The sequence below is a fragment of the Ranitomeya variabilis genome, chromosome 2 (genome assembly GCF_051348905.1).
Source record: "Ranitomeya variabilis isolate aRanVar5 chromosome 2, aRanVar5.hap1, whole genome shotgun sequence".
NCBI lineage: Eukaryota > Metazoa > Chordata > Amphibia > Anura > Dendrobatidae > Ranitomeya > Ranitomeya variabilis.
The window spans coordinates 291,440,175-291,584,353 of record NC_135233.1 but is presented as its reverse complement, the minus strand read 5'-3'; the positions used below and the strand labels follow the sequence as shown (position 1 = coordinate 291,584,353).

Sequence of the window (144,179 nt, the reverse complement as noted above, 5' to 3'; positions counted from 1 at the left end):
AAAAATGCTTAAAAAATGATAGCTAAGTAAAGTACACATGTTGCAGGCATTAGTTATTAACTATTTTGTGGGTTATACGGTAACTCTCTGGTTTAAGAGCATAAAAATTAAAAGTTTGAAAGTTGCAAAATTTTCATCAAATCCATAAATTACAAGGCATCTCAGAAGCACTGGGATACGTTAATGTTCCAGTGTTATTACCTCGTAGAGTGACACTGGTGGGAATTTGGAAATTGGCCTGGCCAGGAAGGTGAAAACAGGCTGTGGGGCGAAGTGCTTAAAAGGAACTGTCAGCAGGTTTTAGTTATGTAATCGGAGAGCAGCATGATGTAGCAGCTGAGACGCTATTCCAGCAACGTGTCACTTACCACTCTGTTTGTCGCTTCAATACAATTAGTGTTTTATCGGCAGATTATCACTATTTAGTCCTGCTGCTCTGTATAATGTCACCCCCACCACCACCACCGATATACAGTGTACACAGAAAGTTGCCAATCAGTGGTGTGGACGGGGTTATGCAGAGCTCAGCATTCATAGCTCAGCTAGATCTGCAGGAAAGAAAACCAATTTTATCACAACTGCTGCATCCAGTAAGGGATACATCACTTAAATCAGGGCCCCTGCCCCAATAGCATGCTGCTCTCAGATGGGGTAGCAAAACCCTGGTGAGTCTTGACATAATCCCTTTATTTTCTATTTAGGTTGTAACTATGCTTCCTTAAGTCAAGGTTACGTATGCAATGTGGGCTGAATATTATTGTCCAAATAATTTCTTCTAAGTTAACACTACTGAGGTGACGGCCATAGCATGATCTGATTTCATTTCACTTATCAGTTGTTCCTTTGGGAGCTGTATTTCATAACTCATTTGTGCTTACATTTTAGGCTCACAACCGAAACTTATTATCCATTGATTTTGATCACATCACCAGAACAGGAAAAATTTACGACGATCATCGAAAATTCACACTTCGAATTCTTTATGATAAAACTGGACATCCCATCTTGTGGTCACCAAGCAGCAAGTATCAAGAAGTTAACATCACATACTCGCCAAATGGACTGGTTACCTCCATTCAAAGGGGAACATGGACTGAGAAAATAGAGTATGATCAAAACGGAAAGATGGTTTCACGAATTTGGGCCAATGGTAAAATATGGAGTTACACTTATGAGGAAAAGGTATGTAAATGCTTAAATCCTTGCAAGTTTTTTTTTTTCTACATAAGCTCGTTAACAGCAAGAAGGAACAGGAGATTCAGGGCCCTAACAATGAACTGAGCGAAGGCTTATTTATTCTTTTACTAAAGAAGAATAATCGTTAAACCAAGTAGCACAATAGGAAACAAAGAGAAATGAAAGGATATCACCACAATGCCTTCCAGCTGTCTTTTATGACTGAATAATGGTTCATTCCCGTTTACATATAAGTCTCTTAAATAGTCAATTGATCACAGTACTTTCATAAGATGTAAAAGGAAGCAGATGTCATTAGTTTTATAAAAGTCTTGCTGTTAAAATATCTCCTAAATGGCAATCTATTAAAGAAAGAATAGAAAATGTGCCTTAATTCAGATATGTTCTATAGTAATAAAATAGTGATTTAGTAATATATATAAGCCATATCTACATAATCATTTCATTTCTTTAAAGTGGAAGTTCACTTTTAGACAAGTTAGAGCCAACAGCTATGAAATGTGAAAATATATAACTTTTTTCAATCACTTAACTATTTTGTCTCCTTAGGGTACATTTACATTCAACCCATTTGTAGCAGAAATTTCTGCGACAGGAAAATCATTTTCATATATCTGAATGGAGTAGTTTCCATTGCTTCTGCAATCCCTATTCAGATGAATGCAACAATTGCAGATTTAAAAAAAAAAAAGCTTTCGTGCGTGACCCCAAGTATATTCCACATTTGGATGTATAGTATTTGTTACTGTTTTACAAATAAAAATGATTCAGCTAGTCAATCCTGACTACAAACCGGCTCCTCTGTAGTCAGGCTCCGTAGAAACTTTCCAACACATAAACTGTTCCCTCTATGTCATTTAGCTCCATGATGGCACACAGCTGGCTACAATGACTTATAATAACCATCTCATCAAGCAGGGGAAATAAAAAAAATGAGGAGCAATTGGAACCTAGATTGGTAAAGAGGGTTGGAAGAAGAGTGTTGCCTTGATGTGGGAAAAGAAAACTCTTAACACTTTGGGATGAAAATATGCAGTATATACCACAATGGTATACAATCTGCTGTTGTTATGCATTGATCATACAGTATGGAGGGAAGAAAGTGTAATTGGCATGTATCACGTATGGAAATGCCTATCTGGCTTTCATCCAGGATTTTATGAGTCGCTAACCTTAACGAGTAGAAGTCTGAGGGGCATGAAAAGAAACTAGGTTACTAATAGGAAATAATACATTTGGATTCTGGTTCACATGTTCAGTGTTTGGTCAGTATTTTACATCAGTATCTGAGAACCAAAACCAGGAGAGGAACAATCAGAGGAAAAGTATAATAGAAACACGTCACCACTTCTGTATTTTTAACCCACTCCTGGTTTTTGCCTACAAATACTGAGGTAACAAAAACCTCACCAAATAATACACAAGTCAGCATGTCCTAAAGGCATGTTCATGTTTTTGCTGTTCATTTTTTTCACCAAGAACCAGTGTGTTGGCAGGAAAAGGCTGCATAAAAGATATGCACTTTATGGTGTTTTTACTTGCATTTTTTTGCATTCATTTGAATGAGTGAAAAACGCTGCAAAAGCACTGAAAGAAATGACATGCTGATGAGTTAAAAAAAACACACAGCAGCTCAAAAAGTACAAGGAAAAAATGCAGCATGCGAATGAGAATTTAGAAATCTTTGCTTTGCTGGTACTGTGAAACACAGCATTTTTTCTACACAAAAGACAGGGCAAAAACACCAAAAAAAAAAACCACTTACCCCCAAAAAAGGATATGTGATTACAATAATGGACCATTAGTTTAAAGCACCACTCCAGCATTGTTGTTTTTTTAATTATTATTTTACAGCTGGAGTGGTGCTTCTAATCTAAGGTCTCTGACCCTAGTTTTATTCTTACCCGCCACCATCTTCACCTTTTATCACCGCCGCTCATGTCTGTATCCAGCAGTTTGTGTGACCTGTCGGATCACACCAATGTTTATCCAGCTCTCATAGACTTGCACTGAGAGCTTGTGACTGTTACTTTTCACTTTCATCCAGTTAGAAGATGCGGTCACAAGATGGTGGCGCGGGACCAGAGTGGAGCTGATAAAAGACTACATTCAGGGACCTTAGATTAGAAGCACCACTCCAGCACAAAAAAAAATAACAAAACACAGGAGTGGTGCTTTAATGACCTTGTTTTAATGCCTCGCTGACTCTCAAAATACAATACTGTAATGTTAAAAACACAAAAATTGAGCTTGATTTAAGTTGGTATACATGCAGCACATAAACGCATGCTCACTTTGGCCATAAAGCATAAAGAACCTAAAAAAGGAGGAAAATAAACATAAACTCTAATGCAACTAAATAAGTAAAAAGCAAAAATGCATTTAAATAACACAGGGTTCTTAGTAATACTGTTTTTGATCAAAAATAGCATAAAAGCCATCCCACGGTCGACAAGGTGACCCTGTTTGGGGCGATCCTACGCTGTCTAACATTAAAAAACTTACCATGTGTCAGAGTTGACCTCAATGTGTGACTAAAGGCCGACAAAAGGACCGGGTCCCGACCTGTGGATACCAGTCTAGGGAAGCTTTTAAATGTTATTTCCAGCTCAGGAGAGGGAGGCCACACTCCAGCTTGCACAGAATGCAAAAATACAAAGGAAAAAACACAAAAATTGAGCTTGTTTTAAGTTAGCACATACTGTATATGCATGTTCACATTGGCCATAAAGCATATAAAACCTACAAGAAGCAAAATAAACATAAATTACTGTAATGTTACTAGTGAGTGATGCATGTAATAACTCGAGTTCATTTATTCTTTTGTTTCAGTCGATAAGCCTCTTTTTGCATAGTCAGAGACGTTATATATTTGAATATGATCATTCGGATTACCTTGCTTCGATAACTATGCCTAACATGGTCCGCCATAGTCTCCAGACCATGCTCTCCGTTGGTTATTACCGCAATACATACAACCCACCAGACAACGTTGGCTCTTTTATTCAAGATTACAGTGGAGATGGACGTCTGCTGCAGACATTACACCTTGGGACAGGACGTAGAGTCTTTTATAAATATACAAAGCAAACAAGGCTGTCTGAAATTCTGTATGACACTACCCAGGTTACATTCACCTATGAAGAGTCTTCAGGAGTCATTAAAACAATTCATCTTATGCATGAGGGATTCGTTTGTACTATCAGATATAGACAGACGGGTATGTAATGTTGTAATTACTTATCAAATAAGTCATGTTTATAGCAGTAACTGATGTATTTTATTGGCCTGCTAATGTTCTATATGGTTATATAATGAAACTTATATATCCATATTCTATGGAGTAATGTATCCCATTATAAGTACATTGCTTTGAAGAAGCCCTCTTTAGATCAGAATGCTTATTTGATTGGTCAATCGATCATTTTTGAGGGCATAAAGATCATTGATATCTGCAGCACAACAGTCGTTGTAAGCAGGGGATGTGCTGCAGATATCTTAATGGTGTATGGGGACATAATTGTTTTATTAATGTTTGCTTATCATATTATTGATCAAACTATTCAAACAGATCAGTAAATGATCATCTACTTGTACATAGTGAACTAGAGATGTGTGGATCTTTGGATCTTTTGAAATTTGAATTTGCTCAGTTTGCCAAATGTCCCCCATAGGTTTGATTTGTGTAAAATAGATTTGCTGCTAATCACAATATGAGAAAGGGAGAGATCATCAAATTATCACTGATAGGTATTATATTGCCCTCATTATTTGCACTGTGTGAAGATTTAACAAATGAAGTTATTAAACTACTGTTACTGCAGTATATCTCAGCCACAGAACGTCCCTACGTATCATTTGAATCTTTAGATTTGTATTCACAGACTGAGAATACCACTCCCATTTTCATTGTGCTTAATCACTGAAAGTAGTACACTACGAGGTACAATCAGTAAGGCCTTTTAATATCCTTATGTTCACTCTGACTTTCTATCCCTTGTCACTTGGACAAGCATAAAATGGCGATACTTGGCCAGTCCTCATGTTTTATTTTGGCTAACTCAAATCTGATCCTGTGTTTGTCTCTGCTATTAACAAATATATTAGTTTGATCCTAAACACATCATAACACTTTAATAAAGTGCATGAAGAGCTATATAGCTCACTAGATGAAGGAAATCGATTACTAGGTGTATATAGCTTAATTATTGTTATACGTATCCAAAACAGGGAGTCTCTTTATTAAAATATTAAAATCTTCCCAACAGGGCCGCTTATTGGGCGACAGATCTTCAGATTCAGTGAAGAAGGTCTTGTTAATGCAAGATTTGACTACAGCTATAACAACTTCCGAGTAACGAGCATGCAAGCAATGATAAATGAGATTCCTTTGCCTATAGACTTATACCGATACGTTGATGTGTCAGGGAGAACGGAACAGTTTGGAAAATTTAGTGTCATCAATTATGATCTAAATCAGGTCATTACCACATCAATGATGAAGCATACTAAAATATTTAGCTCAAGCGGACAAGTTATTGAGGTGCAATATGAGATTCTAAAGGCCATCTCTTATTGGATGACAATTCAGTATGATAATATGGGTCGAATGATAATGTGTGGAATACGAGTGGGAGTAGATGCGAATTTAACAAGATATTCATATGAATATGATCCTGATGGACAACTTCAGGCTGTGTACGTTAATGACAAACTTCAGTGGCGGTATAGCTACGATCTAAATGGAAACATAAACCTGCTTAGCCATGGGAATAGTGTCCGCTTAATTCCCCTGAGATATGACATTGGAGATCGCATTACCCGGCTTGGAGAAATCCAGTATAGAATGGATGAAGATGGTTTCCTCAGACAAAGAGGCAATGATATATTTGAGTACAATTCTAATGGCCTTTTAAGTAAGGCTTATAACAAGGTTGCCGGCTGGAATGTCCATTATCGATATGATGGACTTGGAAGGCGCGTGGCAAGCAAAACAAGCACTGGTTCTCATTTGCAGTTCTTCTATGCAGATCTAGCTAATCCAATCAGAGTTACTCATTTATACAATCACAGCAGTTCAGAAATAACATCACTGTATTATGATCTTCAAGGACACCTAATAGCCATGGAATTAAGCAGTGGAGAGGAGTATTATGTCGCCTGCGACAATACCGGCACACCTCTAGCTGTATTCAGCAGTCGAGGCCAAGTTATAAAGGAAATTCTCTACACACCATATGGTGACATCTATGAAGATACCAATCCAGACTTTGAAATTCTGACTGGATTTTATGGAGGACTTTATGATTCTCTTACTAAACTTGTACACCTTGGACAAAGAGATTATGATGTTGTGGCTGGACGATGGGCTACACCCAACCATCACATTTGGAATAGAATAAGTACTGATCCAAAGCCATTTAACCTGTACTCATTTGAAAAAAATTACCCTGTGGGCAAAACCCAGGATGTGGGGCAGTACACAACAGGTACAATAATGTTTTTTCATTTGGTATCCTAAAGATTGAGAGTTTGTTAAAGAGGAAATATGTTCAAAAACTCTCTCTCACTCAGATGTGTATATATAGAGAAAGAGAGAGACAATGTAAAAATATAATTTTTGAGTCAGTTGATGAAATTAGAAATGCATAGCAATCAGTTAATAGACCTGAAGAAGTTGTCAAGGCCTTCGGTATTGATATGCTATCCTTAGGATAGGTCATCATCTTAAATGCATAAAATTGCAAAGTGCTTCTAACAGTAAACTTTGCAATTTATTTCTTATTAAAAATCCTCTCTGGTCTTAAGAAAGGAGAGATTTTTTATTGTATTATTTACTGTGTGTTGCCTAGGTTACAGATATCCTAAGCAATGACGGCAGTGCCTGCAAACTGTTTGCTATGAAGTATGTTTGTGCCTCTCTGAAGCTGGTCGGATTGCTGAATCCAGCCAGCTTCAGTGTCCATTTGCTCCTCTGATCCTGCAAAAGCAAAACGGCCTCTACTTGCAGCATCGAAGAGTGCACAGTTCAGACCAGTGGCGAAACCATGTTGTTCCTCTGAACTGTCAATCAATCATGAACACATCTCTAACCTAGCAAGCGGGAAGCTGGGAGGTAGGGCGTGAGTGCTCCTGTTAAACAAGTTCATATAAACCAATTTAATATCAGATCAGTGGGGGTCTGACACCCAATACCCCAAAATATCAACTGTTTCCAGCTCCCTTGGTGGCTTGAAATAAATAGCTGGGAGTCCATAGCTCCACATGCTATCTTGGGTACTGCAGCTCTGTATTTTCAACCTAAGACACCCAAGGTCTCATTTTTCTGGCTATGCATTGTGAAATCTAATAATTATAGGCAGCACTGTTCATGTAACTAGGATACGAGGTGATAGATGCAATAATGGACCATGAGGATCTTAACTGAGTAAATAGCAGTGGATCTTTATCAACCAGATACTAGTAATAGTACTGGGTTACAAGAGATTAGAGATAGTGTACAGGGAGTTTGGATGACTAGCATAATGTTATGGGAGTCTTGGATTATTATATAGATGGGATCTCTATCTGGGAGGTCTGTATACAGGGAAATTCTAGCAAGAAGTCAGTATACAGGAATGGGGTCTATGTTAAGAGCCTTTAGTATGGGGTCTGTTTATTTTCTACTTATGCCATTGGTTGGGTCATGTTCTAAATAAGTAAGGCAGTAGACAAAAATTTTGCACAGAAGGCTACATATGCCACTTTCTGTTATGTAAGACAATAGGCAAAAAAATTGCCAGTTCTGTGATCCTTATTTGCCTCCAGTAGCCATGTCAGAGTACTGGATCCAGACATGGGATAAAAGATTGGCTTGATAAGGTTGAGAAACACTGTTTTGATCGTGGGATTTTGTTTGTTGTCTTTTTAGACATTGGAAGTTGGCTGGAGCTGTTTGGTTTCCAATTACACAATGTCCTTCCTGGGTTTCCCAAACCAGAGGCAAAAGGATTTGAGTCGACTTATGAACTACTACAACTCCAAACTAAAACCCAGGAGTGGGATCCAGGGAAGGTCGGTATATTTCTTTTACTTCTTTTAGCACCAGAAAGCCCTTTGTTAGGCAATCTGCCATATAAGTAATTCATGTGGAATGAATTGAGTCACCCTTCCTTCAAATGTATATATAGAAAATAACCATTATTTTTAGTTTTAGCCTTTGTTCAATAGCCCACAAATTAATAAAAAGTAAAGCAACATACAGTATAAGTTAAACCAAAAAGTTAAATATTTTTAGCTCTTTCTTGAAGTCTAGTTTCTGTGACCTATTTGCTGAAGCTGTTTACTTTTTAAAAAGTAAATATTCAATGACTATAAAAATATTCTATCTTAACTAATGCACATCATTTATAATCTTTTAGACAATTCTTGGGATACAATGCGAACTTCAGAAGCAGTTGAGAAATTTCATTTCTTTAGATCAGCTTCCAATGGCTCCAAAACACAAAGCTGAAAAATGTCACGAAAACATTAAATATCCCAGATTTGCAGCTGTGCCATCTTTATTCGGAAAAGGGATAAAGTTTGCCATCAAAGATGGAGTTGTAACAGCTGATGTCATTGGGGTGGCTAATGAAGACAGTCGCCGTATCGCTGCCATCTTAAACAACGCCCACTACTTGGACAATTTACATTTTACCATTGACGGTCGGGATACGCACTACTTCATTAAGTTGGGCTCCTTGGAAGAAGATCTTACTCTAATTGGAAACAGTGGCAGTGGTCGTATTCTGGAAAATGGAGTCAATGTCACTGTGTCGCAGATGACATCAATGGTCAGTGGGAGAACTAGACGGTTTGCTGACATACAGCTTCAACATGGCACCTTGTGCTTTAATGTTCGATATGGAACAACCATCGAAGAAGAGAAGGATCATGTTCTAGAGTTAGCGAGACAGAGAGCAGTGACCCAGGCTTGGACTAAGGAGCAGAAGAGACTTCAAGAAGGAGAGGAAGGCATCAGACTGTGGACAGAAGCCGAGAAACAACAACTATTGAGTACAGGGAAGGTCCAGGGCTATGATGGATATTTTGTTAATTCAGTGGATCAGTATCTAGAACTTTCTGATAGTGCCAACAATATTCACTTCATGAGACAGAGTGAAGTAGGCAGGAGGTAACAAACAAACAAAAGACACTCTTTGCCTTTGCGTCACCAAAGACTGCCTGTTTTTAAAACATAAAATGGTTTATTGTACCAATTTTCTAGATCAGATCTCTGTACATGTAAATATGAAGAAAACATATCCAACTGCCTTTAAATGTGACAAAAGATGGTATTTTAATATTGTTAGTTTTAACAGTGTCATCCGGACAGCACTGGTGAGGTCTTTAACCACAAGTTTTGCTCGGCAATGTATTTAAAGTGCACTAGCAAAGTTCAAGCAGAAAAAAAAGACACTAAAAAGAGGAGGTCCCCATAACCTACATTCTCACAACGTGTTCTGCCATCCACAAAATAGCTGCCTCTACTGTGTCAGTGACGGCTGCCCTTTAAGACCTCTCAAGTGCTGGTGGGATTTAAAAATTACAGTAAAGCTTCTTATATCTTGTGTGGCGGTATTCAGCATTTTGCATACATATTAATCATTGCAGAATTGCTACTCTTTTCTGGAGACTAGAGCTTATGTGATGATATAGCTTCTAGATAAAAAAACAAGATCTACCTAAAGAGTATTAGTAAGTATTTGATAAAATCAAAGTGTGTAATACTGGAAACCTGTCATTGTTTCTTTTTTTTCATAAATGAACAGTATTTCAAAATAAAAAAATAATAATAAATGTTGTGAGTCATGTATAATCATATGGGACTCTGAACATGAACTGCTTGCTCCAAGTTTTCATGTAGTACTCTTGAAGTATTAGATGTTAAGATATTAAGATAGGCTGAAAAGGTTTCTGATTTTCCAATTCAATATCAAAAGGATGTTAACGCAAGACTTTAGGAATCAATTTTTCCCATGGACCCAAAAAAGTAACAGTGCTGAAAAAGTTGCTTGTGTTTTCTGGCAATCGGCCTGGATTATAGAACACCTAACACATTTTTTACAGAATGTTTATTGCTGCTTATTGTAAAGTGCTGCTTCTCACCTTTCTTAAAAATAAACAAAACAACATGAAGTTTCAAGAGCATGTCCCACTAAAATAAAAAAAAAATGGAAATGTGAAGGTTACTATTGTCCTCTTGCTTAAATCTTAAAATATTGTATTCAACCATTTTCAGTTACATTGTAAATATCAGCGAATCAGCTGAAATTTTAATCTAGAAGATTCAAATTTAGCTGGGAAATTCAGATAAATCAATGTACCGTAAATTGAAAATGCCTCTGTTGCCACTGAAAGATGTGATTGTTTTCTCAAGTCTCTCTAAATGGAGTGCTGAAATGGAATAACAAATAATCAAGTATTCACTTTGCCCCTCCTGTGCCCTCCCATAGCGCCCACCCAGTCCTGAAAGTCACTCCATCTCACAACACATACTCCTAGGCCTCTGGCACTACCCACAGTGACTAGGCTACACACACACTGTTGACATCTAACGCCTACATTACACCCCACCCATGACTGGGGTGCAATGCACATCATAGAGGTCAATGACGTGTGTGTGGCCTATGAATGAATAATAATCCTGGGGGGTATACTGAGGTAGGGCGCACTGGGGAGGCGAGAGCCCCGCTGAAGAGAACTGGCGCTGATACGTCCAGGTCCAGGAAGCGCTGTGGAGCCGGTGTAGCGCCAGTTCTCTTCAGCGGGGCTCTCGCCTCCCCAGTGCACCCTACCTCAGTATACCCCCCCAGGATTTTCCAGGTCTACTCACCCGGTTACACTTGAGCGCAGGCCACTTGGGCCTATACATTGCGCTGCCCTGCTTCCAGTTTCATATGAGATGCTTCTGATGAAGGTCTTGTGACCGAAAACATTTAAATCATTAATCATTGAACTGGTTGCACTAATAAACGAAAGAGTTATTTTCATCTTGCAAAAAGAACTTCTGAGTGCCAAGTTATTATTCATTCATTGACGGGTTGGAAACCTTACTTGAGCACCACCCAGGAGCCTTGAGCGCCGTGTGCAACTTGTATTTGTGTGTGTGGCCTAGTTAACATGGTATGTTCCTGAGTAGGGTTGAGCGACTTTCATTTTTTTAAGATCGAGTAGGGTTTTGGGAAACCCGATTTTGTCCAGAGTCGAGTCGAGTGCAGTCGGCCGATTATCGCTAAAAGTCGGGGATCGACCGAAACACGAAACCCAATGCAAGTCAATGGGGAAGCATAGTCGGCAGTGAGTGGAGGCCAGGAAAACACCTACAGTGCCCATTTTAATGCCAAAAACATCCATTCTTGTTTCTGAAGCTTGCCAATCTTAATTAACTGTATAATAATAGTTGGGCATAGGGAATTGGGGGAAAGTTGTGGGGGGAGTAGGGCTGGCTCAAGTTTTTCGTGGGCCCAGGAAATGCGGACTACGTCACGGCGGTGTTGCAGGGAAAGGTAAGTATTTAAAAGTTGCAAGTGCTGTGATCCTGAGCAAGCAGGGGGGGCCCACTCGTTCGCATTGCCACTGGCACAGGGCCCCTCAAAGTACGGCGGTGTGTTTGCATGGCGGGGGCGCCTCCCACCAGCAGCGACACTTTTGCGTACTCTGAGGGGCCCTGTGCCAGTGACGTCGCCAACGAGTATGCCCCCCCACCTGATGAAGGAACCTGCACTTTCATCTGCACCTTCCTCTTTGTCCCTGTGTAAGGTGGTATAACATGCGGGAAGGGGAACCTTACTTTCAGCAGGGACAGATTCTGGCTGTGTAGAGTACAAGGGGAATGTAGTGGTCTAGGTCAATGTACCAGCAGACTCATTTAGCAGTGGCTGGGCAATGGGCAGGATGAGGAGGAAACAGATATAGGGCCAAAGAATAAAGTAGGCTACATGCAGTTCAAAATTGGTAACAGGACTAAACAGGCGGCATTGCTTTGTTCAGTGGAGTAGCAAACCCAAGAGCAGCAGACACTGTTTCAAGGGCCTAACCACACTAGTAGGCCAAATGCAGTTTAATATCTGATAGTATAGGGCGAAAGCCAGAATGTGGAAGCTCAGCTTTGTTCAGTTGAGGACAACACCAGGGAGGGGCAGACACCTTTAGTAGGCCGGAAAAGCCTATTGCATTTTTTAAAATGGTAATTTGGAGCAGAAGGTTGAAGCTCAGCTTTATTTAGTTGAGGGCAACACCAGGGAGGGGCAGAAGCCGTTAGTAGGCCCTAACCACCATTTTTTTTTTTTTTAAAACCACTTAATGAGAGCCGGAAGGTTGAAGCTCAGCTTTATTTAGTTGAGGACAACACCAGGGAGGGGCAGAAGCCGTTAGTAGGCCCTAACCACCATTTTTTTTTTTTAAACCACATAATGAGAGCCGGAAGGTTGAAGCTCAGCTTTATTTAGTTGAGGACAACACCAGGGAGGGGCAGAAGCCGTTAGTAGGCCCTAACCACCATTTTTTTTTTTTTTAAAACCACTTAATGAGAGCCGGAAGGTTGAAGCTCAGCTTTATTTAGTTGAGGACAACACCAGGGAGGGGCAGAAGCCGTTAGTAGGCCCTAACCACCATTTTTTTTTAAAAACCACTTAATGAGAGCCGGAAGGTTGAAGCTCAGCTTTATTTAGTTGAGGACAACACCAGGGAGGGGCAGAAGCCGTTAGTAGGCCCTAACCACCATTTTTTTTTTAAAACCACTTAATGAGAGCCGGAAGGTTGAAGCTCAGCTTTATTTAGTTGAGGACAACACCAGGGAGGGGCAGAAGCCGTTAGTAGGCCCTAACCACCATTTTTTTTTTTTTTAAAACCACTTAATGAGAGCCGGAAGGTTGAAGCTCAGCTTTATTTAGTTGAGGACAACACCAGGGAGGGGCAGAAGCCGTTAGTAGGCCCTAACCACCATTTTTTTTTTAAAACCACTTAATGAGAGCCGGAAGGTTGAAGCTCAGCTTTATTTAGTTGAGGACAACACCAGGGAGGGGCAGAAGCCGTTAGTAGGCCCTAACCACCATTTTTTTTTTTTAAACCACATAATGAGAGCCGGAAGGTTGAAGCTCAGCTTTATTTAGTTGAGGACAACACCAGGGAGGGGCAGAAGCCGTTAGTAGGCCCTAACCACCATTTTTTTTTTTTTTAAAACCACTTAATGAGAGCCGGAAGGTTGAAGCTCAGCTTTATTTAGTTGAGGACAACACCAGGGAGGGGCAGAAGCCGTTAGTAGGCCCTAACCACCATTTTTTTTTTTTTTAAAACCACTTAATGAGAGCCGGAAGGTTGAAGCTCAGCTTTATTTAGTTGAGGACAACACCAGGGAGGGGCAGAAGCCGTTAGTAGGCCCTAACCACCATTTTTTTTTTAAAACCACTTAATGAGAGCCGGAAGGTTGAAGCTCAGCTTTATTTAGTTGAGGACAACACCAGGGAGGGGCAGAAGCCGTTAGTAGGCCCTAACCACCATTTTTTTTTTTTAAACCACATAATGAGAGCCGGAAGGTTGAAGCTCAGCTTTATTTAGTTGAGGACAACACCAGGGAGGGGCAGAAGCCGTTAGTAGGCCCTAACCAAAGTTGAAGGCCAAATGCAGTTTAATTTCTGATACTATAGGCCGAAAGCCAGAAGGTGGAAGTTCCGATTTAGACAGTGGAGGACAATTTGAATTAGGGACTGCAGACAGACTTAGTAGGCTGTCCCCTGTGGACCATGCATCCACCACATTAACCCATTGCGCCGTAATGGACACGTAATCTTCCGTGGCCATGCCTACAGGTCCATGCGTCTGTTGTCAGGTGCACCTTTGTACTCACAGATTGCCAGAGTGCATGGACAATGCGGTCTTCTACATGCTGGTGGAGGGTTGGGATGGCTTTTCTCGCAAAAGAAGTGTCGACTGGTTAGCTTGTAGCGTGGTACAGCGTAGTCCATCATGGCCTTATTAATAGTAAATAAAATATATAACTAGGCTCTATGAACTTTTAAATAGGTTCCAGGGGTACACGGGCAGCATTGGTGTGGTCAGTGGAGGAGTATTGCAAGTAGGGGCTGCAGACAGGCTATCAAAGGCCTAAAATAACAAACAGTAGGCAGTCATGGCAGTTTTACATCGGTTACATGGATACACAGGCAGGCACTCCAGGCAGCATTGTGCTCAGTGGAGGAGTATTGCAAGTAGGGGCCGCAGACAGGCTATCAAAGGCCTAAAATAACAAACAGTAGGCAGTCATGGCAGTTTTACATCGGTTACATGGATACACAGGCAGGCACTCCAGGCAGCATTGTGGTCAGTGGAGGAGTATTGCAAGTAGGGGCCGCAGACAGGCTATCAAAGGCCTAAAATAACAAACAGTAGGCAGTCATGGCAGTTTTACATCGGTTACATGGATACACAGGCAGCTAGGTGGTGAGTGGAGGAGTATTTAAAGTAAGGACCGCAGACAGGCTATCAAAGGCCTAACATAACAAACAATAGGCTCATGGCAGTTTTACAGCGGTTACATGGATACACGGGCAGGCAGCTTGGTGGTGGTGAGTGGAGGAGTATTTAAAGTAGGGACCGCAGACAGGCTATCAAAGGCCTAACATAACAAACAATAGGCTCATGGCAGTTTTACAGCGGTTACATGGATACACGGGCAGGCAGCTTGGTGGTGAGTGGAGGAGTATTTAAAGTATGGACCGCAGACAGGCTTCGAAGGCCTAACACAATAAAATGGGCTGGCTGTAGGCACTTTAAAATTGGTTCCAGGGGTACACGGGCAGCAGTGGTCTGGTCAGTGGAGGCCTAGTGGAAGGAGGGACCGCAGACAGGCTTCGAAGGCCTAACACAATAAAATGGGCTGGCTGTAGGCACTTTAAAATTGGTTCCAGGGGTACACGGGCAGCAGTGGTCTGGTCAGTGGAGGCCTAGTGGAAGTATGGACCGCAGACAGGCTTCGAAGGCCTAACACAATAAAATGGGCTGGCTGTAGGCACTTTAAAATTGGTTCCAGGGGTACACGGGCAGCAGTGGTCTGGTCAGTGGAGGCCTAGTGGAAGTATGGACCGCAGACAGGCTTCGAAGGCCTAACACAATAAAATGGGCTGGCTGTAGGCACTTTAAAATTGGTTCCAGGGGTACACGGGCAGCAGTGGTCTGGTCAGTGGAGGACTAGTGGAAGGAGGGAGCGCAGAAAGGCTTCAAAGGCCTAAAATAACAAACAATAGGCTCATGGCAGTTTTACAGCGGTTACATGGATACACGGGCAGGCAGCTGGTGATGAGTGGAGGAGTATTTAAAGTAGGGACCGCAGACAGGCTATCAAAGGCCTAAAATAACAAACAATAGGCTCATGGCAGTTTTACAGCGGTTACATGGATACACAGGCAGCTTGGTGGTGAGTGGAGGAGTATTTAAAGTAGGGACCGCAGACAGGCTATCAAAGGCCTAAAATAACAAACAATAGGCTCATGGCAGTTTTACAGCGGTTACATGGATACACAGGCAGCTTGGTGGTGAGTGGAGGAGTATTTAAAGTAGGGACCGCAGACAGGCTATCAAAGGCCTAAAATAACAAACAATAGGCTCATGGCAGTTTTACAGCGGTTACATGGATACACAGGCAGCTTGGTGGTGAGTGGAGGAGTATTTAAAGTAGGGACCACAGACAGGCTATCAAAGGCCTAAAATAACAAACAATAGGCTCATGGCAGTTTTACAGCGGTTACATGGATACACGGGCAGGCAGCTGGTGATGAGTGGAGGAGTATTTAAAGTAGGGACCGCAGACAGGCTATCAAAGGCCTAAAATAACAAACAGTAGGCTCATGGCAGTTTTACAGCGGTTACATGGATACACAGGCAGCTTGGTGGTGAGTGGAGGAGTATTTAAAGTAGGGACCGCAGACAGGCTATCAAAGGCCTAAAATAACAAACAATAGGCTCATGGCAGTTTTACAGCGGTTACATGGATACACGGGCAGGCAGCTTGGTGGTGGTGAGTGGAGGAGTATTTAAAGTAGGGACCGCAGACAGGCTATCAAAGGCCTAACATAAAAAAACAATAGGCTCATGGCAGTTTCACAGCGGTTACATGGATACACGGGCAGGCAGCTTGGTGGTGGTGAGTGGAGGAGTATTTAAAGTAGGGACCGCAGACAGGCTATCAAAGGCCTAACATAACAAACAATAGGCTCATGGCAGTTTTACAGCGGTTACATGGATACACGGGCAGGCAGCTGGTGATGAGTGGAGGAGTATTTAAAGTAGGGACCGCAGACAGGCTATCAAAGGCCTAAAATAACAAACAATAGGCTCATGGCAGTTTTACAGCGGTTACATGGATACACAGGCAGCTTGGTGGTGAGTGGAGGAGTATTTAAAGTAGGGACCGCAGACAGGCTATCAAAGGCCTAAAATAACAAACAATAGGCTCATGGCAGTTTTACAGCGGTTACATGGATACACAGGCAGCTTGGTGGTGAGTGGAGGAGTATTTAAAGTAGGGACCGCAGACAGGCTATCAAAGGCCTAAAATAACAAACAATAGGCTCATGGCAGTTTTACAGCGGTTACATGGATACACAGGCAGCTTGGTGGTGAGTGGAGGAGTATTTAAAGTAGGGACCACAGACAGGCTATCAAAGGCCTAAAATAACAAACAATAGGCTCATGGCAGTTTTACAGCGGTTACATGGATACACGGGCAGGCAGCTGGTGATGAGTGGAGGAGTATTTAAAGTAGGGACCGCAGACAGGCTATCAAAGGCCTAAAATAACAAACAGTAGGCTCATGGCAGTTTTACAGCGGTTACATGGATACACAGGCAGCTTGGTGGTGAGTGGAGGAGTATTTAAAGTAGGGACCGCAGACAGGCTATCAAAGGCCTAAAATAACAAACAATAGGCTCATGGCAGTTTTACAGCGGTTACATGGATACACGGGCAGGCAGCTTGGTGGTGGTGAGTGGAGGAGTATTTAAAGTAGGGACCGCAGACAGGCTATCAAAGGCCTAACATAAAAAAACAATAGGCTCATGGCAGTTTCACAGCGGTTACATGGATACACGGGCAGGCAGCTTGGTGGTGGTGAGTGGAGGAGTATTTAAAGTAGGGACCGCAGACAGGCTATCAAAGGCCTAACATAACAAACAATAGGCTCATGGCAGTTTTACAGCGGTTACATGGATACACGGGCAGGCAGCTTGGTGGTGAGTGGAGGAGTATTTAAAGTATGGACCGCAGACAGGCTTCGAAGGCCTAACACAATAAAATGGGCTGGCTGTAGGCACTTTAAAATTGGTTCCAGGGGTACACGGGCAGCAGTGGTCTGGTCAGTGGAGGACTAGTGGAAGTATGGACCGCAGACAGGCTTCGAAGGCCTAACACAATAAAATGGGCTGGCTGTAGGCACTTTAAAATTGGTTCCAGGGGTACACGGGCAGCAGTGGTCTGGTCAGTGGAGGACTAGTGGAAGGAGGGAGCGCAGAAAGGCTTCAAAGGCCTAAAATAACAAACAATAGGCTCATGGCAGTTTTACAGCGGTTACATGGATACACGGGCAGGCAGCTTGGTGGTCAGTGGAGGAGTAGGGACCGCAGACAGGCTATCAAAGGCCTAAAATAACAAACAATAGGCTCATGGCAGTTTTACAGCGGTTACATGGATACACGGGCAGGCAGCTTGGTGCTGAGTGGAGGAGTAGTGCAAGGAGTGTCTGTCCCAGTACTCCCAAAATATAAATAGATGTTAATGTCTCGCAAAACAACCAAAACAAAAAAAAAGATGGCATACTTAGGTACAGGGGTGGGCTCATCTGCTGTGTTTCTGACATAGTAATTTGGCAGTAACTATTTAATGGTGCCAATATAGGACACAGACACAGACTACTTTAAGTTGCATCATAGATGTCTACAAATTTGTATTGTCAGTGCCAGACATTGAATGATGTCAGCGAATAGACTAAAGATTGGTGGAGCTGTGCGACATAATTTTGCACGTAGTAGAGCCCAGTTTGAGCTGGGGTAGGGGGGAACTCTCTTGAGGCCGGCGGGACCGCCCCAGGGCCACTCATGTTACAACGGTGTGTCTGACGTTGGGTGCGCACCACCACCGCCAGAGACACTACATTGTACTATGAGGGACCCAGTAGCAATGCCGTCAACCAAAAGCGAGCACACCCACCTCTTCAGACAAACAGCAGTCTCACGGGTGCTTGCGCCAAGTCGCGATACCACGGCCCCGTGTGGGGAGTTTGGCCATTTAGGGAGGTGTAAACATGTCGTATGCTGTACAATCTGCAGCAGCAAATTAGACATTAGAAAAGTAATTCACAGGCAAGAGCTTTTCATAGGAAAGCTAGGTGTCGGCCGGGCAAGGTGGGGCAAAAGATTTTGAAATCCAGTTGTGGTTCATTTTAATGAATGTTAGATCGTCAACATTTTGGGTAGCCAGACGAGTCCTTTTTTCGGTTAATATTGACCCTGCAGCACTGAATACTCTTTCTGATAGGACACTTGCTGCCGGGCAAGCAAGCTCCTGCAATGCATATTCTGCCAATTCTGGCCAGGTGTCTAATTTGGAGGCCCAGTAATCAAATGGGAATGACGGTTGAGGGAGAACATCGATAAGGGATGAAAAATAGTTAGTAACCATACTGGACAAATGTTGTCTCCTGTCACTTTCAATTGATGCAGCAGTACCTGTCCTGTCTGCGGTCATAGCAAAATCACTCCACAACCTGGTCAGAAAACCCCTCTGTCCAACGCCACTTCTGATGTGTGCACCCCTAACACTCCTAGTCTGCTGCCCCCTGGAGCTCGTGTGAGAACGATCACGTGCGCTGTGTGCTGGGAATGCCTGAAGCAAACGGTCAACAAGAGTTGATTGTTTGGTTGCTAATATTAGTTCCAAGTTCTCATGTGGCATAATATTTTGCAATTTGCCTTTATAGCGTGGATCAAGGAGGCAGGCCAACCAGTAATCGTCATCGTTCATCATTTTCGTAATGCGTGTGTCCCTTTTTAGGATACGTAAGGCATAATCCGCCATGTGGGCCAAAGTTCCAGTTGTCAAATCTCCGGTTGTGATTGGTTGAGGGGCAGTTGCAGGCAAATCTACGTCACTTGTGTCCCTCAAAAAACCAGAACCCGGCCGTGACACGCAACCAATTTCCTGTGCCCCCGTGAAAGTTTCCGCATTAAAAATATACTCATCCCCATCATCCTCCTCGTCCTCCACCTCCTCTTCGCCCGCTACCTCGTCCTGTACACTGCCCTGACCAGACAATGGCTGACTGTCATCAAGGCTTCCCTCTTCCTCTGGTGCAGACGCCTGCTCCTTTATGTGCGTCAAACTTTGCATCAGCAGACGCATTAGGGGGATGCTCATGCTTATTACGGCGTTGTCTGCACTAACCAGCCGTGTGCATTCCTCAAAACACTGAAGGACTTGACACATGTCTTGTATCTTCGACCACTGCACACCTGACAACTCCATGTCTGCCATCCTACTGCCTGCCCGTGTATCCTCCCACAAATAAATAACAGCACGCCTCTGTTCGCACAGTCTCTGAAGCATGTGCAGTGTTGAGTTCCACCTTGTTGCAACGTCTATGATTAGGCGATGCTGGGGAAGGTTCAAAGACCGCTGATAGGTTTGCATACGGCTGGCGTGTACAGGCGAACGTCGGATATGTGAGCAAAGTGCACGCACTTTGAGGAGCAGGTCGGAGAACCCAGGATAAGTTTTCAATAAGCACTGCACCACCAGGTTTAAGGTGTGAGCCAGGCAAGGAATGTGTTTCAGTTGGGAAAGGGAGATGGCAGCCATGAAATTCCTTCCGTTATCACTCACTACCTTGCCTGCCTCAAGATCTACTGTGCCCAGCCACGACTGCGTTTCTTGTTGCAAGAACTCGGACAGAACTTCCGCGGTGTGTCTGTTGTCGCCCAAACACTTCATAGCCAATACAGCCTGCTGACGCTTGGCAGTAGCTGGCCCATAATGGGACAACTGGTGTGCAACAGTGTCATCTGCCGATGGAGTGGTTGGCCGACTGCGTTCTGTGGAAGAGCTGTAGCTTCTGCAGGAGGACGAGGAGGAGGAGGAGGGGGTGCGAACGCCTACAGCCAACTGTTTCCTAGACCGTGGGCTAGGCACAACTGTCCCTAAATTGATGTCGCCTGTGGACCCTGCATCCACCACATTCACCCAGTGTGCCGTGATGGACACATAACGTCCCTGGCCATGCCTACTGGTCCATGCATCTGTAGTCAGGTGCACCTTTGTACTCACAGATTGCCTGAGTGCATGGACGATGCGCTGTTTAACATGCTGGTGCAGGGCTGGGATGGCTTTTCTGGAAAAAAAGTGTCGACTGGGTAGCTCGTATCGTGGTTCAGCGTACTCCATCAGGGCTTTGAAAGCTTCGCTTTCAACTAACCGGTAGGGCATCATCTCTAACGAGATTAGTCTAGCTATGTGGGCGTTAAAACCCTGTGTACGCGGATGCGAGGATAAGTACTTCCTTTTTCTAACCAGAGTCTCATGTAGGGTGAGCTGGACTGGAGAGCTGTAGATCGTGGAACTTTCGGGTGTGCCGGTGGACATGGCAGACTGAGAGACGGTTGGAGACGGTATTGTTTCCGCCGGTGCCCTACATGCAATATTTCCTCCTACAAAACTGGTGATTCCCTGACCCTGACTGCTTTTGGCTGGCAAAGAAACCTGCACAGATACTGCCGGTGGTGCGGAAAATGGTGGCCTTACAGTGACGGAAGGGATGTTGCGTTGCTGACTAGCTTCATTGGCCGAGGGTGCTACAACCTTGAGGGACGTTTGGTAGTTAGTCCAGGCTTGAGAATGCATGGTGGTTAAGTGTCTATGCATGCAACTAGTATTTAGACTTTTCAGATTCTGACCTCTGCTTAAGCTAGTTGAACATTTTTGACAGATGACTTTGCGCTGATCAGTTGGATGTTGTTTAAAAAAATGCCAGACTGCACTCTTCCTAGACTCTGATCCCTTTTCAGGGATTGCAGACTGAGCTTTAACCGGATGGCAACGCTGTGCTCCAACAGGTTTTGGCTTTGACACGCGTTTTGGTCCAGATACGGGCCCGGCAGATGGAACCTGTTGCGATGTTGATGCCTGCTGCGGCCCCTCCTCCACCTCCGCTTCTGAACTACTGCCGCCTGCACCCTGTTCCCCCAATGGCTGCCAATCGGGGTCAATAACTGGGTCATCTATTACCTCCTCTTCGAGCTCGTGTGCAACTTCGTCTGTGTCACTGTGTCGGTCGGTGGTATAGCGTTCGTGGCGGGGCAACATAGTCTCATCAGGGTCTGATTGTGGATCTGTACCCTGAGAGGGCAATGTGGTGGTCTGAGTCAAAGGAGCAGCATAGTACTCTGGCTGTGGCTGTGCATCAGTGCACTCCATGTCAGAATATACTTGTAATGGGCATGGCCTGTTAAATGTTTCACTTTCTAAGCCAGGGACGGTATGTGTAAAGAGCTCCATGGAGTGACCCGTTGTGTCGCCTGCTGCATCCTTCTCTCTTGTTGTAGTTTTTGCTGAGGAGGACAAGGAAGCGACTTGTCCCTGACCGTGAACATCCACAAGCGACGCGCTGCTTTTACATTTACCAGTTTCGGAAGAGGAGGCAAAAGAGCTAGAGGCTGAGTCTGCAATGTAAGCCAAAACTTGCTGTTGCTGCTCCGCCTTTAAAAGCGGTTTTCCTACTCCCAGAAAAGAGAGCGTTCGAGGCCTTGTGTAGCCTGACGACGAAACTGGCTCCACAGCTCCAGACTTAGGTGGAATATTTTTATCCCCACGACCACCTGATGCTCCACTACCACTACCATCATTACCAGCTGACAATGAACGCCCACGACGACCTCTTGCACCAGACTTCCTCATTGTTTTAAAATCTTAACCAAAGTAACTTTATTTGTTGCTATCAAACAACTTACACGGTGAGCTATAACTTCAGTATGATTTCAATATCCCTTAACAGGTTGGTGAGACCACAAGGAAAATCAGGCACAATGTTACACACTCTGTTTTCTGTGGCACAAAATCACAGAGATGACACACACGCAGGACTGTCACTCAAGCACTAATGTCAATATTAATCTCCCACCTAATTTATTTATTTTTTTTTCTCAGGGAGACTTTAGAAACCAAATAATATTAAAAAAAAAAAAAAAAAAGGCTTTCTATGGCCCACAATTAGAGAGAGAGAGGTGGCACAACCAGGAGTCAAGACTGGCGCACAAGCTGAAAGGGCAATATTACTCTCCCACTGTTTTTTATGTTTTTTTTGTTTTTTTCAGGGAGACTTTAGAAACCAAATAATATTAAAAAAACCAAAAAAAAAAAAGGCTTTCTATGGCCCACTGAATGAGAGGGAGAGAGGTGGCACACCCAGGAGTCAAGACTGGCACACAAGCTGAAAGGGCAATATTACTCTCCCACTGTTTTTTTATGTATTTTTTGTTTTTTCAGGGAGACTTTAGAAACCCAATAATATTTAAAAAAAAAAAAAGGCTTTCTATGGCCCACAATTAGAGAGAGAGAGGTGGCACAACCAGGAGTCAAGACTGGCGCACAAGCTGAAAGGGCAATATTACTCTCCCACTGTTTTTTATGTTTTTTTTGTTTTTTTCAGGGAGACTTTAGAAACCAAATAATATTAAAAAAACCAAAAAAAAAAAAGGCTTTCTATGGCCCACTGAATGAGAGGGAGAGAGGTGGCACACCCAGGAGTCAAGACTGGCACACAAGCTGAAAGGGCAATATTACTCTCCCACTGTTTTTTATGTATTTTTTGTTTTTTTCAGGGAGACTTTAGAAACCCAATAATATTTTAAAAAAAAAATAAATAGGCTTTCTATGGCCCACTGAATGAGAGGGAGAGAGGTGGCACACCCAGGAGTCAAGACTGGCACACAAGCTGAAAGGGCAATATTACTCTCCCACTGTTTTTTTAGGTTTTTTTTGTTTTTTCAGGGAGACTTTAGAAACCCAATAATATTTAAAAAAAAAAATAAATAGGCTTTCTATGGCCCACTGAATGAAAGGGAGAGAGGTGGCACACCCAGGAGTCAAGACTGGCACACAAGCTGAAAGGGCAATATTACTCTCCCACTGTTTTTTTATGTATTTTTTGTTTTTTTCAGGGAGACTTTAGAAACCCAATAATATTTTAAAAAAAAAATAAATAGGCTTTCTATGGCCCACTGAATGAGAGGGAGAGAGGTGGCACACCCAGGAGTCAAGACTGGCACACAAGCTGAAAGGGCAATATTACTCTCCCACTGTTTTTTTAGGTTTTTTTTTTTTTTTCAGGGAGACTTTAGAAACCCAATAATATTTTAAAAAAAAAATAAATAGGCTTTCTATGGCCCACTGAATGAGAGGGAGAGAGGTGGCACACCCAGGAGTCAAGACTGGCACACAAGCTGAAAGGGCAATATTACTCTCCCACTGTTTTTTTAGGTTTTTTTTTTTTTTTCAGGGAGAATTAGAAACCAAATAATATTAAAAAAAAAAAAAATAGGCTTTCTATGGCCCACTGAATGAAAGGGAGAGAGGTGGCACACCCAGGAGTCAAGACTGGCACACAAGCTGAAAGGGCAATATTACTCTCCCACTGTTTTTTTATGTATTTTTTGTTTTTTCAGGGAGACTTTAGAAACCCAATAATATTTAAAAAAAAAAATAAATAGGCTTTCTATGGCCCACTGAATGAGAGGGAGAGAGGTGGCACACCCAGGAGTCAAGACTGGCACACAAGCTGAAAGGGCAATATTACTCTCCCACTGTTTTTTTAGGTTTTTTTTGTTTTTTCAGGGAGACTTTAGAAACCCAATAATATTTAAAAAAAAAAATAAATAGGCTTTCTATGGCCCACTGAATGAAAGGGAGAGAGGTGGCACACCCAGGAGTCAAGACTGGCACACAAGCTGAAAGGGCAATATTACTCTCCCACTGTTTTTTTATGTATTTTTTGTTTTTTTCAGGGAGACTTTAGAAACCCAATAATATTTTAAAAAAAAAATAAATAGGCTTTCTATGGCCCACTGAATGAGAGGGAGAGAGGTGGCACACCCAGGAGTCAAGACTGGCACACAAGCTGAAAGGGCAATATTACTCTCCCACTGTTTTTTTAGGTTTTTTTTTTTTTTTCAGGGAGAATTAGAAACCAAATAATATTAAAAAAAAAAAAAATAGGCTTTCTATGGCCCACTGAATGAAAGGGAGAGAGGTGGCACACCCAGGAGTCAAGACTGGCACACAAGCTGAAAGGGCAATATTACTCTCCCACTGTTTTTTTATGTATTTTTTGTTTTTTCAGGGAGACTTTAGAAACCCAATAATATTTAAAAAAAAAAATAAATAGGCTTTCTATGGCCCACTGAATGAGAGGGAGAGAGGTGGCACACCCAGGAGTCAAGACTGGCACACAAGCTGAAAGGGCAATATTACTCTCCCACTGTTTTTTTAGGTTTTTTTTTTTTTTCAGGGAGACTTTTGAAACCAAATAATATTAAAAAAAAAAAAAAAATATAGGCTTGCTATAGCCCACTGAATGAGAGATAGCGCACACACAGCAGTGGCACACAAGCCCTGACTGAGGCCAATATTTTTCTCCCACTGATTGATGTAGTGTTTCTGTGTTGAGGTAGATTTTAGAACACAAATCACGGAAAAAATAAATAGGCTTTCTATGGCCCACTCAGTGAGAGATGGCACACACAGGGATGGCACTGTAGCAGAAATGCCAATCTTAATCTCCCACAAAAAAAAAACAAAAAAAAAAAAAAAACTGTCCTACAATTACTATCTCCCTGCAGTAATGTAAGCCAGGTATGGCAGGCAGCAATAGGAGTGGACTGATGCACAAATTAAATAAAAAGTGTGGACAAACAAAAAAGATAGCTGTGCAGAAAGGAAGGAACAAGAGGATATGTGCTTTGAAAAAAGCAGTTGGTTTCCACAGTGGCGTACACACAGCAATACAGCTATCACGGAGCCTTCTAGGGCAGCCCAATGAGCTACAGCGCTGAGGGGAAAAAAAAAAAAAAATAGCTTCCACTGTTCCTGCACACCGAAGGTGGTGTTGGACAGTGGAAATCGCTGCAGCACAAGCGGTTTGGTGGTTAGTGGACCCTGCCTAACGCTCTCCCTGCTTCTGATGAAGCGGCAGCAACCTGTCCCTAAGCTCAGATCAGCAGCAGTAAGATGGCGGTCGGCGGGAACGCCCCTTTATAGCCCCTGTGACGCCGCAGACAGCAAGCCAATCACTGCAATGCCCTTCTCTAAGATGGTGGGGACCAGGATCTATGTCATCACGCTGCCCACACTCTGCGTTCACCTTCATTGGCTGAGAAATGGCGCTTTTCGCGTCATTGAAACGCGACTTTGGCGCGAAAGTCGCGTACCGCATGGCCGACAAGCACAGGGGTCGGATCGGGTTTCATGAGACGCCGACTTAGCCAAAAGTCGGCGACTTTTGAAAATGATCGACCCGTTTCGCTCAACCCTATTCCTGAGGCCTAGGAGTGGGCAACGAAAGACTGGAGTGAGAGCTTTGGTGGCAGGATATATCGGGGCGAGGTGACAATATTTTATTATATTTTAACATCTTCCTGGCTCTAAAAAGAGTCTAGCAAAATGGAGATTTGAGCAAATCAATTTAAAAAAAATTTGAGTTTGGTGAATGAAATTTTTTGTCACATTCAAAGTGAATTTGATTTGTCTCCATTTGATTCTCTCATGAATTATCAAAGAAAAAACTGATATAACAAATCATGAAGGTAATTATTTTCCATAGACCTGTGTTACGTACTCTTACAAACTCTTGGTGGCGCTATAAAGTTCAAGTACTCTTGCTCTCTGAAGAGGCAATTTGCATATTAAACTCTTGTAAAAACAGCCAGAACCAGAGACACCTCAGGCCCTAGCTATTTAACCTGTAAATCACTACAATCTATGATTGGTGTGATAAGAAAAGGAAAGGAACTTTCAAGGCATCCCAGTCACTAGGGATAAGCAAATTTTTTAGAGTGAAACTGAATTCTCTGCCATTTTGCTGAATTACAGAGGGCCAGGCAAACAAAAAAAAATGATAATACCTCAGAGCTCACCTATCCAGTGTCCTGAAAGCCTGACGACCGATCCTCTGCACCTTTTCTTTTCCACTTCCCACAACACGAGCGGCCACTTCAGCCTCTTCACTTCAGGCCATGAATCCAGCTGTAGTAGGCCTCAGAGGATAATGTATGCCGCAACATTGCAAGAAATGTCACCTGAGTGATGGCACAGTGTGCAGTGATGTCTGAGACCTAGTCAAGCTGGAAATCTCGTCCTGGGGTGTAGAGGTCCAAGTGGTTACACGTGACCAGAGAAGGAAGGAAAATGTGTGGAGGACCGGACAGTGGGCTGTGGGAATGGTGGAACAGGTGAGTGGTGAGGTGACTTTTATTTTTGGGGATTTGTTATTCATCAGTCGTTTATTATGCTCTGGGGACTGGAGAGTCCCTAGGATAAAAAGGAACATTCAATTATCAATAACTTCGATGCAAAAAATGCACATCATTTGGCAAATTTGTATCTTAGCAGATTCAATCATCTCTACCAGTTCCCTTTTATACAACCAGCCTGACTAAATTTTTAGACTTGTCTGGTGCCAAAGCAAATAATAGTTTGTGTTCGTAAAGCTTGTAATGGTATAAAATGAAAAGTAAAAAATGACAAGTATATAAAAAAGCTATAAAATAATTCAATAAATGTCACAGACCTGTACAAAACAAGTTCAGGTATGATCCACCTTAATACACACAATAAAAATAACATATTCCTTAAAGTATTCAGTGAAAATTAAAGCTGTGTAAATAAAAATGACAAAATTATAACTGATACGAATGACGGCCAGATAAAAAAAATTATAACCTAACAATAAAATTTTTACTGCTGTTAGAGTGCTAAAGGGAAAATAAGAAAATTATTCTAGCCCTACAAAACCCATAAAAAAAAAAAAAAAAATTAGTGGCTGACAGTGGTGGCTGAATCTAATATTAAGAAACCTTACACAACAGGACAACCAAACAGTGACTTTGATCTCCAGGTAACTACAACATATTAAGGGAAGGATATTAGTAAGAATTTCTCTATCCTTATTTTATTTTTACAAGTGTAACCATAGATGTTACATCTGCTGATATACAGCATTAGCAAGCATACAAAATAATATTATAAAGGTACTATACTAGAGATAAAGGATATAGAAAACTAATACTAATCTAATTGTAAAACTGTTATTTTTGTGTGCAACATGTAATAACTGTATTTTTTAATGACAGATCTCCTATAAGGAGTATGGTTCCCCTTGGCACCTACCATTAAAGATTGTACAGTTGTTTCGGTGGTGAGTTTCTATTGAGGGCAAATCTTCATAGAAACCATGTGCAATGTTTTAGGTTTTTAAATCCAGGACGGTGCCCATTTCTAGAAATTTAGATTTTATTTTTGTTAGCACTGAAAATATCTCATCTGTATATTTATAATGTGTAATTGTCATGCTAGGAAATATATGTAGAAGTGAAATCTGAATGTATACATTACAAGCCACTTGTCAGTAGGTGTCTTATGTCAGTTGTTACAGATCGAATTGGGAATATGTACTTTTATATGAAATATGAATGATGCTGTATGTGTTTTGCGATACGCTGCTATTACATTGTATATTTGAGAAATGACAAAATAGTAAGGTAATTTATATTCTACCTCTATATGGATATTCTATTAAAGCTATTACAATCATGAAGAAAGTGTACAAGTAAAGAAACTTCCCATTGAGGGGTAACTAATGAAGAACTGGCCACATCATAGCCACCATATCCTGCACAACTGCTGAACAGAGGACCTGTCACTTGCTCTAAAAATTGTGTTAATTACCTTGTAAAAATCCTCGAGTTCCCCTGATTCTGCCACATTTTTCCATTTTGGACTGTTCTGCTCCTTGGCAGAGATATTCAAATTTGTTGTTTTGGGGCGCAGTCTGTGAAATTTATGCTTGCAGATCAACTGAGCGTTTCTTCAGAGTCTTCTCTCGGGGCGTGTGCTTTTAACACTCCCTCCCAGAGGTTGTCAATCACAGGTGCTAGCAATCCCTGATGCCGCCAAGCTGTAATTAGCAGAGTCTGGGAGGGGTAAAAACTCATGTGCCCAGAAAAGACTCTAAAGAAACGCCCAGTTGGTCTGAAAAACAGAGATTTCACAGACTGAGCTCCAAGAGCAACAAATGTGAATATTTCTGGGGTGAAAAAAAGCAGAAAGTAGTGGCGGAAGCAGGGGCACGGCACTCAGAGAATTTTGCAAAGTAAAAGGTCCTCTCTACATTGTAAATGTCATGTCATTTAGATTTTTTTTTACATCAATATTACATGTGAAAATTAGTAACTTTGTCATTTATGTTAGATAAATCTGCTTCTTTCTCCTCATGGAGTATTTGGTCAGTATTTTACCTCAGTATTTTTAAGCCAAAATCAGGAGAGAAACAATCAGAGGAAAAGTATAAGGCTATGTGCACGTGTTCAGGATTTTTTGTGTTTTTTTCACGTTTTTTCGCTATAAAACGCTATAAAAACACAAAAAAAAACGCTTACATTAAGCATCCTATTTATTAGAATGCAATCCGCAATTTTTGAGCACATGCTGCATTTTTTTCCACGGCGGAATCGCATTCCGGAAAAAAAGCGCAGCATGTTCATTCTTTGTGCGAAATCGCGGGGATTCTGCACACATAGGAATGCATTGATCCGCATTACTTTCCACATGGTTTACTATGTTCTTCTGTCATTTTTCCCGAATATTTCTGACTAAATTGACAAGTCCCTGCACAATCTGATGCTGGAAGCACTAATCGGCCATTGTGAAACTGTGCAGGTACGCACCTCACACTCAGAACACCCAATAGACACTTTGGGCCTCATTTATCAATACTGTCCAAAAGAAAAACGCTCTTTGTTACCCATAGCCGGCTATCCCGGAACAACTTAAGTTTTTTAAACGGCTCTAGAAAAATAAAAGTTGCTCTGTAGTTGATTGTTTTGGGCAAATTTTTCTTTAAGACAGTTTGATAAATCCTATCCTATATTGTCTGCATATTTTTAGGAGGTTTAACAGAGGAACAGCACATTGTATAGTTGTAAGGAAAGAGGCTTTACAATTATTAGTCCAGGAAGACTACAAGTAGCTAGCTACCCCTACATATGCGTCAGGAGTCAGCAGCTCCCTTGCTCTATGCATACATTTTGGCTACAATATTGCAAATATGAGTAAAGATATTTCCTGCAATATCGAAGATTTTTAACGCCCCCCAAAAATTCTCATGTCGTGAGTAATGCTACATCTAGTTTTTTTTTTCTCTTTTTTTTTGCAATGATAGAACTGTGCTATATACCATATATACTGGAGTATAAGCCGAGATTTTCAGCCCATTTTTTTAGGCTGAAAGTGCCCCTCTCGGCTTATACTCGAGTCATTGTCCCAGGGGGTCGGCGGAGGAGGGGGAGCAGTGGCTGTGACATACTCACCTGCTCCTGGCGAGGTCCCTGCATCTCCGGGCGCTGACAGATTCTTCCAGCGTTGAGCGGTCACATGGTACTGCTCATTACAGTAATGAATATGGACCAGATTCCACTCCCATAGGGGTGGAGCCGCATATTCATTACTGTAATGAGCGGTAACGGTGACCGCTTAACGTTGAAAGAAGCTGTCAGCGCCCGGAGCCCGGAGATGCAGGGACTGCACCAGGAGCAGGTGAGTATAATGGGGAGGGGGAGCACTGCGCGATATCCACCTTTCCTCATTCCGGGCGCCGCTCCGTCTTCCGCGTCCTCTGCAGTGACGCTAAGGTCAGAGGGTGCGATGACATGGTTAGTGCGCACCCTCTGCCTGAACGTTAGTGCAGAGGATGCAAAAGACATAGCGGCGCCGGAACGAGGACAGGTGAGTATTGCAAGTGCTGGGGGCCTGAGCGACGAGAGGTGAGTATGTCATTTTTTTTTTATAATCACAGCAACAGCATATGGGGCAAATATATCTATGTACCATCTTATGGGGCCATATTCAACATTTGTGCAGCACTATATGGGGCAAATATCTCTATGGAGCATCTTATGGGGCCATATTCAACGTTTGTGCAGCATTATATTGGGGCAATTATCTGTATGGAGCATCTTATGGGGCCATAATCAACGTTTGTGCAGCATTATATGGGACAAATATCACTATGTAGCATCTTATGGGGCCATATTCAACGCTTGTGCAGCGCTATATGGGGCAAAAATCTTTATGGAGCATCTTATGGGGCCATAATCAACATTTGTGCAGCATTATATTGGGCAAATATCTCTATGGAGCATCTTATGGGGCCATAATCAGCATTTGTGCAGCATTATATGGGGCATATTTTAATATGGAGCATCTTATGGGGCCCATCATGAACTGTATGGAGCATTATATGGGGCTCCTGATTCAAAAACACTTAACCTACTGATATCTCAATTAATTTTACTTTTATTGGTATCTATTTTTATTTTTGAAATTTACCGGTAGCTGCTGCATTTTCCACCCTAGGCTTATACTCAAGTCATTAAGTTTTCCCAGTTTTTTGTGGCAAAATTAGGGGGGGTCGGCTTATACTCGGGTCGGCTTATACTCGAGTATATATGGTAATTTTCATCCTAGACAAATTAGAGCAAGTATAATAAGAGTATGTTCACAAAATATTTTATTTTGGTGTTCGCCACTGTGTTTTATTAATTACCTAATGAATGTCAAAAATGTGCAAGGTTTGCCCCCAAGCAAAAAAAAAACACAAAAATGTTTTTAAAAAAAGCCAGATAAAAAATGCTAACAAAAATGCTTCAGGATCAAAAAAAAAGTTTCCTGAAGCTGTTACCCCCTTAAAAAAACATAGCGTGAATATGTTCTGAATTCCCAATTCATAATTTGTGGGTTTTTGTCGCTTTCCTTTGTCGTCTTGTGATATCAGTTTTCGTTTTTGGCATCAAATTCTTTAAAATGGTGTATGATTCATAAATTTTATGCATAGTAAAAAATGGGCTATCTTTTTGTCTTGAACTGTTTTTGCAACTTCCTGATACCAAAACTCACACATTTCACATAAAATATAGAGTTCTAGTGTTCTTCCTCTTTGAAGGGGCAATTTGCATATTCAATTTCCCAGAGGAGCATTGCGCAGCGAATAAGTCTCCTTACCTTGGCATGTCAGAGCAGGTATGTAACTCTCCACAAGGAGAAACGTTACCCCTTGAACAAAATATTGCAAAAATACTGGTGTACTTAAAAATATACCAGAGAGGGACTGAAATGGAGTTGGGTAAAATCTTGAAACTTTTTAAAAAGTCGCAATTGATGAATCAGGCAAAAACCTAAACTCTGCCCACATAGCGAAAAAAAAAACTGAAAAAAGGCAAGCACATATAAAAATAGAATTCAGAAAAGGGGCAAGTATAATAAATTGGGTGCAAACAAAAAAAAAGCCTCCAAACACACAAAACTGTGCAAAAAAACAAGTTCAAAGGCAATACTGAATCAGGGCCTGAATGTTCTTATCATTTAAACAATTTTCTATCTGTTGAAACCAACCACTATTAGAAGTATAATACATATAATTGTCAGTAATTATTATTGGTCTGGTCGATGACAGATTCTTTCAATGTACAGTGTACACAGCTGCCAATCAGGGATATACAGGGCTTGGCATTCAGAGCACTGCTAGATCTGTGAAACAGCATGCAGTAACTGACACATCACAATAGTGTCAGGGTCTCGTTCCATACATTTTGCAGGTCTCAAATTACATGCACTCTCTATTTTCTCACCAGGTATTTTTGAAAACCTGAAACAGAAAAAAAATGATCTTAATACTGAACAGTTAAGTGGTTTAACGATAAAAAATAATAGGAGTCTTTTGAGCATTTTTTGAGAAATTTTCAGGTGTTTTTAGCACAAGCCTGCTAAATAAAACTTTACGTTCATATGCCCTAATGTTTATCAAAACATGGTTTGTCTAGTCACAGATTTTCTAATAACCTATAGACTGTTCTGGACTAAGAAAGAGATTTTACATCTTATAGTTGAGTAGCAGACAACATAATTTCTGACACTGAGATGATCCTCTAATTATTCTAAGAATTCTTTAAAACCTTACAAAAATAAAAATAATGTGGATCTGGAAGCTAAGATGTCAGAACTAAAGAGAACCAAGAATTCCATCAACAAGTAAATGGCTGCACTTCGCCATTTCTGATCAGCTTCTATACCATCATAGCTTAACGTTTCCAGGCATAAACACCTATTGATTCCATCAGGTCATCAGCCATTACAACAGTAATATCAATAGTTTGCAACAAAATACGCAGTAGATCGAGCAAATGGCAATCACTGTGCAGAGGTCCCCACACAGGTAGGGTTAACTCACTTCATTCTTATGTCATATGGTATACAAGGCATTAGTCAATTTCAGTGCTTTCCCATTGACCTGTAAAATCCAATAACAATTTCTATTAAAATGTGGAAAAAATAAACATGATACAAGTACAATCAGTCACCAAGGTTTCTCCTGCAGCCCCACCTAATACTACTGTTAGGTCAGGTTCATACAATTGTATTTTACGGTGGTTATACATACTGCACTGCCCGAGCTGACCATGAATATTCCAATTCTTACAGTGTAGATACATATGAGGCAGTATGTTCAGATTGGACGGCCCACTGCCAGACCAGGCATTGCGGTGCATAGACAGACCGTGAAATACACTTGTGTTAAACTGGCCTTACCATCATGCACAAAATAATATTGAAAAATTTTTGCAAAAATAAATCATCAGTATACCAAGTCATGATTCATGATTAAAAAAAAAACAATTTTGAGTCATCTGACAAAGTACTGTATGAGGACAGGCTAAACTCCTTTCTATTAGCTTAATGTAAAGTGGCATGCGGTAATCTTAGTTTTACCTAAAATGGGACACAATAAAAAGGAAGTTACCTCCATAATGATCCTTGTGATGATCTGGTTCTAGAAAAAAGCCTCAAAGTGGACATACCCTTAAACACAATGGCCCCGATATGTCAAAGATTTCAGGCCAGAAAGTTGGTGTAAAAAACTTTGAAAATTGCAATTTGTTTGCTCAGATTGGTCAAAAATGTTTACAATTGTTGTATTTTTCATGCCAATTTTGCCAAGCTCTGACAAAGTGGGCAGAGCTGGGGCAAGACGGAATGTTGCCACCCTCACTCATTAAATTCATAATGTATAGTGATGAGCGAATATACTCATTACTCAAGATTTCCCGAGCATGCTCGGGTGTCCTCCGAGTATTTTCTAGTGCTCGGAGATTTAGTTTTCCTCGCAGCAGCTGGATGATTTACATCTGTTAGCCAGCTTGATTACATGTGGAGATTCCCTAGCAACCAGGCAACCCCCACATGTACTCAGCCTGGCTAATAGCTGTAAATCATTCAGCTGAGGCGATGAAAACTAAATCTCCGAGCACTTACAAATACTCGGAGGACCCCCGAGCATGCTCGGGAAATCTCGAGTAATGAGTATATTTGCTCAGCACTAATAACGTATGATGGCATTCTACTCCACAAATCTTAATGGGGTAAGCTATGTGGCGAGGCGTACATGGAAGCCATGCCACTTTGTACTTCGTAATCAGGCATCTTTCACTCCACCCTTTCTCCCCATCAAGATGGATTTGAAAAGAGCTGGTAATGATGAATTGGGACCTATGGGTCTAATTCCATCAGGAAGGCTTTTGCCATAAAAGTACATGAAATGTTGCTTAATTTGCTTATTTTTTGAGCAATTCGATGTTGCACACAAATATTGAAACTTTTGACTGTGTTCACAACCGAGCCAGTCAACTTTTTGAAAATGAAGTCTGTATGGATCGAGAGTAATTTACTCAAACCCTCCATTTATTGAGACTGGCAAACAAAATATTAGTCTTAAAATGAACCTGTCAGCTGATACATGCTGCCCAATCCGTGAGGAGTGTGTTATCTCAGCCAGGTATGTTTGACTCTGAACCGCTAATGCATTTCAGAGAAAACCTGCTGTACAAGCCTCCGAGGTCTAAGACCGGCTCTTCCTTGTCCGCTGCCCTGGATTGACAGGTCTTTCCCTATACGCGGATGTCACTCAAGGGCGGCGGTGAGGGAGAAACCGCCGAGGACCCTCCTGTCCAACTAGTCTACAGCACTTATAAAGTATATTTCTTACTGAAATGCCGCAGCGGTTCATAAACAAACATTCCTGGTTGAGATAGTACAGCAAGTACAAAAAGCAAAATACTATAATAATATATTTTCTGAAAACTCTTGATTCTTAGCAATCCTCACTATTTGTCTATGAAGGACAAGACGCACAGTATTATATACAGTCCCTTTTTTATAAGCTCCCAAGGTACCATGTTTGTAAGCAAGTGTCATTCTAGGCCATCAAGTATTTTTTTAACACAGTAATTGCGGCTTTAATTAGCCTCGTGGCTTTGCTAATGCGGTATACTTTTGACTGACATACTTAAGCCATTTGAATTGGTAATTCTTCTGCTGAGCTTTTTTCTCTCTATCGTTTTCTTTGATCTTTTTGTCTAACTTATTCTCAGTAGGTCGAGGATAAAAACATGTGATTTAGCCTCCATACATAAGACAAACTGTCAAGAAAAAAATGCATTTTAACCAACTGAAAAGGCTTTATGGGTAAAGGAAATAATTTCAAGGACAAAACATGAATATCTGCAAAGAAATTACCCCAAATTATTTCTTTACTTTTGTGTGGTGTTTTAGCTGTTGATTAGTCTCAATGCCATGCTTTCATCACATCTTACGTACTTATTGAGCCTTATGGCTTATGCAAAAGTTGCATAAGACTGTAATTTGACTTTTAGAGAAGTTTATTGACCCTCGAGCACCAAGAGAAGAAAAAATAACATTTTCATGTTCCATCAGATGGCATATTACGTAGGTATTCTTTGCTAAAACCATTGCTACTAGTTAAAAATACCTTAGTAATATGGTGCTGTATGAATTATCACGAGGCAGCACATGTTATGCCTAAGTTTCCATAGTACAGAGCCCCATGGACTGCATTTTCCATCATACAGACTTCATTTTAAAAAAAAAACTGATCACAAAGGTTTCTGCAGTTTGTCTCCGAAGAGGCAATTTGCATATAAAATTTCCCAGAGGAGCATTGCACAGCAAATATGTCTCCTTACCTTGACAAGCCAGAGCTGGTATGTCACTCTCCACAAGGAGAAACCTTACCCCTTAGACCCCAGTCCAGAGCCTCTCACGTAGTCATACTTTGCACTGATGAGGGTCAACAGCCCGAAACACTGTATCTGCAAATTGAGATTCTGGTTTGGCTTTTATCCTAAATCATATTACAAGACTCATTACAAGACTTCATATTTCTATAAAATTTAAGTGCATTACATCATAACGCAAATGACAAGAGCTTCCTGAATGGAAGTCTTTCATGTCCATGCAGAATGTGAACATGACCCAAATGGCTCCCCAAAATCTCAATTATTGCACAGTGGTAACAATGTACCAAATTGCTGTAAAAGTTATTATACTGACTCACATTTAGAAAAAATAGCATGTCCTATACATCTGCTTGATGAATGAGACTTGCAGTGTTAGTGTTCACCAGATTTTTCCGTTCAGACTTTAAAATTCAGCGGATGCCATCTTCGCGCCAGTGTCTGCAGAACTTAGTGGTTAATGAGCAAATTGAAACATGATATATTAAATGCTAAAATGAGCTTGAAAAAAAAATTGGCCTAATGTCACTCTTAAAATACAGTAATTATCATATGTTATATATTATGATACATTGTAAATATTTTCTGAGAACATTTTTGCCCAATTATTATTTGTAATGATTTGCAGATCTCTGGATGTTTTCTACTCTCGAAAGGGAGTAAAGTCTGATTTTACAGAAATATATAGATATTTTTCATGATTTGGTCCAGATTTTATCATACAACTACATGAATAAGTTTAGTCAACATATCTTTATTTAAAAGCAAAGATCTGAGTAAAACCGAAAACCTCCATTAAGACCAGAGTCTGGCTCATCCACGACCTCAATGTTTTACCGTGAAAGTTCTGCTTTTGACATCACTGCTGCTTTCCACTAAGCCATAGCCAACCCATCGCACTCAAACACCTACTATAAAAAGGTTTCACACTCAAGAAAAAAACAACTTTAAAAGAATGCAAGCCTATTTGTGATAACTGCATGCCCACAGATGAACAGGTGAAATCGTGAAACCCCATTACAATAAGCGATTATTGGGTTATAGTCTAGGCTTCTGCATGCTTCTCTATAAGTCCCCATATAAATGAATGATTGAAACAAGTCTTTAGGCAAGTTCTTTGTGCTTTTGAGATTCTCCAATCTGGATAAAAGTTTGGTGTCCCAAGCAAGGAGTTTCAAAGGTGGATTGAGTTGAGACTACACACAGGGTTTTTTGGTGTTTTATAGCCAAGGAGACACTTCATATAGGAGTTGTATACACAAAACAGCAGGATATTTTGATAAAATCCATTTGCATATATACTTTTTTTTTCTATTTTAGATGCATTTCTGTCTTCTAGTCAGGTTTATACTGATAATCTATATCAATATATGATTCAAGCTCAGACTGCCTGTTGGAAAAAGGAGAATTTTTGGGTAGGCCCCTATGTATGAGTAGGTCTTACACCTTCACACCTTCCTGTATGAGCAGTAATTGGCACAATACTCTTGATTTACTATGTACAAAGGTAGCATCTCATTATTCATGTAGAAATCCACCCAGTTTATTATTATATAAATTTATGACTGAGACTAAGGTAACACATGTATCTGAACAGAGAGCGCCCTGAGTCAATGTTCCTGGTGGCTCTTGGCTCCTCAGTCCAACATTGACTTAGTAAAGTACTTATATGAAGAATAGATTAACATTTTAAACCATACAGTCATTCAGCATTACCGATGTGATACGTTGATGACATTTCATAAATAACAGTGATGGTTCAGCAGCTGTAAGAACCTCTGATACGTAGAAAATTTGTGTTCAGTTTTGCAGGTGCTATTTTTTCTTCACTATTTTTGTACAGTCTTGTAACTTCCTAAAGTGTAAGCAGAGTCCACAAATATACATTACTCATATATCGCATACTCTTAATAATCAAATATATGCCAGTAGAGAGACCGAATACACCACAGCCACGGAACACATGGAAGCAGTTGTATAAATACCAAGTTGATTCCAATTATGTATACTACATGGAAACTCCCCTGTCAAAAATGGTGGTGTCTTTTCCACGTGGAAAATGATGTCCCATCTGCCATGTATGGGAAATCTTAATTTATTTTGACTGAACATTTTGGTAGCTGAGCATTAACCAGTTTTGGTTTTGGTTGAATTCTGTACTGGAGCAAGCCAAGATCAAGAGGATGGTAGAAATAGTGGGAATGGGTGTAATATTTGATGGTCATTGTTTAGGATCAGAACAATGAGAATGGCAAAGTATCATTCATGCGATTTGACTTCAATAAGTATCAGCGTATGCTCGTCACACATCATCCACTAGTCGTACGCTACCTTCCTGCAGAACACTGGATGCAGTTGTGATAGAAAGGACAAGCATTAGTGGTAGTACGTAACCCAATAACATATTTCAACCTTATCTTCTTGGTCTAGTGGTCTTCATCCAAGGGGATGTAGATTATAATAACAGATTATTATGGTGGCTTACATATTATTCATTTTATATTGGGGTAAACAAACTGTGACTTGTCTCCAATGCTTAAAGGCAGTTTGCATCACAAGGTCCGGCATTGGAACCAACTATGCCAAACGGATATGGTAAGCTTGGTGCGCTTGACATTTCTTACAGCTGTCTAAAGCTACAGGTTGTATTCCTAAAGATGTATGAGCAACTATGAAAAGATTAATTATGGTAAGAACGTTGCAAATCATATCAAGAAAGAGAAAAGTATCCAATATTCATTGGATCCGTGCTTGTGGAATACTTGCTTAATCATATGCAGTACCAGTGCTTCTTGGCTATGCTGTCAGGATTTTTCTAATATGACAGTCGTTTTGACCATGTAGACCATTGTGTTCCTTTTACTTATGCTGTGTTGCTAGGGAACAACATTTACAATTTTGTATTTCTGTTCAATTAATGTGCTACCAATGGAAATTATACAAGTTTTGTGAAATGGCTGCAGCTAAATGCTCTTGTTGCATTCTGCTCTGGTCTTTACACCAGAAGCATGCTTTTTATACAGAAGCATCACGCTGTAAATATATGAAAATATATTGTGTTGATATTTGAAAGAGACAGTATTTGGATATTTCATTTTTTTATTAAATAAAATTGCAAACGAACAATGATGTGTTATAGATGTATTTTTTTATGTATATAATATGTATATAATATGTCAGATGACTTTTGCCGGGCTCCTCTGTCAGGCTGAGCGCTTTACTTAGCAAAATTGTAGATCTAATAATCGAGCTAATGTCAATTTTTGGGGTCCACAAGAAACCTGAATACAGTGCCATGCAATAGTTTGGGTACCCCTGGTCAAAATTACTATTATTGTGAATAGTTAGGCAAGTTGAAGATTAATTGATCTCTAAAAGGTCTAAAGCTAAAGATGACACATTTCCTCTGTATTGTATTAAAATATATTATTTTCATCCTTTACATTTTAAAAATTACAAAAAGGAAAATGGTCCGATGCAAAGGTTTGGGCACTCTGCAAGGTTAGTACATAGTAGCACCCTCTTTTGAAAGTATCACAGCTTGTAAATGATTTTTGTAGCCAGCCAAGAGTCTTTCAATTCTTGTTTTGAGGGATTTTCATCCATTCTTCCTTGGAAAATTCTTCCAGTTTTGTGAGATTCCTGGCTCGTGTTGCATGCACTGATATTTTGAGGTCTAACCATAGATTTTCAATGATGAGCAGATCGGGGGACTGTGAGAGCCATTATAAAACCTACGGATTGCGCCTTTTCAAGTAGTCTATTGTGGATTTTGAAATGTGTTATTATCCATCTGTAGAAGCCATCCTCTTTTCAACAACTATTTTACAAATAGTGTTATTTGTTGAATTATCATTGAATCCATTATTCTCTCTACCTATGAAATGTTCTGCCTGCAGTTGGCTGAAATACAACCCCAGAGCATGAATGATCCACCCCCATACTTAATAGTTGGCAGGACGTTCATTTCCTGAAATTCTATGCACTTTTTTCTCCATACATACCGTATATACTCGAGTATAAGCCGAGATTTTCAGCCCAAATTTTGGGGCTGAAAGTGCCCCTCTCGGCTTATACTCGAGTCACGGTCGGCGGGTGAGGGGGAGAGGGCACTGAGGCATACTTACCTGCTTCCGGGGCTCCTGGCGCTCCCCCTGCCTGTCCCACGGTCTCCGGGTGCCGCAACTCTTCCCCTGTTCAGCGGTCACATGGGACTGCTCAATAGAGAAATGAATATGGACTCCACTCCCATAGGGGTGGAGCCGCATATTCATTTCTCTAATGAGCGGTAACGGTGACCGCTGATAGAGGAAGAGGCTGCGGCACCGAAGACCAGCTGTCCGGGGGAATGAACGGTATGGAGCATCTATTTTTAATTTTGAAATTCACCGGTAGCTGCTGCATTTTCCACCCTAGGCTTATACTCGAGTCAATAAGTTTTCCCAGTTTTTTGTGGCAAAATTAGGGGGCTCGGCTTATACTCGGGTCGGCTTATACTCGAGTATATACGGTACCTTTGATCATTGTGGTCAAAAGAGATCTATATTAACCTGATCTGTCCACAGGACTTGTTTCCAAAATGCCTCAGACTTGTTTATATATCCTTTTGCATGATTTTGATGCTGAATTTTATGGTGGGGATGCTGGAGAGGTTTTCTTTTTATAACTCTTCCATGAAGGCCATAATTGTGCTGGTGTATCTGAAGAGTAGCACACTGTGCCACAACTCGAGAGTCTAAATCTTTCTGAAAGTCATTTGCAGTCAAGCAAGTGTTCTGATTAGCCTCCCTAGCAATCCTACCAGCAGCTCTTACTTAAATTTTGAATTTGCTTCCAGACCTTATCTTGACCTTGACTGTTCCTGTTAACTGCCATTTCTTAATTACATTTCAAACTGAGGAAAGGTCAACTAGAAAACACTTTGCTATCTTCTTCTTATAGCCTTCTCCTGCTTTGTGGGCCTCCACCATTTTCATTTTAAGATTGCTAGGCAGCTGCTTAGAAGAACCTATAGCTGCTGTTTTTGGCACAAGGCTACAAGAAGCTGGATCTTTATAAAGCAGGGAAATTTGCATTATCTGGCCCTTCCTAAGGCCGGGATCACACACACACGAGATACAACCGAGTCTTGTAGGTGAAAACCCTGCTCTGGCGCCAGCACTCCGGAGCGGAGCGTGCTGCTGCACAGCAATACCAGGAGCTGCACGCTCCGCTCCGAAAGTGCCGGCGCCAGAGCTGGGTTTTCACCTGCGAGACTTGGCCGTATCTCGCGTATGTGATCCCGGCCTAACGATGATAGTGAACAAGCCATAGCCTTAACAGGCTAATTATGGTCTGAAACCTTGATCAAAGTTATCTGAGCGCACAAATCTCCAAGGGAGTCCCTCAAATGTTTGCATTAGCCCAGTTTCCTTTTTGTAACTTTTAAAATGTAAAAAATGACAATGTATTTTTTTGGACTAAAATATGAAAAATGTGTCATCTTTAACTTTAGGCCTTTTAGAGATCATTTCATATTCAACTTGATTAACTGTTCACAATATCAGAAATTTTGATCAGGGGTGCCCCAACTTTTACATGCCACTGTTATGTCTTAAGATATAGCAAGAAATAAACAAGTGTTCCAAATATATATTTTGTGCTGCCTGCAGCTTTAAGAGCTGCCTATTGGCACCAATGAGTCACCAATCATAGATGGTAGTAAAACTAGAGATTAGAGTTGAAAGGACATGGATAGTTGTGAAAATGTGGGGTTTCTGCTTAATCAAAAGTAGTCAAACATTTGATTGATTATATATTTTACTATAATATGGTGGGAGTTTGTAAATTAATATGGAGTCAGTTTATGTAAGAAATCCATTCCCAATGAATCTTACAGAAGGACAACTGTAACCCACAAATTATTAACTTGGAGATGAATTACTATAAAAAGGAATCTATCTCCAGGATTTTGGGCCCTAAAAAGGAACATAGTCCAAGTATCTTAAAAGATATTCAAGCTATATTCTTCCAGATCTGGGGCCTATGGACAATATATGCCTATCCACACCTCTCAACCACTAGTGTGTGCTTAGGATAAATTATTTTACCCGTAACACCTTATTTTTTATCCCCATATCCCCTCCTAACCACCCCCCTTTTATCTCATTTTCTTTCTCTTCGCTTTGTTTCCTTGATTTCCTTATTTTTTCATGCATTTTATTCATAATTTTCATCTTTCTCTATTCCTTATCTAATATAGATTTAAAATGTAACATCCAGTCTCATTTTTTGCAGTATTGAAAAGAATATAGGTGCAGATGTTTATGCAAGCCAAGCCAACTATAGCTGAGAATCCAGCATCGATTGTCTTATTTTGCTGATATTTCAAAACTTCATGAAATATTTGAAAAAAAATTTCAAGACTCAATGATCAATTTATTATCATAATAGCGAATAACAAACAACAGTTTTAGTTGCATTTAAATTGATTATTGCACAAAAGAAGATTTGATATTTTGTACAGCAACAAAGACCAATCTTCTAAATTAGATAGATGATTATTTTCGCAAACAAGAATGGAATTAAATTGCTAATATGTTATTTAGGAATTAAACGAATACCAGCTTTGTTGTTATCCAAAATAAGTCTTTCATGAGTCAATGGGCCATCATATCTTAATTTTGGTCACACAGCTAATCAGGAAACCAACTACTCATTATGAAGTCCATTAGGATGCACACGGGCTGCGGTATCTTTACATTCCTAAATATTCAGCAAGACTGAATAAAAATAACATGAACTTTACTAGCTTTCTGGCAGCTATACAACATTAATTAATAGTTCATGGAAGCAGTCATCTGCTCTAGACAATCTGAATATAAGCCATATCTGAAGGCTCTTTAACCCAATATGAAGGCACCAATTGCAGACCTATACATTATGTATTCATTCCCCCCATTCTCAGCACCGAGATACAGTAAGTTACATGGATAGAACTTCTCATGATAGAAATGGTCACTCTCAATAGAGATCAGAACCCAAATATGGCATTGGTGGTGTTAATATTCTCTGTGTTTGAAGGGTTTTCCCAAGATTTTTCTTTTACTATGAGCCTAATACTAACAGGCAAATAGTTGCTAACTACTGCCAGTTCTACCCATGGCCAGCACAGAGCGGTCATTCCCTGCTCATGCCGATGATTCAGATGCTCAACGCCAACAGAGCAGCTCTTCCTCTTCCAGGCTGCTCTGTCAATGGAAGGCGACTGCCAACCTCATGTTGATCGTATGATGTCAGCAGTCACACCCCGTCATCAGAGCAGAGCAGAAGAGAGGCCACTGCTCTATCGACGTGTTGTCAGTGGAAGCCACGAAATCACTGGCAGGAGCAGTCTTTGACTGTTTTGTGCCGGCAGAGACCAGCGCTGGACACAACAGGCAGGTAGGCAGCAACTACCTGCCTGTTAGTTTTTAGGCCCATAATAAAAAAAATAATCAATTAAATAAGGCAGCACACTGCGGCGCTAAAACATGCAAACATGAAACATGAAAATTGAACTGCATTACTGCACTAGAAATATGAAAAAATGAGAGCGTTTAGCGCATAAATTGGCCAATTCATCTGTACCTGGTAGCCACATTAAGGCATCTCTCGTATACCAGGTCCTAAACTTTCCTTTCCTCGCTTAGAATAAACGTTTCACAGGTACCGATTCAGATGAAGAATCAGATTTATGCACTAAACGCTCTCATTTTTCACATTTCTAGTGCAGTAATGCAGTTCAGTTTTCATGTTTGCATGTTTCAGCACTGCAGTGTGCTGCCTTATTTATTTGACTGTATACGAGTTGGTGACTCTAGGTTCAGCACCTGTTCACACTTATTCTATGTTTGTAAGTGACGGTCAGTTTTTTGAAATTCATAATAAAAAAATAGTCATGGATAAACCCTTTAAGAGTATGACAAAACTAATGTGTTCATAAAAATCACTGTATTGAACACTTTATTGTTCTCACTGGACAATGGTGTTAGCGGTTTCCATGTCATGTCTGCAGTCCACATCCTTTCTAAGTATGCCTTTTAATATTTAAAATAAACTAAAAAACGCAATGTACTCTTTTTATAGACTGTTAGATGCACTTTTCCTTCTACAAACCATGTACTGATCTGCTGTGAAAGGTCCTGACAGATCAGTGTGTGGATGTAGTGTAAGAAAATTGAAGTGTTTTCCACATTTCCCCTGGAAGACGTGTATTGTTGTAATGTATTTTATGTGCGACATGTTTAGTAAGGTGTGTTATTAGTGACACATTGTATTCTGCTCAACAGAAAGGAACTATAAGGGACAGTTGGGGTTAATAGTTGGGACTTGCCCAGAGTGAAGGGGATAAAGTGAAAGGACAGAAGTGATTTCCTGTCAGGAAGTCAGATAGGGCCCAGCATGAAGTAGAGGCAGATCTATGGTCTGACAAGCGAGCAGAGCCGCATGAAGTGGGTGTCCCTGAAGTGAGAGGAGATCAAAGCAACAGATAGCCTGATCCAGAGTAGTGACAAGAAAAAGAGATAAAAGGACAGACATTCTCCAGAGATGGGATCTGGGGCAGGAGGGCAAGTGGGACAGTCTCGAGTTCACAATCCAAAGAGGTAACAAGAGGAATTGGAGCAGGGAACACAAGACAAAGAGAATACCCGTGTGATAGTTCTGAGGCGTTGACAAGCAGAGAAACTAAGTACTGGCCATAATGACAAATGTAGCTCTCCAAGGGGAAAAGGATGTGGAACTGCAGGTTGGGAATTAGGACTCTCGCTTAGGGTACCGTCTCACAGTGGCACTTTTGTCGCTACGACGGTACGATCCGTGACGTTCCAGCGATATCCATACGATATCGCTGTGTCTGACACGCAGCAGCGATCAGGGACCCTGCTGAGAATCGTACGTCGTAGCAGATCGTTTGGAACTTTCTTTCGTCGCTGGATCTCCCACTGTCATCGTTGGATCGGTGTGTGTGACACCGATCCAACGATGCGTTCGCTTGTAACCAGGGTAAACATCGGGTTACTAAGCGCAGGGCCGCGCTTAGTAACCCGATGTTTACCCTGGTTACCGTTGTAAATGTAAAAAAAAAAAAAACAGTACATACTCACATTCCGGTGTCCGTCAGGTCCCTTGCCGTCTGCTTCCCGCACTGACTGACTCCCGGCCGTAAAGTGAAAGCAGACGTCACCGCTGTGATCTGCTTTCACTTTATGGCCGGGAGTCAGTCAGTGCGGGAAGCAGACAGCAAGGGACCTGACGGACCCCGGAATGTGAATATGTACTGTTTGTTTTTTTTTACTTTTACGCTGGTAACGACGGTAAACATCGGGTTACTAAGCGCGACCCTGCACTTAGTAACCCGATGTTTACCCTGGTTACCCGGGGACCTCGGCATCGTTGGTCGCTGGAGAGTTGTCTGTGTGACAGCTCCCCAGCGACCACACAACGACTTACCAACGATCACGGCCAGGTCGTATCGCTGGTCGTGATCATTGGTAAATCGTTTTGTGAGACGGTACCCTTACTGAGTTGTAGTGTCAGTATTGGGGTCAATGGAAGCTCCCAAGCACTGTGCTGGGTTGTGGCAAAGGCAGAGTAACTAACTGTGGCAGACTCCTGTGAGTTTAGGAAGTAAAAAAAGAATGTGCATAAAAATGTTTTAACCCCTTCATGACCCCAGCTTTTTTCGGTTTTGCGTTTTCGTTTTTCACTCCCCTCCTTTCCAAAGCCATAACTTTTTTATTTTTCTGTCAAATATGGCCATGTGAGGGCTTATTTTTTGCAGGACAAGTTGTACTTTTGAAAGACATCATTGGTTTTAGCATGTCGTGTACTAAAATACAAGAAAAAAATCCAAGTGCTGTGAAAAATGCGCATTGCAGGTAAATTTTTATTTTAAAAAATTCCTCCATCTGGATAAGATTTGTAAAACTTTCATCTACATGCTTAGTACTATAATCCACATTTTATCTGGGCAAACCTGCAGGAAAATATACAACAGTTTTTAAACATCTAGACTTACCTTTAGGCCATGTTCACACGTTGCGGTTTTTACCGCAGAACCGCAGCGATTTTGCCGCTGCGGGTCCGCTGCAGTTTCCATTGCGTTTACAATTACATGTAAACCTATGGAAACCGCAAACCGCTGTGCACATGCTGCGGGAAAAACCGCGCAGAAATGCAGCGGTTTACATTCCGCAGCATGTCACTTCTTTCTGCGGAACTGCAGCGGTTCTGCACCCATAGACCTCCATTGTGAGGGTCAAACCCGCAGTAAAACCCGCAGATGAAAAAATATCTGCGGGTTTTCTGCAGTTTTGGGTGTAGAAACCGCTGCAGCAGGAAGTGCGGGGAAGCGGGCGGAAGTGCGTGGGCGGAAGTGCGTGGGCGGAGTGTGGCTGTCATCATGGAGGCATATCGTCGCATGGGGATCGATGTCGGTCATTTGATCAATTTGGTATGTATGTGTGTGTATCTGTGTATGTGTGTCTGTGTACGTGTGTGAAGTCTGTGTGTGTGTGTGTGTGTGTGTCCCCATGCGACGATAGTGCCACCCAATTATGCTAAATCGCCGTATGGGATTACTACTCCCATCCGGTATTAGGATGGGAGAGTTGTCCCTGTGTCCGGCAACTTAGCACAATTGTAAGTAACACAAAACACATAACACATACAATACACATACAATAAACGTAACACACATGACACACAGTACATACAACATATAACATAGAGTATATACTCACCATACAGCACATACTAGAAAAAAATCCCCCCAAAAAAAGCAAATCCATACTCCCTGTCCGCAGAATCCAATAACGAGTGTCCCACGCCGATCGCTTGCTCTCCGGCGATACACTACCAGGAGCGAAAGCTCCTAGCAGTGTATCGCGTACTGTTCCGGAGTTAAATGGCGCCGGCTTCTCTGTTTACGGCAGTACAGCTGCGTGTGAACTTTCCCACGCAGCACTGCCGTAAAGCGAGAGTACCGGGGTCAATGAAGTGTTGCTGCAGCCGTGGAGAGCAGACACATCTCTGGATGTGTCTGCTCTCCATGGCAGATCTTCGTGGGACCCTCGATGGATTTCTGCGGACAGGGCCAGGGAGTATGAATTTGGTTTATTTTTTTACTTCTTTTTCAGGTCGAGGGTCTTCTGGTGGATTGAGAGTTAAATTAAAAAATGGTCAAAAAGTGGGTGTCATTATTTCATTAAAATAATTTTTTCTAGTGTGTGTTTTTTTTAACCCTTTCATAGGATTAATAATGGATAGGCGTCTTATTGACGCCTCTCCATTATTAACCGGGCTTAATGCCACCTTACAATAGCAAGGTGGCATTAACCCCTCATTACCCCATATCCCACCACTACACGGGAGTGGGAAGAGAGGGGCTAAGTGCCGGAATCGGTGCATCTTTTAGATATGCCTTTTCTGGGGCGGCTGCGGGCTTCTATTTGTAGCCGGGGGGGGGGGGGCAAATATCCATGGCCCCTTTCCTAGGCTATGAATTTAAGCCCATGGCTGTCTGCGTAGCCTTTCTGGTCTCAAAATATAGGGGGATCCCAACACTTTTTTTGGGGGGGCTCTTCCTATATTTGAGAGCCAGAAATGCTACACAGGCAGCTGTGGGCTTAATATTCATGGCCTGGGAACAGCCAGGGGTATCTTAACCCCTTCCCAGGCCACAAATATTGGCCCACAGCTGTCTGCCTAGCCTTTCTGGCCTAAAAATATAGGGGGACCCTACGCAATTTTTTTTCGGGGCCCCCTATATTTTAGAGCCAGAAAGGCTGCGCAGACAGCTGTGGGTTAATATTCCTAGCCTGATGTGCCAAAACAGTAGAAACCCCCCACAAGTGACCCCATTTTGGAAACTAGACCCCCCCAAGGAACTTATCTAGATGTGTGGTGAGCACTTTGAACCCCCAACCCTAACCCTAAAACCCTAACCCTAGAAGAAAAAAAAACATTTTTTTTCTTTATTTTTATTATTGTCCCTACCTATGGGGGTGATAAAGGGGGGTCCATTTACTATTTTTTTTATTTTGATCACTGTGATAGGTTTTATCACAGTGATCAAAATGTACCAGGAACGAATCTGCCCGCCGGCAGATTCGGCGGGCGCACTGCGCATGCATCCACCATTTTGGAAGATGGCGGCGCCCATGAAGAAGACGGACGGACACCGCAAGGCTCGGTAAGTATGAGGGGGGGAGATCGGAGCACGGGGGGTGGATTGAATCACGGGGGGAGTGGACAGAAGGACGGGGGAGCGGACAGGAGGACGGAGGGGAGCGGACCACAGTACGGGGCAGAAAGGAGTACTGGGGAGGTGATCGGTGGCGGTGGGGGGGCAGATTAGGTTTTCTAGCCATGGCCGATGATATTGCAGCATCGGCCATGGCTGGATTGTAGCATTTCACCATTTTCATAGGTGAAATATTACAAATCGCTCTGATTGGCTGTTTCACTTTCAACAGCCAATCAGAGCGATCGTAGCCACGGGGGGGGGTGAAGCCACCCCCCTGGGCTGAAGTACCACTCCCCCTGTCCCTGCAGATCGGGTGAAATTGGAGACACACAGACAATCTGCACAGAAAACCGCATTAAAAACCGCACTAAAAACCGCATCAAAAACGCACCAAAAACCGCACCTGCGTTTTCTGCCAAGATCTGCGGTTTTTAGTGCAGAAAAATCCGCAGGAAAATCTGCAACGTGTGCACATAGCCTTAGGCTACATTCGCAAGACCATATTTTTCAGTGTGAATCCTGTCCATTAAAAATCTGACCTCGCACTTGGACCAATGTTATTCAATAGGACTGTTCAGTTCTGAGGTTTTTTTCACATGGAACAAATGTTTACGGGGAAAAAAATCACAGCATGCACCTTCTCTTCTGTATTTCAGATGAGATTAATCTACTAAAGTCTACAGGGGCGAAAAAAAAAAATTGATTCCATACGTATCAACCATATATCGTGTTTCCCCAAAAATAAGACCTACCACAAAAATAAGACGTAGCATGAGTTTACAGGATTTTTGGAGTATGCTTGAAATATAAGCTTTACTCCAAAAATATGTCTTACAGGCAGGACTGACGTGTGGGGGTGGGAAAACTGGGCAATTTCCCAGTACCCCAACTCTCTTAGGAACCCAGCATTTCTATTCCAAGGATAAAACTGCTTAAGGACCATTAGTGGCATAACAGTCAAGTGACCATTATGTCACCAAAGGTCCATTAACTGCTGGTTTCTAGAGGTCTAGAGATCACCATGCCGCAATCTATTTAGCAATATAATTTAAACAATATTTCTACATGGGGTCAAATGATAGTTGTAGATTACTGAGAATATTACATATGGTTCAGTAAGAATTAGCATGGTGAAAAAGAGCATTTGTCTTTATATTGCTTTATTATATTCATATGAGGTTATCTTCTGAGAGATTAAAAGTACTCAATTAAGCAATAATACCGCCCACATATACCATTAAATATTGGGCTTAGTGGGTGTTTTCTATTTTAATGTTTGTTGGTTTGTTGTTCTTGTCCTAATTGGTTTTAACAATATAATTAAAAGTTACTTTTTAGCCCAATTTATTGCGTACATTTTGCAAACGGATTACACTACAGAAGGAAAATTATACATATTTTTCGGATGAAAATTGGACGATTTTTTATATGCTCATGTGGATTAAGCCTTTCATTGTTTTAATCAATACTTAAAGGGAGTTTTCTGAAAAGCCCTTTGTTCAGATATTTTATAGATCAGTAGATTCCACAGAGTTCCTAAATGAGAGCTTCTAGAATGCTGTCGCAGCTCCAAAAGGGTATTTTCAGAACCCATCACAAGTTACTGTCATGAAACGGTTAGAGAGGTCATGTCAAGTGTAAAAAAAAAAAAAAAAAAAAAGGTTTATTACCTTTATTACCAAAATCCTCATGCTCCCTGATCCTGCTGCATTTTACCATATGTCATTGTGTCTCTCCTTTCCAGAGATAAGACCATTTTTCTTCTTTGACTCAAAGGGTGTTTCATGTTTTTCTCTGGGGGAGTGTAGTCAGGGCCGGACTGGGACCAAAAAGTAGCCCTGCCACACAAACTCCACCAGCCCACAAACTATAACACTCCTCAGCCAGATCAGTGAATTTTGCTTTACCTTTGTCGTGCCCCTCACTCTCCTAAGGAGATATTTGAAGAGCCACATGTGAATGGCGCCACAGTGCGTATGATCGACCACAGCTGCATTTACATGGTGCTCTACAGAGCTCCAATTTTCAGGATCATGGGAGGCCCATCAGTCGGATCTCCAGCAATTGGAAAGATATCCCCTATCCAGAGGAGAGGAGATTACTTGGGATAATCCATTTAAACAGCTTTTCCAATATTTTATTTTTATTTGGCCATAGTAATATTGAAAATACTAAACGAATATTGACCCTCCCAAAGTCCAATGTCGCCTCTTCGACAACAGGACAGGAGAAGTGGTACTGTGCAGTGTATACAGTGACGGCTCCAAGTTTTCGTGGGCCCCGGGTGAAAGTCTCAGTGGGCCCCTTTAACACGTACCACAATTCATAATGCACAGATACAGCAGAGAAATATAGGTATAGTGCAATGCCAAAGATTTCACTTCTTACATTACATGAGTGATAACTATTGTACATTCTGCAATAGGTCATAGATCAGACAGTATAGTCCTTCATACAGTAGTATGGGCACCACATAGTGCTCCATACAGAATAATGAACCCCTTTATTGCTCCATACAGAATAATGAGCCCCACATATATTGTTCCATACAGAATAATAAGCCCCACAAAATGCTCCATTCAGTATTATGAGTACCACATAGTGCTCCATACAGTATAATGAGCCCCACATATTGCGCGATACAGAATAATGAGCCCCATATATTGCTCCATACAGAATAATGAGCCCCATATAATGCTCCATACAGAATAATGATCCCCATATATTTCTCCATGCAGTATAATGAGCCCCATATAGTGCTCCAAACAGTATAATGAGCCCCATATAATGCTCCATACAGTATATGATGGGCCCCATATATTGCTCAAAACTTTAAACAGAATGGGCCCATATAATGCTCCATATATAATGGGCCCCGTAGGAGGCTCCATATTTAATGATGTCAATTACAGACTTCTTTTAAGTGGGAGAACTTGCACAATTGTTTGCTGACTAAATACTTTTTTCCCCACAGTATACGCACAGTTCTACATTATACACTATATTAAAACAACATTATACTATATTATGTTGCATACATTATATAGGTGAATGCTGTATATAGATTATATAGGTGATACTGTGACTCTGCTGTATATGCATTATATAGGTGATACTGTGACTGGGGTGTATAGTCGCAGTATCACCTATGTAACATGTAAATACAATATATGGGTGATACTGCTGTATAAGTCACAGTATCACCTATATAATGTATATAGACTGATATATATACATTATATAGGTGATACTATGATTACAGATTTAGCAGCCAGTATCACCTATATAATGTATATACAGCAGAGTCGCAGTATCACCTATATAATGTATATACAGCAGCCTATGTACATTATATAGCAGATACTGTGACTGCCATTAATACAATATATAGGTGATACTGCTGTATATATGTTACATAGGTGATACTGCGACTATACACACCCGCCACAGTATCACCTATATAATGTACACTCACCGGCCACTTTATTAGGTACACCATGCTAGTAACGGGTTGGACCCCCTTTTGCCTTCAGAACTGCCTCAATTCTTCGTGGCATAGATTCAACAAGGTGCTGGAAGCATTCCTCAGAGATTTTGGTCCATGTTGACATGATGGCATCACACAGTTGCCGCAGATTTGTCGGCTGCACATCCCAAAGATGCTCCATACAAGGCAGGATGGATCCATGCTTTCATGTTGTTTACGCCAAATTCTGACCCTACCATCCGAATGTCGCAGCAGAAATCGAGACTCATCAGACCAAGCAACGTTTTTCCAATCTTCTACTGTCCAATTTCGATGAGCTTGTACAAATTGTAGCCTCAGTTTCCTGTTCTTAGCTGAAAGGAGTGGTACCCGGTGTGGTCTTCTGCTGCTGTAGCCCATCTGCCTCAAAGTTCGACGCACTGTGCGTTCAGAGATGCTCTTAGGCCTACCTTGGTTGTAACGGGTGGCGATTTGAGTCACTGTTGCCTTTCTATCAGCTCGAACCAGTCTGCCCATTCTCCTCTGACCTCTGGCATCAACAAGGCATTTCCGCCCACAGAACTGCCGCTCACTGGATTTTTTTTCTTTTTCGGACCATTCTCTGTAAACCCTAGAGATGGTTGTGCGTGAAAATCCCAGTAGATCAGCAGTTTCTGAAATACTCAGACCAGCCCTTCTGGCACCAACAACCATGCCACGTTCAAAGGCACTCAAATCACCTTTCTTCCCCATACTGATGCTCGGTTTGAACTGCAGGAGATTGTCTTGACCATGTCTACATGCCTAAATGCACTGAGTTGCCGCCATGTGATTGGCTGATTAGAAATTAAGTGTTAACAAGAAGTTGGACAGGTGTACCTAATAAAGTGGCCAGTGAGTGTATATACAGCAGAGTTACAGTATCACTTATATAATGTACAGTATATACAGCAGAGTCACAGTATCACCCATATAATGTATATAGACTGCTGTATATACATTATATTACCAGAAAAGGCCAAAGAATTATTGCTCAACCACAAAACATGAATTACAACTAGTGTTGAGCGATACCTTCCGATATTCGAAAGTATCGGTATCGGATTGGATCGGCCAATACCGGCAAAATATCGGATCTCGCCGATACTGATGCCCGATACCAATACAAGTCAATGGGACACAAATATCGGAAGGTATCCTGGATGGTTCCCAGGGTCTGAAGGAGAGGAAACTCTCCTTCAGGCCCTGGGATCCATATTCATGTAAAAAATAAAGAATAAAAATAAAAAATATGGATATACTCACCCCTCCGGCAGACCCTGGACCTTAGCGATGTAACCGGCAGCCTCCGTTCCTAAGAATGCAGAGTGAAGGACCTTCGATGACGTCGCGGCTTGTGATTGGTCATGTGACCGCTCACGCGACCAATCACAAGCCGCGACGTCATCGCAGGTCCTACACTCACTGCATTCTTAGGAACGGAGGCTCCCGGTTACACCGCTAAGGTCCAGGGTCCGCCGGAGGGGTGAGTATATCCATATTTTTTATTTTTATTCTTTATTTTTTACATGAATATGGATCCCAGGGCCTGAAGGAGAGTCTCCTCTCCTTCAGACCCTGGGAACCATACACTGGGAACTTCCGATTCCGATTTCCGATATCACTAAAATATCGGAACTCGGTATCGGAATTCCGATACAGCAAATATCGTCCGATACCCGATACTTGTGGTATCGGAATGCTCAACACTAATTACAACCAAAAACAAAAATTGGACTTCAGAGCGATTAATCATTACTATAATTTATCATTTAGTTATTACAAATAATGTACAATAAAAAAATCTTAAAATTAATAAATAGGATAAAGCTGAGGGATAATGACACCTAAGTGCCACGTCCAATGAGGTTGGTAAATAATACAAAAGACATTGTCATAAATTGCCCAAAAAAGTAATACAAAAAATAGAATTATTCTTACCGTTAATTCGGTTTCTAGGAGCCTTCCACGACAGCCACCAGGAGGTTGTCTCCATACCCTAATGGGGGACAGGAAGCACGAGAGGTTAAAAGCCCCTCCCACCTCCCATTAACCAGTGACTTACAACTGAACCCATAGCACCGGTTACCTTTTAGGTTCTCAGAAAAAATTTATCCAAGAACATCGGGAGGGAATTAATGCTGTCGTGGAAGGCTCCTAGAAACCGAATTAACGGTAAGAATAATTCTATTTTCTCTAGTAGCCTTCCACGACAGCCACCAGGAGGAATGCCAACCAATTCTGTATTTAGGGGGGGACTACAGCCTGAAGAACCTTTCGGCCAAAGGCAAGATCCCGGTTGGACCAGAAGTCCAATCTGTAATGCTTAGTAAAAGTGTGCAAGGAAGACCATGTTGCTGCCCTGCAAATCTGCTCTGTTGAAGCACCAGCCCTTTCAGCCCAAGAGACAGACGTAGATCTGGTGGAATGAGCTTTTAGGCCCGCAGGAATAGCAATATTCTGAGTTAGGTATGCTTCAGTAATGGCTTTCTTTATCCAGTTGGCGATGGTACTCTTCGCTACCTTCTTGCCCTTGTTTTTGCCAGAAAGATGAACGAAGAGATTTTTGTCAATCCTGAATGATTTAGTATGTTCCAAATAGTACAACACTATACGTCGTACATCCAAAGTATGAAATCTGTGTTCCTCCGGATTTGAAGGATTGTGACAGAACGATGGGAGGACTATATCCTGTGATCGATGAAATTCTGACACTACCTTCGTGAGAAAGCATGGATCAGGCCGGAACACGATGGAGTCATCTCTTATGGTAAGATAAGGCTCTCTAACTGAAAGGGCTTGTATTTCTCCCACTCGTCTTGCAGTAGAAATTGCAACCAAGAAGGCCGCTTTGCAGGACAGAAGTTGCGAGGAACAAGATGACAATGGCTCAAACGGAGGAGCCGTAAGGCCCTTTAGAACTATGTTTAAGTCCCATGATGGTACAAAAATTTGTTTTCTTGGACAATGCCTTGATGCTGCGACCATAAACCTTTTTATCCACCAATGATTTGCAAGGTCTTGATCGAAGACAGAGCTCAAGGCTGACACTTGGACTTTCAAGGTACTTGGCTTCAGCCCTAACTCCAAACCTTTTTGTAAAAAATCTAATATCTGGGAGATATTAGGATGGAAAGGGTCAGGATTATGAGGGTGACACCACGATGAGAATTTATTCCAAATTCTTCCATATATGGCGTTGGTGATAGGTTTTCTAGACTTCTGTAGGGTAGAAATTACCGACTGCGAAAGGCCTTTAGCCCTTAGTACCTGGGCTTCAATAGCCAAGCTGCCAGATTGAACCTTTGTGGTTCCGGATGATAAAAGGGGCCCTGGCGGAGAAGATCTTCTGCTTGAAGAAAAACTGGACCATCCACCTTCAGTTCCTTTATGAGGTGGTACCAGCTTCTTTTCGGCCATGTCGGTGCTACTAAGATAGTTTGGACTTGATCGTCCCGGATCTTCCGGAGGGTCTTCGCCAGTAATGGTATTGGAGGGAATGCGTACGCTAGATGAAACCTCCATGTGTGAGCGAAGGCGTCTACTTCTTGAGACCTGTCTTTGGGGTTCAGGGAGAAGTAGTTCTCGACCTGTGCATTGTGACTTGATGCTAGAAGGTCTATATCGGGAAGTCCCCATCTGTCTGTCAACATTCTGAAAATGTCCGCCTTCAGGCTCCACTCTCCTGGATGTAAGTCGTGACGACTTAGGAGATCTGCATGAATGTTCACTGACCCTCTGAGGTGCATTGCCGATAGTGAGAGGAGATGTTTCTCTGCCCAGCAAAATATTCTGTTTGATATTGCTCTCAGCTGGTTGAACTTTGGACTTCCCTGGTGTTTTAGATGCGCAACAGCCGTCATATTGTCCGAATAAATTCTGACATGTTGACCTATAATGAGACTGCTGGCCGCCAGGAGGGCCCTCTCCACTGCCATCAATTCTCTGGAGTTGGAGGAACTGGAACTTTCTCTTTGGTTCCAGTGACCCTGGAATGGGATCTGCGACACAACTGCTCCCCAACCTTTCTGACTGGCATCCGTTGTCACCGTGATTAGAGGATCTTGTACCCAGTCTACTCCTTTTAGCAGGTTTGATTGTGTCGCCCACCAGGTTAACGAGACCTTTACCTTCCCAGGAGTGTACACTCTCCTGTTCAGGGAATTTGGATTCCCATTCCAGTTCCCTAAGATGTGTGCCTGCAGTACTCTTGAGTGGCTCTGAGCCCACCGGACTGATTGTATACAGGCCGTCATCGACCCCAGGAGAGACATTGCGGTCCGTAGAGTCGGAGAACTTTGTTTTCTGAAGTCTGAGACTTTGGAAATCAGGTTTATTCGGTGTTCCTCTGGTAGGAAAGATTTCTGATTCTCTGAATCCAAGAGGACCCCGAGGAATTTCCTCACCCTTGATGGCGACAGCTGAGACTTTTTTAGATTTGGTATCCAACCCAAATTTTGTAAGATGTTTAGAGTTTTGGAAATTCTCTGATTGAGAATTTCGGCGGAAGGACCAATTATTAGAAGGTCGTCCAAGTATGGCACTATAGCGATGTCTTGGCTCCTGATATGGGCTACTGCTTCCGCCATGACTCTGGAAAACACCCTTGGGGCTGAGGAGATCCCGAAGGGGAGAACATTGTATTGGAAATGTAAGATTTTTTGATTGAATTGGACCGCAAATCTTAAATATTTTCTGTGATGAGGATGCATTGGAATATGGAAATAGGCATCCTTGAGGTCTATTGTTGCCATATATGATTGAGGAGCTATTAGAGGGATGGCTGTTTTTACTGACTCCATCTTGAACTTGCGGTAAGTTATAACTTTGTTGAGAGCTTTCAGATTTATTATAATCCGAGATTGCTCGGAAGGCTTTTTTATTATGAAGATACGGGAATAGTGCCCTTTCCCTTGCTCGTTCACCGGGACCGGGGAGATAGCTCTCGAGTCTAGCAAGTCCTGAATTCCAGCCATCATCAGTTTCTGAGTCTCCCGAGATGATGGGGAGTTGACTCTTACGATCCTGGGGGGAGGTGCATCGAACTCTATCAGAAGCCCCTGTTGTAGAACACTGACCCCCAGGGGCTGTTGGAGATATTCTGCCAACTGTGAGCGAAGTTCGAAAGCCTCCCCCCCACCGGATCGGAGTCATTGCTTTTCTTGTTGAGCTTGCTGGGGAATAAGGATGTTTTTAGGCTTCCCCTTAGCATAACTCCACCTCCCGGTTTTCCCTTTTCCTCTACCCTGGGAGGGCTGGGACTGGGAGGCTCGAAAAAAACGCTTCCTGGGAGGCCTCTGTTCAGGAAGAGTTTTCTTTCTGTCTGTGGCTTTCTCTAAGATGTCATCTAATGAGGGCCCAAACACATAGTCACCTTTAAAGGGAATGGAACAGAGTTTTATTTTGGAAGTGACATCTCCGCTCCACATTTTTAACCAGAGAGCTCTTCTGGCTGAATTTGTCTGGACCAAGGACCTGGCCGCCACCCGGATAGATTCTAGCGAGGCGTCCGCGAGGAAACCAGTCGCTCTGTGCAAAATAGGCAGGGCGTCCAGAACCTCTTCTCTCGGGGTACTGTTGTGAAATTGGATTTTGGGCTCCCCCGGTGGCCACTGGTGGAATTGAACTGGTGTGCATCATCCCCTCTGTTCACCTGTTTCCATCAGGATGTGGGAGTCGCTATTTAACCTTGCTCCTCTGTCACTTCCATGCCGGTCAACATTGTAATCAGAAGCCTTTCTGTGCATGTTCCTGCTGCTAGACAACTCCCAGCTAAGTTGGACTTTAGTCCTCGTTTGTTTTTGCATTTTGTTCCAGTTCACTGCTGTAGTTTCGTTTCTGTGTCTGGAAAGCTCTTGTGATCTGAAATTGCCACTCTGATGTTATGAGTTAATACTAGAGTCTTAAAGTAATTTCAGGATGGTATTTTGATAGGGTTTTCAGCTGACCATGAAAGTGCCCTTTCTGTCTTCCTGCTATCTAGTAAGCGGACCTCAATTTTGCTAAACCTATTTTCATACTACGTTTGTCATTTCATCTAAAATCACCGCCAATATATGTGGGGGCCTCTGTCTGCCTATCGGGGAAACTTCTCTAGAGGTGAGCCAGGACTATATTTTCCTCTGCCAGGATTAGTTAGTCCTCCGGCCGGCGCTGGGCGTCTAGGGATAAAAAACGTAGGCAACGCTACCCGGCTACTGTTAGTTGTGCGGCAGGTTTAGTTCATGGTCAGTTTAGTTTCCATCCTTCCAAGAGCTAGTACTTATGTTTGCTGGGCTATGTTCTCTTGCCATTGAGAACCATAACAGTTTGACCGGCCCTAAAAAAAAGGGTTAAATTAATTGACAGAGAAAGGAGAGAAAAGAGAAGTCTGCTGAAGATTTTTTTTTTTTTTCCCCTTCCCTTCAGTTCTGAGTGTGCTTGTAATTGAATCTCTTGCAAGTCTGCCTATATTGCAGCCTTTCTCTCTCTCTCTCTCCTTCTAATCCTGGAATGGCTCTGTGTTCACCTGTTTAAAATGGGTATTCAGAGTTTAGCTGCAGGTTTGAATAATCTCACCACGAAAGTTCAAAATTTACAAGATTTTGTTGTTCATGTTCCTATATCTGAACCTAGAATTCCTTTGCCTGAATTTTTCTCGGGGAATAGATCTTGCTTTCAAAATTTCAAAAATAATTGCAAGTTGTTTTTGTCCCTGAAATCTCGCTCTGCTGGAGATCCTGCTCAGCAGGTCAGGATTGTGATTTCCTTGCTCCGGGGCGACCCTCAGGATTGGGCTTTTGCATTGGCTCCAGGGGATCCTGCGATGCTCAATGTGGATGCGTTTTTTCTGGCCTTGGGGTTGCTTTATGAGGAACCTCAGTTAGAGCTTCAGGCGGAAAAGGCCTTGATGTCCCTATCTCAGGGGCAAGACGAAGCTGAAATATACTGCCAGAAATTCCGTAAATGGGCTGTGCTTACTCAGTGGAATGAGTGCGCCCTGGCGGCGAATTTCAGAGAGGGTCTCTCTGATGCCATTAAGGATGTTATGGTGGGGTTCCCTGTGCCTGCGGGTCTGAATGAGTCCATGACAATGGCTATCCAGATCGATAGGCGTCTGCGGGAGCGCAAACCTGTGCACCATTTGGCGGTGTCTACTGAGAAGACGCCAGAGAATATGCAATGTGATAGAATTCTGTCCAGAAGTGAACGGCAGAATTTAAGACGAAAAAATGGGTTGTGCTTCTATTGCGGTGATTCAACTCATGTTATATCAGCATGCTCTAAGCGTACTAAGAAGCTTGATAAGTCTGTTTCAATTGGCACTTTACAGTCTAAGTTTATTCTATCTGTGACCCTGATTTGTTCTTTATCATCTATTACCGCGGATGCCTATGTCGACTCTGGCGCCGCTTTGAGTCTTATGGATTGGTCCTTTGCCAAACGCTGTGGGTATGATTTGGAGCCTCTTGAAACTCCTATACCCCTGAAGGGGATTGACTCCACCCCATTGGCTAGTAATAAACCACAATACTGGACACAAGTAACTATGCGGATTAATCCGGATCATCAGGAGATTATTCGCTTTCTTGTGCTGTATAACCTACATGATGTGTTGGTGCTTGGATTGCCATGGCTGCAATCTCATAACCCAGTCCTTGACTGGAAAGCTATGTCTGTGTTAAGCTGGGGATGTAAGGGGAAGCATGGGGACGTACCTGTGGTTTCCATTTCATCATCTATTCCCTCTGAGATTCCTGAATTCTTGACTGAATATCGTGACGTTTTTGAAGAACCTAAGCTTGGTTCATTACCTCCGCACCGGGAGTGCGATTGTGCCATAGATTTGATTCCGGGTAGTAAATACCCTAAGGGTCGTTTATTTAATCTGTCTGTGCCTGAACATGCTGCTATGCGAGAATATATAAAGGAGTCCTTGGAAAAGGGACATATTCGTCCTTCGTCATCTCCCTTAGGAGCCGGTTTTTTCTTTGTGGCTAAGAAAGATGGCTCTTTGAGACCGTGTATTGATTATCGGCTTTTGAATAAAATCACGGTTAAATATCAATATCCGTTGCCACTGCTGACTGATTTGTTTGCTCGCATAAAGGGGGCCAAGTGGTTCTCTAAGATAGATCTCCGTGGGGCGTATAATTTGGTGCGAATTAAGCAGGGGGATGAGTGGAAGACCGCATTTAATACGCCCGAGGGCCACTTTGAGTATTTGGTGATGCCTTTTGGTCTTTCAAATGCCCCTTCAGTCTTTCAGTCCTTTATGCATGACATTTTCCGTGATTATTTGGATAAATTTATGATTGTGTATCTGGATGATATTTTGATTTTTTCGGATGACTGGGACTCTCATGTCCAGCAGGTCAGGAGGGTTTTTCAGGTTTTGCGGTCTAATTCCTTGTGTGTGAAGGGTTCTAAGTGCGTTTTTGGGGTTCAAAAGATTTCCTTTTTGGGATATATTTTTTCCCCCTCTTCCATCGAGATGGATCCTGTCAAGGTTCAGGCTATTTGTGATTGGACGCAACCCTCTTCTCTTAAGAGTCTTCAGAAATTTTTGGGCTTTGCTAACTTTTATCGTCGATTTATTGCTGGTTTTTCTGATGTTGTTAAACCATTGACTGATCTGACTAAGAAGGGTGCTGATGTTGCTGATTGGTCCCCTGCTGCTGTGGAGGCCTTTCGGGAGCTTAAGCGCCGCTTTTCTTCCGCCCCTGTGTTGCGTCAGCCGGATGTTTCTCTTCCTTTTCAGGAAGACAGGCTCGATGGTCCCTGTTTTTCTCCCGTTTTGATTTTGTGGTCTCGTATCTTCCGGGATCTAAGAATGTTAAGGCTGATGCCCTCTCTAGGAGTTTTTTGCCTGATTCTCCTGGAGTCCTTGAGCTGGTTGGCATTCTTAAGGAAGGGGTGATTCTTTCTGCCATCTCCCCTGATTTACGGCGGGTGCTTCAGGAATTTCAGGCTGATAAACCTGACCGCTGTCCTGTGGGGAAGCTGTTTGTTCCTGATAGATGGACAAGTAAGGTAATTTCTGAGGTTGTTTGTTCGGTGTTGGCTGGTCATCCTGGGATTTTTGGTACCAGAGATTTGGTTGCTAGGTCCTTTTGGTGGCCTTCCTTGTCGCAGGATGTGCGTTCTTTTGTGCAGTCCTGTGGGACTTGTGCCCGGGCCAAGCCTTGTTGTTCCCGTGCTAGTGGGTGGCTTTTGCCTTTGCCATTCCCTGAGAGGCCCTGGATGCATATTTCCATGGATTTTATTTCGGATCTTCCTGTTTCCCAGAAGATGTCTGTTATCTGGGTGGTTTGTGACCGGTTCTCTAAAATGGTCCATTTGGTACCTTTGCCTAAATTGCCTTCCTCCTCTAACTTGGTTCCATTGTTTTTTCAGCATGTGGTTCGTTTGCATGGCATGCCGGAGAATATTGTGTCTGACAGAGGTTCCCAGTTTGTTTCTAGGTTTTGGCGGGCCTTTTGTGCTAGGATGGGCATTGATTTGTCTTTTTCTTCGGCATTTCATCCTCAGACAAATGACCAAACTGAGCGAACTAATCAGACCTTGGAAACCTATTAGAGATGCTTTGTGTCTGCTGACCAGGATGATTGGGTGGCTTTCTTGCCGTTGGCCGAGTTTGCCCTTAATAATCGGGCTAGTTCGGCTACTTTGGTTTCGCCTTTCTTTTGTAATTTTGGTTTTCATCCTCGTTTTTCTTCGGGGCAAGTTGAGCCGTCTGATTGTGTGGATTCTGTAATGGACAGGTTACAGCAGATTTGGACTCATGTGGTAGACAATTTGACGTTGTCTCAGGAAAAGGCTCAACGTTTTGCTAACCGCCGTCGGTGTGTTGGTCCCCGGCTTCGGGTGGGGAATTTAGTCTGGTTATCTTCTCGTCATGTTCCTATGAAGGTTTCTTCCCCTAAGTTCAAGCCTCGGTTTATTGGTCCTTATAAGATTTCTGAGATTATCAATCCGGTATCTTTTCGTTTGGCCCTTCCAGCCTCTTTTGCCATCCATAATGTTTTCCATAGATCTTTGTTGCGGAGATATGTGGTGCCCGTTGTTCCCTCTGTTGATCCTCCTGCCCCGGTGTTGGTTGATGGGGAGTTGGAATATGTGGTGGAGAAAATTTTGGATTCTCGTTTTTCGAGGCGGAGGCTTCAGTATCTTGTCAAGTGGAAGGGTTATGGCCAGGAGGATAATTCTTGGGTTGGTGCCTCCGATGTCCATGCCGCCGATTTGGTTCGTGCTTTTCACTTGGCTCGTCCTGATCGGCCTGGGGGCTCTGGTGAGGGTTCGGTGACCCCTCCTCAAGGGGGGGTACTGTTGTGAATTCCGCTCTTGGGCTCCCTCCGGTGGTTGTAAGTGGCATTTTTGCGAGTTCTGCTCTTGGGCTCCCTCCGGTGGTTTTAAGTGGTACTGCTGCTCCTTGGATTTAGTAGTCAGCAGCTGCTTCCACTGATTGTCTTTCTGGCTCGACTATTTAGCCTGGTTCTATCCTTCAGCCTGTGCCAGTTGTCAATGGTTCCTGGTTGGATTCACATCTCTGCTTGGATTTCCCTGATATTCTGACCAGTTCAGCAAAGATAAGTCCTTGCTTTGTTCTTTTGCAGTCCACTTGTTGTGGACTTAATCTTTCTGCACTTTCTATGTTTTTTCTAGTCCAGCTTGTCAGTATGGATTTATTCAGTTAAGCTGGAAGCTCTGGGAAGCAAATTTACCCTCCACACCTTTAGTCAGGTGTGGAGATTTTTGTAAACTCTGTGGTGGATTTTTCTAGTTTTTAATACTGACCGCACAGTATTCTTTCCTGTTCTATTTATCTAGTTAGACTGGCCTCCTTTGCTACATCCTGGTTTCATTCTGCGTATGTCATTTCCCTCTCCACTCTCAGTCAATATTTGTGGGGGGCTGTCCTATCCTTTGGGGATTTTCTCTGAGGCAAGATAGCTTTCCTGTTTCTATCTTTAGGGGTAGTTAGCCCTCCGGCTGTGACGAGGTGTCTAGGGAGTGACAGGAACATCCCACGGCTACTTCTAGTGTTATGTTAAGCTCAGGAACTGCGATCAGTACAGGTACCACCTCCTCCCGAGCACGTCCCATGTTGCTCCTATACCACCAGCTCATAACAGGGGACATAGCTGGGGGGCACATAGCTGGAGGGGACAGATCACAGGGGCACAGAGTTCACATGGGGGCACATAGCAGGGGGCACTGGGATCACAGGGGGCATAAAGCTGAGAGCCACAGAGATCACAGGGGTGCATATAGCTGGGTGGCAGAGAGATCACAGGGGGAACGGCTCACAGGGGTCACATAGCTGGGGCCACAGAAATCACAGGGGGCACATAGCTGGGGGGGCACAGGGATCACAGGGGCATATAGCCATGGGGCACAGAGATCATGGGGGGCACAGAGATCATGGGGGCACAAAGCCGAGGCCACAGAGATCACAGGGTGAGCACAAAGATCACATGGGGGCACATAGCTGGGAGGCACCGAGATCACAGGGAGCCATATAGTTGGGGGGCACAGAGATTATATAGGGGAACATAGCTGAGGGGCACAGATCACCAGCAGAAAGTCACAGAAATCACCTGTAGACAGGCACTGAGCTGCCAGCACAGAGATCACTCTAGACTCTCTGGCAGCAGCTCCTCTTCCAGCACAGGAGGACGTCACGATAGAGCATTGGGTGCTAACCCTGCCCATCCCGCTACTATCCCCGCCCACCCCGATGCTAACCCCGCCCATCCCTGTGCTAACCACACCCATCCTGATGATGTAATCATTCATGTGCACCCAGCATTCTGTAATGAACGCTGTGTGAACTTGGGGGTTAAACGGCCTGCAGCTGGGAGGACAGGGATACCGCCCAAGCATTGCGGACTCCGGGGACCTGCCCATGGATCGCATGTGGCCTGCGGGCCAGAGATTCCCCACCCCTGATTTAAAGGGTCGTGGTGGCCCACTTTGCATTACAGAGCTGCCAGCCCACCGGGCATCTGCCGGGCTGGGCAGATTAGCAATCCGGGACCGAGTGTAGTCCTCCCTTACTTTGACATGGCAAAATCACTGCTCATCAGCATCTGAACCAACTTCGAAAGTGTCATGCTGCACTGTAGTCATTCCTTTTGCAAGTTGTTCAACCAGGTTAAGATGAAGCATTGATTGCGCAGCATCATAGAGAGGATGGACTGCAGCATAAGACCATGCTGTTCAACTAGCTTCAGATGCCGCTGGATGGTGATTGGGCAACATCTTAGAGGTGAAAGACTACAGCATGAGATCACACTGTTCAATCAGGTCTAGATGCTGCCAAATGGTGAATAAGCAACATCATAGAGGGGGACTGCAACACAAGATCACACTGTTCAACTAGGTTCAAATGTTACTGAACATTGATTGGGCAGAGACATAGAGAGGAAGGACAGCAAGAGATTAGACTGTTCAACCAGGCTCACATGCTACCAAGCAGTTATTCAAAAGCATCATAGAGGAAAAAAACTACTGCACAGCATCGCATTGTTAAACCAGGTTCAGATGTTGTTGAAGTGATTGGGCCATGTCATAGAGAGAGAGAGGGCTTCCCACCTCAAGAGAAAAATCTGGTGAAATGCCCTGTTGGACCACAAGAATAATAAGCACCAAACAAAAAAAGAAATAAGAGCATATCTCCACAATGGAGAGACAAAATTACAAACGGAAAACAGTGGCAGGTTCAGGAGAGCACAGGGATTTTGGCAAGGTAACAAACTAATTGTTTGCGAGGGACACATGACAAGTCCCCTTTAAGTATCATTGTAGCTTGTAGTTCAGTCCATGATACATACAGGAAAGTTTCCTCCCAAGCTCAGAAGAGTTGGTAAGCTGTCTTCTGGCTTTGTGAGTTATTTTTGACTGTCTTGTAATGCAGGGAGTGGTTGATGGACTCACTCTTACTAATGGACAAGGGCAGACAGAACATCCTTTTCATACATTTGCAAATCTATAAAGTGTCAGCATGTTAATGAGATTTTAGACTACCTGATTAAGGTATTTATTAAAAAAGACAACATCATTTTAAATAAACGCAATACAGAAAGAGTATATGTCACATTTTTCACATAAACACCTTTAAAATGTACATAATTATATTTTCTCAGACAAAAAATCTTTTCCCGTGAAGAAGGTGAAGCGGTCCATGTCCCTTGTTAATCTGCAGTTAGGAAAGAACAACCAATCAGATATAGAATTCAGATACAGTTAAACACCAACAGCTAATTAATCAGTTGATCGATACAACGATAATCAACTGTAAACTGAAATCCCACATTTGATGCACTAATTCTAAAAACTGAAATTCTGGCATTTACTTTGATTATTTGATACTTCAGGTAATTATAATTGTGGCTAAACCAATTGAGTTTTTTCCTTTGACATATTATTCCATAATAAATAGGAAATAGAGTTGTTTTGAGCGTTATTATTTGCTTAATTATTTTCAAATATTTTCTAAAACTTTTTTTTTAACTCCCACTTGAACATGTAGAATCTTTACTGGCACCCTATGGCAGATTTTAACAGGTATACAACCGTGCCAGACAGGGCCGGACTGGGACTAAAATTCAGCCCTGGCATTTGAAGTCACACAGGCCCACTTGTCACATGGTGACTGTATAATATCTTTGTTCACTTGTAGGTTACAAGAAGAGAGGGGAGTGTAACACGACTATATAACATATAATCACAGCTGTATCCAGCATTACAGCTCAGTCCCCATAGAATGTAATACAGCACAGCCCCCATAGAATGTAATACAGCCAGCCCCCCAGAATGTAATACAACCCAGTCCCCATAGAATGTAATACAGCCAGCCCCCATAGAATGTAATACAGCCAGCCCCCATAGAGTGTAATACAGCCAGCCCCATAGAATGTAATACAGCCAGCCCCCATAGAATGTAATACAGCCCAGTCCCCATAGAATGTAATGCAGCCAGCCCCATAGAATATAATGCAGCCAGCCCCCATAGAATGCAATGCAGCACAGCCACCATACAATGTAATGCAGCACAGCCCCATAGAATGTAATGCAGCCCAGCCCCCATAGAATGTAATGCAGCACAGCCACCATACAATGTAATGCAGCCAGCCTCCATAGAATGTAATGCAGCCAGCCCCATAGAATGTAATGCAGCCAGTCCCCATAGAATGTAATGCAGCCAGCCCCCATAGAATGTAATGCAGCCAGCCCCCATAGAATGTAATGCAGCCAGCCCCATAGAATGTAATGCAGCCAGTCCCCATAGAATGTAATGCAGCCAGTCCCCATAGAATGTAATGCAGCACAGCCACCACACAATATAATGCAGCACAGCCCCATAGAATGCAATGCAGCACAGCCACCATACAATGTAATGCAGCACAGCCCCATAGAATGAAATGCAGCCAGCCCCCATAGAATGTAATGCAGCCAGCCCCCATAGAATGTAATGCAGCCAGCCCCCATAGAATGTAATGCAGCCAGCCCCCATAGAATGTAATGCAGCCAGCCCCCATAGAATGTAATGCAGCCAGCCCCCATAGAATGTAATGCAGCCAGCCCCCATATAATGTAATGCAGCCAGCCCCATAGAATGTAATGCAGCCAGTCCCCATAGAATGTAATGCAGCCAGTCCCCATAGAATGTAATGCAGCACAGCCACCACACAATATAATGCAGCACAGCCCCATAGAATGCAATGCAGCACAGCCACCATACAATATAATGCAGCCAGCCCCCATAGAATGAAATGCAGCCAGTCCCCATAGAATGTAATGCAGCCAGTCCCCATAGAATGTAATGCAGCATAGCCACCATACAATATAATGCAGCCCAGCCCCCATAGAATGTAATGCAGCCAGTCCCCATATAATGTAATGCAGCACAGCCACCATACAATGTAATGCAGCACAGCCCCATAGAATGTAATTCAGCCCAGCCCCATAGAATGTAATGCAGCCCAGCCCCATAGAATGTAATGCAGCCCCCCAATAGCCCCACAATCCCATTATAACTCAGTCAATGATATATAATAATAATAATAATAATAATAAAAACACTCTATTCACCTTTCCTCTTGCCCCGAGCTACTCCTGGCTCCGGTCTCAGCAGCTGCAGTCTGCCCACCCGGTCACACAGCAGGTGTACGATGATATGACGTCATCGTGCACCCGCAGTGTCAGCAGCAGGCAGAGTGGGGAATGATGGGAGAGAGAGCGTCAGCAGACACTCTCTCCTCCATCATTGCATTCAACTGTACCGGCGTCTATGACGCCGGTATACTTGAATGCGGGGCCGGGAGTGTGCCGACAGCGGGGGAAGTGTGCCGACAGCGGCACACTCGAGTGGCCCACTACTGCCACCGGCCCTTCTGGCATTTGCCAGAACTGCCCGATGGCCAGTCCGGCCCTGGTGCCAGACCTGAGAGACTACTGTAAGCTTTAGTTTTAACCAATAAGGTACAAGCATCCAAGCCCCTCCTTAATAACCAGTCCCCAGGTTTCAATTCTGACTTGTGTCACTTTATCTGATAGTAAGTCTGGAATACTCCTACATATCCCAGTGATTCAGATTTATTTTCATAACACTTTGTATTTTAGGTTAGTGGTAAATTTGGATCAATAAAATTTGTGGGGGGTTGGGTTATGTTTTTCATGAAATTTGGTAAAAATGTTAAAAAGTTCTCAAATTTCAAACTTTTAATTTTTAGACTCTTACACACAAAATAGTTAATCAATAATATTTCCTACATGTCTACTTTATGTCAACATCATCTTTTATTTTGTTAGGATGTTAGAAGGATTAAAAATATAGTAGAAAATTTACATTTTCTCAAAGAAACTTAAAACTCCTATTTTTATACAAATCTACTAAGTTTGAAATAACTATGAGGAGCCTATTTATTTCAAAATGCCAAAATATGATACCTTTTTAAAAAACTCTACCCCTCAGTGTATTACAAACTGTTGTCAGAAACTCTATTGACCCTTCAGGTGTTTCACGGTAATTAACCCAGCATTCTGCGATTGTCTCGGACCGAGGAAAACTCTTGGCTCACTCGCACCCATATAAGCCTATGGGTGCGAGTGAGACAACGCACATCACTCAGATATCATCCGAGTGATGTGCGTTATAAGCGGACCCCAGCAATGGAGGAGATGGAGAAATTCATTTCTCCGCCTCCTCTGCAGCTGTGCTCCGATCCTCCCTGTGCGAAAGAATCGGAGCACAGACGCATGACACTCGGCTCCTGCTCTGCTGCGAGTAGGAGCCAAGTGTCATTAGCATATCGCATCCGATGCTCTCGCATCGGATGCAATATGCCAGTGTGACGCCGGCCTTACAAGTGGAAACATTGCCCTTAAAGGACTTCAGCTAGCGTTGTAGTGACCATTTTGGACCCGCAGGTGCTCCACAAAAGTTTATAGCACAGGAATGTAAAAATTAAATTTTACATTAATTCCACAACATATTTGTTTTAGCCTAAAATTAAGATAATAAAAGAAGATGAACCTCATAATCTGTTATGCAATTTTTCCCGAAAGTGACAATGTCTTAAATGGGGTCAAAAACTGCTGTTTAGGCACACTGTCAGACCCAGAAAAGAAGGAGTGCAAATTTGTCCTGAACAGATTGAGGATGCGGTCACATTTACATAAAATGACAAATTAAGTTGTTTCTATTAAAATGATGCTTAAGCCTCAAATTTTTAATTCTCATAAGAGGTAACAGGATAAAGTGGACCCAGCAGCTTGTTATGTAATTTCTTGTTAACATAGTGATACTCCAATAAGTGGCTGGATTACTTTTTGGTTTTATGATGTGACTTGGATAGGAAGGAGCCTTATCTGACTTTGGAGTGTAATTTTTGGTTGGAATTAGTAGAGCCCCTAAGGTGGCAGAACAGCAAAAAAACATATGTGATTTTACGAGTTTATCTATGAGTGTGGTGAGGATTTTAAACCCACATTGGAATGTGCAAGTAAAAAAAAAAACATTTTTACCAGTAAACTGTTATGTTAGCACCAAACGTTTAATTTTCGTAAGATGTACTATGTAGAAATTAACCTCAAAATTTGGTAAGCAATTTCTCCTCAATGCAGGGATACCCCATATGTGGTTGAAAACTGCCACTTGTATACTTAACAGGGCTCTGAAATGAAGGAGCGCCATCTGTCATTTGGAGTGCAGATTTCAGTTCTAACTCTAAGGGCTGTGTGCACACGTTCAGGATTTTTTGCGGGTTTTTTTGCGGTTTTTCGCTATAAAAATGCGATAAAGCATTCTATAAGCATCCTATTATTAGGATGCAATCCGCAATTTTTGTGCATATGTTGCATTTTTTCCCACGGCGGAATCGTATTCTGGGAAAAAACGCAGCATGTTCACACATAGGAATGCATTGATCCACTTACTTTCCACATGTGGCTATGCCCACCATGTGGGAAGTAAGCGGATCCTGTGCGGTTGGTACCCATGGTGGAGGGGAGGAGACTCTCCTTCAGGTCCTGGGAACGATATATCTGTAAAAAAAAAAAAATAATTAAAATACAAAATCGTGATATTCTCACCTTCCGGCGTCCTTCGCAGCCTTCACGCTCCTCGCGATGCTTCCGTTCTCAGGGATGTTTTGCGACAATGACCTGTGATGACGTAGCGGTCACGCGTGATGCTACATCATCTGGGGTCATTGCCGTGAGGCATTATTAGGAACGGGAGCATCGCGAGGAGCGGGAACACTGCGAGGGACACCGGAAGGTGAGAATATCACGATTTTTTATTTTTGTATTATTTTTAACATTAGGTCTTTTTACTATTGATGCTGCATAGGCAACATCAATAGTAAAAAGTTGGTCACACTTGTCAAACAGTATGTTTGACAAGTGTGACCAACCTGTCAATCAGTTTTTCAAGTAATGCATCTGCGCGAGATGCTGACTGTGCAGGTGGACTCAGCAGGATCCAGGGTTAGGTGATTATATATTGTTCGGGGGTTTTTTGAGCAAGTGTTTGTACAGGCTGTGCCGATATCCAACTATTGAAGGGGAGACGACTGTGGGGCCATCATACTGTGTGGGGAGATTTACTGTGGTGATATAATAACTGTGTGGGCCATCATACTCTATGGGGCGTTTGTGAGTGCATCAGGGGCATTATTACTTTTTAGAAGCACAATGGGGTCAATATTGAATATTAAATTGGCATTTAAGAGGCACTCAGGGTATTGTTACTGTCAAAGGGGTAAACAGGAGGACTTATTACTTTCTGGTAGGGGGCAAAATGTGAGCACTATTACTGTCTAGGGCACATACAGAGGGCATTAAAATTTTCTAGTGGGTAATTATACCATCTGGAGAGCAGAAAGGGGGCATTTTAACCATACGGGGTGCTAAAAATAGTAGTGTTACCATGCCATACAGCAGATGCAATGATATGGACAAATAAGGCAACAGAAGCTCAACATTAAGGTATCAATAGGATGAGGAGTTTGGGCAGGTTGAAAATAGATGGGACATTGATAGAAATGTGAGTAGTCCAATGTGTTTTTGGTTTTTGTAGTAAACTCTGCAGACGAGTAATGGCTTGAAGAAGTTGTCGTGCCGGTCTGGGCTAGATGGAAAACATGGGAGAGTAATTACATCAATAACATAATTACTAACTTATTAGTACATCAATAGAGTCTTAACCCCTTTGCGACATGCGCCATACTAGTACTACTCTGTGGGAGCTGCATTTGCGCAAACAGCAGTACTAGTACAGAGGCATAATTGCACAGCCTCACACTGAGAGCTGCGGCAATCGCGTGCGGCTGTTAGCTGTATGTGAGCAGCAATGCCCACGATTGGTGCTAGCACCAATCACGGGCATTTAACCCCTCTGATGCCACTGTCAGCAGTGAGTAGTAGTCAGGGCTCCCTGCGCCATTCATCAGGACAACGTAAAGTGATCACGCTGTCCTGATGATCTCCATGGAGACTCCCGGCCCCAAGATGAACGTGGGGTCCTTCCAAGTCCTGCAGGTAAGGTGGCTTCCCAGAGCCTGCAGAGAACAGGACCTGAGAAGCCTCCTTCCCTGCCTGTCAGATCACTGACCTGATACTCTGTATTGCAGAACATCAGATCAGCGATCTGATATTATAAAGTAATGTCCCATCCTGGGACAATGTTAAAAAAAAGTAAAAAAAAAAAAAAAAATTACACAGTGTAAAAATGTCTTGTAAAAAAGGAAAAAAAATGTTTGCAATAAATGCATTTATTTATGTAACTAAAAAAATACAATAAAAGTGCACATATTTGGTATCGCCGCATCAGTAACAATCCACTCTATAAAACTGTCCCACAAGTTAACCCCTTCAGTGAACACCGTAAAAAAAAATAAAAAATCAATGCTTTGTCATCATACCACCGAACAAAAAGTGCAATAAAACACAATCAAAAAGACAGATGTAAATAAAAGCGATACCGCTGAAAACGTCATCTCGTCCCACAAAAAACAAGCCACCATACAGCTCCATCAGCAGAAAAATAAAAAAGTTATAGCGCTCAGAATAAAATGATCCAAAAATAATTATTTTTTCTATAAAATAGTTTTTATTGTGTAAAAGCGCCAAAACATAAAAAACAATATAAGTGAGGTATCGCTGTAATCGTATTGACCTGAAGAACAAAGGGGTCTTACCAATTTTACCACACGCGGAATGGTATAAAAAAACTAAAAGTAATTCCTGAATTGCTGCTTTTTATTCATTCTGTCTCCCAAAAATCAGAAAAGAAAGCGATTAAAAAATGTCATGTGCCCAAAAATGGTACCAATAAAAACGTCAGCTCGTCCCACAAAAAACAAGACCTCACATGACTCTGTGGGCTGAAATATAGAAAAATTATAGTTCTCAAAATATGGTAATGCAAAAACTAGTTTTCACAATAAAAAGCGTCTTTTAGTGTGTGACAGCAGCCGAACATAAAAATTCTACATAAATCTGGTATCTCTGTAATTGCACCGACCCGAAGAATAGAGTTGCCTAATCAATTTTACCACATGAAGAACAGCATAAAAAATAAATAAAACCAATTCTTCACGTGCTGTGGATTTTTTCATTCTGCCTCCCAAAGATCGCAGTAAGGCTTTGCGCACATTTATCCTGCAGTCTGTGCTTAGCGCTTATATCAGGGTTCCCGTGTAAATCTCTGAAATACATGATTAGGACAGAACCCCTGGTGGAAGATTCCCTATAATGAGGCAGATGGAAGCAGTGTGGACGCCATAGGACCTGTGATCCGGCGGTGTTCGTCTTTTTAGGATTGCATGAAAGTGCCGTCGGCCACAGTTTTGTGCGCTTCTGAAAAGGACACCGCTGAACAGAGGCCAGATGGAGTCCAGATTAACTCTGCTGCCTCATTATAGTGAATTGATCCTTCGGGGGTGTCATATGAATCACATCACTCAGAGATTTAGATGGAAACCGCAAAGAGAGTGGTCAGCGTAGAGCGCCAGATAAATGTGATCCCAAACGTTATGTAAAATGTTCCCAATAAATACTTACACTCAATACACAAAAAAAGCTAATCCCCACTCAGGTCTGTCATCTGTTAATGGAAATATAGGGGCTTCCATGTTACTGGTAGTACAAAGGCTCTGGAGAAGCGAAATGGCTCTTCACTCCCTAAAAGAAATTCAGCAAATTCTCCGCACCCAAATCCAAACCCCTCCTCCCTTCTGAGCCCCAGTGTGCCTAAACAACATAGCGCCCACATGTTTGGCATTTCTATAGTGATCAGAGCCCGCCTAATTTACAGTTGCGTGTTTCCAGAAGCATGAGCTGGGCATAAAGTACTGGAGACTGCAATGTCGTTGTCACTATAGTGTACTGGCCACTACAACTGTGGCACCCCAGGGGTTCAGGTACCACAGTGGTCTTGCCTTCCTCTCAGGGAGGGTGATGCCATGCTTGGAAATGAGGAAGGTCCCTTTGACAGGTAATCTTAAATGCAACACTTTCTGACTTCAGGCCAGAAGGGGGAGCTCTGAACCCGGTTTTCAGGGGAACTTCCCTAGATTATATACATTCTGGTCTGGAGGAGGAGTTAGGTAGTCTGGTGCAGACAAGGAACAGAGAAGGGGCACAGGAGAAGTCAGGAGCTAGAGGAGAGCTGCGAGTGGGCTCCCTCTAAGCTAGAGCACAGAAACAGGGCACCGGGAGCCCAAGGCTGTGGGGAACTACAAGTCCCATGGCAGAACCGGAGGGCAGGAAACTGAAAGGGATTTGCCCACATCACACCCACCTGAGGTACAGCAACCATCAGAGCCCGGAGTCACCGTGCATAGAGACCCCAAGGAAACAGCTTGAGTTGCCTACCATGCAGGTATTGTCCTAGGACAAGGGAGAAAGAGTACCTTGCCAGAAAGGCACAGGCAGCAAGGGACTAATGTTCAGTGCATAGTGGAAGGCTCCCAATCTGACCTGACCAAGGGGGTTCAATCTTTTTCCAGGCTGCCTGAACTCCACTTTCACCTTTTGCCAGTACCCTGGACTGAAAATGACTGTAAACAGTAAACCAGGTAAAGACATTGCAACCCCGTGTCCTTCGTTTATTTCTGGCACCACACCACTCTGGAAAAAAAAAAAACGCCGGGAGCCCTTGGGATCCCCGCTTTACCTGTGGGAAGAGACACCATCTTTGCTGCAAGCACCATCGACCCCAGAGGACCCCTTTAAGCAGCATGGGTCACCTCTTACTGAGGACCACAGGTGGCATCACAAACTTTTATTATTTTCACATCCCCTTTAAAGGTTGTTCCCCTTTTACTTGGGCACCCAGGGCCATGGACTGGGTCACCGCCACCGTGACCTCCCCTTTAACAACGACCGGACCTGGTACCGAGTACCCCTAGGCCTTGGCGGGCAACTCACAAAGCTAATTTGCAATTTTCACTCAACAACATCCACTGCTGCCTGTTTCTGGAAAACACCCCTGGAGTCAAAATCATCACTACACCTGTAGATAAATTCCCAAAGGGGTATAATTTCCAAAATGGGGTCCCTTATGGGGGTAAATCTGCACTGTAATATGGTGCTACTTCCCTTCTGAGCTTTGCACTGTGCCTCAAAAGTAAATTTTGAACACATATAGGGTTTTGGTGAACTCAGGAGAAATTGCACAACAAATTGTATGGAACAATTTCTCTTGTTACCCTTATGAAAATGTAAAATTTGGAGCTAAAAAAAAATTATCTGGGAAAAATGTGATTTTTTTAATTTTCACAGCTTAATGTTATAAACTTCTTTTAAGCACCTGTGGGTTCAAGGTGCTTAATACACATCTAGATAAATTCCCTACGGGGTCTGGTGTCTAGAATGGTGTCACTTGTTGGGGGTTTCCACTAGTTAGACACATCAGGGGCTCTCCAAATATAACATGATGTCCGCTAAGACAGAAAATTTTTCATTCAAAAAGTGAAATGGCGCTCCTTCCTTTCCGAGCTCTGCCATGTGCCCAAACATTAGATTTCCCCCACATATGGGGTATCGGCATGTTCAGGAGAAATTGCACAACAAATTGTATGGTCCATTTTCTCCTGCTACCCTTGCAAAAGTAAAACAAAATTAGGCCTAAAGGAACATTTTTGTGAAAGAATAGTAAATGTTTATTTTTTCCTTCCACATTCCCAAAATTCCTGTGAAGCACCTGAAGGGTTAATAAACTTCTTGAATGTGGTTTTGAGCACCTTGAGGGATGCAGTTTTTAGAATGGTGTCATTTTGGGGTATTTTCTGTCATATAGGCCCCTCAAAGTCACTTCAAATGTGAGGTGGTCCCTATAAAAAAGGTTTTGCAAATTTTGCTGTAAAAATGAGAAATTGCTGGTCAACTTTTAACCCGTATAACTTCTTACCAAAAAAAATTGTTTCCAAAATTGTGCTGATGTAAAGTAGACATGTGGGAATTGTTATTTATTAGCTATTTTGTGCGATATGACTCTCTGATTTAAGGGCATAAAAATTAAAAGTTTGAAAATTGCAAAAGTTTCAACATTTTTGCCAAATTTCCATTTTTTTCACAAACAAATGCAAATCATATCAAAGAAATTTTACCACTATAATAAAGTAAAATATGTCATGAGAAAACATTCTTAATGCTAAATATTTTTCAGGATACGTTGAAGCATTTCAGAGTTATGACCTCATAAAGTGAAAGTGGTCAAAATTGTAAAAAATTTGCCTGGTCAGGAAGGTGAAAACAGGCTTCGGGGTGAAGAGGTTACAATACACATTTCATAAGTACTACCTTGTGTTTTTTGGTACATACTCCTCTCAACTGGGTACTGCAGATGGGTAGCAATCCCTTGACCTGGTTTAGTGTAAGCAGAAATCAGATTCTGAATCTTTCTGAACATCCTTTTATGAACCCCTGGTGCTGCCTGGACATAAAAATCAAGATAAAAGTTTGAATTTAGGTTTAAAATCCTACTTTTTATATGAAGAAACGAAACATTGACTTTATGCAGTCGTGGCCAAAAGTTTTGAGACTGAAACAAATTTTAGTTTTCTGCTTCAGTATTTTTAGATCTTTTAGTCAGATAATACTTCGGTAACTATAGTAACATCAGCATTTCATAAGTTTTTAAACTTTTATTGATACATAAACTTTAAATGAATAAGGTTATGCAAAATCTCAATATTTACAGTGTTGACCCTTATTTTACAACCCATTCATTCCTATTCAGTGCTTGACGTTTATCACAATTTCTGTGTTTTTGTTTGTCCACCCGCTTTTTAAGATTGCTGACAGATTCTCAATGGGATTAAGATCTGGGGAGTTTCCTTAGCATGGGCACAAAATTGTAAATTTTTGTTCACCAAACAACTTCGTTATCTCTTTTGCCTTGAGACATGATCTCCATCATGCTGGGAAAGGCATTACTCATCACGAAATTGCTTCTGGAGGGTTGGGAAGAGTTGCTCTTGGAGGATGTATCATTTTTCCAGATGTTTCAAACAGTCCGAAGGGGACTTCAATGGAGAAAATAACTTTGCAGGAAGTACAAGGATTGGACTGCAGGGGACTGGGGTGATTATATGCTCTGCAGAACCCCCATTAGATTGGTGTTACTCACAATTCTGCCTATGAAGGCTGCCATGAATAAAGAATGGGATCTAAAAATCCTGAAAGAGCAACTTCCCCCTAATGATCTACGATCAATTTGGTGATGGGCAATGCTTTTTGCAGCATGATGGACACCAAAGAAACATGATAACTAATTGGCTTCCTGAACAAAAAATGTAAATGTCAGATCCATGGCTAGGATACTCCCCAAATCTCAATCACATTGAGAACCTGTGGTCAATCCTCAAAAAATAGCTGGACAAACATGGAAATTGTGATAAACTCCAATCACTGATTAGGCAATAATGGGTCATCCGTCAGGATTTGGCCCAGAAGCTGATATCCAGTTGTCGTGAAGATTTGCAGAAGTCTTGAAAAAGAAGAGTCAACATTAAACATTGAGTTTTTTCATGAACTTGATGGATTTGTCAATAAAACTTTAAAAACATATTAAAAGCAATAATTATAATTCAGTAACCAGAGAAACATGTGATTAGGATCCAAAAACACTGAAGCAGCAAACTGCGTGAAATCCAAAATTTGTGTTTTGGCTGCCACTTCATGAAAACCAAAATTTCACGAAAGTTTTGGCTACCATTGTACTGATAAACAGTACAGCTTTATAGATACGGGCATAATTAATAATAAGAAAGATTTGCAATTTTATAAGAAGAATCCATAAATTAGTCAAATTGATTACGATTTTATATACAATAGTAAAAATACAGAAAAAAGAAGAAGGCACCAAAAACACAATGTATACAAGAAAGGACCTTATAGTATCAAAGTATTTCATTATTGGTATAAACACTATTGTTGAATAGAACCGGCTAACAGAGAATGAGTCCAGTACTGGACATAGAACCGCATTCCATATACCCCAATTTATTCGTGTCACCAGGCATTATGGATTATTCATTCTCACGCATGCTGTTACATTCTGGTATAAGAAGATTCTTACCTCTGCTGACCAGGATCCGGTTATTGTTTTGGACACCCTGTATGTGTAAATGGCATCTTTATGCCTGCAAACATTCACAAACATATGCATTAGTATATTCTATAGTAACAATTATATCTTTTTCAAAGTTTGTGTTTTGGATACGGTATATCATCCTCTATATAGACTTTACCATAACAAGAGCTTGTGGTACCTGTTATGCTCTGACAGGGGTCCTATAGTACATGTTAGTCTGAGACTACTATTCATACTGCATAGGAAATATTAGCTATAAACAGATGGTCTTAAAGGGAATGAGCACACTGTCAGGATTCCTCTGTATTTCCCTGCAGGTTGGCGGTCATGTGACTGCATGTGGGTAATTTGCCTACTTGTGGTTACATGCTGACTAGACTCTGCATTTAACTCAATACTTTTCTATTGAGAGATGCCGGGTGATGAAAAGGTCAGCACTACAGAATACAGAGAAATTGTGGCAGTGTGCACAATTCACACTGTCATGATCCAGCTGTCTGCCGTCACATCTAGTAGTGTTTGCTCTGGACTAATCCTAATAACTGACAGTTTCAGAGATTTTTTTCAGTTGTTTTTTATTATAATCACATGCAGGATTACATTATCTATCCGGTATGTAAATATCATATGATACTGCAGATCAGCACCTACTCAATTGATTATGAACAGATCTCCATTACTCAGCAGTGACCGCTGCTCCATTCTATGTTTGCCAAAGGATGCCGATTGTTGGACTCCCAAAGATCTCATATTAATGACTTATCCAAAGGACTGGACATTTATGAGTCGTGCCCTAAGCTAGGGCGAAATGCACGTTAGTGTGCGAGGAGTAGAAGACACGGGCTGACCTACCGTAATATATTCGCTCTGTGCGCTCTGGGCATGTACTGATATCATTGCTACTATTTATTTGCATATCTTGTCTGATACATGGCTATACCATTTACTGCCAGAAGACACAAAGGAGCACATTAAGACCAAAAACACTGTTGTAAAAAAAAAAATCACAGTAATAAGCAAGTGCTAGTAAAAAGATGGAAAAAAACCGAGGTATTTAGCTGATACGTTTTTTGCAAAAAATGTATACTAAGCTGCTCCACCAAACGTCAAGGTATACCCATATAGAGCAGTCCTAACTGATGTATGTAATGCCTATCTGATGTATTTAAAACCTGATCATCTGTATATTACCTGTATAAGCAGGGTTCAGAGAGGGAATGTCCATGTGGACACGCTAAATGGAACAGCTTTTGTACAAATGACCCACAAGGAGTGGTGGATAACTCCCCAGTCTTGTAGACACAAGAGAACAATTATGGAAACAGAAACACATGGGCTACTTGCACAGTGAACAAGTCTGTAGGAACATATGAACATATGTTCACACACCACCAAGAAACTTGAACACACAAAAGAGCACAGTAAGACCAAAAACACTGTTGTAAAAAAAAATCACTGTAATAAGTAAGTGCTAGTAAAAAGATGGAAAAAAAACAGGGTATTTAGTTGATACGTTTTTTGCAAAAAAAGTATACTAAGCTGCTCCACCAAACATCAAGGTATACCCATATAGAGCAGTCCTAACTGATGTATGTACGCCCTATCTGATGTATTTAAAACCTGATCATCTGTATATTACCTGTATAAGCAGGGTTCAGAGAGGGAATTCCATCTTTTTACTAGCACTTGCTTATTACTGTGATTTTTTTTTTACAACAGTGTTTTTGGTCTTACTGTGCTCTTTTGTGTCTTCAAGTTTCTTGGTGGTGTGTGAACATGTTCCTACAGACCTGTTCACTGTGCAAGTAGCCCATGTGTTTCTGTTACCATTTACTGCCAGAGTAGGTAGAAATAAAGATATACACACTATGCAAGGTAAATTAACGCTTTCTGTGTCCCTCTGCTTTTTCCCAGGTTTTTTTTGTTCTGTGCATTCATGTTTTTAGCACTTGTGTTGGCTTTTTATACTAAAAAAATGGGTATTGGGGTGGGAGGGTATTTATTTTACCTGACTTTTGGATGATTTAAGAATATTTGAGGTTTGCTGTGCCGTAATTTTAGTAGTAGACATTTGGGGTTGATTAATTGCGGTGTTTACGTCTGGATCTACAAAAAATAATTGTTTACATGCCAGTCCCAGACAGCTATGTGAATATGTGTTGGGCATGTGTGAGACAGGCTCCTGTTAACTGCCCATCAAATTCATGAAAAGTTACGTCACTTTAGTGGCATATATTACTCCAGAAATGTACTCCAGTCTCTGCTGAAATAAAGAAGGAAGGCATGTGCCTCTTAGGCTAGTTTCACACTAGCGTTTATCCGGGCTGCGGACTTCCTCCGTGAAGCCCTGCCCACTGCCGCGCCTCTTCGTTCAGCACCGCCTACGGCTGCATGCACCGTGCAAACCCTATCTTTAACATTGGGTACGCAGGCCATGCCGCTATATGCGGATGCCGCCACATGCGTCGTTTTGACGGAGCAGCATCTGCATGAAAATGCAACATGTTGCGTTCGGCCCAGGTCGTCGCACCGTCAAAACGACGCATTCGGCGGAACCTGCATACAGCGGCATGGCCTGCATACACAATGTTAAAGATAGTGTGCGCATGCCGCATGCAGCCATAGGTGGAGCTGAACGAAGAGGCGTGGCAGTGGGTGGGGCTTCACGGAGGAAGTCCGCAACCCTCCACAGCCCGGATAAACGCTAGTGTGATACTAGCCTTAATGAATTAGACCTATCTTATTTCAGCAACCCTGTAAAGACTGATGGACAAAATGCCAGTCCTAACACATCGGGGCCGTGGTTTCCTCCAGTGTGAAGGAATAATAATGCTCTCAGTGGGAAAAAGAAGATAATCTTGTAGTTATGATACCTTTTAATGGCTACGATACACTGAAAACTGTCTACAAATATCTGAGGGGATGTCACAGTGTAGAAGGGTCATCCTTATTCTCATTTGCACATGGAAACAAGAGAAGCAATGGGATGAAACTGAAAGGGAAAAAATACAGATTAGATATCAGAAAAAACTTCTTGACAGTGAGGGTGATCAATGAGTGGAACAGGCTGCCACGAGAGGTGGTGAGTTCTCCTTCAATGGAAGTCTTCAAACAGAGGCTGGACAGACATCTGTCTGAGATGGTTTAGTGAATCCTGCATTGAGCAGGGATTGGACACAATAATGTGGGAGGTCCCTTCCAACTCTAACATTCTGTGATTCTACGATGACCTCGGTGCGCTCAGGCTATCCTACTAGGAATTCTTCTGTGGTCATCATCAAGTCTTATCTGAATCCACTTTTACCATTCGAATCCTAGATTGATGGGATATTAATTTGCCATGTAATAGAATAAGGGACGTATGCCGCTATATAAAAAGGTTAAAGGTTATGAGGGAATAATTTTCTTTTTTTTACCTGATGGCATATATTTTTGGGCTAAAAATCACTCTTGAAATTGGATTTTATTCAAATATTTCAGAGTTCACACTCTACAGCCTCATTGTTGCACTGTCTATAAATGGCAGCAGAATGGGTTAACTAAGAATCAGTCAATGAGCTCATTCTGAAGAGTTTTTTTTTTTTTTTACTTTTGTCTTCCTTCCTCAGCTTTTATCAGCTGATTTATGACCACATGAAAATTGAACTGAACTTTGTGGTCATAAATTGTCTGAGAGAAAGTCAAAATAAGAAAAAATAAGAGTTATAATAAACTCTCCCATCAAAACTAGCTCAGTAATAGATTTTAAGTTAATTCATTCTGCAGCCAGCAGCGTATAAAAAAAACTGTCTATAAACTGCATTAAGCTGCAGTGTGTGTACTGGACCTAAAGGATTTTTTTTTTTTCTCTTTTCTTTGTATTCTTGTAAAATTGATCCAATCCTGCCCCCAAATTCCCCAACAAAAGATACCAGAAGATTTTCAAATGTGCTGCACCATAATAGATGAGTTTTACTATTTTTTACTAGTATGTGTATTTTTATGTACAGAGTTCTAAGATGATTTCAGAATGAGTTTTTTAGAACATTAGATTCCGCAGCTCACACCCGTACATTAGGTCGCCATTGCTTTGGCAGTGAAGTAGTTAGCATTTAATGTGATGCAAAGCGCTGAATTACACTTCTAACCTGCTCACTTGTTTTGTTAAGTCGTTTCTGCTAACGGAATTGATCTTATCACCACAGCCCTCTATACTGTCACAGTCACTTTATGCTACCACTTCAAAGTGCTGCACATCCACTATAACTGACATATTGCTTTCCTCTCACACTAGAAAATCTGAAATACTGAGTTTGCAGACGTCTCTCGTTTTTTATACCTGCTACTATTAAAAAGGCTTGAGATCCAGTATTAAAATGTTGCCCTATAATACTTATCTCTAGGTTTTAATGATGTATTGTGATTATGAAATTGACACTATAATCTAAATGTATGATTTCTAGGAGTATTGTGGCCATCTGTTGAGGGTTTTTGCTCGATTCTCAGTAGTGGTCATGTGTTTTGTAGCTCTGTAGAAGAATAAAGATCAGGTGTTATTTTGGTATGTAGGACAATGAAGGTCATTTTAGGAGGAGTGTTTGTTTCATAAGAGAATGTAGGTCATTTGTGGCAAAATTGCTGAAATATAAAGGCCATTTGCAATGGTGTTATTCTGATATTGGCAGTTGTTCTAATACTATATTTAGTACAATGAAAACATTTACAGTGATATTTGATATTTCAGTCAATTGATGTCCCCCTGAGGAAGACAGCCAGGTGCCGGTGAAACACATAGGGATTGTTTGATCTACATGGACTGTCAGTCATTCTGTATTAACTGTAAACAACATACATCTTCCTTTGATCTTTTGATTGTTGGCATTTTATTTCTAAGTATTTGTATTATTTTCCATTATTTGCTTGATGAGGTCTTCTGCAGTGAAACTTTTTTCATTGGCAGGATTGTACTACTTACTTTTGGGCAGAGTGTCAGCTTATTTTTGGTTTGCCAATGTAGAGGCTGTACCCTTCACTTATATTGCATGATTTATGATTTCAAGTGTGGCGGTGTCTGGTCGTAGCAGGGTCAGACCTTAGCGGCCTTTTACATTTTTGTGTGTTTGAAATCTTTTTATCTTGTGACTGTAATAATATGGTTTGTTTTTGTAATTTATTAATACAATTAGACTTTGTTGCATCTTTAAAATGGTTTTTAGATGTGTCAATATTCTACACTGTGCCATTTTGTGTCAAGCTTTTTACTCTATATAAAAGAGCACTCCAAGGTAATTATATGGTGCCCTCTTATTTGTTCTAGATGGTGGCCCGATTCTAACGCATCGGGTATTCTAGAATATGCATGTCCACGTAGTATATTGCCCAGCCACCTAGTATATTGCCCAGTGACGTAGTATATTGCCCAGCGACATAGTATATTGCCCAGCGACATAGTATATTGCCCAGCGACATAGTATATTGCCCAGTGATGTAATATACAGCACAGAGCCACGTAGTATATTGCCCAGCCACCTAGTATATTGCCCAGTGACGTAGTATATTGCCCAGCGACATAGTATATTGCCCAGCGACATAGTATATTGCCCAGTGATGTAATATACAGCACAGAGCCACGTAGTATATTGCCCAGCCACGTAGTATATTGGGCAGTCACGTAGTATATTGCCCAGCTACGTAGTATATTGCCCAGCCACGTAGTATATTGGGCAGTCACGTAGTATGTTGCCCAGCTACGTAGTATATTGCCCAGCCACGTATGTCACAGGTTAAAAAAATAAAAAATAAACATACTCACATTCCGCAGGCGCGTTGTAGTTCTGTCGCCTGTGTGGGGTGCAGGCGGCAGCTTCCAGTCCCAGGGTGTGATGACATCGCGGCCATGTGACCGTGACGTCATGGCAGGTCCTTTTCGCTTTCGCGCAGGACCTGTGATGACGTCAAGGTCACATGACCGTGTCGTGGTCACATGACCGTGACGTCACGGCAGGTCCTTCTCGCGCAGGCGCGCAGGACTTGTGATGACGTCACGGTCACATGACCGTGACGTCATGGCAGGTCCTTCTCCCAGACTATCCTTGCCACCGGAATGTGCCGCTTGCATGGACCGGAGCAACGCGAGGAACGGGAAAGGCGGTGGAAGGTGAGTATCTAATGATTTTTTTATTTTTTTATTATTTTTAACATTAGATGTTTTTACTATTGACGCTGCATAGGCTGCGTCAATAGTAAAAATTTGGTCACACAGGGTTAATAGCGGCGGTAACGGAGTGCGTTACCTGTGGCATAACGCGGTCCGTTACCGCCGGCATTAACCCTGTGTGAGCGGTGACCGGAGGGGTGTATGCGGGCGCCGGGCACTGAGTGCGGGGAGTAAGGAGTGGCCATTTTCTTCCGGATTGTGCTCGTCGCTGATTGGTCGTGGCAATGGTCGTGGGCGTTTTGCCACGACCAATCAGCGACTTGGATTCCATGACAGACAGAGGCCGCAACCAATGAATATCTGTGACAGACAGAAAGACAGACAGAAGGACAGACGGAAGTGACCCTTAGACAATTATATATATAGATGGCTGGACTGTATTTGTGGTGACATAAAAGGTATTGTCATGCTGTGACGGACTTCAGTAAGGAAGAGGGGCCTCAAAATGTCCCTGAAGCTGGGTCCCTAGCTATCCCTGTCCCGGGATACTCTTAAAGGTAGAGAGGCCTAAGTCTCTGACCTTACTATGCTCCTGTAAAAGACCCTAATATGCCCCCTCCCCACCCTATGAGGCATGGGACAGAAATCAAAGATAAACCAGACACAAAGACCAAACAGGGATAACAGAAAACCTCTATCATACTGAAGAACTAACCAACAATAGGGAGGAGGATAGGGACAGGGAGGAATAAACTGAATGGGAAAAGGGACCAGGGGATAAACACAAACATCCAACAGAAAACTCTGGAACACCACAACTCCAACTCCAAACTTCAACTACTTAGCTAGCACAGTAAAACAAATCTCCAATAGCAACAAACTCCTATTCAGCACAGTGTCTCCTAAGCGCAAGGAAGCAGAGCTTTCACTGGCAGGACAGAGAGATTCTGTCCAGGTTTTATAGGAAAAGTTAATGACCAGATGAGAAGCAGCTGAAATGGAGCTGCATGTTTCTGACCAGCATAGAAAGGATTGTTAACCTCCTCAGCACCAAAGGAAACTAAATTAATTTACTATGGGATTCAGATACACAGGTTAAATGGAAGATCTTTGATTCATAATACACAGTGACCTTCTACTCCCAGATCTCCCATGATGGCGTGACACACAGATATTTAGGAAAATTGAAACAATGTAGAGTCGGGCGCACCACAATTCAGAACGATAAGTGAAGACAGTGAGGTGCTACATCAGGTAGAACAAGAATGAGATGAGGCAAGGAAGAAAAGGCTACCTGAATACTAGTGCACAGTCACAAAATTCATGATGTATAAAAAATGATTTTATTGGACATCTAACACAAGACAAAATACATCTAAAAACAATTAAAAATACATAAGGAAAAGGTTCCCCAGACCATGGTGTCTGACAGTGCATAAATACATATTATGCAAAAATATGTCAATATCATAACAGGCAAAATAATTGTGTGTCACAGTATAGTCAAAAATTATTGTACCTCTGCAAACACCACCGATAGAAGCATGTGTCCATATAACAGATAACGATAATTAGTCTTGCAGCATAGATAATGTGAACCAGCCCATGCAGAGATTATATCTAGAGAAATAAAATAAAGATAATGCTCCTGGTAGCGTAAATGTATCAAGAGGAGCAAATAGAAAAGTCTGCGTCTGGACACAATTAATATAATGTATGCTCGAACTAGTAGCAGGATAAATATAGAAGATGTGAATGATCAACAGAGAAAATGCCTAAGGAAAATGAACCTGTGTAGATGTGCCCCACAGGGCTCAAAAACATATTCCTGCAAAAGCATGTTGTACATGGGTGAAGCAAGGATTTGCCACAGGACTGCAGGATTGTGCTGAAGTGGGGAACAGCGATGAAGTAAGAGCCCCACAGAAAGTCTGGGGAAAAAAAAAACATGCATATCGCTGCGTCTAGCGCAGCTTCGTCAGGGGAAGTGGAGTCCATGCATAGATGCCCGGTAAAAATAACAAATAAATCATGTGCAAGATGACTCAGCGGTGTTTGTTAACCTCCTCAGCACCAAAGGAAACCAAATTAATTTACTATGGGATTCAAATACACAGTTTAAATGGAAGATCTTTGATTCACAATACACAGTGATCTTCTACCCTCAGATCTCCCATGTTTGGCTGTCACACACTCGTGACAGATATTTCGGAAAATTACCAAAGATTAGAGATAAGAGAACCCAAACTGTAAAGTTCAGGGTTCACGCTGGACTCCGCACAAGGACTTCTACCGGAAGTCTGTTTTGGTGTTCAAAGTTCCAGGCAAAGTCTGGGAGGAGAGAAACAGAGAGGCAGAGCTAGAGAGAGATTTTCCAGCTCCAAAGTTCGGGTCCCCATTTTATATGGGGTTCGAGTTCAGGCTGAAGTTCGATTACCAGAACCAATCTTTGGACTAAAGTTCAGCCAAACCCGAACTTCCACAGGTTCACTCATCACTACCACTAACATTATTTTGATATCTTGAACAATGAAGGTCATTGTCCAGAAGATTGTTTGATGTTTTGGACAATTAAGGCAATTAGCAGTGATTTTTTCATATGTATATTTAGTTAATGACCGGAATTTGCAGTTTTATTGCTACTATTTCAGACAAGTAAGGCAATTTGAAGAGATATTGTTTGCATTTTAGGATAATGTAGGTAATTTCTAGTTTTATTATTTGATAGTTACTTGCAGTGAGATTATTCAATATTTAGGACAACGAAGATCATGTGCAGTTTGATTATTCAATACTTATTTACTAATTTGCAGTTATATTAGTTGATATTTAGAATAAATAAAGTAACTTGCAGGGACATTTGATATTATTTCAGATTTATGACAGCAAAAAGTCATTTGAAGGGAGTATTCTTGAGAATTTGGACAATGACAATGAGCGTCATTTGCAGTGTTATTACTTAATATTTGGACACTCAGGATCATTCGCATTGAGTATTCTTGATATTTTGGACAATTAAGATAATTTGACATCTACACGAATGAGGGTAATTTGCCGTTGTATAATCTGATCTCTTGAACAATGAGAAGAATTACTCGCAGTGGTGTGGTTTGATATCTAGGACAGTGAAGGTGATTTATAGTGGTTTTATTTCCTTCCTTGGTCAAATAGGGTCTTTTGCATTCGTATTGTTTTTTACAGTGGTGTAAATTTCAGAAGTGAGAGAATATAGGTTGCTTGCTGTGATAGTAATTTTGTAAATATATGGTACTCTTTTTAAATCTAGGCAAATGTAATGAATTAAGCTTCAAATTATTATTATTATATATTTTAAAGCACCCCTTAATTCATAGGCATTGTACATAATAAAGGCAAAAACAGTATTTCCATACATAACACAAGATAAAATGCATGTGCAAATAACAGTAACTGCAGTGAGTGACAGCTTGGCTCAGAAGAAGAGCAGGCCTTGCACGTGAGGGCTTACCATCTACAAGGAAAGGGAGAAGAAGACTGTGGGTGATGACAGAAGCTGTTCATATCATAATGTAGAGCCAGAAAGGTTGTAGTAGGCTGAAGGTTTTTTTTTGAAGAGGTGGGTTTTCAAGTTGCTTCTAAAAGGTTGTGAGGGTGGGCTGCCTATGAATTGGGGGAGACAGTTGAGTGAAGAGCAGACAAAGGAAGGAGGTCTTATAAGAATCATAGTTTGCAGTTTACTTGTGTCGAGAAACCAGGAGATTAGGCGGAAACATATAGAGAAGACAGGTTGTGTATAGTCTTGTAAGTCTTAGACAATATTTTGAAGGTCTCTTAGGACACAAAGGTATAGGTATGTACTTGTATATTTTATTTCATCATCTGTTAAGCTGAAAATGGATCCTTCTAAATTTTACACCCACAGATATAAAATGTAACGTCTGTAAGATCTAGGCCATTGAGTGCCTATCAAGACTACATCTGTTTTACCATCTATTTAAAATTCTTGATTCAATTATCAGTGCGATCTTTGAACCCATTTCTCTTGCCAGCTGCCATCAAAGAATGGAGAAGAAGCACATATTGCAATCTTGCTGTGGAAAGCGCATGATTTACACACAGCGGTACACACAGGTTGTCTAGCTATAATGCGGTAGCTGATAGTAAGTGGTTTATTTGTAAGTACAGTAAATATAGTGAAGATAATAAACTATTGGCGTGTAAATTCAGAAGATCCAGGAAAGACTTGCAAATGAAATACATATATTTCTCTAAAAAAAGAAAAGCAGAAAAGCAGAATCCCCATAATGTTCAAGTTCCATTTTCTACCACATTAGGCATGAATAGTTTTTTTTTACCTAACCTTCTTTCGAATACCAGGTCAATATTCCGGTATAACATATACTAAGACTTTTACTCCGGTTGTTATTCTAAGTTTCCTGTTCAGTAATTGATGATGAGTGATAGATTATGGTTTGCTTGAATTAAGGTAACGTAACAAGAAGTAATTATATATTGTATTCTTGAAGGTAAACTTAGTTTGTAATGATCTGGTTTAAAAAATATCAATAAAAAATGAAAAAGTGAAATATAATACAGTTTTAGATGTTCTGTAGTTACAGACTATTAATTTGTATGTTGGTAAAGAAGAACATCACACATACTGACGATGTCGTCTTACCTTACAATCCCAGAAAATGAATAGCTCTATCATAGATGAAAACAGGGAAGGGAACAAAGCACACAAAACAAGGGTTATCAGAAGTACTTACAGGACGCAAAGACAATACATGCCAGGTTTTGTCTCGCTATCACGTATTAAGTAACTTCCATCTTTTCCAGCATCGCATAGAAGTTTCTCCCCAGCTTCTCGGCTAATGTTCCCATGGTAAACCGAAATATTCTCCATTTTCTACAAATTGTAACCTGAAAATAAGGAGAGCTGGTTTTCTTGAATAATGGTAAAGGTGGTAACTGAAAAGAAGTCTGTAAACACAGAAGTATGCCCAACAAACTGATGTCACACGGTTGCAGGGTTTGACATAGGGTGTGAAGTGTGACAAATTCTTTACATCATCTCCTCTGTACAGTCAAGCACTGAGTTATCTCCGAGGTTCACATTATAAGAATATCATTTGAAGAAAATTTCCATCTGACTTGTTGTGTCACTGAAAGATATAATTTATGTGCTGCTAAAAATGCCTAATATTGAAACTAAGTGCTGGTGTTTTCCAACAGCATAAACAGTTATTGGTTTGAGGAAGTCCTATTTGGGGTCTTCACTCAGACTGACTATACGTGCCTCACGCTATACCGATCTTATTTCCAATGTTTGGAAACATAAAACCAAATGAAAGGAAATTATGGTTTAAATCAAAAGTTTATGCATTTTTGGTGATTTTTTTATATTACTATCTATAGTAAAGAAAACTTACAATTTTCAATATGTCTAATAAGCTTAATTCTCCATAGATCTTAACAGTCATTTAATTATCAACACAGGCAGGGTAATGACAGATAACACCAGGGTGTATATATAGAGAGTGCAGGGGTGGCAGTTGTACCCATGTCCTAGAGCCTAGTGGACCAAAGAGTTATTAAAACCTCATGATAGTTGAGGGACTTGATGGAGATTTTGCATTGGAGCCCACCTCTGGATAACACCTTTACTGTGTATACAGATAACACAAGATCCTCCATTCACAATAGGTGATCTTACAGATCTCTTTTCTCTCATCCATTCACCAGGACCTCTACACAAAATGCATGCCTAAATAACCCTTCTGTAAAAGTGAAGCTAAATGATTTGCATGTGACTTTTGCCTAATACCTTCTTTTACAACTTGCACCATATATATTATGTGTTTTAGACACTTCCTGCTTCTTCAAAAGCTTTGAAATTGGCTAAAGCCACCGAGCCAAGAGTAAATGAAGTATATTGATTGTAGTCAAGTTACAATTATTAAACCTATGAAGAAAGACTACACATAAAGTTATATGTTTCTAAACTATTTATGTTATTATTTGCATATAAAAACATTTTAAAATATATATATGCATGAAGAAGCTATCATTCAAATACCGTTACAGGAAGAAAATAAATAAATAAGTGATAGTAGAATAGGGGAAGGATTAATTCCCTAAAAATGGTGGACTTTCCCAACATATAGATTATAATCTACAATAATACAATGTCACCAGTGACAGAGGTCGATATATATGGTAAAAGTGCTTAGTTGATATTGTTTATATTGATTCCTTCAATGGGGCCCCAATCATTCATCCCCAGATAGAAGGCATGGATTGGGCTTTGTAAGGCATGCTGCAGTTTCTAAAATTTGATATGCTTAATTTTATTTTTAATATTGTGATTATGTTAAATAAATTAATTTGAAGTTTGAAATATGTGACAGATGTGCCTTACTGGAGGCATTAAGAGGTTGCAGGTAGGTGGAATATTGGAATATAGTAGGACTCTTTTTCAACAGCCTTAGGATACAGCACAATGGGATGTTGCATAATCTGTGCCATACAGGAGTTTCTCTGGGTGAAAGAGAAGAACGCTTGGTCCTAAGTGAAAACTTATTTGAGTGGTGTGGAGTTCTTTATATCCTGATATACAGTGCATACAACGCACATATATTTATTATATATTGAAATAGGAATAACTTTGCATTCAATTCTCACATGTGATTTGGATAAGCTTATTGATGCCACAGTCAACTTGACTTTCAAAGAAAGAGGCGGCAGAAAGAAATTAGATCTAGCAGCATTTTTTTCCTACTGGAGTAAGAAATACTTGGTACTCACTTATCACTTGCACATTAGATGAGTTCATTGTTACATAATCTAAGGATATAACGTGATGTTTTAAACATCTTAAGTGACTTTCATCAAACATCTGATTGCAGGTGGATTGGTGTGGCATGTCGATTTTGGGGCATTTAGTATACCACTGAGGTCAATGGTGCTGGGTCAGGGTAATTACCCTGATGAAGGGGAGCATACTATTCCCCAAAACACGTTGGTTTCCTTATTGGCTCCTTTGGGACACCATACTGTGTGAATCACACTCTTTTTTCAGTGCCACCGTCTATCTTGGATTCAGGCACCAGGGGAATGCGGCCGGCCGGAGCGTTCCCTGGCTCTGCACATGTGACCTCACTTGCTCCACCTGCTGCTGCTCCCCTGACCCCCCGCCAACTGACAGACGTGTGCATTCCTTCATCTCCAAGGACGCAGCTCTCATCTTTACCCCTTCCAGCCACATCGCTGCAAACAGGACTTTCATGTCAACACAGCAACTGAGTGAGTATTCCTATTTTCAAAAGTTTCATAACATCACCAATGAGAACACCTTGGAGCATGCACATTAGTTTATAAACTTGGTTGGAAGCTTATTTAATCATAAGCCTATGTCACGCTCACACCCTGACTGGGTGGCATGAGCAAGGGGATTGTGGCCCCACTGTGCCACAAACCAGACTACCCTGGAAGGGGTGTGACAAAGCAGCTTCCTTGGTGTTCGCTGGAGCCTCTGATGGTGAGGTCAGGCTTGTGCGGCAGGTAGCTGCCAGGTACCACTCAAGGGTGGGGTCTGGCTGTGGCTGCTGATCCCACTGGGGGATGGAACGCTAGGACAGGAGCAGGCAATGGGCTCAACTGACAGGCAGGCACGGCTGAGACACGGGCAGGTGGGCATGGCTGAGACACTGGCAGGTGGGCACGACAGACACTGGAAGGTGGGCATCCATCCATGACCGTCAAAGACTCACCTGTTCCACAACCTGACAAAGCAGCCACCTGAGCAAGACCCAAGAGGTCTGATATGAGTGGGCTAGCAAAGCTGCAGACTGAATCAAGTCCTGAAAATGAAATACAGTATTGCTGTGGTTGTAAGGAACATCCCGACGGTCTCTGCCCTGTGAAGCCTATACTTCGAAACCCTGAGCCAGTAGGAGAGGCTGCCCTTGGCGAGAGTAGCTCCTCTCCATTAAAGTCAATGACTGTGTCTCTGCCTTCTGAGAGCTTTGGTGTGTTTAAGTCACCAGCCATATGGACTCGGTGTGTGGTCTCTATCCTACAGCTCCAGAATCTGGAGAGGGCATTGTCTGGTTATGTCCGAGCCCTACTTAAGAGCAGTCTAGTCCTTCAGGGACAATTTCAGCTCCAAGTTAAAGAATTGTACATGAAGAAGTTCATCTTTCATAAGCTGCTGCGATTGAAACAACCTAGTTGCAAGAGGTGTCTGGTTCCCGTGTGTCAGAGTTAGTCAGCAGTGTCGTCTTCTTCTTTTGGTCTGCTAGTCATCGAGTCAAGGGGTGAGGACGTCTCCAATCAAGGGGAAGCAGTGGCATTCTATCTACATAGCTCCAACGACTATACCAGTAATATGTTCCCAAGAACATCCCTGCCTCTTGAACTACCAGACACCCTGCCCATGGAGGAAGCTTAAAGGGGTGATACAATTTATTAAATTGTTCAGGTAAAAACAGATGCCATATTATGTGCAAAACAAACATGCAGATGGCACACGGACTCCGAAAACAGACATGCAGATGACCCACAGATGCAAATATTACACAATCCAAATCCTCTTCATAAGTTGAAATGTCTATTGTATAGTGACTAAAAATGGTAAATTAACATGTTAATGTCCTAATTTGAGCAAGAGGTAACTATGTCTAATTATGGGCACTGAGAAATGAATCCAAGTATAAATATGTAATGGGGACTGGCAAGTCCTTTGCTATGTATATCAAAGACATACCGGTGGTCTATAGAATCTCTATATGTGAGGTATCTCTGGACATATCAAATACAACTTTATAACCATGCTCACATGTAATTTTTTGATATTATCTGGTTGATGATGTAAGGCCATAACAAAAATGATTTCATAGTTCCATACACTTGAAAGAAATCCTAGAAAAACACTCTACAACGCATGTAACTACAAGAAAAAAATCAGCCTTATTTTCTGTTTGGTCATTTAGACAAAAGGCAAAGAATCAGCATTAAAGATGGAAATAAGTAAGATATTTTAATGAGACAATTTAGCTAAACTCTTTCCTTTGTTCTGCTGCCAGCGATTCACAGAATTTACCAAAGAAAACAGCTTGAGCCCTCCTCTACTAAGAAGGGTCAGTACAAGTGACTAAATACCGCTGCTGCTTGTATGACCGTAGCAGCGTGCATTGTCACTGACCCTACCTGATACAACTGGATGGCTGTGCTTCTGACAAACAGAGGTATTCAGTACAAATGCTTCTCTCTGTTGCATCAACTACTCTGCAATATATTTATGTGGCATAATATTATAGCTGTAAATAATAAGAATACTTATTGGGTATTTATCAAGACATACATTTATTTCCTTCCTTCCCATGCAGTCAATTTTCATTTTTGAGCTTTTGTTTTTCCTTATCTTCTTCTAAGAATCGTATCTTTTTATTTTGGGGTTAATACAGCCATTTGAAAAGTGATGGGTGAACCCACCAATATTCGGGATAGGCGGGTTCGCCCAAATTTTTCTATAAAGTTTGAGTTTGGTGCCTGAGATGACACAAACTTGCTTCCGAATCCCGAATTTGGACTTTACAGATATGGGATGGGGCAGGGGGGCTGTAAAAGAAAGCATAAAATTAATAATAAACATTATAATTATACTTACTTGTCCAGCGACACGTCCTCCTGTCCCGCTGTCTCCCGGTTGCATCTGCTTCCGGGGCCGCTCATTACCTTCCGGCGGTATTCACTGCACTCGTCAGTCTTCGGCTTTTTCCAGCAGTGTTCGTGCAGTGACATCACAGCAGACGGGAGGACGCGTCGCTTGACAGGTACGTGTAATATTTATAATATTTATTAATTTTATGTTTTCTTTTACAACTGCCCTGGACCCGAACTGTAACACAGGTTTCCCATGGAAACCCATGTTCAGGACCTTGTGACCGAACACTATGTGTTTGGTACGGTCCCGAACTTTACAGTTCGGGTTCGCCCATCCTTAATTTGAAGGCTTCTTTTTTTGCGGAACAAGCTTCAGTTTTCAATCACACCACATATTTTAAAATATAATGTACTGGAAAGCAAAAGAAGAATGTGACGATAGTGAAAATGTATAGTTTTATAATTTTTTTAGCTTTAAGTTGGGAAAAGAGGGAAGATTCCATTTTTTATATATATATGTTTTAAATATTTTTAAAACTTTTTTTTACTTTGAATTTTAGTTTCAGGAGATATAAATCTATAATTGCTTGTTTGACCACTTTGTTAAACTGCAAAACAAAAGTATTGCAGTGTATACAGCTCTGGCAAAAATTAAGAGACCACCACATCAAAACTCTGTCACGGGCAGCCCAATCTCCAGACCTGAACTGCATTGAAAACCTCTAGAATGTAATCAAGAGGAATCCATCAAACAAAGAACTGCTTAAATTTTTGTGCCAAAAGCAGTGTGAAAGACTGGTGGAAAGCATGCCAAGACGCATGAAAGCTGTGATTAAAAATCATGGTTATTCCACAAAATATTGATTTTTGAACTCTTCCTGAGTTAAAACATTAGTATTGTTGTTTTTAAATGATTATGAATTTGTTTTATTTGCATTATTTGAGGTTTGAAAGCACTGGGTTTTTTTGTAATTTTGACCACTTCTCCTTTTCAGAAAAAAAAATACAAAATTTAGTGCTTGGAAATTCAGAAACATGTTGTCAGAAGTTTATAGAATAAAAGAACAATTTACATTTTACTCGGAAATATACCTATAAAGAGAAAAATCAGACAAACTGAACATTTTGCAGTGGTCTCTAATTTTTGCCAGAGCTGTATATAATGACATTTTTCTATGAAGTTCAATCACAAGCTGGCCTTCATAGGAAGATCAACAAAGTAGCAGCATGGGTCTTCAGTAGGCCCCCAGCTGCCATGACAGCCCATTGGCACCCCACAGTCACAATCCAACCATTTAAATTCCAGTATCATTGATTGACAGCAGCATTTAAATGGTTAAACAACAGTGTTTAGAGCAAGCTCCCGTTCGCCGCTGTTACAGACAGATGCCGGCTGTATAACACTGGTAACATCTGCAGGATATGCTAAAGACTTAGCTTCTGAACCTGTTCTGTACATTCAGACCTGGTGTAGAATGTATTATTACATTCTAGAGAAGGAGTTATAGAAGAGACAGAAAAATATTTAAAATTCCTGGATATATTCACCCAATCAATTAAAGACGTTATCCTTTGCCACTCGCTTTTGCTTCGGGAGATGAGACGCAGTGATGACATGCACACCGTAGGTCAAAATGACTTGCTGGCACCTGTACAGAAGATCCCTGAATGCAGTGCCTTTAGAAGGGAGGAAAAGGTATATAGTGTGGAGGAATTGCAGAGTTCAGGCGCAGGATTCCAGAGCTAAAATTGATGTTCATGGGAGGGTAGTAGTATTACAATGAAGACAGGAGGCAGGACTTTCTTCCAGACACCGCACGCCCCAGAGCCTGGAAGAAATCATTAATATAAAGACTGAATATAACATTTCTCAGCAACAAGACTGTTATGCCCACAGGGCGTGGGGAAGTATAGTGGACTTACTAGACCACTGATGGAGCAGTGGTAGCTGTATAGCCGGTACACAAGAGACAGGAGAATGAGCTTCCAAAAACCAAAGGTATTTATTTAAAGGAAGCTTAGCAAAAAGGAAGAGGTGCCTGAGGGAAGAACCCTCTGGAAAGGCTGATCCACCAGGCAGCGATATCTGGATGGTTCCGTGAGGAGCGACTTGGTCAGCCTAGAGTGGAAACTGGAGAGGCCAGAGGTTCCTAGCAGAGAATGGAGCCAACGATTGTTTGGAGCCATGGACATGGTGAGCAGTGCCAGTGGAGCTGTGTGATAGGCGCCGATCTCCCTGCACAGCGGAGACCATACTTGAGGCTGAGGACATGACAAAGACCATTAATATGAGGCATAGAGGTAGGACTAGTGTAACATTTCTATTACCTGTATGCCCATATTAATAGGTCATATACACCCCAAGGGGTGACAAATGTAGACAAAACCGAACTCATCATCTTTCCCCCATCTCGCATATCCCCCCTACCTGATCTATCTATTATGGTAAACGGCATCCCGCACCAGAAATCCGCTGCCTCAGAGTAACTCTCGACTCTGCCCTGTCCTTTAAACCGCACGTCCAAATGCTTGCCACCTCCTGTCGTCTCCAACTCAAAAATATTGCCAGAATCCGTCCCATACTCGGCCCACAATTAAGAAATAACTTTATGACCTTTTCCAGACCAATAGATCTCAATTACTTTGTTTCGCATTTGTTCCAGAATTTCTTTTGATTGCGGCATGATGTCTAGCTTTTGAGAAACTTTAGGTCTACTTTACTTTGTCAGGCTGGTCCTATGTAAGTGATTTCTTGATTGAGAACAGGTGTGGCAGTAATCAGGCCTGGCTGTGGCTAGGGAATTTGAACTCAGCTTCCTAACATGTGATAAACCACAGTTATTTTATGTTTTAAGGAGGGGCAATCACTTTTTCCACACAGGGCCCTGTAGGTTTAGATTTATTTTTCCCTTAATAATAATGACCTTAGTTTAGAAACTGCATTTTGTGTTTACTTGTGTTATCTTTCTCTAATAGTTACATTTGTTTGGTGATCTGAAACATTTCAGTGTGACAAACATGCAAAAGAATAGGAAATCATGAAGGGGACAAACACTTTTTCACACAAGTGTACATTGTAAATGCCGCATCCGGGTCATGCAGAGCTCAGTCTTACCAAAAGAGTCTGAAGAGTGGTAATATCACTGGGAAGAGGAGAACAACAATGCTGGATCCCATAAAAGGCAGTGGTAGGTGAATATACTAACACCCTCACACTACATTACATTCACATATACAACATTTAGTAAAAAATTAAAAACTTAATATGAGGGCTTCACTAAGGAATTATTTCTTTGCGGCACCAAAGGAGCCCTGTCTGGTTCTTAAAAGAAATGTTGCCACAAAAAACATTATTTACCTGCAGATATAGAATTAATCTGTAGGTAAATAGCGTTAAAATGCTGCTTGGCCACCTTACTAAATGTGCAACTTTTGGGAGAAAATTAACTTATTTACCTAAAGTAACTGCTGGCTTTCAGTCATGGGGCGAGCACAGAGCGGCTCCTGTCATTGCTTACAGCACCACTAACTGTACTGTGAGCAGCAGCTGTAAGCACAACCTGGCAGTTTAATTGTTGTCAAAGTTCCGGGACACGAGGCATTTTTACAGGTTCTGCTCACAATATAGTTAGTGGTTCTGTGTGTGGTTAATGTAGCTGCTCTGTGCCCACCCCCATAACTGAAAGCCGGCAGCTCCTGGGAGAAAAGAAATGAACTGATCTAAAAATTATCACCTAGCAGTGATAATATCTTGTAACTGGTATTACCCTTTAATGATTATATAAGGAAAACTTCTACAACTTTTGTTATCTATTGTGTGTATGAATTTCTCGCCATTTGTTTACTATCACTGATTAAGAGCGATCCTGTTTATATCCAGAGTCTGAAAACTAATATGTATAGTTACAATGAAAATTATTCAACCCCCACTGCAGATAAAAGATTTATAAGCAGAATTTCCAAAAGTTCTGTTGTTTGCTATAAAATAATAAACTAAGAGCAGTTCAAACAAACCAACACAACTAATATAATACGAGGTGTCATCAAAAACAACACAAAATGGCACTGTTAATGATGACCACAGACAGAATTGTTCAATCCCTTCATCACAAGAGCCTCTAGTACTTAAAGGATTATTCCGCGAATCGTATTATTTTTCACAAAGCACAGCAAATGTATACTTATAGATGATATACAAACTAAGACCAACATAAAATTTCTGTGCTGTGGTCAGATGAGACAAAAATTTAGCTCTTTGGCATTAACTCAACTCGACGTGATTGGAGGAGGAGAAATGCTGCCTATGACCCAAAGAACACCGTCCCCACTGTCAAGCATGGAGGTGGAAACATTATGTTTTGTGGAGTTTCTCTGCTAATGCACAGGACTACTTCAATGCATCAATTTGAGAATGGATGGAGCCATGTACCACAAAATCCAGAGTGACAACCTCTCTCCCTCTGCCAGGACATTAAAAATGGGTCTTGGCTTGGACTTCCAGCAAGACAATGACCCAAAACATACAGCCAAGGCAACAAAGGAGTGGCTCAAAAAGAAGCATATTAAGCATATTAAGGTCAAGGAGTGGCATAGCAAGTCTCCAGACCTTAATCCCATAGAAAACTTAGGAGTGAACCAAAATTCCTCCTGACGTGTGCACAAACCTCATCATCAACTACAAAAAACGTTTGACTGCTGTGCTTGCCAACAAGGGTTTTGCCACCAAGTATTAAGTCTTGTTTGCCAGAAGGATAAAATACTTATTTCTCACTGCAAAATGCAAATAAATTTATATAATTTATACAATGTCATTTTCTGGATTTTATTTTTTATATTCTCTCAATGTTAAAATAAAACCTACCCTTAAAATGATTGACTGTTCATGTCTTTGTCAGTGGACAAACTTACAAAATCAGCAAGGGATCAAATACTTTTCCCCCACTGTATCTCCACACTCAGCCCTCTGTATATAGCTCCATCTTGCAGTATATCTCTCCTTTCTGCACCTCTATACAGAGCCCCATCCTGCAGTTTATCTCTCTTTTCACCCCCTCGGGATATTCAGATACAGAGCCACATCCAGCAGTATGTCTCAACTTTCATTCCCTTACATACAGAATCAGCCTACAGTATATCTCTATTTTCAGTCCCTTCTATGCACAGCTTCGTCCTGCAGGACATCACTCCTCTTAAATACCAGCATGCAGGCACATATTATGGAAAATGAGGATTTAAAAATGAGTTACACATGAGGTATAAATGTATGTGTGCATTGTTATAAGACCACATTGTGATTTTGGTTATAACCCTTTGGCTGTTCTTTTTCTCTTACTGTATATGTTTCATATTTTTCTTTTCTGATTTCGAATGTGCAGATAATACTTCTCTACTTCCTTTTCTATTCTAAACACATGTTATAGTTTCACTTTTTCTGGTTTTATGTCCTCTTTATTGCCTTTACCCACATTTGTTATGTTTTTACACAAAACTCTCTGCTTTCTCATCATCTCAGAACCAGCAGTCCCTTCACATTTCACATCAGCTAAAGCCTGTGTTAAAACTGTAAATGTTGATATTCAAAGTCTATGTAGATATCTATTATGAATAAACTTTAATATCTACTATGTTTTATATATTACTACATAATTGGATTTTTTTTTAGAACTGTGTTTACCAGTTATAAATATTGACGATCACCTTCTCCTAATACTTTCACATAAACAATTTCTCAATGGTTTGCCTTCAAACATCATGAAAAAAAGATCATAGTAAACTTTATTTTGGACTTAGGAGTTGTTAAAAGTCTAATAATACTCTTTAAAGGGAACTTGTCACCAGGTTTTAAATGTCTGAACTAAGACTAGCACCTTAATCAGCACCTGTGCTGCATTCTATAAAGGGGTATATAACCCCCTGACTCCCACCTGTATACCCCCAAGCATCTTTTGAAATTTTTCTGCGCTCTATGTAAATGCTGCCGGTCCAGTTCTATAGGTGTCTAGGCGTGCATGCTGAAGTGTCTATTACTCCTCCGGGCTTCTGATCGCTATTTTGCTGCATCATCCACAAAGCCAGGCGAAATCTCGCACCTCCGCCAACATGTGCACTTAAATTTTAAGGTACCTTCACACTCAGCAACTTGACAACGATCCGTGACGTTGCAGCGTCCTGGATAGCGATCTCGTTGTGTTTGACACGCAGCAGCGATCTGGATCCCGCTGTGATATCGCTGGTCGGAGGTAGAAGTCCAGAACTTTATTTGGTCGTCAGGTCGGCGTGGATCGTCGTGTTTGACAGCAAAAGCAACGATGCCAGCAATGTATTACATGGAGCTAACGACCTGTGAGAACGATAAGTGAGTCACTGTTATGTCACAGGATCGCTCCTGCATCGTTCTGGAGCTGCTGTGCTTGACGTCTCTACAGCGACCTAAACAGTGACGCTGCAGCGATCTAGTTTAGGTCGGCTCGTTGTCTATATCGCTGCAGCGTCGCTGAGTGTGACGGTACCTTTGTGCTCCATCTGCAGTAGGGCATAGCACAGTATGCAGGCGCGGGCTTTCGACCTGCGCAGGTTTTTTATTTCGCTCAGCTATATAGATGATGCAGGATCCACATCAATCAGAACAGAAGGATGGTGACCAGAAGCCGGGAGTAGGGATAGACGCCTCAGCAAGGACGCCTTTTGGACTGGACCGCCAGGATTTACATAGAGCGCAGGACAATTTCAAAAGGTTGAGGTTATACAGGTGAAGGAGTCAGGGGGTTATATACTCCTTTGTGGAATGCAGCTCAGGTGCTGATTAAAGCTCTAGTCTTAGGGTACCGTCGCACAGTGCCATTTTGATCGCTACGACGGTACGATTCGTGACGTTCTAGCGATATCGTTACGATATCACAGTGTCTGACACGCAGCAGCGATCAGGGATCCTGCTGAGAATCGTATGTCGTAGCAGATCGTTTGGAACTTTCTTTCGTCGCTTGATCACCCGCTGACATCGCTGGATCGTTGTGTGTGACAGCGATCCAGCGATGTGTTCGCTTGTAACCAGGGTAAACATCGGGTAACTAAGCGCAGGGCCGCGCTTAGTAACCCGATGTTTACCCTGGTTACCAGCGTAAACGTAAAAAAAACAAACAGTACATACTTACATTCCGGTGTCTGTCCTCCGGCGTCTCAGCTTCTCTGCAGTGTGAGCGCTTTCCAGCCGGAAAGCGAGCACAGCGGTGACGTCTGACGTCACCGCTCTGCTTTCCGGCCGCTGTGCTTACACAGTGGAGAGAAGCAGAACGCCGGAGGACAGACACCGGTATGTAAGTATGTACTGTTTGTTTTTTTTACGTTTACGCTGGTAACCAGGGTAAACATCGGGTTACTAAGCGCGGCCCTGCGCTTAGTTACCCGATGTTTACCCTGGTTACCCGGGGACCTCGGCATCGCTCCAGCGCCGTGATTGCAAAGTGTGACCGCAGTCTACGACGCTGGAGCGATATTCATACGATCGCTGCGACGTCACGGATCGTGCCGTCGTAGCGATTAAAATGGTACTGTGTGACGGTACCCTTAGTTCAGACATGAAAAAACTGGGGTCGGGCTCCATTTAAAAAGCTTTGGATGCAGTTAATATGATGTTAACAGGGTGTCCAGCTGTGTTTCAGCTGCTAGTAAGATGGGGAGACTGTCCAGTGGGGAATGGAGTTAGAACAGCTAGTGAGGAGCGCCTATGGAGCCCACGCTGGGACACAAAAAGGTGCCACCAGAGACGTGCATAAAAGAGAGAAGAAAGAAGCTGAGGGAGTTAGATGGTGGAAAGACACAAAGCAACATTTTTTCCACATCACTTTTTTTGTGTCAACATAGCCGTATGAGAGCTTGATTTTTGTGAGACAAGTTGTAGATTGAATCACAACAATCATTTCGCCATAATATATATGTATAATATATTTAAAAATATGGAAAAAATCCAAATACAATGAAATGGTGAAAAAATGTATTTTTCCCAATTGTTGGATTTTTTTTACGATATTAATTGATAGGTACTTGGAAACACAATACTACAGGTCAGTACAATTACAGCAATACCAAACGTGCATTTTTTTTAAAATGAGTGGCAAAAAAATTTCCACAAATTTGTAAAAAGAAAAAAAATTTGATTTGTGTCGCTATTTTCCAAGATACATAGCATTTTTGTTTCTTTTTTGAGGGCTTGTTTCTTGTGTGGCGAGCTCATGGTTTTATTGATACCAATTTGGTTTTCATTGTATTTCTTTTAGGAACGTGTAGTGACTGAAGAAATAATTCTTGGGTTTTGACTTAATTCCTCTTTATAACGTTTACCATTTGGATTAATTCAATTTGATAGACTTGACTAACTGGCAAAGTGATACCAAACAAACATTTTTATTATTTTTTTAATGGGGAAATAAAAATGATGATTCAAATTTTTCTACTTTATTTTTTATATATATATATATATATATACATATTTTTTTTAAATTACTATATTTTGTAGTTCACTTTAAGGACTTGAGCCTTCAATTGTCTAATCACTTAACCCCTTCATGACCTTGCAATTTTCTGTTTTTCAATTTTTGCTTTTTTCCTCCCCTTCTTTGAAGAGCCATAACATCAATATAGCCATATGAGGTCTTGTTTTTTTACGGGATGAATTGTACTTTTGAATGTCCCCTATCTTGGGATCCTTCCTATAATAATGTCCCCCATACTGGCCTCTAATGCTCCCCATCCTGGGTCCCTTCCTGTAATAATGTCCTCCATCATGAGACTGTTTCTGTAATAATGTGAAATGAAATACCATATGCACTACTGAAGGAGGTGCCGAGGTAGGTTCCCACACCATGTGTCAATAAAGTTAATCAAACCTGGCACTCAACTTAAGGTGAATCTCCTTTGTGTTTATTACAGCAAAAGAGAAAATAAACGTTTTGGCCTGTGGTGGCCTTCTTCAGTAATGTGCTGCCAAGTAAGGGCAGGAAGATGAGTGACTAGCGGTGGATGCCGCGTCGCTGGAACACATGCCGTCTTCACTGAGAAATAAGGCTTCAGCATTTCCATCGGACACCACAGCCGGACTCACATGAGTCTATCTCTACATAAATTGAATTAAAGGGCGTTTCACAGTTCATTATTACTTACTCATCTTCCTGCCCTTACTTGGCAGCACGCTACTGAAGAAGGCCACCACAGGCCGAAGCGTTTATTTTCTCTTTTGCTCTAATAAACACAAAGGAGATTCACCTTAAGTTGAGTGCCAGGTTTGATTAACTTTGTTTCTGTAATAATGTCCTCCATTCTATGGATCTTTTTCAACACATTTAAACAAAAAACAAACGCTTTTTCTTTTCTTACTTCTCCCCGCTCCCATGACTTGTGGTATCGAATTCCACAGCTGGCACAAAGGCTGGCAACTAACTTTAACATGCCCGCCAAGGGTGGAACATGACATCGCTGTCACGTGATTCCCTTGACAGGCACACAAACGTCACCTGATTTGCCGGCTGCGTTTTTTGCAGTGCAGGGAGTCGGCTGCTCTCTAAGCTGCAGCTCATTTCAGCTGAATGTGCACGTCCTTGGACGTACATCCATCTGAAATAGGTACGAGCATCTGTGGGCCCTTCTCCTGCATGGACGTAGTTCTGGTCGCACCCTTTATGACCACAATCATTATGCTCCTACTACCTTGTTGTAAATGGCAGCCGTAAGAAATGGGTACATTAAAAAATTATAAATAGATGCAGATTTTCCAGTTAGGGAAATTGGACACATCGGCATCAGCTTAATAGTATCAGTGCGTAAATCAGTTTTTTTGCTAGATGTATTGTATTATTGTTTGATAATTTTTTTTTTTTACAATTTCTCATATCATGTTTAGCAAAAACTAAATACAAAACACAAATAATACAATTTTCACACTGGCCTCCATGCATTATACTAGTCTCACATTTCCTTTCCAGTAGTCTCATTATTGAGACAAACAAGATTACAATGAAGGGTATCACCTCCAAATAAAATAGGTACCACAAGATGGACCATTCACAATAGGTAGTCACTAGTGATGAGCAAGTGTACTCGTTGCTCGGGTTTTCCTGAGCACGCTCGGGTGGTCTCTGAGTATTTGTTAGTGTTTGGAGATTTAGTTTTCCTTGCCTCAGCTGCATGATTTACAGCTGATAGACAGCTTGAATACATGTGGGGATTCCCTAGCAACCAGGCAACCCCGAGCAATGAGTATACCCGCTCATCACTAGTGGTCACCACTCACACTTCAATACAAAGCAGCGCAGAATTAGTCAATTTATTGCTGCTAATGTCCATGTGCTAATAGGAAGCAGGTGTGTACTCAGTAGGCGAACGATAGATAGGCATACAAAGTGGTAACATATAGAAAAAATATAATGCCACTCTCCAGCCCTGGATATATAATGGTAGTCCCGTGTGCAAGCGGTCACCAATAAGTAAATGAATGAGAAGATGAATCAGGAATAATCATACAATATTTACTGGGATAGTGGTGAGCGCGATGCACATGTTGAGGGTCCGGTAATGGTACAGGCTCCTCGCGGAGGGTAAGAGACTTGGGGAGTGTCCTCCCCTACCTGCTTGTTCCCACCGGGTGCTGGAGTTAGAAAGCCGGCAGTACGCTCCGGCTGGAAGCACCGCCGTGTAGTGGCGAGGATGGTGGAGGGCATAGTCTGGGTGACGTCACTAGAACTCAGTGACGGGTGCGCGAGAGGGCCAAAAACCGACACGTTTCAAATTACCCTGTCCTTCTTCATCAGGTTGGCCGACATGCAGTGTTTTTCCCGGCAGCCAAAACCTGCTCTCTTTTCAGTAAAAATGTTGTGTTTACAATGCAGGTTTTGCAGCATTTTTTAGCTACGTATTTTGGTCCGAATTATATTTGAGATTTGTATGCAGTGCATGTTTAATAATGTTAGCTTTATTCATAAAAAAACCTGTGAAATCTGTTTGTTGTCGATTTTGCAGCATTTTTGCACTTTCTCATTACTTTCAGTGGGTGAAAAAATGCTGGAAGAAATGGATGTTACATATTTATATATTTAAAAAACACCGCAGTTGTCAAATTCAGTCAGGAAAAAAATGTGTGCATGAGATTTCTAAAATGTCATAGGTTTTACCGTTAATGTAAAACACATCTTCTTATTTCCATAGCAAAAAAAAACAACTTGCAAAAACACTGGGTGTGAACATAGCCTTAAGAGTCCAAGACCTGTGCTCTGCCATCCCAGTGAGCTTTTAAAAAAAATTGCACAAAAAAAGTACACAAGGACGGGGTCTATCGCAGCCTACTTCAAAAGGAGACAATGGCATCTTATAGCCGAAGCTTAGGGTTTTGCTCCCAGTATTCATCAGAGCTAGCACCCCAGTGAAACTAGGAGCTAGTCTACAATGTGCAAACAATTACTAGGCAAATGAGCATTTTGACCATATCACCAATTTTATGCAGATTTTCCAAGGCCATGCTATATAACTGAGTGTTTATTGGATGAAGCAGATCAGGTGATGTGTAATGAGGGAGGGTGTGGCCTATAGATATCAACACCTTCATCAGAGTGTGAATAATTATTAGGCCACGTTCACACATTCAGTATTTAGTCAGTATTTTACATCAATATTTGCAAGCTAAAATCAGGAGTGGAACAATCAGAGGAAGAGTATAATAGAAACACGTCACCACTTCTGTATTTTTGTCTCACTCCAGGTTTTGTCTTACAAATACTAATGTAAAATACTGACCAAAATACTGAATGTGTGAACATGGCCTTAGGCAGCTTGTTTTCCACAGGCGAAATGGTCCAAAAAAAATAATGAGTTAATTGAGTGTGAAAAATCAAAAATTGTTACAAGTCTCACAAATGGATACAGCAATTGCTAAGATATTGGCGTGATCACATAACCATCAAAAGTTTTGTTGCAAACAGTCAATGGGGTCACGAAAAAGGTGTTGAGAAAAAAATCTGCATGATAACTGTCAAAGATTTGAGAATAATAGTTGTGAAGAGACCAGGAAGCCGTTATCCTCCAGCGCTGTCATATTCCAGAACTGCAGCCTACCTGAAGTACAAGGTGTTCAGAGCTCAGACAAATGGTGAGGTAATATATTTTGGCCCATTTTGACAACAGAAAACAAGCTGCCTAATAATTCTGCACAAATGGAAAAAGGTAAAGTTGTATCACCTTCCCCATTATACAAATATCCATCGTCTGGTCTGCTTCACCCAATACGCATTCAAGTTTATACAGCTTGGAGTTGGAAAAACCTGCATAAGGCCAAATACTCGAGTTGAATATTTGGTGATTTTTTTACCTCAGTATTTGTAAGCCAAAACCAGGAGTGGGTGAAAAATACAGAAGTGGTGACGTGTTTCTATTATACCTTTCATCTGATTGTTCCTCTCTTGATTTTGGCTTAAAAATATTGAGGTAAAATATTGACCGAATACTGAACATGTGTATGTGGCCAAAAAATGATGATAAGGTCAAAATACTCACTGGCCTAATAATTCTGCACACTATGTATATTCGCTATTAGCCAGAAAGAGGAAAGCCGGAGGGTTGCAGTGGAATGTAACCTGATGGCCACAGCCTCCTCCCTCACCCTTCCTCATCCCTAGACTAATCAGGAGGAAAACCATAAGAGAACCGCATCCTGAAGAGTCCTTGTGACAATCACACACAGTGAGTTAGTAACACACATTCAAAACAAAATAGTGAGGAGTTATTCAACTTAAAACTGCCAGACATTCGACCAGGAATTTTAAAAATTTCCCTTTTCACCCAGAAAAGGGAGTGTGCACAAAAGATTGAAAGTGAAGTGTGTGCAAATGTGCCATCACAGTGAAAGCGCCCCAGGAGGTGGAGGGGGTCAGCAGACATCAGGAACTATTTCAACTGGATGTACGTTCAAGGAAGCACATTCAGCTGAAATGTATTGCAACCCAGGGGACCTGCTGGCTCCTTGCACTGCAGTACAAGCCGCCAGACAATCAGAGGCAGCAGCTGAGGTCAGTGTACCTGTGAATGAGGGCACATGGAAGTGATATCATGCGCCATGGCAGGGACTTCAAACTCAGCTGCTGGCTCATGCGCCAGCTATTGAAGAGGACACCGCATGACGTGGGAGCGGAGTAAGGAAGAATAGTCTTCTTTCTTTTAATGTAGTGTGCTGGAGAAGAACAGATCAGGACACATTACCCCAGGAAGGGGACCAAGATGGGACACATTACATCAGGAAGGGGACCAGGGTGAGGCACATTACCCCAGGAAGAGACCCATAATGGGGCACATGAACCCAGGAAGAGAACCGGGGGGGGATTGTCATAAGAGGGGGACTTGGATGGGGAACATTATCCCAGGATGCAGCACATTATCCTATGAAGGAGACAAGGATGGGGGACACTATACCAAGGAGGAGGCCAGGTTGGGAGACATCCCAGGAAGGGCCCAGTATGGCGAAAATTATTACTGGATAGATGCCAAGGAAGGGGGGCATGATGCCAAGAAGGATAACAGTATGAGGAAAATCATCATATGGGAGGCGAATACATGTCTTTATAGAATCTACAAGGTCACATACATCTGACTAACATGCAGGGGGGGCAGGTAAAAATTTTGCTAAGTAGCTAATTGCATCCTCTACTGCCTCTCCATTTCATTATAAGACCCCCATAACGTCTTCTCTCACCCTATTATTCATTATGACACTATCAGGGGCTTATAATGAATGTGTGTGTAGGGAGGAGGATACAGGATAGTGACTAAAGGTACTGGCTCACAGTGGCACTTTGGTCGCTGTGGCGGCACGATCCGTGATGCTCCAGCGTCGCTCCATTATCACTCCAGCGTCGTAGACTGCGGTCACACTTCACAATGCATGGCGCTGGAGCGATAATTTCATGACGTATTTGCGATGTAGAAGTCGTACGGGACAGTCGTACGGGCATGTCACACAGGAGGTGCTCTCACAATTCAGAGCACATTTTGCATAATCTATACGTGACGTTGTTCACGAGGGGCGTGTTGTGCTGCTAGCTAACTACACCTGTAATGTGCTGATTGGCCGTTGGTTACTGTGCATGCATTGGTTGGAGAGAAAAGAATACAGCGCTCGAGAGCCGCGGTTTTATCGGCCGGGAACAATAGTACCACGTCTGTCGAATGAGAACACAGTATTGTACCGCCCAATCAGCACACAGGAGGTGGAGAATTTGGCGCTCCTACATATCAGGCTCCTCCACCCATTACATCGTATACAATATCGTGCACACCTTTGTTACATGATGCGATCATGCCGCCACAGCGAGACACTTGACGACGAAAGAAAGTTTCAAACGATCTGCTACGATGTACAATTCTCAGCGGGGTCCCTGATCGCAGTAGCGTGTCAGACACAGCGAGATCGTAAGTATATCGCTGGAACGTCACGGATCGTGCCGTCGTAGCGACCAAAGTGCCACTGTGAGACGGTACTGTTGGGTTGAACAATTAATAAAATGTTCAATTCTCTAGTTGCCTACTCCTGGCCTAATGGATATTGATCATGTGCGCACTAAAGAAATACACCAGACAGACACAGTCAGATGTATACTCTCCTTGATCAATCTGTGGCTCAGCTCCAAGAAGGACTTTTATTAGTCAAAACACAAGCTTATATATTTTCTGTAAGGGGGCTCGGTTAGCTCTAAAATGGGAGTGATTGGATGTATTTAATTGGTTAGTGGGTTGGGCAATGAGCAAGTCCATGGGCGGATCCATGAGGTCATCAGGGTGGGTTGGTCCATGAGGTCATCAGGGTGGGCGTCACTGTGGGTGGATCCATGAGGTCATCAGGGTGGGCGTCATCTTGGATACTAGCACATGGTCTGCTGATACAGGAAATGGCAGCCATCTTTAGGGTCTCATTGATCATCTTGGATACCAGCACATGGTGTACTGATACAGGAAATGGCAGCCATCTTTAGGATCTCACTTTGATCTGAGGAAACTTATGTAAGGTTAAACAATACATGTTATGGGTTGCTTCTCTCAATTACCTTATGTCCTATGTGTTGAGGTTAATTAAGTATTTGATCTTATGGCTCTCCTCAACAGTCCCCCCTAAATACTTTATTAACCTTTTTTTTTTTATCTTGATCCCACCGTGGTTCCCCAACCCACCGGTGTTACGTGTTACTATGACATCAGAGACTTCATGACAATACGAATGCTATAGACACCAGAGAATGTGTGACTAATTATGGGTATACTGAGGAGGTATATCGGAGCGCGTTACCCATGTCCTACCTGCTGGATCTATTACTCTCCAATCTCCCATTACCATGGTTACATAAAATACACATGTCACTCACCCTGATGTACACATCCTAGATCTGACCGTCTTGCCCGGGAGGGGGGGAATTGGAGTTTTCACCAGTTTGAGACAAATTTTCCCTTGTGGAAATCCTCCCTTTGTAGCTGGACTTTGACAAGCAGGTCAGATCCTACTCTGTCCCTAACTGTCTAACAAGTTTATAATGTGAGAGATGGATCCAGGAGGCACTCAGCAACCCTGAACGAAGTAGGAGTAGTCAGGAGCACTTAGTAGGGACCCTCAAATCTCGACTCCAGGGATGTCTTTCTGATGAACTTCTTTACCAGCACGTAGTCAACAGGTTGGAAAGTATGGGTACCTTCAGTGGAATCTGGACCTGGAATGGATGATAAAACTTGTACATGTGTAACTGACAGTTCTTTAGTAAGGGCAATTACATAATTTACAAGAGTATCACTCCCTAAGGCTAGCTGTTGTGGAAAATATTGACCCAACCTTGGTGGCCCCCCAAAAAGAATCTCGAATGGTGTGAGTTTAGTGGGACCCCTTGGAGTGTTTTTGACTGAGTATAAGGCAACGGGCAAAATGTCTGTCCAAGTCTGACCTCCAGACTGGCTTTAAATATTTTATTTTTTTGAAGGTGCCATTCAATCTTTCTACTTTCCCACTGCTCTGGGGGTGATATGGAGTATGTAAACCCAAATCCGCTCCCACCAATGTCCATAGTTCCTTAGTCAGTGCTGCAGTGAACGCGGGTCCTTGGTCACTCTCAATTACCTCTGGGACCCCATATCTGCATACTACTTCAGTCTGGGAAACAGAAACCTGTGAAACCCATAAAGGCAACATGTTTCTGCTAATAACCAAGAAAAATTATCTTTCACAATTGGTGCAGAATCCAACCAGAGGAGCAGCACTTTTAGACCTAATACTATCTAATAGACCTGACAGAATAACAAATCTGCAGGTGGTCGGGCATCTAGGAAATAGCGACCACAATATTGTACAGTTTCACCAGTCTTTCACTAGGGGGACTTGTCAGGGAGTCACAAAAACACTGAACTTTAGGAAGGCAAAGTTTGACCAGCTTAGAGATGCCCTTAATCTGGTAGACTGGGACAATATCCTCAGAAATAAGAATACAGATAATAAATGGAAAATGTTTAAGAACATCCTAAATAGGCACTGTAAGCGGTTTATACCTTGTGGGAATAAAAGGAATAGAAATAGGAAAAACCCAATGTGGCTAAACAAAGAAGTAAGACAGGCAATTAACAGTAAAAAGAAAGCATTTGCACTACTAAAGCAGGATGGCACCATTGAAGCTCTAAAAAACTATAGGGAGAAAAATACTTTATCTAAAAAACTAATTAAAGCTGCCAAAAAGCAAACAGAGAAGCACATTGCTAAGGAGAGTAAAACTAATCCCAAACTGTTCTTCAACTATATCAATAGTAAAAGAATAAAAACTGAAAATGTAGGCCCCTTAAAAAATAGTGAGGAAAGAATGGTTGTAGATGACGAGGAAAAGGCTAACATATTAAACACCTTCTTCTCCACGGTATTCACGGTGGAAAATGAAATGCTAGGTGAAATCCCAAGAAACAATGAAAACCCTATATTAAGGGTCACCAATCTAACCCAAGAAGAGGTGCGAAACCGGCTAAATAAGATTAAAATAGATAAATCTCCGGGTCCGGATGGCATACACCCACGAGTACTAAGAGAACTAAGTAATGTAATAGATAAACCATTATTTCTTATTTTTAGGGACTCTATAGCGACGGCGTCTGTTCCGCAGGACTGGCGCATAGCAAATGTGGTGCCAATATTCAAAAAGGGCTCTAAAAGTGAACCTGGAAATTATAGGCCAGTAAGTCTAACCTCTACTGTTGGTAAAATATTTGAAGGGTTTCTGAAGGATGTTATTCTGGATTATCTCAATGAGAATAACTGTTTAACTCCATATCAGCATGGGTTTATGAGAAATCGCTCATGTCAAACCAATCTAATCAGTTTTTATGAAGAGGTAAGCTATAGGCTAGACCACGGTGAGTCATTGGACGTGGTATATCTCGATTTTTCCAAAGCGTTTGATACCGTGCCGCACAAGAGGTTGGTACACAAAATGAGAATGCTTGGTCTGGGGGAAAATGTGTGTAAATGGGTTAGTAACTGGCTTAGTGATAGAAAGCAGAGGGTGGTTATAAATGGTATAGTCTCTAACTGGGTCGCTGTGACCAGTGGGGTACCGCAGGGGTCGGTATTGGGACCTGTTCTCTTCAACATATTCATTAATGATCTGGTAGAAGGTTTACACAGTAAAATATTGATATTTGCAGATGATACAAAACTATGTAAAGCAGTTAATACAAGAGAAGATAGTATTCTGCTACAGATGGATCTGGATAAGTTGGAAACTTGGGCTGAAAGGTGGCAGATGAGGTTTAACAATGATAAATGTAAGGTTATACACATGGGAAGAAGGAATCAATATCACCATTACACACTGAACGGGAAACCACTGGGTAAATCTGACAGGGAGAAGGACTTGGGGATCCTAGTTAATGATAAACTTACCTGGAGCAGCCAGTGCCAGGCAGCAGCTGCCAAGGCAAACAGGATCATGGGGTGCATTAAAAGAGGTCTGGATACACATGATGAGAGCATTATACTGCATCTGTACAAATCCCTAGTTAGACCGCACATGGAGTACTGTGTCCAGTTTTGGGCACCGGTGCTCAGGAAGGATATAATGGAACTAGAGAGAGTACAAAGGAGGGCAACAAAGTTAATAAAGGGGATGGGAGAACTACAATACCCAGATAGATTAGCGAAATTAGGATTAGAAAAAAGACGACTGAGGGGCGATCTAATAACCATGTATACGTATATAAGGGGACAATACAAATATCTCGCTGAGGATCTGTTTATACCAAGGAAGGTGACGGGCACAAGGGGGCATTCTTTGCGTCTGGAGGAGAGAAGGTTTTTCCACCAACATAGAAGAGGATTCTTTACTGTTAGGGCAGTGAGAATCTGGAATTGCTTGCCTGAGGAGGTGGTGATGGCGAACTCAGTCGAGGGGTTCAAGAGAGGCCTGGATGTCTTCCTGGAGCAGAACAATATTGTATCATACAATTATTAGGTTCTGTAGAAGGATGTAGATCTGGGGATTTATTATGATGGAATATAGGAATATAGGCTGAACTGGATGGACAAATGTCTTTTTTCGGCCTTACTAACTATGTTACTATGTTCAGTCATCAGTCTCTTAACAGTCACTCTGGCAGTCATGTTTGTTACTGGATAGGCTTCGGGCCATCCTGAGAACATGTCAGTCACTACCAGTACATACTCGTACTTCCCTACTTTTGGCATTTGAATGTGATCAATCTGAATCCTCTGAAAGGGATAAAGTGGTTTAGCCAAATGTTTCTGAGTAACTTTCTGAGGTGGTGCTGGATTGCATGTTGCACACACAAGGCAGGATTTGCAATATTTTTGGGTGACAGTAGAGATTCCAGGTGCCATATAAGTCTTCCAAATTAGGTCATTCATCTGATTCTTGCCTCTGTGGGTGATACCGTGTGCCCATTCTGTCACTGAGGGGTACAGATTACAGGGTAGACAGAGCTTTTTGTTCACCCTCCAGACTCCATCTTCATCCTTTTTTAGCTCCTCCTTCTTGCCATGACTTCTTTTCATCATCTGATGTCTTGTCTTGATGTAGATGGATAATCCTCATAAGAGAGCCTTTAGTCCCTTCTTCAGTGTCTTGTGACACGTACACTGCTGCTTTCTCTTTCCCAAATGGATCCACAGCATAGGTTTTTGGTGTTTTGTCAGCAAAAAAGTTCCCCCTTGCTTCTGGAGAATCCAATCTCCCGTGAGCTTTGATCTTGATCACTGCAACCTCCAAAGGTAGATCTAGAGTGGCCACAAGTTCTTGCACGGTAGCAACATGTTTTACAGGCGTTCCACTGGACGTTAGGTATCCTCTGGCTGCCAGATGCTGCAGAAGTCATGAGCCACTCCGAAAGCGTATCTTGAATATGTATGGATGTTAACCACCTTCTCCGTCGCTTCCTGACAAGCCAACATCAAAGCTTTAAGTTCCGCTTCTTGTGCAGACATGTGCGGTGGTAGCGATCCAGCTGAGATGACCTGGTCATGTGTAACCATGGCATATCCCGTATGGAATCATCCTGTTTCATCTGCAAATCTGGAACCATCAGTGAAGAACGTCAGGTCAGCATGTGGGAGTGGGTCTTCAGACACATTTTTCTTGGAGGCTGCTTCTTTCTGCATTTGTTCGAGACAGTCATGATCCTCTGAGTGTGTAGAGGCATCTTCTCCGAGAGCATCAGTATCATCATCCACATCCCCCCTGGAAAGAGGAAGCAGCGTGGACGGGTTGAGGATGCTGCAGCGGACAAGAGTGACATTATCCGGAACCAAGAGCGAACATTGGAGTCTCCTATGACGCTGCACCAACAGATGTTTAGGTTGCAAGAATAGCAATTATGTCGTGTGGAGCCATTAAGAGAACTGGATGTCCTCAGATGATATCAGAATTTGGGATTCCAAGAGCTGGTGCAGACTGTATGGCCTGTTTAAGAGCGTAGAAAGCTTCCACGGATTTGGTACATAGTGGAAACGCTGACGTCTTGAGGTCATCGTACAATGGCTGCATCAGCTTGTAGGCATCTGGAATCCATTGGCGACAATAAGTGATAGGTCAGCCAGCTCATCTGAGGCCCATGTCTTAGGTTCTTGGCAGAACTCAACACCAGAGTCCCATATCTTGTCACTGGCAAACGAGTCATCATTGAACACGATGTCCATAACAGGCCAATATGCATCGCCTGCTTTAAGATTTGCCAGGGAAATGAGATCTTGCCACTTGGCTGGCTAAGTACTTTGGACTTGAAGCATGCTTCTGTAGAAAGGCATCGGCTGTTTTTCTGGATCTGGAAGTTGATTCAACAGAGTAGCAGCTTGCTGGGGTGTAAACTTGACATAGAGGGTGGGCTCCTCAGACATGAGCATTGGCACTGTTGGTGGTGGCACCTGAGGCGGGAGTAGAGATGGCACCAGGAGTACAGATGTAATCACTTGTGTATGAGGAGCAGGAGGAGGTAACAGTCTTGGAATGAGGGGCTCTATTTGGGCAGCTCCAGTATCATGGTGTGGGATCCAGGTGACACAGGCACTCTTAAAAGCTTTAACAGTCCTGTCCTCATTAATGCGAGTTATTGCTGTACGAAGTTGTTGAGCACTAACGTCTGGATGAATAGGGTCAACAGTAGGGGTCACAGCGTGTATGATCATTCTACACAGGAGATTGCCAGCTTTAGTCACCGCTATGTCCCCAACAGCTATCTGAACACGTGACTCAACAATGATTTGACTGTCAGCTTGAATAGTCGCCCCTCCTGCTTCCACTATAGCTCTAGCTACACCTCCATTGTGCTCTAACCGAGAATTGGTAGCATTAACAATAGCATCTGTCTCCATTGTTGTTATGTCACCCTTTCCCACCACTAACAAGGGTCCCTCAGGAAGTTCTTTTTCAAAAATAGGTTGCCAACATTCCCTCCCCTTTGTGCTTCCTGTGCTATTGGTATCCTCCTTCCAGATTGAGCCCCCCCTTTATACAGTCGCCGTCCCATACAGGTGTGCGCTTGGCTGCGAGACAGCCTGTGAGGTACCGGGTACAGGGTTAGGTAGACTGTGTGAGACTGCTGTTGTAGTTTAAGCATTGGGAGGAGAGGCCGTTGCTTGGAGCATCTCATGTGGGTGTGCAGCTAAATTGGCAGTGGAAGTGACAGTAGAAAGGGTCGGTGCCGGGGACAATCCAGGTGGGAGTATTGCTGGATTCACAACAGAAGTGATAGGGGAAAGGGTCGGTGCCCCATTGGAAACCACTGGGACGGGAAACATGGGTAAAGCCTGTTCACTTCCCGAAGGAATATAGTATTGGCCATCAGTGGTCATTACTGGGTAACAAGGATTTGGTGATGCGGTGTGTAGCCTGCTATGATCCGGTGGTAGGATCACCAAACTGACCTGATAGGTAAACCTGAATAGTAGGACAAGCTCCGGGAATGTGGAACTATACCGACCGCAATCCTGATTCTATCCACACACACTAAAGGCAGCCGTGGAGCGTTACCTAAAAACCTAGTCGCCTCTTCACAGCCTGAGAAACTAGCTACCCCTAGAGAGAAAGCAAAGCCTCACTTGCCTCAGAGAAATAACCCCAAAGTTTAGACAGCCCCCCACAAATAATAACGGTGAGTTAAGGGGAAAATACAAACGTAGGAATGAAAAACAGGTTTAAGCAAATGAGGCCCGCTAACACTAAATAGACAGAAGATAGCAGGGATCTGTGCGGTCGGTACAAAAACTATCAAAAACTATCCACGCAGAAAGTACAAGAACCCCCACACCGACTCACGATGTGAGGGGCGCACTTCTGCTCCCCAGAGCTACCAGCAAGCGAAAAATCACATATAAGCAAGCTGGACTGAACACATCATATACTGAGAAACATATTCAAGGAAACAATGAGCAAAAAGAACTAGCAAGACTTAGCTTCTCAGAAATAGACAGGTCACCAGGAAAATCTAGGAGAGGTCAGAACCAGTACTGAATACAACGACAGCAGGCAACAAATAAAGGTCCAGGTGGAGTTAAATAGGAACCAGCATAGCAGGAAATGAGGCAGCTGAGCCCAGCTCCAGACCCGCAGTATCACTAAAGGCCACCAGAGGGAACCCAGACGGAATTCACAACAGTAGCCTTAGTCTGAGATGTTCACCACCAGGAGCAGCACATTTGCCATCCACAAAATGGCTGCCATTACATTTGCCATCCACAAAATGGCTGCTGCCAGCATTAACACATTTGCCATACACAAAATGGCTGCCGTTAGCATCAACACATTTGCCATCCACAAAATGGCTGCCGTTAGAATCAACACATTTGCCATACACAAAATGGCTGCCGTTAGCATCAACACATTTGCCATCCACAAAATGGCTGCCGTTAGAATCAACACATTTGCCATCCACAAAATGGCTGCCATCAGAATTAACACATTTGCCATACACAAAATGGCCGCCGTTAGAATTAACACTTTTGCCATCCACAAAATTGCTGCCTTTAGCATCAACACATTTGCCATCCACAAAATGGCTGCCGTTAGCATCAACACATTTGCCATCCACAAAATGGCCGCTGTTAGAATTAACACTTTTGCCATCCACAAAATGGCTGCCGTTAGAATTAACACTTTTGCCATCCACAAAATGGCTGCCGTTAACATTAACACTTTTGCCATCAACAAAATGGCTGCTATTGGATTTAGCACATGGCTCATCCACGAAATGGCTGATATTACATTTAACACATTTGCCATCAACAAAATGGTTGCTATTACATTTAACACATGGCTCTGGGCCACCATTATACGGTGGTGGCCGCTCACAGGATATATTTTTGTAATACACATAAGTCAAAATTCTACCCTTTTTATTCCTTTTCTCCTCTACCCAATTTTCTCTATACAGACTTTCAGAGACTCTTTCCCATGCCCTAGCAGTAGACAACAATCCATTATCTTCTAGGATACCTTTTCTTTCTTTCAAGACAAGCTTCCACTCCAGGGGCTGCAACCTTCCCCCTTCTGGCATTCCACACAACTTCATAAGCTTTTTACATTGTTTAACATGACTCTTGCCTTCACGAGTCGCTACTAATGTGCACGGGTCTAACTTGCCATCTGAATTTGGCTTAGTGCCAATACGGCAGAACTGCATTAATTTCTCCATCTTTCTATAGATATACAGTATATATATATATCTCTCTATCAAGATAACAAACACCAAGCAAACAATAAGACGGGGGAGATGACTCAAACCTGAGATTCTAAAGGGAACTGAGTCTGCAGTACTCAGTTCCTATTCCTTCTTGTCACGTGGTCCCTGTCTGACTTCCGTGTTCCGTACTGTACAAACCAATCATTCCCTACTTTGTCAAATTGCTCCCTAACATACCAGTCCCCGTGCAGAGTCAACTCACTCGATGTCACGAGGCAAAACTATAAATTTATTTATTTGGCTCGAACTGAGTCATTTCACTCCAAGTTTTAATGAGCCGCTACACAATTTATTAGGCGCCAAACTGAGTCATTTCACTCCAAGCTTTACTGGGCCCCCCCTAGGCCAAGTCAATTCACTCAAGGTCCTAGTCCCTCTTATACAGAACTGAAAATCTTATCACAGGCGACAACCATGTACTGTACCACAGACAAAATTTTTTTTTTTTCTTACACTTGCTTGCTTTCCTTCTCTAAAAAACTTGCTTTTCCAGTTTTAACACTTGCTTCTCTTAACTACCAGTCATCCCCCCTCTTCACAACATGTAACAGGCAGTAGGCAACTAAAATATGTGACGGTTCTTGCAATTAAATGACCAGCAGTGGAGAGACCCTTTCTGCCATCTTACAGATACCAAGAAAACCGGACACGGTCAGGCAATCTGCACAGGATACCCCGAAGGACACAGGTAAAGACTACAGATTATAAATAATCAGCAGACTTACCGTGTTCTGTTAAGGAGGTGATCAGTCTCCAGGTTCGGGGTATTCAGTGCGTCCTGCCGTTCCACTCGCCGGTCCTCAGGGTCTCAGGGCTCTCCTCTGCTGGCCCCAGGTTGGGCGGCCAAATATGTTGGGTTGAACAATTAATAAAATGTTCAATTCTCTAGTTGCCTACTCCTGGCCTAATGGATATTGATCATGTGCACACTACAGAAATACACCAGACAGACACAGTCAGATGTATACTCTCCTTGATCAATCTGTGGCTCAGCTCCAAGAAGGACTTTTATTAGTCAAAACACAAGCTTATATATTTTCTGTAAGGGGGCTCGGTTAGCTCTAAAATGGGAGTGATTGGATGTATTTCATTGGTTAGTGGGTTGGGCAATGAGCAAGTCCATGGGCGGATCCATGAGGTCATCAGGGTGGGCGTCACTGTGGGTGGATCCATGAGGTCATCAGGGTGGGCGTCATCTTGGATACTAGCATATGGTCTGCTGATACAGGAAACGGCAGCCATCTTTAGGGTCTCATTAATCATCTTGGATACCAGCACATGGTGTACTGATACAGGAAATGGCAGCCATCTTTAGGATCTCACTTTGATCTGAGGAAACTTATGTAAGGTTAAGCAATACATGTTATGGGTTGCTTCTCTCAATTACCTTATGTCTTATGTGTTGAGGTTAATTAAGTATTTGATCTTATGGCTCTCCTCAACAGTACCCTTAGTCTATGTGCACATGTTCAGAATTTGCAGCAGAAAATTTTGCTGCAAGTCCTGATGTGTTGGCAGGAAAACCGCTGCTTAAAATGCGTTTTTTTCTATGTTTTTTACATGCGTTTTTGTGGCAGATTTTTATTCATCATTAGCATGGGTGAAATACTCTGCAAGAATGGACTTGCTGACAATGTTGGCTCTGATGGGATGATGAGGCATATTAGGGGTAGTAGCAGGGCCGGACTGGGACTAAAATTCAGCCCTGGCATTTGAAGTCACACAGGCCCACTTATCACATGGTGACTGTATAATATCTTTGTACACTTGTAGGCTACAAGAAGTGAGGGGAGTGTAACACGACTATATAACACATAATTACAGCTGTATCCAGCATTACAGCTCAGCCCCCATAGAATGTAATGCAGCCAGCCCCCATAGAATGTAATACAGCCAGCCCCCATAGACTATAATACAGCACAGCCCCATAGAATGTAATGCTGCACAGCCCCCATAGAATGTAATACAGCCAGCCCCCATAGACTATAATACAGCACAGCCCCATAGAATGTAATGCTGCACAGCCCCCATAGAATGTAATACAGCACAGCCCCCATAGAATGTAATACAGCCAGCCCCCATAGACTATAATACAGCACAGACCCATAGAATGTAATGCTGCACAGCCCCCATAGAATGTAATGCAGCACAGCCCCCATAGAATGTAATGCAGCACAGCCCCCATAGAATGTAATGCAGCACAGCCCCATAGAATGTAATACAGCCAGCCCCCATAGAATGTAATACAGCCAGCCCCCATAGAATGTAATACAGCCAGCCCCCATAGAATGTAATAGTCAGCCCCCATAGAATGTAATGCAGCACAGCCCCCATAGAATGTAATGCAGCACAGCCCCCATAGAATGTAATGCAGCCAGCCCCCATAGAATGTAATACAGCCAGCCCCCATAGACTATAATACAGCACAGCCCCATAGAATGTAATGCAGCACAGCCCCATACAATATAATGCAGCACAGGCCCATAGAATGGAATGCAGCACAGCCCCATAGAATATAATGCAGCACAGGCCCATAAAATATAATGCAGCACAGGCCCATAGAATATAATGCAGCACAGGCCCATAGAATGGAATGCAGCACAGCCCCATAGAATATAATGCAGCACAGGCCCATAGAATATAATGCAGCACAGCCCCATAGAATATAATGCAGCACAGGCCCATAGAATGGAATGCAGCACAGCCCCATAGAATATAATGCAGCACAGGCCCATAGAATATAATGCAGCACAGGCCCATAGAATGGAATGCAGCACAGGCCCATAGAATACAATGCAGCACAGGCCCATAGAATACAATGCAGCACAGGCCCATAGAATGGAATGCAGCACAGGCCCATAGAATATAATGCAGCAGAGGCCCATAGAATGGAATGCAGCACAGGCCCATAGAATATAATGCAGCAGAGGCCCATAGAATGGAATGCAGCACAGGCCCATAGAATATAATGCAGCACAGGCCCATAGAATGGAATGCAGCACAGGCCCATAGAATATAATGCAGCACAGGCCCATAGAATACAATGCAGCACAGGCCCATAGAATATAATGCAGCACAGGCCCATAGAATATAATGCAGCACAGGCCCATAGAATATAATGCAGCAGAGGCCCATAGAATGGAATGCAGCACAGGCCCATAGAATATAATGCAGCAGAGGCCCATAGAATGGAATGCAGCACAGGCCCATAGAATGGAATGCAGCACAGGCCCATAGAATACAATGCAGCACAGGCCCATAGAATGGAATGCAGCACAGGCCCATAGAATATAATGCAGCAGAGGCCCATAGAATGGAATGCAGCACAGCCCCCCCCCCAATAGCTCCACAATCCAGTCATCACTAATTGATAAATAAAAAAAAAAAAACACTCTACTCACCTTTCCTCCTGCCCCGCGCTGCTCTGGCTCTGGTCTCAGCAGTCACAGTCTGCCCGCCCGGTCACACAGCAGGTGCGCGATGATATGACGTCATCGCGCACCTGCAGTGTCAGCGGCAGGCAGAGCGGGGAATGATGGGAGAGGAAGCGTCAGCAGACGCTCTCTCCTCCATCATTGCATTCAACTGTACCGGCGTCTATGACGCCGGTATAGTTGAATGCGGGGCCGGGAGTGCGCCGACAGCGGGGAGAGTGTGCCGACAGCGGCACACTCGAGCGGCCCACTACTGCCACCGGCCCTTCTGGCATTTGCCAGAACTGCCCGATGGCCAGTCTGGCCCTGGATAGTAGTCCTTTGGCTCTGGCTGACGGGATGATGTGTGATATTAGGGGTAGTAATCTGGTTGCTCTGACAGAATGATGTGGGATATTAGGGTAGTAATCCAGTGGCACTGGCTGACAGGATGATGTGGGATATTAGGGGTAATAATCCAGTGGCTCTGGCTGATGGGATGATGTGGGATATTAGGGGCAGTAGTCCGGTGGCTCTGACGGGATGATGTGGAATATTAGGGGTAATAATCCAGTGGCTCTGGCTGACCGAATAATGTGGAATATTAGGGTAGTAGTCCAGTGGCTCTGACGGGATGATGTGGAATATTAGGGGTAATAATCCAGTGGCTCTGGCTGATGGGATGATTGGGATATTAGGGGTAGTAGTCTGGTGGCTCTGGCTGGATGATGTGGAATATTAGGGGTAGTAGTCCAATGGCTCTGCCTGATGGGATGATGTGGGATATTAGTGGTAGTAGTCCGGTTGCTCTGGCTGATGGGATGATGTGGGGTATTAGGGGTAGTAGTCCGGTGGCTCTGGCTGATAGGATGATGTGGGATATTAGGGGTAATAATCCAGTGGCTCTGGCTGATGGGATGATTGGGATATTAGGGGTAGTAGTCTGGTGGCTCTGGCTGGATGATGTGGAATATTAGGGGTAGTAGTCCAATGGCTCTGCCTGATGGGATGATGTGGGATATTAGTGGTAGTAGTCCGGTTGCTCTGGCTGATGGGATGATGTGGGGTATTAGGGGTAGTAGTCCGGTGGCTCTGGCTGATAGGATGATGTGGGATATTAGGGGTAATAATCCAGTGGCTCTGGCTGATGGGATGATTGGGATATTTGGGGTAGTAGTCCAGTGGCTCTGGCTGATTGGGATATTAGGGGTAGTAGTCCAGTGGCTCTGGCTGACGGGATGATGTGGGATATTAGAGGTAGTAGTCCGGTGGCTCTAGCTGATGGGATGATTGGGATATTAGGGATAGGAGTCTGGTGGCTCTGGCTGGATGATGTGGGATATTAGGGGTAGTAGTCCAGTGGCTCTGACGGGATGATGTGGGATATTAGGGGTGGTAATCCAGTGGCTCTGATGGGATGATGTGGGATATTAGGGGTAGCAGTCCAGTGGCTCTGGCTGACCGAATGATGTGGGATATTAGGGGTAGTAGTCCGGTGGCTCTGGCTGATGGGATGATTGGGATATTAGGGGTAGTAGTCATGTGGCTCTGGCTGACGGGATGATGTGGGATATTAGGGGTAGTAGTCCGGTGGCTCTGGCTGATGGACTGATGTGGGGTATTAGGGGTAGTAATCCGGTGGCTCTGACGGGATGATGTGGGATATTAGGGGTAGTAGTCCGGTGGCTCTGGCTGATGGGATGATTGGGATATTAGGGGTAGTAGTCCAGTGGCTCTAGCTGATGGGATGATGTGGGATATTGGGGGTAGTAATCCGGTGGCTCTGACGGTATTATGTGGGATATTATGGGTAGTAGTCTGGTGGCTCTGGCTGAGTGGATGATGTAGGAAATCTGTTCATCTTTGCACCGGAAGGAAAAACCAAAAATGTTGTGTACCAAAAGGCTCTTGAATGAGTTCAAAATAAAATACTATCAATATTTGGGTAATCATTTAGATAATTTGTGTTGTAAATCTGCAGTGTTGAATATATGATGTGAAATGTTTTTCTGTGCAATATAATCATTATAATTTCTTATAACTAACCACAGTTTGTTACTATGCCCAGGCAACAGCTAGCTAATTTACATTTATTGGGCCGTCGAGATTATAGTTTATGGGGGGCACAGAACTGCTTATCAGTTTATATTTGGAATGGTGCTTGGCAAATAGTATATCATTGCTGAGGTACATATACTTGTATTCAGAAGCGCAGTGTGGGGGATTTTTTACTGAGGAGCCAAATCCATGTATATGACTTTGTTATTTTAGGGCTGCGGTGGTCATTGTGACATGACGAAAAAACAAAAAATGGTTCTAATTACCATAGGTGAGATTTCAGCAGTCACTAGATGTACATAGTATTCTGTATCTATACTGTATGGCTCGCAGTAAATATGTCATTTGTGTGAAACGTCCGTGCAGAGATATATCTAGGCTTTCCGGCACCTAGGGCAAGAATGTAGTAAAAAAATGTTATGGTTCTTAGAAGAGGCAAAATAAAAAAAAATGAACAAAATGAAAAAAAAAAGATAAAAAAAAGTCCAGTCCGTAACGAGTTAATGTAAGGCCAACTTCCATTTACAAAGGTACAGTTTATTTTACATTGTTAATGAACAAATTAACTTACTATTGTACAAATAATCCCTTTTCAGCGCCCCTCTCCTGGTCCCATTTACTCCATTTCCTTGTTCGTTCCAAAGCACAGCATCCCCTGAATTTGATGGGATTCAGGCTGTATTCACAGATCCATGGGAAATAGAAGATCAGGATATGTGCTGAGTCTCACATTCAAATGCATAATTTTCATGGGTGTGTGAACAGATCCATGAAACTCTGCGGGTACGAGAAAAAAATCGGGCAGCACACGGACTTGTCACATGGATATGTAAATGCAGTCTTACTGATTGTGTCCTCCTACCCTATAAAAAGGGGGTGTTAAACCAAGACAAAACCCTTTAAAATCTGAACTGACACCATCAGGGTCTGCATTGGTGTAGTTTGCAATCCCTTCTGGAAAGGTGTGAAATCTTGTTCAGTTTTATAGTATATTAATATTGTAAAATATTGCTCTGAAAAAATGCATTTTATTAGGAAAGAGGGTGTTAGCCTCACCTGGATTTCCTGATGATAAGAAGTTATTTTGAATGTTACCTCATTTTGTCCAATTTATTGGATTGAATGACTAGTTGCTCCTCATCTGAAAAGTGTTTGAATGTACAAATTCTTATGCAGTGATACTTCCCAGGGCTGATGCAGATATCCGTGGATTTCAGTCCAATCTCGGACTGGGACTGGCCGTGGCTCTCCTGATCCGAGCATGATAGCTTCATATATTTCTATGATGCTGTTATGTTGTGATTGTGAGACCCCCAGCCAGTCCATGCATTGCGATCTAAGATCGGACCAAAATCCATGGATTACCCCATGAGACCTATGACCCTCTTGTATCTACTAAAAAGACAATGTTCCTGATGATATTGTAGGAGAACAGAGACCCATGCAACAGCACCGAAATCGTCCTTGTGTGGGTGTCCGAGATGAGAGTGATGAACATTTCTGTATAGGTGCTATATATGCAATATCATTACTCTGCAAAAATAATAATTGCATTGATTTATCTCCCCAAGTCTTTAACAACACAGCTGTAATTTCAGTCTTACCTTATTCTCCAAGAAGCAGGCGTTTATTTCTGACAATTTTCTGAGCACAGGAAATCTCACTGCCAGTGCAGCAATTTACTGTGGTTCTTTACTGTGTTGACCAGAAATATCACGCACACAGAAAACAAAAGAGGAAACTACGAATCTTGATCAGGAAAAGTGAAGACATGACCCATAAGACAGTGGTTATTCTCAGAGAAAATTAGTTAAAAAACCCTGATAAAAAAACAAAAACAAAAAAACCTAGAACATGGTAAAACTAAATGAAAGGTAAACAGAATAATCTTGAGTCATAAATACAAAGAAAATGCTGAATTTGCTTCTCTGATTGTTTTTTTTGGTCTTTTCTAGCACTTTATTGTGTATCAGTATGTGAAGGAACATTTTTAGAGTAGTTAAAGACACAAGAACAAGTTTAGCTGCATTTGTTCTATTAAAGACAACTTTGGTTGTGCTGCCCACAAGGCCAGATGTGGAGCCGCTGGGATCACTCCATGCTTTTCTGTTCTTAAGGTAGCTTCTAGCAGGAACAGTATTTAACACATTGATATATTACAAGATATTCGCATGTAACAACAATCTACATTAGCATAGATCTCCTTTATTTTGTTACTGAAAATGTGCTAAAAGAAAAAAAAAAGTTTTGGTACTGTGTTAGTCAGTTGAAAAAGATTGATTGCTCTCAGAGGAAGAAATAAAATTAGCTTATAGATATGATACCTTTTTTAAGGCTAACAAAACTAAAATAAGTGATGTGTGTAATAAAATAAAAGCAAAAGTAGAAAAAGCTATTACATACACTACTCAACGTTGAAACTGCAACATCAAGAAGGAAAATAAGGGGAGTTATGGAAAACACAAGATAGATAGACATTTCCAAAACTTTTCAATTTTTTTCAGTGTGAAGTATGAGTGCCATGCTTAGAAATACTCACAATTACACAACTAGGCTACTATCAATGAGATTATTAATGGTTGTCTGAGAAATGTTCTGCCCCAATGAATGCACTTTAGCATCGATATCATCAAGATCCGCTGCTGGCAGCTCCTTTTGCAATTGTTGACCAATGATGTTGCAGATGTGCTAAATGCAAGACAAGTCCAGAGACACTATAGGCCATGGTAGAACATTTGGGCCTAGAAGGCTGCTCACAGTAGCATGAGCAACATAGGACTTGGCGTTATGTTGAAAACTGTTCTTTGGACACTTTGAAGAAATGGTTGTACCAATGGTTCCACAACCAAATAAATGTAACGCCGAGCTGTTAGTGTACATGGAATGAAGACTAGGACGGTCCCGTTATTGTATGTTATGCCATCCCACACCATAATCCCAGGAGTAGGACTGATGTCCTGTTGCCTCTTGAAGGCCTCTTCACTGCATTGTCCATGTGGTTTTGCCAGATTCAAAGAATGATGGACCGTGATCCATTCTATGCTGTAATTGAATGCCACGTATCAAGCCTAAAATGCAGGGCCTACACAAATGATCATTAGGCATTTGTACCACATTTTTCTAGAAGCCAGACATACAGCTATAGGTGTTCTTCAACCTCACACAAACCCTATTATAGTGCAGAGCAAGACAGCAAAGCAGGCTGTAATGGAGGTATATCCTTTTTAGCAATGAGTCCATCTTTTGGTTTGGATGCAATGATAATTGGACATAGTTCTGTAAACCACGTGAAGAGGCCTTCAGAAGTGAAGTTGAAAATTTTCCAGGAGCCATGCCAGGCTGCATAATGATCATGCTAGAGTGAGCAGACTGCATAGTCTAAATGTCTTATCATGGCCTGCAGCATCTCATGTCTTGTCTCCCATAAAACAGCTCCGGGACTCCATTAGTCAACAATTGCCTGGTGCAAAACGTGCGTTGGGGTGAGGTGGAACGCTGTGCTGTCTGCAGGTAGATATTATTATGGTAATTGATTACGTACATTGGCACCGTTTGTATATTATGGGCATGCTTGGGCAGCTAAGATGTACTGAAATAAATATGTCATTATGATATTACTACCTTGCAATTGGTATAACCTAATGATGTACTGCGCTTAGCCTCCACCTTATGTTAGGGTGCTTGGGCATTTTATGCATTTTATAAAAGTTTTCCAATAAAAGCCTTAATTAATGTTACTCTGGATCTCTTCATGGTAGTTACCCCTTTGGGTGACCATTGGTGTTAACAATTGCAAAGGCAGCTGTGCAGCGAATCTTGATAATTTACCCAAGTGCATTCAATGTGGCAGAACTTTCCTCAGGGTATGTCCACACGTTCAGTATTAGGCAGCGCTTTGGACGCAGCACATGTCCACTGCGTCCAAAGCGCTGCTGGCTTTTGAACGCAGGTAATTCCACATGTGTTCCTTGGACCGTGCGGAATCACCTCGTCCAATACGTTGTACTGGGGAAATTTATCATGCGGAGACTCGCGTCTTTATTGCTTTTGACTATTGGTTTATACTGGGGGTGTCTTATAGATGCCTCTCCATTACTAACTCCTGGGCTTAATGTCAGCAAACATAGAACAGCTGGCATCAACCCAAAAACTGGAAGAGCTGGATAAAGTGCCAGAATTGGCGCATCTAATGGATACATCTTCTCTGGGGCAGCTGCAAGCTGCTATTTTAGGCTGGGGAGAGCCAATATCCATGGCCCTTTCCCATTCTGAGACTACCAGCCCGCAGCTGACCATTTTAGCTTGGCTGGACATCAAAAATGGGGGGACCCCATGCCGTTTTTTTATTATTATTATTTATTTAAATAATTTTTTAAAAAGTAGTGTGGACCCCTCTATTTTTGATAACCATCAAAGATAAAGCTGACAGCTGGGGGCTGCAACCCACAGCCATCGGTTTTGCCTGCTCTGGTTATCAAAAAATAGACAAGACCAAGAGAACACAGTAAAGCATGTTGATTTTAAGCTTTATTCAGACTGCCAAACCAGAACAGTAATACGGACATCCGAGAGAAGTCCGTATTCAGGTACGCCCATCTCTAGTCATGATAGCTGTAAATTAGGTAGCTTTCTATTAATGACAGGTGTGGAAGAATTATAAATATGCTGTGCACCTTGCACACTGGTGTGACTAATACTTTATTGTATGACTGTACACTTTTATAGCGAGAAAGATTGAGATAACCGTCAGAAAGTAAGCAGAAATATAGGCAAATTAATGACACAGAAAGGAAGTTAGAACAATGTACTACTCTAAGCAAAAACTTCAAAGAAGAGCTTTAACTGACAAATAAAGAGATTGAGATTCACTTTGATAAGATGAAACAGCAAAAATATAAGTGGGTCGGGAGAATTAGATAATTAGAATTTACCTTACTGTAAATGGTGAGCGCAAAACAACACAAGATTAAATGTTTACAGCTCACATGATTCAAACAACCTGAAAAGTTTCAGGCTGTGCCTCTATGTAATTGGTGCATATTATCGCCCATGTTATTGATTTGAAAATGACTGGTAACAGCCTGGCTGACATTGCCAGGAATATGCACCTCAGGATAGGTGGAGTCCTTAATGCCATAAATACTGTATGTAGCTGATCATATGTAGCATTTACTAGTCTTTTTATTATTTATTTTTCTTTTATTTAAAATGAACTTGTCATAAGAAATAATGCTATTAATCTTATGGTTATTCTGCAGGTTAGTAGAATTATTATGCAGTCCAGCACCTGCACGCCGCCAAATGCTGCAGGGAGAAAATTAACTTTATTCTCCTCGGCAGCATTCGATTTAAGTCTTGGGGGCGGCACCGGGTTGGGATCGGTCACCACTCTGAGAATACAGAGCAGCAGCTGGAACTGCACCCCTGGCCCTGACTGACACTGGTTCTGCATTGCAGGTGGCCGTCAGTCATGACTGGGGGTGCGGTTATAGAACCTTGAACTGAACATGCTGGCACTGCCCCCATGACTGAATCTGAATGCTGCCGATGGGAATAAAGTTCATTCCTCCCAATATGACACCACTAAATTTGCTAATGAAGGTGAGAATCAACACTCCTCAATGTTGTAAATAGTAGGAGCCATCAAATAAAAAATAGTTATGAGACATAAGAAATGAAGTGACTTGAATTATATAGTTTTGGAGGGTTGGATTATAGTTACTGTATTTATGGAGATAAAAAGTCAGTGCTTTCAATGCTATGTGTTGTGAGATGGAAGTGTACAGGGAACTTACATCACGTTATCCAACAAAACCTAGACGACCACTTCATTTTTGAAAATATTTCCAAAATGTCATTCGAATTTTTCATATATCCAGGAGAACGTTGGGCTAAAGGCTGTAAAAGTGAATCAAGCCAATCACCCAAAATTTCATTTTCAGAACCAATTCCATTTATAATTGGCCACATGGGTGGTAGTTTGGTTCCCTTGTGTATTTTGAGCAAAGCATGTAAGATGGGAGTAACTGGATGTTTTACAATGAGGTAATCAGTCTGTTTTTTTCATGAGAATCCTCAAAGCAAAACCTTCATTACTCAAATCAACAGTGTGTTGCGAATAATTTGAAGTGGGATCTGATATCAGTTTGTGATACGTGGAACGATCTTGCAACATACTGTTGATTTAAGTTGCATAAAGGACTTTGTCCGTTATAACCACCACACCCCCCTTGTCAGACATTTTAAATATAATATCTTCCATAAGAGACAATTTAGATTTCAAGGACAGGGAGAGGATATGTCCCGAATTGTTGTTATGGGTTACATCATGAAGACTTTTCCACATCTAAGAGGGCCGATATATGGTTGGCGCACAGGGACCCTCTTCAGTCTTTGTCCAATTCTGAACTGCACCATATATTTTCAAGGACGTTGAGCCCCTGACATCCAAATATCCTGCTTCATTCATATCCATAGAGTAAATACAGAAGATCAACTTTTCAACAAATATCTGATATTGTGACAAAAAAGGCTTGATGGTTACAAACACTAACCAAGATACCATACATGCATAGAATTTATTTTCAGTAGTCAATTATTGTGGACATTCAGTGTAACGGAGCCCTTAGTTTTTATTATGCAATCAGACAAACAGAATAAGCCAAAACATTTGAAACACTAATGTGCTGAAAATTGCATAAGCCCAGTCCATGAATAGTGATCAAATGGGTAACTCACTGTGACAAAGTCACTGACAAAGTCCTGGAGGGGAGCTACGTTTCACTAAGGGGGTTAGCAACCTTGCAAATGTTCCAGCATACCAAGTGCTGAAAGGGGTTAATCAGCCATGTTTAGTGCTAGGTTGATTGAACAGCTGTAGAGTGGGAGTCCATAGGATAAAAGCCCAGCCTTCTAGAGTATTCAGTGTTGTGTGGGCCTGAAGGTGCAAGCTCTGGAGCTGTGGTTTCATGTTAAGGAAAATTGAACCTTGTGTTGTTTGTTACTGAAGTGGGCAGATTCCTATAGCAAGGAGGACTGTGCAATATGTTACGTTTTTGTTTTCCTATTAGCAAAACAAACTCAGCCTTCCTGGCCTAATGGTACACTGATTTATGCAGTACTTTTAATAAACCAGTGGAAGATTTAAAGAGACAGTGTTTCTGTGTCTACCTCTATGTGCAGCCGAGTGAGCCGATCTACCACATCACACTATTAGGGGAACAAAGATTATTGAAATAGTGTATTCCTAATTAAATTATCAAATGATTGTCAGCACTTGTGTCTAGAAACAGCAATAAAAAGGTGCCTGCTTCCCAACGTGAGCACGGTCTGAACTCAGCCCACGTGTGCACATCTGATGTTTCCACAGTTCCCCCATACACATTATGAGGTCCCAAAGTCACCCCCAACACAGTATAATGCACCCACAGTATGATACCACCACAGTTTGCCCACAAAAATTATGAGGCCCCCTCACAGTAACTGTCAACACAGTATGATTCACACAAAGTTCTCTCTTCCCCCCACAGACACACAGTATGATGGCCCCTCAACTCTCCCCACAAACAATATGAAACCCAATGTACAGTATGATGGCCCCTCAATTCTCCCCAGAAAATATATGGTGGCCATCACGACCCCATGTACAGTATGATAACCCTCACAACTCTCATACTCATAATGATGCCCTTCCCCCCCCCCCCAACAGTTTCCCTCTACAAGTTCTGACTGGCAAAGTAAAAAAAGAAAATACTCTCCTAGCCTATCTAATGATGTCAGGCTGAATGGTGGAGCAAAGAGTTGACGGCTCCCTGTTCCATCATTGTATTCACATTAATGTGCATCCAGATAATGTCAATACCATTTAAATCAAGCTTCTGAAAGGATGGAGTGGGCAGTGCCATTCAGCTCCAGACCCTTATACTCATGGGCCCCGCAGTGGCTGCATGGTCTGCTACTATTAGTGGTATTCAACTGACGGTGTATCAATCACAACTTTTTCTCTGCCAGAAATTAATTTGACTTGTTGCATATTTGCACCATATTTTATATGCATGCACTACTTTTTAACTAAGCCAACCAAGAATAAGCAGATGTAATAGTGCAGCATCTAATTTCATGGAAAATGTGCCAAAGCATTATTAAAGGTGGCCCTATGGGAGCACGATGTGTTCATATTCACTTTGCTCATCTCTGATTGAGTCAAGATTGTATCAAGCTTCACACACAAATGTCCTCAACCCTTAATATACAGAATATCTCTAAGTAAATGTAAAATGATGTTCACATGTGAAAAGACAATGTGTTGGTGTAAGCCTGCAGAGCCGTGGTTGAAGTATCCAAATATATGTAAATGTGTGATGTAAACAGGAAACTTTTTAGATAACAGGTTTTAGTGGGTTTTGGCACTCTGTTTCTGACCATTTTTCATTAACTATATAATGTTCAGAATATACAAGCACTCATCAGTGCTGTTTCCTCTCTCTTTCAGTGTTAGGTCTCACTCAAGCATCCATTTTTTTGCAAACAAGAAAATAAACAATGTTTTTCATAATTGTGCTGGATCCAATTTCCAGCCATTTTTGATCTGCGTCCATTTTTATCATCATTGTGACATCTATATTTGTTTTGTAAAAAAAAATCATCAAGTCCCTCCTACCTATGAAACAGTAAAAACGGACATCACCTGGATGGCAGACAGATGACATCTGAGTGCTATTTTTGCATTGGCTTTCACTTGAATGGGTGTGTTTGATCTGCAAAATGGAGCAGAAATAGACATCTCCAATTTTATTTTTGCAAACAGCCCACACAACCACACAAGAGAACACATTGTATACCCCCAATGTATCCATAAAAAATATGGATGGAACATGTATGGGAAATACAGTAGGGTGACTGTAGCCTTAGTAGCAATGACTAAGTCTTTTGGCCGCTAAGCCGACTTTCTGCTGTTACAAACTGGAACTTTATTGATCTCATTTTGTATCCAAGAACTGTTTGGCGCAATGTCTTTTCCATTATCTTTTCAATGTTTCCAATTTCTAATGTGGATTTTTTTTTTAACTGGCTAAAACTATTTCAGAGTGTCCTAGTAATACCCAAAAGGGCAATTTGCATATTTCAGACAGCAGACAATTACATTCTTGAACAAGCATAAAAATATTCAGTTCCAAATGACTGAAAGCAGTGAACATGTGACAGACCAATCTGAAGTTCTGAAGTGGACGCAGCCAGAGATACATTTACATTTGCTAGGTCTGCCAAATTACATTTCCTACAGGACATAATCAAAGTGACAGCATGGCTTGATTAGAATCAGTGTTGCAATTATACCAGTAAAGGTCTTTGTTAAATGGAAATGCATCAGCTATCGCACTAACAAATAACTTTTGCGTTCCCATAAGATCTATGTTTGTTGCTGCCATAGCTCTCCTTCGTGCAGTATAATATAAGGTAAGTGCAGTCCTGCTACAGCCTAAGCTATAACACTGTGATAAATGGACTCTGATTCAAATGTAGCTCCGCAGCTACACTCAGTAAAGCCTTTACGTGGCCATGGCATTGGATCTGCTGTGCGTGACTGTCTGAACATTTCTCATTAAAGCAAGAAAAGACTATGCAACAATTTCACATAAAGGGTCAATAATCACACAATGTTACAAGAGGTAACCAGGGTTTTCAGGTGTGAAGAAAAATTGATGGCGGAGAAAAGTGACATGGTGGACAAGTTACTGCTGTGCATCAAGTCGCAAACTAACCGCTGGCTCCCTGTGAACTGCAACTTGGAATTCTCGTGAGCGACAATATTCAGAACATTCTGGCTTCCTTACAGTCAGGCAAAATCACTCACGCTACAAGCATGGATCACTTCCTGAATGTAATAGTGAAAGATTTCTTTCAAAAATCTACTTGCTTGAGAAAGGAAGTGGCTATGGCCAGAAATGTGTCAGCCTGTTTCAAATAGCTCTTATATTACAGACCATGCCCACCTGGCTTTGTGAAAAATAAATGGGCATCCAGCGCACCACCTGCTAAGGTCGCAACCCACTGGAATTTGTTTTTTTATATGCTGCAACATATGTATGAACAGCGTAAAGTGATGACAGACTACATCATCAGCAAGCAGGAGCGTGAGGTTTTGACTTTGTTAGGAAAATATCGATGTGTGCAGAATTTTTGGGCAACTCTTAGGCCGGCGTCACACTAGCGAGTTTTACGGGTGTATGAGCGCAGAAAATACATCCAGAAAATACGCATTTCACATGACCCAATGATTCTCTATGGGGCAGCTCCTATCTGCCGTATATTACGCATCTGTAATATACGGTATGTTACGGGCGTAGAAAATCGTAGCATGCTGCGTTTGTCAGCGTATTGCGCAAAAAAAACGCCAATGAAAGTCTATGGGGGCGAGAAAATTATGGATTACACATGGACCATGCGTGTGACTTGCGAGAAATACGCACCGGTGTTCTATAGAAAAGCCGGCAATTCAGTGCGGTGTACAGTAAAATCACACTGACAGAATAGAATAGAATAGGTAGAATAAATGTGCACACATAGAATAGGTATATATATATATATATATATATATATATATATCTATGTCAGTGAGACACATATATATATATATATTTATATTTAATTCAGCGCTAGATAGCAGAAAAGCCGGTAATTCAATTGCCGGCTTTTGCTCTCTCCTTCACAAACCCGACATGATATGAGACATGGTTTACATACAGTAAACCATCTCATATCCCTTCTTTTATTACATGTTCCTTTTTACTAATGTAACAAGTGTCTCTGTGTAAAATTTGGGGTCTCTAGCTATTAAATTAAAGAGTTAAATCCCGGAAAAAATTTGCGTGGGCTCCTGCACAATTTTCTCCGCCAGAGTGGGAAAGCCAGTGACTGAGGGCAGATATTAATAGCCTAGGGAGGTACTATGGTTATAGGACCCCCCTGGCTAAAAACATCTGCCCCGAGCCACCCCAGAAAAGGCACATCTGGAAGATGCGCCTATTCTGGCACTTAGCCTCTCTTCTCACTCCCGTATAGCTGTGGGATATGGGGTAATGAAGGGTTAATATCACCTTGCTATTGTAAGGTGACATTAAGCCAGGTTAATAATGGAGAGGCGTCAATTATGACACCTATCCATTATTAATCCAATAGTATGAAATGATTAATAAAACACACACACATTATTAAAAAGCATTTTAATGAAATAAAGACACATGGTGTTTTAGTATTTTATTATACTCTTAATCCACCTGAAGACCCTTGTCACCTGAAATAAAGTTAAACAAAACAAACAACAATATTCCATACTGTGATAGAAATATATATATCATGTAGATCTCACTTGCATGTATACTCCTCTATAATCAAATATATACTTATATGCTCACAGCTAATATATACATTATAATCAATGGTTTAAAATGGCTGACACAAACTGAACTGATATAAGCCTGATATAACCCAGACAGATCATATGGTGTTTTTCCATCTTAAAAACAGGAAATCGGGTCAGATGTCTGAGATAATGCCTAGAATCTAGCTGAATCTTGCTGAAACGGCAGACCAACAGTGTCAGGTGTCTCCACTTTGTCCTAGACAGAGAACTCGAGTTTAGTTGCTTGATCAGCAGTCATATGAGCATTAATCACAATATTCCATATATGTTTAGATAACCAATGACAGAGGAGCTAGACAATATGGTAATTAACTAACCACCCCTGACAACCCCTAACCACTCCTTTCTATGTGAAAATATAAAACTATGTATGTACAATAAAGTATCAGTATTGATGGAATGTTGTTCTGTCACAGTTGTGTACAGTCCATTCTTGATGAGCGCTCAAAATACTCAGTCTAATTGGGAGCGGCCACAGCACACACAGGGATATATTTATCCAACCCTAATATTTCCATAACAGAATGGCCCCCAACAGCGAGGCACGGATGAACGCACGGGATCCTTCTTACCGGAGATACGGAAGCTATGGCTGTGGCCTGGCACAGGGGCAGGAGACTGCGCAGCTCCATAAGTAAGGTAAGAAAATGTTATCATCTTACCTGAAAGTCCCCTGTGCCCAGTCCTTGTCTATGCCTCTTGCCGGTGAGATGTGGTCATCAATTCCCAGGTAGTGTAAAAAATCCGTAGCCACGAATCCACCCTGGGAGGTGTCTGCTGTGGACCGTGTATGTGTTTGTGTAAAATCCGAGAGAAGAAGGAAAAAGTGACTTTTGTTTGTGGTTGCTGGGAAACAGATGGCAGGAGGTCAAATCGCTCGATAAGTTATTGCAGGATTCCCGTGCATAGGAGGAACACGCAGAGTTCCGGGGCAGGTAGTCCCATGTTCCAGGCACGGGTAGTGATAACTTAAGAGGGCTACTGCAGATTCCCGTAGTGCCGGCGATCCAGTCAGGACGTCCGGACCGGGGTGGTAGATTTCCCGCTTGTTGTGCTTCTCAAGCACTCAGGTGGCCCGGGCGCAGGTGCATCCAGTGCGATTGGCAGTAGTCTGTTCCCAGCGCAGCCTGCATGTGTCACAGAATTTAAAAGGGCATCTCTCGGATTGTCTATCTGTCTGTTTGTGTCATGTACTATTGCCGCTTTAAGAAGCAGAAATAGTTCTCTTGTCCGAACTTCCTCTTTCTCCGTGCTGTTTAGCAGAGAGATATGCATTGTAAATCAAACTGTCACATTTTTTTTTTTTTTTTTTCCGGACTGTTTTCAGCTGCAGTGCTGGGTATGTGTAGTTTTTTTGTGAAGAAGTGAAATTTAAATTGTATCCATCATTTTTGATGTGACATACGTTATTTTAGTGACATTTGATATTATTGCAATGGCATACGTGATATAAAAAGAGGAAGTATGTCTCTGACTGCATTTGAGCGCAGAGATTTTTACTCTCTTAAAGGGTCTTTTTCTTTTTGCGGCATTTTAAAGTTTTTTTTAATTAAGTTTTCCTCAATCTTCAATCTCTTTACCTTTTTATTTTTTATTTATTTATTTTTTTGAAAAAAGTTTTTCTTTCCTTTTGTATCAAAATTTTTGAGTTTTTGGTTGTGAACTAAGTTTTTGACGGTTTTTCTTATCGTTTTGGGTTTTTCTTAGAGTTTTATATACTCATTTTTAGAAGTTTTTTCTTTTTCTTAGTACTGTTTTTTTTTCATTTTTGTGTGTTTTTACATTTTTTGCTTTTGCCATGGGGAATAGAGTGGCCGAGCAACAGGAAAGTCTTTTTACTTCCTGATGAGAAAACAGCCCCTAGATAGTGGCAGAGCACGAAGGTGTTAAGTATGTGAAGATTTTTGGAAGGTATAAAGTACGTGAAATTCATTAGAATGGCAGACTTCAAGCTGCGGAGTGGCATGACGTAGAAAGGAAAATAGAGGAAGTTAGCTGATGTTAGATTGCTGAATACTAATACATGGTATGAAGTGGCAGCAGAGCTTACATCGTTTAGGTGGTACAGAAAGTTAATGTGAGCAAACCAGGAAGTGATTTTTGTGGGTATGAGACGGGAGAATCTGCGCAGTCTGCTTTTAGCAGAATCCATGGTATAGGTAGTTATTTTTGCACAGTATGTGGTGCGCCCCGTCTCTCCCTACAGGGAGAAGGCATAATTGCTCCTCTCTATTATTCTTGTTGTTCTCATCTATCCTCTTTTTCCTCTGTCAGTCTTTTCTCTCCGCACTCTCTCTCTCTCTCTCTCTCTCTCCTTTCCTCTTCCTCCACATTTTTTCTCTTCTCTCTCTTCCCCCACTCCTCTCTTCTCCTCCCTCTCTCCCTCTCCACATTCTCTCTCCCCTCCTACTATTCCTTTCTCTCACTCATCACCCCCTCCTCCTTCTTCTTCCTCTTTTTTCCTCCGTGTTGCCGGCTGGGCCAACGCCCAATTCAAACAATATGGTGCTTACAGCACAAGGTGTCCCTGGCACAGTCCAGCCATTGCCAGTTGTGATATCGGGGTAAGAAGGTGAAAGCCCCCCCTACAGTGGGCAGCCCTAGACACGTCAGGTAGCAGACAGCTCAGCCCTGGGTGCAGAGGGGGGAGGAGTGATATCAGAACGAGCTCACTGACAGATCCTCCGTTACCTCATTTCACAGTCAACAATATTGTAACCCCTAAGGTTTTACATGAACTTTGATATCACCATGTATTGATAATGTACAGCTTCAGCACCGGTCAGAGCTGCCTACATCCACATTCACACCAACATGAAACTATAATCCTAATCCATCATAGCTTCAGCAAGGGGGGAGACATCCTCACATAAAAAAAAAAAAAAAAGCAACTTCTAAGTCCAAAATCAGTCAGTGTATGACCCCGGTACAAGCCATCACAACTATTCCTCTGATGAAGATGAAGAGGGAACATCATACATGCTGTCCAGTACTAGAAAAGAAACCCACAGGCACCAAGAATGCAAGGGCAGATAGAGGCACCACCATTACACTATGTGCACTGCACTTCAAGTCAGGTGACAATAGTCCAGACCCAGGGATGCATCCCATGCCATTTTACCGAAGAAAGTAGCAGAAGCAGCAAACATATGCAGCCACCTGGAATGATCTCTGGGCCATGAATGAAAATAGAAGCAGGTGATGCACTCTGGCCAATCATGAAGGAACAATTCAAACTTCCAGCAGAATCAGATGTACATGCTTGGGAGTCAGGGCCACAGCTAATATAACAGCTCAGAGAGTGGGCCAAAGGCAGATTGGCAGGACAAGCCATGACATGAGCCAAGATAAGACAGAGTCTGTAAAGAAGTTTCATGGCAGAGTAATGCAAGTATTCCAAGACTTGGGCTTCACCATTCATGAGTCATGACCAGATACACAGGCCTTTGTGCATGGACTGAGACAGCCAATCAGGAAACCACTGATAGTGGCTAGGCCTGAGAACAGGTCAATAGCAGTGGACTGACCCAGAAAAAAATGTTTTATGTGCGCCTAGGAGACTGTTCAATGCCAATTGTCACCAAAACTGCCGCTATTATAGCACCACAAAGAGCGTGAAGAAGGAGCGGGTGCCGTGCTGCTGAGAACACCAGAAGGGGAGCCAGAGGTGAAGACGCTACAAAGTGCCGATCGACACACCGGAAGAACCGCTGCAGACTCCAGAGAGGAGACACCGACCTCAATAAGGTTAGCAAAGGGGAGAAGCTATGTCAGACCAGGGGTAAGAAGTGACGGCAGATGCAGCCGCAGCCCCTGTAACGCCCCAAGACCTTGGGTTGGATGCAGCCGCCGGTCTCATGGCACCCCGGGCCTCGCCACGAATGCACCTGCAGGCCCCGTCTTACCACCGCAGCTTCAATCAGCAGGCCGGACCCCGCTGCCGCTACAGTACCCATCATGCCGTTGTCCACAGTAGCCAAAGGGATTGAGTCACAACCAGGGGTGCAGAAGACAGCCCCTCTCATAGTGACCACTGACCTGGAAGCCCAACCACCCTACAAAGACAGAAGAAGTGTCAAGGGTTACATCTGTGGCAAGTTTGGCCATTTCCAGAACCAGTGCAAAGCACTCACGCCCCCGAAGAGACTGGACCCATGCAACCCAAGAGTTGGTCCAGAGAAACAGGTCAAGGAGGAAGTGCAGAAAGCAGTGAAGTACCCCGTCCATAGGACAGAGGCAAGCAAGCCAGGTCCGCAAGACACTACGCTCCTGACATGTAAAACTTCATCTGCAGGACCAATACCTCAAATTACCTTTAAAAGTGGATGGCGTTGTCAGATCCAAAGTGGTGCAGCCAGAAGTGTGATGACACCTGTGGAACTCGCTGATCCCACCTGCCTATCAGAATCCTCTGTGTCTCGCATGGGCATTGATGGTCAAGTCAGACATTCTCAGCTTACAAAGCCACTGAGCGTGTGCACTCAGCCAGGACACTCTATCCTGTCCCAGTTTGTGGTGTAAAGGACCTGCCACTCAACCTGCTGGGAGCGAACCTACTGCAGAAGCTGAAGGCAACCACAGTGTTCCAGGAAGATGGGACAGTGACACTTTCTTCATCCCTGACCCGAGAAGAGTCATGCTGGCGGCCCTACAAGAACATTAAACAATCGAGGCCTACCCAAGGAGGTACTGGATGTAGTACCAGAAAGTCTATGGTCTAAGGGACCCCAGCACGTGAGAAAACCTCAAGTTGCCCCAGTACGGGTGTCACTCAAGCCATGTACCTCGTACCCTCGTAAGGCCCAGGCCAGGCCTAGAGTCAAGCTGCCTGTGACCAACTGAAGGTCTACCTGGAAATAGGAATCATTGTTCCTCGCACATCGCCTTGCAATACCCCGCTTTTCCCCGTCAAGAAAAAGACTGTAAAAGGAGAGCCAGCCAAGTTCAGAATGGTATATAACCTGAGAGCTGTGAATGACGCCACAGAGTTTGAAACAATTATGCCGAATCCGCACACTCTGCTCTCGAATGTGCCTGCCACAGCAAAAGTGTTCACAGTGACCGACCTGACTAAGGTTTTCTCCAGTGTTCCCCCTTCACCCGGATGACCAGTTCCTGTTTGCCTTAATGCACCAGGGGGGACACCACACATGGACAGTGATGCCACAGTGGGCCCAGAACAGCCCTTCACAGTTCACCAAAGCAATGTCCACAGTTCTCACCAACTGAGTCACAGAACAAGCAGAAGTAACCCTGCTACAATACATGGACAATCTACTCCTTTGTGCAGTTGACTTTGACACGTGTAAAGCCCATTCCTTGTATCTCCTACTCTACCTGGCGGAGCAGCACTGCAAGATCTCAAAGAACAAAGTCCAGTGGTGTCTGAAGCAAGTTACGTTCCAGAGACACTGTATTGCTCACCAGGCGAAACACCTGACAGATGACCGGAAGACCACAGTGGAGAAGATGGTCCCTCCGACAACTCCAAAGGTGCTACAGGCCTTCCTTGGTCTAGTTTCATATTGCAGAGCCTGGATCCCTGATGCTTCCGTCCTAATGCAGCCTCTGTGTGAATACGTCAGTGTGACCCCGTTCCTCCAGACAGATGTGGCCTTCAGTTCGTTCAAGAAGTTAAAAGGCTCTGTAGTCTCAGCGCCAGCACTAGGCCCATCTGACTACGAGAAGCCATTCCATCTCTACTTGATGAGAAAAGAAGGCCTTGCTACTGGAGTCCTGACACAGCTTCAGGGGGGAAAGCAGAGACTTTCGGACTACTTTTCAGCTTGCCTGGATCCAGTTGCAAGGGGAGCCTCTTCCTCCCGCATGAGAGCAGCAGTTGCAGCACACGCCCTCCTGGACAGGACTACTGACATCAGTGGACAAACCATTGGAAATCCTGGCTCTGCATGACATCTCAGCAATCCTCAACCAAACCCAGCCAAAACATCTCTCCACCGCCAGGCATCTTCGCCTCCAGTGCTCTCTACTCCTGCCCAACAATGTCACCATCTCCAGATGCACAGTCCTCAACCCGTCCACTCTACTCCCACTCCCAAGGGGGATACAGATATGGACCCTCAGATAAAAAGTCTGCATGGGATCTGAATTTGCTCCGGACGGATGACCATGCTTGCTTCAGCATTATGCAACAGGAAACAGCAGGACTACCCAAGGTGGCAGAAGAGCCACTGACCAACCCAGAGTTGATCCTCTATGTGGATGGCTCCAGATTTGCAGATGATGAAGGAAGATTCCACACGGGAGGTGCAGCGACCAGCAATCAAGAGATCCTGTGGTCCAGAAGTCTGCCGCCCAGTCTGTCAGCCCAGGAAGCAGAACTGATAACGCTGATGAAGGCCTACCAGATGGCAGAAGACAAGACTGAGAAAATGTATACCGATTCAAGGTACTTGCATGGCATAGCACACGACTTCGGACCCATCTGGGCTGCAAGGGACTTCCTCACAGCAAGCGGAACAACCGTGAAGCATCATGGAGCCATTAAGGACCTGCTGAACACACTTCAACTTCCAAAAGTGGTGACAGTACTAAAAGTCAAAGCGCATGGAAAACTGAACACAGTAGGGGCACGAGGCAACAACATGGCGGACATGGCAGCCAAAGAAACAGTCAAGGGAAGACAATATGGACAAGTGGAAGAGGTCGTAGAGCCGGACGGCTACTACAGCACGGCTGAAGACAGGAAACCTGACAAGATGACATCCTGGGATCTGCTCAAAAAAGTTGCAAGAGCAAGCCCCAAAGGACAAGATGGAATGCTGGATGCAGAAGTGAGCAACACATGAAGAAGGAAGGGTATACTAAATGGACTACAAACCCTGTTTACCCCGAAGCATGTACTCTATGGTGGTCCAGTGGGCACATGGGCCCACACACAGATTAAAGACACAGATGAATGATCCGATTGGTGCTTACTGGTTCACTCCAGAAATCTCCACCCTAACAGCCAAGTTCATAAACAGCTGTCTGACCTGTGGCAAATGCAACCCTGGAAGAATGAAGAAAGTTCCCACACATCGTCTTGCCAGACCACTGTACCCCCTTCCAGAGGATCCAGATAGACCACATCCAGATGCCGCCAAGTGGAGGATTCGAATATGTCCTTGTGGTCGTGGACGTGTTCTCAGGATGGCCAGAAGCTTTCCCAGTGAGGAACCAGTCAGCAAAGACTACTGCAAAGAAGCTACTCTCAGAGATGAGATATGCAGCCATGGGGTCCCAGAAGTGATAGAGAGTGACCAGGGACCCACATTCACAGCAAATCTCACACGAGAGATCTAGTCAGCAGTAGGATCAGACTTAGGCCTACACACTCCCAATCACACTACTCAGTGTTAGGCACACTCCCAGAGGCCCAGAAAAGCTGTCACCATATGAAATTTTGTTTGTGTCTAGTCCCAGGTTAGGGGTATCCTTTCCCTTAGCAGCTGATTATGTAATATGATACTTTGTCTGCTTATGTAATTGAAATCACCAAGAAACTTGCTAACATCCATTCTCGAGTTTTTTCTTCATTGCCAGATCCAGATTCAGTGTCCGGTATGCACTCCTAGAAGCCAGGAGACTGGGTGTTGGTGAAAAAGCTTGTAAGGAGAACACCACTCGATCCCAGATTTGATGGTCCTGCTCAAGTGCTGCTGATGACACCAAACTCTGTGAAACTGGAGGGAAGACTCGCTTGGATCCACTCATCGCATCGCAAGAAAGCTCCCCTACCAGAAGATGACACCCAAGCCAGAATGATGTCGTGGATGCCCTGCCTGACCGAAGAGATGACCTACCTGATAAAGACTGCACATCGCTCACTACACATGCTATTGACTAAGAGACTGATTGCAACGAACCCCCGTTAGGGACAGATCTCCTGACCGCCCATTTGCGAAAAGTCTGTATGGAGTGGGGCACAGGCGTTAGGCTTGTGTCAGTTCGCCAACAGCACAAAAGAGTTGCAGCGCTTTGGGACAGGAGGCTAGGATTAGGGCAAGTGATATCTAAGGGGGGCTTGTGATAGAAATATATATATCATGTAGATCTCACTTGCATGTATACTCCTCTATAATCAAATATATACTTATATGCTCACAGCTAATATATACATTATAATCAATGGTTTAAAATGGCTGACACAAACTGAACTGATATAAGCCTGATATAACCCAGACAGATCATATGGTGTTTTTCCATCTTAAAAACAGGAAATCGGGTCAGATGTCTGAGATAATGCCTAGAATCTAGCTGAATCTTGCTGAAACGGCAGACCAACAGTGTCAGGTGTCTCCACTTTGTCCTAGACAGAGAACTCGAGTTTAGTTGCTTGATCAGCAGTCATATGAGCATTAATCACAATATTCCATATATGTTTAGATAACCAATGACAGAGGAGCTAGACAATATGGTAATTAACTAACCACCCCTGACAACCCCTAACCACTCCTTTCTATGTGAAAATATAAAACTATGTATGTACAATAAAGTATCAGTATTGATGGAATGTTGTTCTGTCACAGTTGTGTACAGTCCATTCTTGATGAGCGCTCAAAATACTCAGTCTAATTGGGAGCGGCCACAGCACACACAGGGATATATTTATCCAACCCTAATATTTCCATAACAATACCTTCCGTCGTTCAGTCTTGTCCCACGATGTAAATCCATCTGAAGGGGTTAAATCATTTTGCACCCAGGAGCTCTGCTAATGCAGCTGTGCTCCTGCCTGTAAAACTTGGTGAATGAATGGAATGCAGGGTAATGTACTGTAGTTACCTCGAGTCGCGGTGATGCGCCCTCTGCTGGATGAACTCATATGAACTCGAGCGTGGGAAAATATTCTAAGTTCCCAGGCTCGAGTTCATATGAGTTCATCCAGGAGAGGGTGCCGCACCGCGACTCGAGGTAACTACAGTACATTCCCCTGCATTCCATTCATTCACCAAGTTTTTTCCGGGATTTAACCCTTTAATTTAATAGCTAGAGACCCCAAATTTTACACAGAGACACTTGTTACATTAGTAAAGAGGAATATGTAATAAAAGGGATATGAGATGGTTTACTGTATGTAAACCATGTCTCATATCCTGTCGGGTTTGTGAAGGAGATAGGAAAAGCCGGCAATTGAAATACCGGCTTTTCTGCTATCTAGCGCTGAATTAAATATAAATATATATACAGTATATGTGTCTCACTGACATATATACTTATAGACTGTATATATGTTTTTTCGAATATTTGAGCCGATGGATCCATGATATGTCCATTTTGCAAGCCTGTGAGAAAAAAACGCCATACGGAAGCCATACGGATGACACACGGATAAATTTGTGCGTAAAAATCGCATCCTCGCATTGAATACGGAACAGTGTTTTTGGACAATTACTGCATATTACGGCCGTAAAAAACGGACCATATTTTCATACACCTAGTGTGACGCCGGCCTTAGTGTGCGGCGTTATTATTCAAATTAATGAAAACGTTGATTTTTAGTACTCGCCATAAAATCTGTTTCTCGTAGTCTTCATTAAGGGACACAGAATGATAGGATTATCTGCTGCCATCTGTAGGCTGACATTATTAATGCATTTAAACAAAATTTGCTCCTGCCTGCATACTATATTTCACTTGCTGGAGTCAGGCTTCCTCAGTTTTGAGAGAAAGCAGCAGAAGGAGAACAGAAAAGAATTAAGACAAGGTGAAACATAACAGCACGGCTGACTTGGCAACCAAACTAGGAATAGTTTTCCGCTGTAATTCAAGCGTAATTCTAGGTTACTGCCACCTGCAGTTTCTTCCTACCAGGGCTTGCATCAGCCGAAGCAAAAGTAAGTACGCTGTAGAAATTAACAAATATATGCACCGATGCCTTATTAGCTGCTTTACAGAGCTGCAAAGCCAATGAGTGAAGATGAACTGCCCAGAAAGCTCCCACCGCTCGTGTAGAAACTGCCCTAATCCTAAATGGGGCCACCCTCATCTTAGCTCTATAGGCCTGGATAATAGCAGTCTTGATTCAGTGGACAATGGTTGCTACAAGGGTCCTCTGGTAAAATAAAGAATCAGAATGCCTGAATGAGGCAGTGGCAGATAAATAGTACCTTACAGCACTAACCACATCCAACCTGTGCAGAGTCTGCTCAATAGAATTAGATGGTGCCGGACAAAAGAAAGGTAAAATAATGTCTTCATATAGGTGAAAACTCGAGACGCTTTCAGGAAAAAAAAAAGAACTGGCCTCAACACTACCTCATCCCGATGAAGAATAAGGTAAGGAGCGCAACAAGACATAACCGCAAACTCCAAGACCCTCCTAATTGATAAAGTGTAGCAATCTCTTGTATAGGCTCAAAAGGCAAAGACTGAACAGCCTCCAAAACAAAGATTCAGATCCCAGGGATCCAAGAGCGTCCTATAGGATGGCCTAACGTGCACAAAGCAAAGGTTGACTCATACCAACGACAATAACCCAAAGTACAATGAAGATGGCATCCAGGCTTTAATCATAGTGTAGATGACTCATTCAGACAGACCTGCTGCCCTCACCATTGTGACTTAAACAGCCACGACGTTAAATTGAGCGCCCATAAATTCAAATGGAAGAACATCCCTGGGACAAAAGGTCCTGGTGGTCTGGAAGAGCCATGGGACATCCTCCAAGAGATTGATAATATCTGAATACCAGAACCTTAGAGGCCAGCCTGGAGCAATGAGAATGACTGTAGCACCCTCTGCCCTGATCGTCTTGAGAAGTCTAAGTAGAAGTGGTAGAGGTGGAAAGAGGTAATGCGCAGATAACTGGGATCAAGAGATTACCAGGGTGTTGATTGCGATCACTTGAGGATCCTGACAACTTGCCACAAATTTTGTCACCTTATAGTTTAGTTTAAGTGCCAATAGATCGACATCTGGTGCACCCTACTGCCAACAAATCTGCCTGAACACCTCCTGAAGAAGAGCCCACTCCTGCAGGTATCTGCAGGCAACTCCCAGTTATCTACCCCTGGTATATGAACTGCCAAGATTAGAGAAACCTTGTTCTCTGGCCACTCCAAAATCTCTGTGCCCTCTGCCATGGCAGATGGGCTGAGTTTGCCTCCCTGGCGATAGTTATAGGCAACAGCAGTAGCATTGCCAGATTGAATCCGGATCGGCAATATTTGGATTAAATGCTGCCAATGTAAAAGACCCATATGGACAGCTGAGCTTCAGCACATTGATGGGGAGAAGACTCTCCTGATTGTTCCAGACCCCATGGACCATTAAGTGAAGGAAGATTGCTCCTTAGACAGAAAGACTGGCATCTGTGGTGAGCAACTGCTACTAAATGGGATGAAAAGAGTGAAGCTGAGATCGAAGGGGTGACACTAACCACCACTTGAGAACCTGGTAACAGTAAAGGGGGAGACAAACAGGCCAATCCAGGGACTGTATTGACCTGTTCTAAGAAGTTAGAAGCATGTTCTGTACTAAGAAGTTAGAAGCATGTTCTGTAGAAGCATTGACCAAAATTGAGCAAACGGTGATGCCTCGAATGTTAGCACCATCTTTCGTAAGGCTGTCATGCAAAATTGAAGGGAATGCATGACGCTTCAAAGTTCTGATGGAAGACTGAAGAAATAATCTCTTCACCTCTGGAAGAAATACTGATGTCTGAATAGTGTCGAATACCATTCCCAAAAACACTAGCTGCTGTAGTGGAACAAAAATAGACTTTGTCCTGCTGACAATCCAACCAAATTGCTTTAGAGTCTGTAGAATGATCTGCAGGCTCTCTAGATTCT

General features: G+C 42.3%; 2 protein-coding genes across 9 annotated transcripts in view; one reads left to right on the top strand and one right to left on the bottom strand.

The window, feature by feature from the left end:
- TENM1 (teneurin transmembrane protein 1) overlaps window positions 1-10,377 on the top strand; it is a 1,288,567-nt gene extending 1,278,190 nt beyond the window's left edge. For all 5 annotated transcript variants that reach the window (XM_077285119.1, XM_077285117.1, XM_077285116.1 and 2 more), the window contains 5 exons: window positions 886-1,182; window positions 4,030-4,417; window positions 5,466-6,686; window positions 8,108-8,250; window positions 8,598-10,377. In XM_077285119.1, coding sequence (XP_077141234.1) covers window positions 886-1,182; window positions 4,030-4,417; window positions 5,466-6,686; window positions 8,108-8,250; window positions 8,598-9,356 — 2,808 coding nt within the window. In that variant the 3' untranslated portion in view covers window positions 9,357-10,377. The remainder of the gene's footprint in view (window positions 1-885; window positions 1,183-4,029; window positions 4,418-5,465; window positions 6,687-8,107; window positions 8,251-8,597) is intronic.
- Window positions 10,378-64,370: 53,993 nt separating this feature from the next.
- Window positions 64,371-122,698, bottom strand: SH2D1A (SH2 domain containing 1A). 4 transcript variants are annotated; one of them, XM_077285113.1, is made up of 6 exons: window positions 122,567-122,642; window positions 121,229-121,739; window positions 87,357-87,510; window positions 76,458-76,521; window positions 74,678-74,810; window positions 64,371-64,565 (listed from the first exon to the last, which is right to left on the bottom strand). In XM_077285113.1, exons 3-6 carry the CDS (start codon window positions 87,491-87,493, stop codon window positions 64,561-64,563), a joined length of 339 nt encoding a protein of 112 aa, XP_077141228.1. In that variant the 5' UTR covers window positions 87,494-87,510; window positions 121,229-121,739; window positions 122,567-122,642; the 3' UTR covers window positions 64,371-64,560. The 4 variants fall into 4 exon arrangements, with proteins under 4 accessions (XP_077141228.1, XP_077141226.1, XP_077141229.1 ...); XM_077285111.1 differs by lacking the exon at window positions 121,229-121,739 and having other exon boundaries at window positions 122,567-122,698; XM_077285114.1 differs by lacking the exon at window positions 121,229-121,739 and having other exon boundaries at window positions 74,699-74,810; window positions 122,567-122,698.
- Window positions 122,699-144,179: the final 21,481 nt, after the last annotated feature.

What these genes read in the sequence shown, in the direction of transcription:
- SH2D1A (XM_077285111.1), bottom strand. Translation starts at nt 87,493, where the DNA reads ATGGAGAATATTTCGGTTTACCATGGGAACATTAGCCGAGAAGCTGGG. An exon ending in ATGTATTGTCTTTGCGTCCT is followed by an intron (nt 76,522 to 87,356) that starts GTAAGTACTTCT and finishes GAATGTTTGCAG; the next exon opens with GCATAAAGATGCCATTTACA. An exon ending in CCGGATCCTGGTCAGCAGAG is followed by an intron (nt 74,811 to 76,457) that starts GTAAGAATCTTC and finishes TTTTATGTCCAG; the next exon opens with GCAGCACCAGGGGTTCATAA.